Source organism: Salvelinus fontinalis, chromosome 11 (assembly GCF_029448725.1).
Source record: "Salvelinus fontinalis isolate EN_2023a chromosome 11, ASM2944872v1, whole genome shotgun sequence".
Taxonomy (NCBI): Eukaryota; Metazoa; Chordata; class Actinopteri; order Salmoniformes; family Salmonidae; genus Salvelinus; species Salvelinus fontinalis.
In genome coordinates this window covers 36,312,022-36,456,200 of record NC_074675.1, presented here as the reverse complement: position 1 = coordinate 36,456,200, position 144,179 = coordinate 36,312,022, and the positions used below count along the sequence as shown (strand labels likewise).

The following is a 144,179-nucleotide window of genomic DNA, read 5'->3' as shown; positions in this document are numbered from 1 at the left end:
AACACTTAATAGAAAGGACTGTGTCGTATGTGGACATGCCAGACCTATTCTGGCTGCTCACCCATTTGTCCTAAGTAATGGGGAAGGTTGGATGTGCATATTGGAAAAGTTCAAGCCAAATTCAACCTTGTGTAAAACTCTGAGTCTTGTGTTCCCAGTGGTCCCTCCCCAGAAGGTACCGTGGGGAGTTAAGGCATATGGGGGATATAACAGCTGTATCACTGGTACAGGTAGAGGTATAGACTATGGAGGGCTCCCTGCTACTACCTGCATCACTAATACCACTATGAACTAGAGGTGTTGCTGATGTATGGTGGATGTGTGGACCTGCCAGGCGGTTGACCCCATTTTTGAAAGGAAATTGTCGTTGCTCATGTGTTTTGGCCAGTCTGATACCACCATTGCCTATTATTATAGCTAATCAACTTCTGGGAGCTACACAGGACACAGAGGCTTGGGACCAACCCAGGAGACGGCAGAAACGTGATGCTCCTTGGTCCGAGGGTACAGATAACATGCACACCAACCTGTTGGGGGTCCCAATAGGGGTCCCCCACGAATTCCAGACATTAACCAGGAATGATGGCCTGTGGCATCTGATGCCCATCATTGGCCCAGCTATTGTTGATGCTAAAACAAAAGGTCTGGATCAATTATATCTACTATAATTAATGATAATTTGTTAAACACACCCACACAGGACTTACAGGGATGGCTGAACAATTGGATGCTGCCTCACAAACCAGTAGACACAATAGACTAACACTGGACATAAGTCTGGCCAACCAGGGAGGTGTATGTAAAAAGATTGTAGAACAGTGTTGCACGTTTGTTCCTAACAATTCTAGTCCGGATGGGAGCATTTCAAAAGCTCTGAGTGGGTTGGCAAGGTTATCAGTGGAGATGAAGGGTCTTGCAGGTGTGGAGGAGAGTGGACTGTTCCCCTGGCTGGGTGGTTGTTTTGGTAAGTACACTGCAATGATGATTACTGGATTTCTGACACTAGTTGTTGTTTTTCATTTCTGTGTTGCCTGTATCATACCTTGTTTGAAGAAGTTTGTTACAGATGTGTAAGGGGCCTCTGGTATGATGCCGTTGCTTGATGCTCCAGTTGGAGAGGCTGATACGAAAACGAGCTTCCGCAGGAGAGTGGGCTGACAGAGGAGGACCCTTGGTTTGCTGTAGATGATGTTGTTGAATGAATAAAAAGTGATGTTTGTCCTCCCTGTTGTGAAGGTTTGAAGTTCCCGGGTGGCGACGAGCCCACCTGGTACAGGTTGTATAGAGGGATGGACCGGAGGGTTTAACATATTCTCGTTTTTTGGTTTACTAATGTGTGGTTGGCCACTCCAGGCGTAGTTATTGGAGTGGTCTCCTTTTTGGTCCTTGCTCAGTTACGACTCAACTTACATTGATGCTATTGGTGTCCCTAGGGGGTGCCAGATGAATATAAACTGGTGGACCAAGTGACAGCTGGATTTGAATCATAATTTTGTTGGTGGTGTACAGTTAATAAAAATGTGGACAGAATTAACTACATTCATTTTAATGTCCAGAAACTGGGCAATTGGACTCAACAAGGCTTCGAGGCGGTCCATGGACAACGTCCCTGATGGCATTTCAAAATAGAATCGCGGTTGATATGTTATTGGCTGAACGGGGGGGGGTCTGTGCAATGTTTGGTGAACAGTGTTGTACTTTCATTCCCAATAACACAGCTACGGATGGGAGTCTGACTGTAGCATTGGAGGGACTTCGTACCCTTAATGGTAAGATGAAACAGCATTCTGGAGTGGACACTACTATGTGGGACTCATGGATGGATGCTTTTGGTAAATATAAGACGCTGGTTTCCTCCATCCTAGTATCAATTTCTGTTTTTGCGGCCATTCTTGTACTTTGTGGATGCTGTTGCATTCCATGTGCGCGCACGCTTGCTAACCGTGTTATAACTGCCGCCATAGACCCTAATCAGGAAAGGGCCCAAATGTTCCCATTGCTTGATGATGGGGAAGCTGGACCTGTCTATCTATTTGAGGACTAAGATACTTTTATGTCACGTCTCTTGTGAGACGTGAAGAGAGGGAATTAAAAATTTGTCTTCTGACAAATTTTATCCCTTAGCTTTGTCTTTTTATACTTTTATGTCACGTCTCTTGTGAGACGTGAAGAGAGGGAATAAAAATTTGTCTTCTGACAAATTTTATCCTTTAGTTTTGTGTTTTTTATATACTTTTATGTCACGTCTCTTGTGAGACGTGAAGAGAGGGATTTGTAAGAAATTGTAATAGAGACTGGAAACTAGTAATAACTACATTTCAACATAAGCCATATTTTATACAAAAATACACATACTCCTCATTTCTCTTGGACATATGCTGGACTTATTAAGACACCAACTACAGACACACATAATTCCCCTCCCCCATAATAACCACAGAATACACCCAACACATGGTTGGAGCTCAAGACAAAGAACTATCTCAGGAACCAATGGAACGTGGACACCAGGCCTGTTCAGGACTACCCAAGACCCAGATCGACCAATCGGAAGGCCAGACTCGCAGATCTACCTACTTTGCTTGTTGTCTATATAATACTGTCCAATTCTTGAAACTACCTCTTTTCCGGACAGTTCAATAAGAATCAGACAGAGAGAGCCTTGCTGCAAGATTTTACTAAGATATCTTTACATGTGATTAAACGGCCTTATTATAAAATTATCCACCTCGTCCTATTGTCTCCTCTTGTTCTCCTGTCAACAGTAAACGTTTTACTAACAGCAGTCAAGCAAGCACCCAAGCTAATGTTGGCTAGCTATACTTCCAGACACAAATGAGACCATTCTGACCATTTTAGCATCCTAGCAGAGCTGGTAAGGCAGTTTTCGTGTTAACCAGAGCGTTGGTGACTGTAAATGTGCTGCTGGAAACTATTTAATTACGCTTTTTTCCCAACGTTTACTGACTCCGGCCATATTCATACTGAGCGCTCATAAAGTACTTATTCTGTGCTCTGGTACACTCAGACGAGAGTGCTCTGAAATCCTTGTAGATAGTAGGCTGAACACAAATGTTATTTTCTGATGAAAACTAGTTCATTGCATCCGCCGTGGAGCCCAGTTTCATAATATGTGTCACGTTCCTGACCTATTTCTGTTAGTTTGTTATGTGTGTTAGTTGGTCAGGACGTGAGGTTGGGTGGGCATTCTATGTTTTCTGTTTCTGTGTTGGTTTTTGGGTTGCCTGGTATGGCTCTTAATTAGAGGCAGGTGTTTGGCGTTCCTCTAATTAAGAGTCATATTTAGGTAGGCGTTGTCACAGTGTTCGTTGTGGGTGATTGTCTTCCGTGTCTGTGTCTTACACCACGCGGGACTGTTTACGGTTTGTTCGGTTTATGTAGCCTATGTTCCTATTCGTGCGTTTTCTTGTTTTATGTAAGTACGACGTCTAGGTCTGTCTACACCGTTTTGTTTTTTTTGTTAGTTTATCAAGTTCGTGTTTTCGTTAAATAAATATGTCTTTTCACTACGCTGCGCCTTGGTTCCCTCAATACTCCTCCTCTTCCGAAGATGAAGAGGAGGAGGACTGCCGTTACAGAATCACCCACCAAGAATCCAGAACCAAGCAGCGTAATTTGGAGCAACGGGGAAGTATACAGGACTTGTGGAGTTGGGAGCAAATATTTAACGGAGAAGGACCATGGGCTAAAGTGAATCACCGTCCATGGGAACAGCTGGAGGCAGCTCGGAGAGTTTAAGTATACTGTTTGTCTATTTTTGTTATTTAGATGAAGATCAGATCAAATTTTATGACCAATTTATGCAGAAGTCCATGTAATTCCAAAGGGTTCACATAATATTTCTTGCCACTGTATAATGATTAAAAGGAAAGACAAAATTACATATTTATTTATATGGACATCCTACTTAGAAAGTGGCAATATTCACTGCAATTCTCGGGGGAGCACAAGGGGCAGTGGAATGGTTTCTCTTACTTTGTCTGCTTTCTAAAGCTATTTCTACTGTTTCTTTGCTTGATCTCCAAGGGGAGGCTATTCCATAGAATGCCTTCATAGAACAACGTGCTCCTAGCAGTACTGTTTACTCTTGGGATTTTACAAGACATAACACTGCCTCTGGTATTATAAATGTGTTAGTTATAAACCATATAAATACAGTTTTTCATATAACCTGGGGCACGATCATTTAAGATATAAAAAATATGATTTAGTTTAAGTTGGTCCACTCTGGACTCCACAGGCAACAAGCCCACCTCCCGTAACTCCTGTACCGCTATGTGGGTCCTAGGGGGGGCATTAAGCATATACCTGAAAACTTTACTTTGCATGACCTGCATTGTCTTTTTCAGGTTTTTTGATAGCCCACTATACCATGAAGAGCAGGAATAATCAAAATGACAATGAATAAAGGTTAAGAAAAATCAGTTTCTTACATTTAATGTTAAAATATCTTGTGTTACGATATAAACATTTCAATTTGTTCGGCATTTTAGAAATAAGTTTTGCAGCAATCAAGTCTCCAGAAAGGGAATCATCATTTAGGGACACAAGATAAGTTGCACTTTTTTTGGATTTTATTTCATTTCCTGCACAGTTTAGCTTTCTCTTGTCTACATTTTGTTCCAAACAAAATCGATTCAGTTTTTCCCAAATGTAGTAAAAATTTGTTGTCAGTCAACAAATCTCTAAGAAAATGCAATTCCTTACTCAGGGTCTCCTCTATGTAAACTGTATCCTTCCCTGATACCAATATGGCTAAGTCATCAGCATAAAGCAGGAGTTTGCACTTTACTGTATCTGACATATCATTGAAGTACTGTATTTAAGAAATAAGAGAGGCTCTAAAATGTATCCCTGCGGTACTCCACAGGATATTTCTTTGACCTCTGACAGAACATCACCAACATTACATACTTGTGTTCTGTTGGTCAGATAAGACCTAAACCAATTCACTGCTTCATCATTTAGACCCATGCATTTCAGTTTCATCAGGAGAATATCATGGTCCACAGTGTCAAAAGCTTTGTGCAAGTCTAACATGACCATACCTGTATAGTTCCCCTCTTCACGTTCCTGCTTGATGTGGTCAAAAAGGTTGATACGGCAAGTATCAGTGGAATGAGCTGTTCTAAAGCCAGATTGGAGTTCATAAAGAAGTTTGTGCTTGAGAAGGTATCCCCCAAGTTGATTAAAAACAAATCTCTCAATGACTTTGGATAAGGTACTGAGGATCGACACAGGCCTGTAGTTTCCCACATTTGTTTTTACTGCTCTTCTTGTGGAGCGGAACTGAGAATTGTACCACTACTAATAGAAAGGTTTACAATATGCGCTATCATTTTAGCAGTGGCACAAGCACTATCCTTTATGAATCTTTCAGGAAGGTTATCAAATCACATTTTATTGGTCACATACACATATTTAACAGATGTTATTGTGGGTGTAGTGAAATGCTTGTGTTCCTAGCTCCAACAGTGCAGTAGTATCTAACAATTCACAACAATACACACATCGAAAAATTAAATAATGGAATTAAGAAATATTTAAATATTAGGATGAGCAATGTCGGAGTGGCATTGACTAAAATACAGTAGAATAGAATACAGTATATACATATGAAATGAGTAAAGCAGTATCTAAACATTATTAAAGAGACCAGTGATTCTGCGTCTATGTAAATGGGGCAGTAGCCTCTAAGGTGCAGGGTTGAGCAACTGGGTGGTAGCCGGCTCGTTATGGCTATTTGATGGCCTTGAGATAGAAGCTGCTTGTCTCTCGGTCCCAGCTTTGAAGCACCTGTACTGACCTCGCCTTCTGGAAGGTAGCGGGGTGAACAGGTCGTTGATGATCTTTTTGGCCTTCCTATGACATCGGGTGCTGTAGGTATCCTGGAGGGCAGGCATTGTGCCCCCGGTGATGCGTTGGCAGACCGCACCACCCTCTGGAGAGCTCTGGGGTTGCGGGTGGTGCAGTTGCCTTTGTGGGTGGGCCATTTGAGATTTTCAGTGATGTGTACGCCGAGGAACTTGAAGCTTGTAGTTTATCATTTTAAAAGGCTAATTGATCATTAGAAAACCCTTTTTCAATTATGTTAGCACAGCAGAAAACTGTTGTTCTGATTAAAGAAGCAATAAAACTGGCCTTTCGACTAGTTGAGTATCTGGAGCATCAGCATTTGTGGATTCGATTACAGGCTCAAAATGGCCAGAAACAAAGAACTTTCTTCTGAAAATCATCAGTCTATTCTTGTTCTGAGAAATGAAGGCTATTCCATTCGAGAAATTGCCAAGAAACTGAAGATCTCGTACAACGCTGTGTACTACTCCCGTCACAGGACAGCGCAAACTGTCCCTAACCAGAATAGAAAGAGGAGTGGGAGGCCCCGGGGGAACAACTGAGCAAGAGGACAAGTACATCAGCTGTCATTGAAACCTTCAGAAGTCTCTCTGCTGTGTATCATGTGCTGCTGTGCGTTTTGTTGCTCACCTTACTTTGCTACCTGCCAACTTTAAGGTTTTTACTTTTTAATTACCGTTTATATTTTTGGTTTTTCCCTCGCTCAACTTTTTTCTATTATTATTTTCTACTTCTTTCTAATATTCAAATTTTTGGTGACTTTAATATTCACATGGAAAAGTCCACAGACCCACTCCAAAAGGATTTCGGAGCCATCATCGACTCAGTGGGTTTTGTCCAACATGTCTCCGGACCTACTCACTGCCACAGTCATACTCTGGACCTAGTTTTGTCCCGGGAAATAAATGTTGTGGATCTTAGTGTTTTCCTCATAATCCTGGACTATCGGACCACCATTTTATTACGTTTGCAATCGCAACAAATAATCTGCTCAGACCCAACCAAGGATCATCAAAAGTCGTGCTATAAATTCTCGGACAACCCAAAGATTCCTAGATGCCCTCCCAGACTCCCTCCGCCAACCCAAGGACGTCAGAGTACAAAAATCAGTTTACCACCTAACTGAGGAACTCAATTTAACCTTGCGCAATATCCAAGATGCAGTCGCACCCCTAAAATGCAGATAACACACAGCTGTACATTTCGATGAAACATGGTGAAGCCCCAAAATTGCCTCTCCCTGGAAGCTTGTGTTTCAGACATAAGGAAGTGGATGCCTGCAAATGTTCTACTTTTAAACTCAGATAAAACAGAGATGCTTGTTCTAGGTCCCAAGAAAGAAAGATCTTCTGTTGAATCTGACAATTAACCTTGATGGTTGTACAGTCGTCTCAAATAAAACTGTGAAGGACCTCGGCGTTACTCTGGACCCTGATCTCTCTTTTGACGAACATATCAAGACTGTTTCAAGGAAAGCTTTTTTCCATCTACGTAACATTGCAAAAATCAGAAATGTTCTGTCCAAAAAGTGTGCAGAAAGATTTCCCCATGCTTTTGTCACTTCTAGATTAAATTACTGCAATGACCTACTTTCTGGCTACCCGGATAAAGCACTAAATAAACTTCAGTTAGTGCTAAACACGGCTGCTAGAATCTTGACTAGAACCAAAAATTTGATCATATTACTCCAGTGTTAGCCTCTCTACTTCAGTGCTAGCCTCTCTACACTGGCTTCCCGTTATGGCAAGGGCTGATTTCAAGGTTTTACTGCTAACCTACAAAGCGTTACATGGGCTTGCTCCTACCTATCTTTACAATTTGGTCCTGCCACACATTCCTACACGTACGCTACGGTCACAAGACGCAGGCCTCCTTACTGTCCTTAGAATTTCTAAGCAAACAGCTGGAGGTAGGGCTTTCTCCTATAGAGCTCCATTTTTATGGAATGGTCTGCCTACCCATGTGAGAGACTCAGACTCGTTCTCAACCTTTAAGTCTTTATTGAAGACTCATCTCTTCAGTAGGTCCTATGATTGAGTGTAGTTTGGCCCAAGAGTGTGAAGGTGAACGGAAAGGCACTGGAGCAACGAACCACCCTTGCTGTCTCCGCATGGCCGGTTCCCCTCTCTCCACTGGGATTCCCTGCCTCTAACTCTATTACAGGGGCTGAGTCACTGGCTTACTGGTGCTCTTCCATGCAGTCCCTAAGAGGGGTGCGTCACTTAAATTGGGTTGAGTCACTGATGTGATCTTCCTGTCCAGGTTGGCGCCCCCCCTTGGGTTGTGCCGTGGTGGAGATCTTCGTGGGCTATACTCGGCCTTGTCTCAGGATGGTAAGTTGGTGGTTGAAGATATCCCTCTAGTGGTGTGGGGGCTGTGCTTTGGCAAAGTGGGTGGGGTTATATCCTGCCTGTTTGGCCCTGTCCGGGGGTATTGTCGGACGGGGCTACAGTGTCTCCCGACCACTCCTGTCTCAGCCTCCAGTATTTATGCTGCAATAGTTTATGTGTCGGGGGGCTAGGGTCAGTCTGTTATATCTGGAGTATTTCTCCTGTCTTATCTGGTGTCCTGTGTGAATTTAAGTATGCTCTCTCTAATTCTCACTCTCTTTCTCTATCTTTCTCTCTCTCGGAGGACCTGAGCCCTACGACCATGCCTCAGGACTACCTGGTCTGATGACTCGTTGCTGTCTCCAGTCCACCTTGCCGTGCTGCTGCTCCAGTTTCAACTGTTCTGCCTGCGGCTATGGAACCCTGACCTGTTCACCGGACGTGCTACCTGTCCCAGACCTGCTGTTTTCAACTCTAGAGACAGCAGGAGCGGTAGAGATACTCTTACTGATCGATTATGAAAAGCCAATTGACATTTACTCCTGAGGTGCTGACCTGTTGCACCCTCGACAACCACTGTGATTATTATTATTTGACTCTGCTGGTCATCTATGAACATTTGAACATCTTGGCCATGTTCTGTTATAATCTCTACCCGACACAGCCAGAAGAGGACTGGCCACCCCTCATAGCCTGGTTCCTCTCTAGGTTTCTTCCTAGGTTCTGGCCTTTCTAGGGAGTTTTTCCTAGCCACCATGCTTCTACACCTGCATTGCTTGCTGTTTGGGGTTTCTGTACATCACTTTGTGACATCAGCTGATGTAAGAACGGCTTTATAAATACATTTGATTGATTAGATTGTCTAGATTGAGGAACAGACGCCTCACAAGTACTCATCTGGCAGCTTCATTAAATAGTACCCGCAAAACACCAGTCTGAACGTCAACAGTGAAGAGGCGACTCAGGGATGCTTTCCTACTTGGCAGAGTTGCAAAGAAAAAGCCATATCTCAGACTGGCCAATAAAAATAAAAGATTAAGATGGGAAAAAGAACACAGACACTGGACAGAGGAACTCTGCCTAGAAGGCCAGTATCCCGGAGTCGCATATAAATCTGAGTTATAGATCTTTCATTCCCATTGAAAGCAAGTCTAAGAAGCTGTAGATCTGTATAAACGCAACATGTAAAGTATTGGTCCCGTGTTTCATGAGCTGAAATAGAAAATCCCAGTAATGTTCCATATGCACCAAAAGCTTATTTTCTCAAAAATGTGTTTACATCCCTCTTAGTGAGCATTTCTCCTTTGCCAAGGTAACCCATCCACTTGACAGGTGTGGTATATCAAGAAGCTGATTAAACAGCATGATAATTACACAGGTGCTGGGGACAATAAAAGGCCACATTAAAATGTGCAGTTTTGTCACACAACACAATTCCTTATATGAACTGTAACTCAGTAAAATATTTGAAATATTACGTTTATATTTTTGTTCAGTATAGATGGTAGAATGATTCTCTACACAATGACTGCTTGTTTTGTCACAAACTGATATTAGGCAAACTATTCAAATTTTAGCAAGCAGGAAATGGCGGTGTGATTTCTGCATAGTGCATCTTTAATGTAAATGTATAGCATGTCTCTGTACGAGACATTGGGCTAAGCAATTAACAAAACATCATACTCTGTACTCTCACACAGGTTCAGAGTGTGAAGTGCTAAAATGTCAGTGATGATCTGTTTAAAATGCTATAAAATTAAAGGGCTTAATATTATGTTTTTCATCAATATACCATTGCAGGGACTGTCGACAGCCAAACAAAGAAAGTGTTTGACCATGTTATATTGGTCATGCGTCTGACAGAGGAGAAGCAAATTCTTCTGAAGGAGATAGGACAGCAATGCCAGTACCTGAGGGAATAGGTCCAAACTGTCAAAAGTCTGATGTCCACCATTACAGAGGACACACAAAGTAAGTAAGTATAATCCCGAGGTGGCATTTCAAAACTATCATTGGTAATGTGTCTTTCTTTGAGGGTCCAACCAAGGGACATGGTTGACCAGCATCCCATTGACAGTACAACTAGGGCATACCCTCAAATGGACCCTGACCTTATTGTTACTACCAACCAGGATACAGGTTTTGCCCGTGATTGCGTTAGTTTTGAATCCGGGGTACTTCCACTCCTCAGCTCAAGCCGTGTGCCCAGTTCTAAGTTGACTGTGCACAGGCTCCCGTTTCGCTGCATTGGCGGCATTATGGGTGCAGCATTATTGGTGCAGCTCCATAAAAGCCGTATTGGTGACTCCATAACAGCAACAATTTACAACCACCGCTAGTCCACTTTACATTTTGACCTAGCCTATTAGTAAAAACGGTATACTTTTTAGCCTACATTGTTTTGTTAAATTGTAACAGGGGAAACAGTCAAGATTTTTATCTTGCCAACTTTCAAATGCAGAGACAGGCATAACGCTCCAATCGCACATCTTCATAGCTATGTTCATTAGACAATAGGTCTAGGCTACATATCCGTAAATAGGCTGACTGACCTAGGTCTATACAGTATGTTAAGATAGCCTATGTAAAATACATGCAAATAAGAGAAGAGTATGAACTTACATTTATTCTCTCTGGTAGGCTTTTGTGCATCATATTGCATAGGCCTATAGGCAAGTTATGCGCATGATGAAGAACGTGTGTCCATCTCTTGAGCTCGACTTGTTCTTGGCAAACATGATTAAAAGGTAAAACACAAATCATGGCACTGCCATCTGCGTGATAATGAATTCAGTGCATCATTGTCCATCAATTTCCAATATTGTCACGCCCTGACCATAGAGAGCCATCGGTTCTGGTTTGTATGGTTCCCAATTAGAGGCAGCTGGTAATCGTTGTCTCTAATTGGGGATCATGTTTAGGAAGCCCTATCTCCCACCTGCCTTGTGGGATATTGTTTGTTTGTTCTTGTGCACCACGACGGTCGCGTTCCTCTGCGGCGGTGCACAGTCCAGGCACGGCATCCAGTCCCGCTCCAAGGCCGAATCCTTCCTCTGCGCCGGTGCCCAGTCCAGGCACGGTGTCCAGTCCAGCTCCATGGCCGGAGTCTTCCTCTGTGCCGGTGCTCAGTCCCGGCACAGCGGCCAAGCCAGCTCCATGGGCGGAGCCTTCCGCTGCGCCAGTGCCCAGTCCAGGCACGGCGTCCAACCTAGCTCCATGGCCGGATCCGTGGCCGGGGCGGGGGCCAAGACCCGCACCGGAGCCGCCACCGACATTAGTCACCCCCCCTACCCACCCCATTTGGTTTCAGGTTATGTGGCCGGAGTCCGCACCTTTTGGGGGGGGGGGTACTGTCACGCCCTGACCATAGAGAGCCCTCGGTTCTCAATGGTGTTTAAGTCAGAGCGTGACTAGGAGGGTGTTCTAGTCATTCATTTTCTATTTGGCTGGTTTGTATGGTTCCCAAATAGAGGCAGCTGGTAATCATTGCTTCTAATTGGGGATCATATTTAGGAAGCCCTATCTCCCACCTGCTTTGTGGGATATTGTTTGTGTGAGTGTTTTTGTGCACCACGATGGTCACATTTCGTTGTTCGTTTCTTGTTTTGTTTAAGTTTCACTAAAATAAAGATGTGGAACTCCAATCACGCTGCACCTTGGTCCGTCTCTCCTCACGAGCGTGACAGATATAGACATAGCCTAGGCCTATGATTTCAATAGGATCACGGTATGTGTGCATAGGCTAATGCACCTGCATGGTTCAGTTTGAATTTAAAGGCTATCATTTTCCCTATGCACTAATTCACTCCCATTCAGTAATTCAAAACAATTAGATTGTGTAATTAGGAAGCTACACTGTATCCTTCACTTGTCAGCCACAGTTGAAACAACTACTACACCGGCCACTAAAAGCAGCACTTCAAAAAAGTAGCAAACCTTTTGTACCAATCCAATGCTTTTTAAGCATAGTGGGAGGGAACTAACACCCATAAGGGAGAAGGCAGGATAATTGAAAGTAACTTTTGTTTTGGGGTCTGACTAAGAGCACACTGGCTGTGGCTGATATTCTAAAAGTAGACCCACACTAACAAATGACTTGCCAAATGGTTTTGTAAAAATATTTGTTTACTTTCAGTCACAAAGTACAGAGTATATTTCTTTCTTGGAAGCCGTCTGGTCCTCTTTTGACTTTTCTTCTTCACCCTCTTGTCCTGCCACTGCTATCTCTGCCCCTTCTCCTCTATTCTCTTCTCCTGCTTCTTCTCTCTCCATCTCTCCTGCCGTCTCCTCTCTCTGCTCTCCTCCTGCCTCCTCTTTTTCCATCTCTCCTGCATCTCCCTCTCTCTGCACTCCTCCTGCCTCCTCTCTCCATCTCTCCTGTTGCCTCATCTCTCGTCTCCTCCTCTTCGGAAACATGGTTCCATCCTGCGGAAAGAAACAATATTGAAAATGAACACCATAAGCGGTTATGTTATCTAATACAGTAGATCTAATGGATTCACTATGTATTCTTCAACACTTATTACTTAAGTTGTTACAAACAGTGGCCTCCAGATACCTTTGGGTAGTGTGTATGGTAGTGTGTATACGTCAGATGGAAAGTGAAGTGGCAATGTTGCCTTCTTTAACTGTATGGATAGAAAGCCATCAAATCCCCATACAAAGCAACATTTAATGAGCAGAGCACCCCAACACTGTGAAAAACCTGACGCCACTACAGTACACTCCAACGTTTAATTAATTGACAGTGCTCTAGATGCAGTTAGAACTGCCACTTAATGCTAGCTAGTGTTTGGGTTGTTTTTCACCAACAGGCTTTGCATGCCGAGTAGGCAGTGGGCCAGCTTATCCATTGCTTAGGATACTTCCAAAGTAAGGAGCGGGTTGTATTCTGTGGGGAGCTCAAACTTAATCTTAGTAACGCTATAGAGAAGCTGCAGATAGCGGGGATGGCTTGATGACACCGAGCTGCCTGTCTGCCTGCCCTTGGACATGCTGACTACCTTCTCCACTGACCATCTATGAACTTCAAGGTTGTCTCATGACTGTGGCAGATCATCTGCTTATGGCTTTAAGAAGCTCTCAAAAAGTATTCACCTCTATTCGCTGATCTATCTACTGTTGTTGTACCCTGTATTTATTTTTTAATGACTTTTTTCTACTTTACAAGCGCTTTGAAATTGTCTCTGTAATGAAATGCACTATAAAAGTTTAACAAATTATGACCCACATAAATCGTGTTAGTTCTTGTTGTTTTTAAACAATGGAGTAATACCATACAATTTGAGCATTCGTGATAAAGAATAAGACAACTGTGCTTGCCTCTGATGGTAATTACCAGTTATATTCTTCAAGAATCAAAGGGTAAATGAGGCTACATCAAGAATAGGAATGACTCCCAGATGCCAGATTGTACCTTTATTTGTTCCCAAATCCCAGATTGTACTTTTATGCCTGGCTGGTATTAGGACAAGTTAGACATTTACCTAGCAAGCACATGCTAGCAATGTTGCAAGCTCTAATAAGAGATCTGAGATCTGCATATTAATACACTCAACCACGATCAGGGTTCTCTTGATCTGTAGAACCGATCTTGGACCAGTGTTTATGTGCTTCTCCTTCAAGCTAGCTAGTCACCTAGCACCTAGCTAGCTAATTCGTTTGGTGCTGCTTTCCAGTGGTAAAGTATGTGGTAAATAAGATTGTAACCAAGCTGAACCAACAAAATATTTTGAGAAACAATCAACTCATTATGCTGCAACTGTGTCTTAAAATTCTAATAATGATCATATATGGTTATAAACTGTAAAGTAAGCATTTGCCCATTTGTGCTTGGCTAACCTTGCAATCCAGGCTTTGTTACGTTTCGGAACTCATCAGGGAAAGCCCCGTTTGGCCGCAGAAAAATTTCCGGAACCCATCGGGAATATCAGAGTGTGGGCGACGTTCCTAATGCAGTTTAGACAGTCTTTTCCTATCCTATTCTAGTGGATGAGGAGTAAAGTGCGTACCGTGGGCAAGTGAAAGGTGATTTTGACGTGTGTATTCCACACTGTTTGAAAAGTATTTCTGTGTGATATACACGCCATTTGAGCGACTGGGTTGATTAAATATGGGAGGTTTGTTAATGCTGTGAGGTTGCTTTTCTGCCTCTGGTATTGAGCAGTATTATGAAATGTTTATGGTTTTGAGAGCTTGACAAATTTTCCATAAATAACGCATGCCTCTAAAAACGGATTTAAAATTTGATGGCTCCACCTGCTGGGTTTACATATAATATCTTTCTCAAATAATATTTGGATTAAAGAAGTCTAGTTTCTAAATTAGGCCCTAGCCTGGTGCTTTATTTAAAGAAAGGAAGGCCATGGATCTCAAATTTGATGGCAATGGTCAATTAATTTAATCATCAAATGTGGTTGATGAGCCTGCTTTCACCCCAGTCTTCACACATACCTTTAATCCCTATGGATGGCCCATGGATTTAGTTTGTGGCTAAATGCTTCAGTTATCATGGGTAAGTACGCCCTCCTGTGACATAAAGTTCACATTACAAAAGTATGGGACAGCTCACACAGTAGAGGAATCAAATAGATTTTGTTAAATAATTTCAAATACATAAACTGTGCTTGGTTTGCCTGGTACAATGGAAAAGTCGAAAAGGGCAAATTCCAAACTAAATCACCAGCACCTCAAGTATTTAAAAGTATTTGGCATAGTATTTGACCCAGACCTGGTTCACGGCCCACTCTTTTGAAACAAATAATAGATTGACAATAGGACAGCACAATTGGCACAGGATATTATTATTTTTTATTGAAGGGAATTGAGCTGCCGTCCTAAACCTTCCTTTAAGATTTCAGTTTTACATTCCTAAAACGGACTGGGAGACCCGGGTTTGAGACCTTCAAGGAGAATAGTACTGTCGCCTTTCACTAAAATCCCTACATTGGTGGCAGTGGTGGGATGGTGTCTTGGGGTCCATTGAAGAAGCGTGTACACATGAGGGACTTGGTATATTGAAGCGTAGGAACATTGTGTGCATGTGAGGGACTTGGCATAGCGAAGCATATAAACACGCAAATAGACAGAATATTATGTATTTTATAACGTTGCCTGGGTAATCCTGTTACAATCCCATTTCACACAACCAGGAACCTCCCGCTCCGCCTGCTCTGTAAGAAGCTGAGTCCCCGGTTTGTGGGGCTGTTCAAAGTTCTCCGGAGGGTCAACAAGGTAATTTACAGATTACAACTCCGCACTAACTACCGGATCTCACCATCTTTTCATGTTTCCCTCCTCAGGTCGGTGGTTGCTGCTCGCCGGCAGATGCCGTCCTCCACGACACCCCTCCGCCTCCCTCGGACATCAAGGGGAGCTCCGCTTATGCCGTCAGATCACTCCTAGACTTCCGACGTTGTGCGGTTCGGCTCCAGTACCTGGTGGACTGGGAGGGGTACGGTCCAGAGGAGCGGTGCTGGGTTCCAGTGGATGACATTCTAGATCCCAACATCATCCGAGAATTACACCTTTGCCATCCGCACTGGCCTGTTCCTTGTCAGAAATTGCTCTTGTTTTGCATCGCTCTACAATCATTATTATTAAACTCACTAATTGCACCTGTTTCCTGACTCCCTGCGTCAACGTTACAGGTGTCTCTAGCTTAAGTGGTTCAAGAGTTTCTGTTGGTGGGTAATTTTATGCTAATTTATACAAATGTATATAGTTATAATTGATAAAAGTTTTTAATAATTTGAGGATGGGACATGAGAAATGTGGTTTTGCGTCTCTAGCTTGAACAGTTCAAGAGTTACTGTTGGTGGTTAATTTATGCACATTTATAGCCTTAATATTGTAGTTGGTATTGCAATTAATTGGCCAAGAAGCAGGAGCATTTTGAATAGCTATCACTGTATTTCTATGATTTTCATTTAAACCCATGTTAATTTAGGCGGATTTCTACATAAGGGTGCAAATTTCAAAAAATCACAAAAGCTCTGACGAAGGCCGTGAGGCCAATACGTTAGCTTATTAAATATCGGTGATACTATCAAGAGCAGTGTGCGGTTTCCTTTTTCTTTCAATTTAGGCGGATTTAAAATGGTTATAGTTTAAAAAGTATAAATAGTATCAAAAAGCCTTTGCCGAGCAATCTAATGGTCAGTCTGAACATCTCAGTGGTTTGGTGATAGCTTATATGTTGTAGGAGGAGATGCGCGCCTACATTTTCACATTTTCCCTATGCCTTCAGAAAATATTCATACCCCTTGTGTGTTACGGCCTGAATTCAAAATGGATTAAATATTTTTTTTCTCAACGTTTTGGAATATTTTTTTTTCTGTACAGGCTAACTTATTTTTACTCTGTCATTTAGGTTAGTATTGTAGCCTAACTACAATGTTGTTGATCCATCCTCAGTTTTCTCCTATCAGAGCCATTCAACTCTGTAACTGTTTTAAAGTCACCATTGGCCTCATGATGAAATCCCTAAGTGGTTTCCTTCCTCTTCGGCAACTGCGTTAGGAAGGACGCCTGTATCTTAGCATTGACTGGATGTATTGATACACCATCCAAAGTGTAGTTAATAACTTCACCATCCTCAAAGGGATATTCAATGTCTGCTTTTTTCCCCTTACCCATCTATCAATAGGTGCCCTTTGGGAGGCATTGGAAAACCTCCCTGGTCTTTGTTGTTGAATCTGCTTTTGAAATTCACTGCTTGATTGAGGGACCTTACAGATAATTATATGTCTGGGGTACAGAGATGAGGTGAAACACTATTGCCAACATTGTTATGTGACTTGTTAAGCACATTTTTACTCCTAAACTTATTTATGCATGTGATAACAAAGGAGTTGAATACTTATTGGCTCAAGACAATTCAGCATTTTATTTTAAATTAATTTGTTGGCATTTCCAAAAACACAATTCCATTTTGACATTATGGTACAGTAGTACAGAGCCAAAACAACAACAAAAATGGTCAATGTCTGTATATATATTGGACCTGACTGTATATATTGAAACAATATTTAAAAAAATAAGGAACTTGTAAGTTACAAAGCTGTCAAAACTTCAAATCTAAACAATGCATATAAATAAAAGGAATGATATTAAGGCTCTTGATTATTAAGTTAATAAATAAAATATACACAACGATTAATAAAACAATTTTTTTACAGATCTATACATCATTCTACATTTGACACAAATTCTTCATATCGTGCAGGCCAGTGACACAAACTCTCAATTTAACCTGTCTAGGATCAGCGTGGCGCTAGCGGCACACCCCCCCCCCCCCCCCACTGAAAAACCAGTGCCGCGAAATTCAAAAAAAATATTTTTTTAAAATATTTAACTTTCACACATTAAAGTCCAATACAGCTAATGAAAGACACAGATCTTGTGAATCCAGTCAACATTTCCGATTTTTAAAATGTTTTACAGGGAAGACACAATATGTAAAGATGTACATCTATTACCTAAAAACACATTAGCATAATCCACCATCTTTTATTTGTCCACCAACACCAGTAGCCATCACCAATTCGGCTAAACTAAGATATTTATAGCCCCTAACCAACAAAAAAACTCATTAGATGACAGTCTGATAACATATTTATGGTATGGGATAGGTTTTGTTAGAAAAAAGTGCATATTTCAGGTATATGGCATAGTTTACAATTGCACCCACCATCACAAATGGACTAGAATAATTACAATGAGCAACGTGTTTACCTAACTACTAATCATCAAACATTTCGTAAAAATACACAGCATACACGAATCGAAAGACACAGATCCTGTGAATACAGACAATATTTCAGATTTTCTAAGTGTCTTACAGCGAAAACACAATAAATCGTTATATTAGCATAGCACATAGCACATAGCAGCCCAGCATTGATTCTAGCCAAAGTGGGCGATAACGTCAACATCGCCAAAAATATATTAATTTTTTCACTAACCTTCTCAGAATTCTTCAGATGACACTCCTGTAACATCATATTACACAATCCATATAGAGTTTGATCGAAAATGTTTATATTTAGCCACCAAAATCATGGTTAGACAATGTGAAATGTAGCTCAGCTGGTCAGAAAATGTCCTTGCGCCACTTAGACAGTGATCTACTCTTATACATAAATACTCATAAACGTGACTAAAAAATATAGGGTGGACAGGGATTGATAGACAATTTAATTCTTAATACAATTGCGTTATTACATTTTTTAATTTATCCTTACTTTTCAATACAGTTTGCGCCAAGCGAAGCTACGTCAAAAAACATGGCGTCCTAAGCCACTAAAATGTTTCGACAGAAACACGATTTATCATAATAAAAATGTCCTACCTTGAGCTGTTCTTCCATCAGTATCTTGGGCAAAGGATCCTTTCTTGGGAGAAATCGTCTTTTGGTGGAAAGCTGTCCTCTTGCCATGTGGAAATGTCAACTGCGTTCGGGATGAACTGAAAAGCGTGCCCAACTTTTCACATCGTTGCAAAAATAAATGTCCCAAAATCGCACTAAACGGATATAAATTGCTATAAAACGCCTTAAATTAACTACCTTATGATGTTTTTAACTCCTAAAACGAGTGAAAAGATGACCGGAGAAATATAACAGGCTAAACTAACGCTTGGAACAGGTGCGCGCCAGTGTCCTCTAGGCTCATGACGCAGCTCCCAAAGAATGACTAGCTTCAGGGTTTTTTCATTTGTAGGGCCTGTGAACGCGCAATCGACCCCGTTGGAATCGTCATCACGTAAAGGCATCCAGGGGAAGACGTAAGAAGTGTCCGTATAGTCATAGCAACGACAGTGCCCTTTTAAATGACTTCAGAAGAGTGGCCAACATTTCTCAAATCTGACTCCATGTCAGGGAAATTGCTGTAGAATGGGCTCTGTTCCACTTAGAGACAAAATTTCAACTCCTATAGAAACTATAGACTGTTTTCTATCCAATAATAATAATAATATGCATATTGTACGATCAAGGATTTTGTGGGAAGCCGTTTAAAAAATTAGCCAAATTAGCATAAGTAGTCTAAACAGCGCCCCCATCCCCAACAGGTTATTAATCCACTTTAAATTCATGCTGCAAGACAAAAAATGTGGAACATGTCAAGAAGTGTGAATACTTTCTGAAGGCACTGTAAGTCAGTCTATGGCCCCCATAGGCAATTTCAAGATACAAGACCTGGTTAGACTGTTTCAAGTTATTCAAGTTATCTATGAGGGTGAAAAACTAACTGTGTACTGTTTTGGCAGTGCGCATGTACAGTGGTTCCTCCTTTAAAAGTTGTGTCATACTGCGGCACACCTTGCGTGCTGCCTCAGCATTCTGTGGCACGTCATTTAATTCTCAGCCATTTCTTCTGTTACTGCAAGCTATTGCTAGTTTGACCACCAGAGGGCATCTTTGAGAAACATTTGATAGTATTCCGTATTGGCCTTACCAGAGAATTTAAAACTTATTTTGTAATACCATAGTATACGGTCACCTAATCATATCCAGTTTTATTTGTATTGCTTTGAAATCTTTTTAATTAATTTTTATCTTATTAACACTTCATTTATTAACACTAGCAATTTGTGTAGGTAGCTATCAAGTAAAGACTGGCTCATTCATCCCCCGCCTCTCCACTGTAACTATTCCCCAGGTCATTGCTGTAAATGAGAATGTGTTCTCAGTCAACTTATCTGGTAAAATAACGGTAAAAAAATAAAAAAATAAATATGGGATTGATTTTAAGAAATATGGCTTAATTATTTTGATTAATATTATGGTGTTTCTATTCAGAGAAAAACAAAAAACGAAACACTCAGGGTTTCTATGGCAATGTACAACGTAACGTCGGGAGTAGGCTACAGGATCGAATGATTCTAAATTGTTTGCCTTCATTAAACAACTGTGTTCCAATATTTCTGTAAATCAGTGATATTTATTCCCGTAGTAATTCGTTATGGATCCATAACTAAATCAACATCTGCATTTTGAAAGAGTATTTTTTATCATTATTTTACCGAAATGTGTGAATTTGTTTATTAGGCAACAGTGCAGTCTACAATAAATACTGTAGTAAACATGGCAAAGTGCCCAATTCCTTACATAAGGGAGAGCAGGCCATGTCTGTACTACGAATGTGGGAGACCGGTGTGATGTCTTCATTATTATTCTACAATGTAGAAAATAATAAAAATAAAGAAAAATCCTGGAATGAGTAGGTGTCCAAACTTTTTACTGGTACTTGCTTAATAAATTAGATTAATATTATGGTGTTTCTATTACATGAAAAATGAAAAACCCTCCGGGTTTCTGTTAGGATGGAACGAAAATAAGGCGCTGTACAACGTGATGTCCGGCAGTGCAGTACTAGGCTATTTAGGTAAAGAATCCCTGTGTAGTGCTTCTCTCAGAACAGCAGCGCGAAACAGTCCTAAACTAGTTGTAGGCTTTTGCTTCTAACTTCAATATGCTCTTTAAATAAATAAGACCTACACAATTTTTAACAGTATATCTAAAAAAAATAAAACATTTTAATGATGTGACACTCCACCAGTGATTACATTTAGAGAATTGGAGGACTCTATATTAATATCTAAGGGGCATTTTCCGTTAGGCTCTGTGAGAATATCTAAGGGGCTTTTATATAATTCTAAATTAATTAATAATAATAATACTTTTTCCTCTTTCCACGTTAAAGATTCCAATTGATAAAGTGTTTTTAGCCACAATCGGCCCCAACCCCAATTAATACATTTGGGCACAGTGCTGGACTTTGGGCTAGAATGTTGAGGGTTCGAAACCTGCTCCCTGCTTGCTATAACGAAGGAGTTTGATACACCTGGTATTGGATATGGCTGAAAACAAACTTGCTAAATAGTGAATTTCGTAAATTAACTTTATGACAAAAAATACACACCATCGTTTGTCTCTACATTAACTAACATATTCCTCTCAATTCTACATTTTTTGATTGACTCGTTATGACGTTATAATTACTTAAATTAACTTCCCCGTAATGTTTTGTCAGCCTTCTTTGCTGAAGTCACCAGGGATGGGTGGTCCGCATCAAATTCGTCATTGGAACCACTCGATATGATTGGTCATATAAAAACCTTGAGCCCAAATGGATAATGAGTACTCTAACTTCCCTTTGTGTTGGTCTGGAGCAATGAAGCCGTGACGCTGTGTACCTTTGAGTCTCGCGGTGTAAACTCGCAACTTTTAAAGGAGGAACCACTGTATAAACGCTTGGTGTGGCCTTATTACTGGTTTGTACCCTGTAGTATAACTTTATGCAGCCGGGAGTGCTATTTTGTATTTCTGGGCTCCCAGTCCCCACCTGCTGATAAACTCAGAAGAAAATGCCTAAGAATTATAAAAAATGTGAGAGAAGAAATTAGCATTACAGCAGCAATAGTAACATCATGGCAGCAACATTAAGACTTTTCGGTTTTCTGATTTTGCCTTCAAAATAAAATTATGCGGTAGAACGGTATGTGTATGATACGGAATCAATCATTTTTGCAGCTTTGCATAGTACATAATGTTACCAAATTTACGGAGCTACATCAGTGGAAAATCGAAACTAAAGAGTTACTACTTTATATAAGGTGGAGCACATTGAGAAATGGTTGGAGCTTAAGGTAATGAATGTAAAGAACATAATATTCTACAGACCCTATTGATATATGGTGCTATTTCTTGAGGGACTATGGTCTAAATATCCAGCAGCTCTTTCTACTCCACCCATTCCATTTGTCCCAATCCAATACAGTGTAGACCAATACATTACATATTGGCTTATAGAGAAAAAACTATTATGTGTTGATGTAAAAGTAGGGTTGGGAATACTCAGTATATGGTGTCATTTCATGGGGCTCTGAATAATACAAAGTGTTGCTGGCCTTTTACTGTGGTCAAACAGCTTAAAATGGGGTGCCTGGACACTATAGGATAAACAATTATTTGTGCCAATGTAAAAGTGGGGTGGGGAGTACTCCGTAGGGTCTGTGGAATCTATATTATGGTGTCATTTCACGGGGGCTCTGAATAATGCGGAGTGTTGCTGGCCTTTTACTTTGCCCATTACATTGGGTGCAAATAGGCCTACCAATGAGAACTTTTTAAAATATCTACCACTTCTTTCTGAGTGGGTGGAGTAGAAAGTGTTGCTGGGCATATTAACCTCAGTCCCCCATGAAATTACACGAAATAGATTCTGCAGATCCTACTGGTTTTACAAGGTTTTAAGCTTGACCGATACAGCAGACTGAGGAAATTAAGCTATATGCTTAATAATGAAATTATATTTAAATATCAATATCGAATCGAAAAAATGCTACTGATATGGACATAGATTTTCCATATCGGTGCCCATCACTAATTTAATGGATTTATTTGATGACAGATTGAAATGACAATGTCAGACCACAAATTTTTTACTGACAAATTTGATGAAATATTTAATTGAAACGAATGAATGTATCCTAGAGTGAGTTTGACCATGAACTTTAACTGACACATTTTACAAAATTGGTGACTTTACCCATAGCCTGGTTGACATTCATTATGTTTAAATTGTAAATAAATGTTTGTTTTTTTACATAAGCCAATATGCCATGTATAGGCCTACAGTGTATTGTATTGTCTCATCGTTGCAACTCCCGTACGGAATCGGGAGAGGCAAAGGTCGAGAGCCATGCGTCCTCCGAAATACAACCCAACCATTCTTGACACAATACCCACTTAACAGAGAAGCACCAATGTGTCGGAGACCGTGTCAACTAATGCACAATGGGACAAGGACATCCCTGCTGGCCGAACCCTCCCCTAACCTGGACAATGCTGGGCTGATTGTGTACCAACCCATGGGTCGCCACCAGCTGCGACAGAGCCTGAACTCGAATCCAGTATCTCTCGTGGCACAGCTAGCGCTGCGATACAGTGCCTTACACCGAACCCAAACCGGCTGCGTGCATGAATTTATTTTGTTCCCCTACACCAAAAACGATCTACGACACACAGGTTAAAATAGCAATACAAACTCTGAACCAATGACATTAATTTGGGGACAGGTAGAAAAGCATTAAACATGTATGGCAATTTAGCTAGTTAGCTTGCACTTAATAGCTAATTTGTCATATTTAGCTAGCTTGCTGTTGCTAGCTAATTTGTCAAGGGATATAAACATTGAGTTGTTATTTTACCTGAAATGCACAAGCTCATCTACTCCGCCAATTAATCCACACATAAAACGGCCAACCGAATCGTTTCTAGTCATTTCTCCTCCTTCCAGGCTTTTTCATCTTTGGACTTATATGGTGATTGGCATCTACACTTTCATAGTATTACCACGGCTACCGGCAAAACAGTTTGTCTTTCAATCACTCACGTGGGTATAACCAATGAGGAGATGGCACGTGAGTACCTGCTTCTATAAACCAATGAGGAGATGGGAGAGGCAGGACTTGCAGCACAATCTGCGTCAGAAATAGAAAGGAGTTCTATTTTAGCCCTTGGCAACACAGACACTCGTTGGCGCGCGTGAGTAGTGTGGGTGCAATAATTTAATAACATGGATTTCAACATTTATTTTGCCACGCTCGCGAAGGCGACGTGTCCGGTCTGGTCAGCATGTTAGACCACTGCGCTACTCAGGAGGTCCAAGTCAAATCAAATTCAAATCAAATGTATTTATATAGCCCTTCTTACATCAGCTGATATCTCAAAGTGCTGTACAGAAACCCAGCCTAAAACCCCAAACAGCAAGCAATGCATGTGTAGAAGCACGGTGGCTAGGAAAAACTCCCTAGAAAGGCCAAAACCTAGGAAGAAACCTAGAGAGGAACCAGGCTATGAGCGGTGGCCAGTCCTCTTCTGGCTGTGCCGGGTGGAGATTATAACAGAACATGGCCAAGATGTTCAAATGTTCATAAATGACCAGCATGGTCAAATAATAATAATCACAGTAGTTGTAGAGGGTGCAGCAAGTCAGCACCTCAGGAGTAAATGTCAGTTGGCTTTTCATAGCCGATCAGTAAGAGTATCTCTACCGCTCCTGCGGTCTCTAGAGAGTTGAAAACAGCAGGTCCGGGACAGGTAGCACGTCCGGTAAACAGGTCAGGGTTCCATAGCCGCAGCAGAACAGTTGAAACTGGAGCAGCAGTTTGGACTGGGGACTGGGGACAGCAAGGAGTCATCATGCCAGGTAGTCCTGAGGCATGGTCCTAGGGCTCAGGTCCTCCGAGAGAAAGAAAGAAAGAGAGAAAGAGAGAATTAGAGAGAGCAAACTTAAATTCACACAGGACACCGGATAAGACAGGAGAAGTACTCCAGATATAACAAACTGACCCTAGGCCCCCGACACATAAACTACTGCAGCATAAATACTGGAGGCTGAGACAGGAGGGGTCAGGAGACACTGTGGCCCCATCCGATGATACCACCAGACAGGGCCAAACAGGAAGGATATAACCCCACCCACTTTTCCAAAGCACAGCCCCCACACCACTAGAGGGATATCTTCAACCACCAACTTACCATCCTGAGAAAAGGCCGAATATAGCCCACAAAGATCTCCGCCACGGCACAACACAAGGGGGGGTGCCAACCCAGACAGGAAGATCACGTCAGTGACTCAACCCACTCAAGTGACACACCCCTCTTAGGGACAGCATGAAAGAGCACCAGTAAGCCAGTGACTCAGCTCCTGGAATAGGGTTAGAGGCAGAGAATCCCAGTGGAGAGAGGGGAACCGGCCAGGCAGAGACAGCAAGGGCGGTTCGTTGCTCCAGAGCCTTTCCGTTAACCTTCACACTCCTGGGCCAGACTACACTCAATCATATGACCCACTGAAGAGATGAGTCTTCAGTAAAGACTTAAAAGTTGAGACCGAGTCTGCATCTCTCACATGGGTAGGCAGACCATTCCATAAAAATGGAGATCTATAGGAGAAAGCCCTGCCTCCAGCTGTTTGCTTAGAAATTCTAGGGACAATTAGGAGATCTGCGTCTTGTGACCATAGCGTACGTGTAGGTATGTACGGCAGGACCAAATCGTAAAGATAGGTAGGAGCAAGCCCATGTAATGCTTTGTAGATTAGCAGTAAAACCTTGAAATCAGCCCTTGCCTTAACAGGAAGCCAGTGTAGGGAGGCTAGCACTGGAGTAATATGATCAAGTTTTTTGGTTCTAGGCAGGATTCGAGCAGCCGTATTTAGCACTAACTGAAGTGTATTTAGTGCTTTATCCGGGTAGCCGGAAAGTAGAGCATTGCAGTAGTCTAACCTAGAAGTAACAAAAGCATGGATTCATTTTTGCTCCGTCATTTTTGGACAGAAAGTTTCAGATTCTTGCAATGTTACGTAGATGGAAAAAAGCTGTCCTTGAAACAGTCTTGATATGTTCGTCAAAAGAGAGATCAGGGTCCAGAGTAACGCCGAGGTCCTTCACAGTTTTATTTGAGACAACGTTACAACCATCAAGATTAATTGTCAGATTCAACAGAAGATCTCTTTGTTTTGTTTCTTGGGACCTAGAACAAGCATTCCTGTTTTGTCCGAGTTTAAAAGTAGAAAGTTTTCAGCCATCCACTTCCTTATGTCTGAAACACAGGCTTCTAGCGAGGGCAATTTTGGGGCTTCACCATGTGTCATTGAAATGTACAGCTGTGTGTAATCCGCATAGCAGTGAAAGTTAACATTATGTTTTTGAATGACATCCCCAAGAGGTAAAATATATAGTGAAAACAATAGTGGTCCTAAAACGGAACCTTGAGGAACACCGAAATGTACAGTTGATTTGTCAGAGGACAAACCATTCACAGAGACAAACTGATATCTTCCCGACAGATAAGATTTAAACCAGGCCAGAACTTGTCCGTGTAGACCAATTTGGGTTTCCAATCTCTCCAAAAGAATGTGGTGATCGATGGTATCAAAGGCAGCACTAAGGTCTAGGGGCACGAGGACAGATGCAGAGCCTCGGTCTGACGCCATTAAAAGGTCACTTACCACCTTCACAAGTGCAGTCTCAGCGCTATGATGGGGTCTAAAACCAGACTGAAGCATTTCGTATACATTGTTTGTCTTCAGGAAGGCAGAGAATTGTGGTGCAACAGCTTTTTCTAAAAATGTTGAGAGGAATGGAAGATTAGATATAGGCCAATAGTTTTTTATATTTTCTGGGTCAAGGTTTGGCTTTTTCAAGAGAGGCTTTATTACTGCCACTTTTAGTGAGTTTGGTACACATCCGGTGGATAGAGAGACGTTTATTATGTTCAACATAGGAGGGCCAAGCACAGGAAGCAGCTCTTTCAGTAGTTTTGTTGGAATAGGGTCCAGTATGCAGCTTGAAGGTTTAGAGGCCATGATTATTTCATCATTGTGTCAAGAGATATAGTACTAAAACACTTGAGTGTCTCTCTTGATCCTAGGTCCTGGCAGCAGTGAGGGCTCTTCAATACTGCACGGTACTGTCTTTCCAAGCTAGTCGGAAGACTTCCAGTTTGGTGTGGCGCCATTTCCGTTCCAATTTTCTGGAAGCTTGCTTCAGAGCTCGGGTATTTTCTGTATACTAGGGAGCTAGTTTCTTATGACAAATGTTAAAAAATTTTAGGGGTGCAACTGCATCTAGGGTATTGCACAAGGTTAAATTCAGTTCCTCAGTTAGGTGGTTAACTGATTTTTGTCCTCTGACGTCCTTGGGTAGGCAGAGGGAGTCTGGAAGGGCATCAAGGAATCTTTGTGTTGTCTGAGAATTTATAGCACGACTTTTGATGCTCCTTGGTTGGGGACTGAGCAGATTATTTGTTGCGATTGCAAACGTAATAAAATGGTGGTCCGATAGTCCAGGATTATGAGGAAAAACATTAAGATCTACAACATTTATTCCATGGGACAAAACTAGGTCCAGAGTATGACTGTGGCAGTGAGTAGGTCCAGAGACATGTTGGACAAAACCCACTGAGCCGATGATTGCTCCGAAAGCCTTTTGGAGTGGGTCTGTGGACTTTTCCATGTGAATATTAAAATCACCAAAAATTTGAATATTATCTGCTATGACTACAAGGTCCGATAGGAATTCAGGGAACTCAGTGAGGAACGCTGTATATGGCCCAGGAGGCCTGTAAACAGTAGCTATAAAAAGTGATTGAGTAGACTGCATAGATTTCATGACTAGAAGCTCAAAAGACGAAAACTTCATTTTTTTTTGGTATAAATTGAAATGTGCTATCGTAAATGTTAGCAACACCTCCGCCTTTGCGGGATGCACGGGGCATATGGTCACTAGTGTAACCAGGAGGTGAGGCCTCATTTATCATAGTAAATTCATCAGGCTTAAGCCATGTTTCAGTCAGGCCAATCACATCAAGATTATGATCAGTGATTAGTTCATTGACTATAAATGCCTTTGAAGTGAGGGATCTAACATTAAGTAGCCCTATTTTGAGATGTGAGGTATCACGATCTCTTTCAATAATGGCAGGAATGGAGGAGGTCTTTATCCTAGTGAGATTGCTAAGGCGAACACCGCCATGTTTAGTTTTGCCCAACCTAGGTCGAGGCACAGACACGGTCTCAATGGGGATAGCTGAGCTGACTACACTGACTGTGCTAGTGGCAGACTCCACTAAGCTGACAAGCTGGCTAACAGCTGGCTAACAGCCTGCTGCTGCCTGGCCTGCACCCTATTTCATTGTGGAGCTAGAGGAGTTAGAGCCCTGTCTATGTTGGTAGATAAGATGCAAGTGTATTGCATGAATGAAGTGGATGGAGAAGAAAGTGTTTCTGGGTATTTAGACCTCAGTCCGCCATGACATAACACTATTTAGAAATTCCACAGACCCTACTGAGTATTCACAACAATACTTTTAATGAAGCACCAATAATCGTTTTTGTTCTATAAACCAATGTATTCCATATACAGTGATTCGCATTGTGGCCATTTATTTGACATTGGAACATGTTTTAAATATCACATGTAAGGCAAATGTCACTTAAATATGAACAAATACGAATCATTGTTAATGTTCCGACAATAAATGTTTTTTACTACTACGTGGGACTTTATTTAGGACGTTAACGAAATTCTGTGACCCGGAAGTACTTTCTTTTTAGTGTTGCTGACAGAGAAGGAGATCTCTAGCGACTGGTTCGTGACAGGGAAAATAGAAAGAAAGGTAAGGCAGATTAAAAAGATAAACGCTACAATGACCAGTTGCCAAATCAAGATTTTCAATAACGGTGCTGAGCGTCACTTGGATTCGTCGTTCTAGCCTACACACTACACCCAGATTCTGGATTAGTCGTCGCATAGCTTCGTCCCGCTACTAGCCATTTAAATTACAATTTATATTAATAAGTTTGACTTTCAGATAGCCATCTGTAACATAAAAGTAAAGTCTAAATTGTTAATGTAAATGGTCATTTAAATGGCTAGTTGCGCGACGAAGCTAGTCGTCGCATAACGTTAGAAGCAGGTTGTACTTTGTACTTGAGTTTCGTGAGGAACACGTTCGCTAAAGTACAAGTTTATACTGACGAATTGCATATGTTAATCTACCCATCTATTTGACAGCAATTGTTGAGATGAATAGTGAAAACTTTTCCATAAGTGAGAAGATTGTGTCGCCATCATACATTCGCCAGGGGTCACAGGCACGTCGCAGTCATGAGCAACTGATTAGACTGCTTTTGGAACAGGTATGATCCGATTTACAGACCATAGAATTCTCTGAATAGGGACGACGTTCAGCCTGCTGCACAGACCCTGTTGACGACCTAGTCTAGAGCGCCTGGTTAAATTCTGTTTAGGAGCATTTTTTAAAAACTATTTAAATGGTTAATACTAAGACGTATGTGATTATTGAACAAATGTGTACTCTACTTTCCATGATGTGGACACTAAATGACACAAACGAACGTTTTGACCACATCGAATTGGGGGGGGAATTACACATCCTTTTCACCTCAGATGGGTGTTTCTATTTGTATATTTTATGGATCCCCATACTCTTCCTGGGGTACAGCAAAATTAAGGCAGTTTATACAATTTTTTTTCAATAAAAATTGAGAAAAGCAAGGGGCTTAAACAGCTACCCTAGGGAATTCCTGATTCCAACTGGATTATATTTGAGAGGCTTCCATTAAAGAACACCCTCTGTGTTCTGTTAGACAGTAACTCTTTATCCACATTATAGCAGGGGGTGTAAAGCCATAACACATACATTTTTCCAGCAGCAGACTATGATCGATAATGTCATAAGCTGCACTGAAGTCTAACAAGACATCCCCCACAATCATTTTATCATCAATTTCTCTCAGCCAATCATCAGTCATGCTGAAATTCTGAATAGCATTGTATCTGGTCAAACACAATTTTTTCCAGAAGTTTACGATGGGTTGGTAACAGGCTGATTGGTCGGCTATTTGAGCCAGTAAACGGGGCTTTACCCTTCTTGGGTAGCTGAATTACTTTAACTTCCCTCCAGGCCCGAGGGCTCACGCTCTCTAGTAAGCTTAAATTGAAGATGTGGCAATAGTGTCTGCTATTATCCTCAGTCATTTTCCATCCAGATTGTCATTATTGATAGACAACAATAATTTTTTCACCTCTTCCACACTGACATTACGGAATTCAGAAGTACAATTATTGTCTTTCATAATTTGATCCAATATACTTAGATGTGTAATGTCAGCGTTTGTTGCTGGCATGTGATCCCTAAGTTTGCTTATCTTGCCAATGAAAAAGTCATTAAAGTAGTTTGCAATATCAGTGGGCTTTGTGATGAATGAGCCATCTAATTCAATGAATGAAGGAGCTGAGTTGGCTTTTTATTTATTTTTATTTATTTAAGGTTCCCCAAAGCTTTTACTATCATTCTTTATATGATTTATCTTTGTTTCATAGTGTAGTTTATTTTTATTTAGTTTAGTCACATGATTTCTTAATTTGCAGTACGTTTGCCAATCAGTTGGGCTGCCATTTGCCTTTTGCCTCATCCCTTTTGCCTCATCCCTCTCAACCATACCATTTTAAATTTCTCATCAATCCAAGGGGATTTAACAGTTTTTACAGTCATTTTCTTAATTGGGTGTGTGCTTATTAGTAACTGGAATAAGTAGTTTCATAAATGCGTCAAGTGCAGCGTTTGGGCTGCTCCTCATTACACACCACAGACCAGCAAATATTCTTTACATCATCAACATATGAATCACTACAAAAAAAAAACATTTTTACAAAAAGATTTTCAAATCAGGTCACGCTAGAAAAAGTCCCTGCTAAAACAGACTGTTTGGTCTGTCTGCTGCCTTTTTCATTGGCACAGCCTAAATGGCAATCACCAAATGAGGGGACTATTGCAAGTGTGGTTAAAAAAATTTTTTGAACATGTTGTCAAGTCTTCATTCTGCAATCGAGACGGGAGTAACAGCAACCTAATTTTGTTGACAACAATTTATATAAAACAGTGCTACTGTGCCGCTCTTTTTACAGATTTATAAACTCAGCGGAGAACGTGCTGTCCATTCCGCTCCATTATAATCTAGAGGTTTGTTTCTTTAACACGCGCATCCAATCCCTTTGATGAGAACCTGTAGTAATCTCAACTATTCTCTTTGTGCCAATGTATATAGTAGATGGTCAATGTATATAGTAGATGGCCAATGCGAAAAAGGAAACCAAACACTTTTTTTTTGATTGGATAATGTCAACGAATCATCATCTTACAGGTAGTTCTACATAGTGGCATGGGGTTGGCTTTCATTTGAGTAATAGCTTCACTGTCATCTGTGTATTTGTTTGTGTACCTGATTTGAATTTGCCATTTAGGTTAGATGGACCGGCGCGTATAATAAAATAAACGGTACCAAACTAAATATATGAATCTGTTTAAAGCAATCGATTTAGTATCATCTTGATGACTGTAAACTTTTTATATTAACATTCCCAATCTGAGGTTAAAAGGATGTGTAATTCCACTCAATTTACGTGGTACAAATGCAAGCTTGCGTAAGGTAGTAACACAAACTGTCCACGTTAGGGAAATTAGCGCAATGTAAAATAATCTGACAAAAAAAATCTAACATGTCAATTTAGGATGATAGTATATGTTGTCCACTCACAAGCTATTGCAACAATTACACCTATTTGTCAAAAAATGTAGAGTGTTTAAAAATCCTCTCAAACACTATTTAACTGGGTCCTCTAGACTAGAGCTCCATAGTATGTACAGCAGCTTGACTGTTCGGTGGCACTACTAGTATTGGACAAATTCAGGTAGGTCCCTCCCCATTTCATTCTTTTTACTGCCGTTTGGTTCTTAAACGATTTCAGTTGCAAGACGTAATGGAACCAAACAAAAACAAATGAGGGACCTATCTAAATGTATCCAATAGAAACTCATTTTTATTGCATAACGCAACAGTTTGGACTAATGATAACATCCATGATGTGAATGGAGATGGAGTGCACAACAACCATGACTTAGATGGATACTACACATACATTTGCATACAGTTCTATTTAGCCTACATAATTTAGGTGTTGTGGCTGAAGCATGTACCTTGTTGCGTATCCTCACTGTACCTTATAGGGCAAATGTCCTGAGGAGGGATGGAGCGAGAGCACAATAGAACTCTTCCTGAATGAATTGGCTGTGATGGACAGCAACAACTTCTTGGGAAATTGTGGCGTTGGCGAGAGGGAGGGCAGAGTGGCCTCTAGTCTGGTGGCCCGACGACATTACAGGTTATCAGCTGTTACTTGTAGCATTTTCAAAAATAGACAAATTTACTTTAGCTTTGCTAAATTCCAAGTAGCCTTCAGTTTTGTCATACATGTCATGATCATGAGATCTGTGTTTATTGCTTTACACAGGTTAATCCATGGGATAGGACGATCTGGTGACATTGCTGCAATTCAACCCAAGGCTACAGGTTCCAGTCTGCTGAACAAGCTGACTAATTCAGTTGTGCTGGACATTTTAAAACTTTCAGGTGTGTAACTAAGTTTCCATTCAGCCTACTGATAAATTGATGAGGGGGGGGGGGAATCGATAGTAAGCCAACATATCACAATATTATTGTAGACAATATTATATCGATACTTTCACTCCCAAGTATCTATTTGTTTATTTATTTTTTAATAGTATGATTATTATAAACTCGGCACTGTCAACTGTGTTTATTTTCAGCAGACTTAACATGCGTAAACATTTGTATGAACATAACAAGATTAAGCAACTGAAACATAAACTGAACAAGATCCACAGACATGTGACTAACAGGAATGGAATAATGTGTCCCTGAACAAAGGTGGGGTCAAACTCAAAAGTAACAGTCAGTATCTGGTGTGACCACCAGCTGCCTTAAATACTGCAGTGCATCTCCTCATGGACTGCACCAGATTTGCTAGTTCTTGCTGTGATATGTTGCCCCACTCTTCCACCAAGGCACCTGCAAACTCCCGGACATTTCTGGGGGAAATGGCCCTAGCCCTCACCCTCTGATCCAACAGGTCCCAGACGTGCTCAATGGGATTGAGATCCAGGCTCTTTGCTGGCCATGGCAGAACACTGACATTCCTGTCTTGCAGGAAATCACGCACAGAACAAGCAGTATGGCTGGTGGCATTGTCATGCTGGAGGGTCATGTCAGGATGAGCCTGTGGTAAGGGTACCACTTGAGGGAGGAGGATGTCTTCCCTGTAACACACAGCGCTGAGATTGCCTGCAATGACAACAAGCTCAGTCCGATGATGCTGTGACACACCGCCCCAGACCATGACGGACCCTCCACCTCCAAATCAATCCCGCTCCAGAGTACAGGCCTTGGTGTAACGCTCATTCCTTCGACGATAAACGCAAATCCGACCATCACCCCTGGTGAGACAAAGCCGTGACTCGTCAGTGAAGAGCACTTTTTGCCCGTCCTATCTGGTCCAGCGATGGTGGGTTTGTGCCCATAGGCAACGTTGTTGCCAGTGATGTCTGGTGAGGACCTGCCTTACAACAGGCCTACAAGCCCTCAGTCCAGCCTCTCTCAGCCTATTGGGGACAGTCTGAGCACTGATGGAGGGATTGTGCGTTCCTGGTGTAACTCGGGCAGTTGTTGTTGCCATCTTGTACCTGTTCTGCAGGTGTCATGTTCGGATGTTCCGATCCTGTGCAGGTGTTGTTACACGTGGTCTGCCACTGCGAGGACGATCAGATGTCCATCCTGTCTCCCTGTAGCGCTGTCTTAGGCGTCTCACTGTACGGACATTGCAATTTATTGCCCTGGCCACATCTGCAGTCCTCATGCATCTTTACAGCATGCCTAAGGCACGTTCACGCAGATAAGCAGGGACCCTGGGCATCTCTCTTTTGGTGTTTTTCAGAGTCAGTAGAAAGGCCTCTTTAGCGTCCTGTAGCTTGTTCTCCATCTTCTTTTTAAGTAGTGAGCAAACATGTTTTCAGCACTTTTATTTCCATGACTTGCTGCAGCAGACATACAGATCAATATGTTTGGAACATCAAATCGCAATAAAATTGCAGTATCGATTTGAAATATCTATAGAATATTTTATTTTATCTGCACCTACAGTGCATTCGGAAAGTATACAGACCCCTTGACTTTTTCCACATTATGTTACGTTACAGCCTTATTCTAAAATGGATAATATCGTTTTTTCCCCCTCATCAATTTAGACACCATACCACCCATAATGACAAAGCAAAAACAGTATTCAGAACCTTTACTCATTACTTTGTGGAAGCAACTTTGGTAGCGATTACAGCCTCAAGTCTTCTTGGGTATGACGCTACAAGCTTGGCACAGCTTTATTTGGGGAGTTTTTCCCCATTCTCGGCATATCCTCAGTTAAATAAAATAAAGATCCTCTCAAGCTCTGTCAGGTTGGATGGGGAGCGTCACTGCACAGCTATTTTCAGGTCTCCAGAGATGTCCGGGCTCTGGCTGGGCCACTGAAGGACATTCAGAGACTTGTCCCGAAGTCACTCATGCATTATTGTGGCTGTGTGCGTAGGGTCATTGTCCTGTTGGAAGGTGAACTTTGCCCCATTCTGATGTCCGGAGCAGGTTTTCATCAAGGATCTCCCTGTACGTTGGTCCGTTCATCTTTCCCCCGATCTAAGAGAGCAAATATTCTATGCCAGGCAAAATCTCCCATTAGCTCATTGCTATGGAGGTATCCCCAAAAAATCCATAGAAAACCGCTTAAACGTGAATGCAGCACCTTTGCTGTTCTGGCTGTTTTGTTTGACGTGACTGTCATAGCCAAAGTTGGCTAGCTAGCAAGCAAGGGATAAGAACGTTGTCAGCCATCATGGCAACGGAAAATTTAGAACGAATGACTGGGTTGCTTAACGACTGTCTCGTCTCTGGTAACCTACTAGAACGAACAACCAGCCGGCATGGGTATCAACCCTAGGTTTATGTCAGGACTATATCTTGTGGAAGTATGAAATAGTATCAATAAATTCATCAAAATAATGTTATGTCAATCATTGTTTGAATATGTTGGAGACCTGTTGTATTAAAGTAATAATGCCCTCAAAGCCAGTGTTTGGAGGATATATTGGCACGGTTTGGCGGCCAACAAAAATAATCCATGCCAATATATCCTCAACACCGGCTTCTCGGGCATTATCACTTAATTGTGTGTGTTTGCAGGTGTGCGAAGTGTGGCCAGTTGTTTCGTAGTTCCAATGGCAACAGGGATGAGCCTGACACTGTGCTTCCTAACACTTCGCCACAAGAGACCAAAGGGGCGCTACATCATCTGGCCCCGCATTGACCAGAAGTCCTGTTTCAAAGCCATGATCACTGCAGGTTAGGCACTAACATTAACATAAAAGTATGTTCTGCTCTTAAAACTATCCATCAAGAGTTTATTGTACTCTACATTCATGCTCTGATTTGTTATTCTTGCAATAGATTTACCTTTCAGTTGGGTTTGAAAAAATGACTTCTCTTTTCTAAGAGCTGCTTGTAGGGTCTAACTTTTGCAGAGTGTGACATGCTCCCATTAATTACAATGAAACCTGGGCATGAGCAGCATGGGTCAATGAGAGGCTCGCCCTGCTCAGCACAAAATTACTCTTGGTTTCTTTTTTCAAGAATAAGTCTCACGGCTAGGGTTGCACATTTTGGGAAATATTCAGAGGTGGAAACTTTCCGTGGGAATATATGGGAATTAATGGGAATATATGGGTTATTAATGGAAATATATGCAAATTAATATTAATACCATTTAAATGTAGATGTTTTTTGCATTGGATATATTTACCATATCATATGGAGACAGAAACATAAACCTTTTACCTTATAAGTAGACATAATTGCGAATTATTAAATCCTTCCAAAATAAATAAAAGTTGACTCTTCACATGGGATAATTTCACTGAACAACAAAAGAAAGAGAATATTGAATGATCCCCAATGATCCATCTCATCTCCCAAAAACATTTTCAACATAAAGCTGTAAAATGATAGTCTAGAAACTAAAGCTTTGGTTGTCTTCCTCTCAGGCTTCCATGTCTTCTCCCTGGACCACCTCAATGTCCACTTCTTGAACATCAGACTCTGAGGCCTCATCTTCACTGTCATTTTCTAACCTTGTTGAGGATGGCTCCTTGTCAGGCTCAAAAAGCCTCAAATTTGCCCGGGTGGGAACCAATTTTTCAACCCTTGTATTGGTCGGCCTGTTGTGTGCTTTGGTGTGTGTGTTTCCAAACATGGACTAGTTGCGCTCTGAGGCAACTGATGTTGGTGGGAATTGGAGGATGATGGAGGCAACATGGGAAAGAGCCTCAGATCCACAAAGTCCCTTCCACTAGGTGGCTGATGAGATGTTGGCACGACTGCCATATTGCATCTCCATCCCAAAGCCCTTGCTTGGAAGTGTACTTCGCCAGACTGCCAAGAACCTTGCCCTCATCCAGGCCAAGGTGGCGAGACACGGTAGTGATGACACCATAGACCTTGTTGATCTCTGCACCAGACAGGATGCTCTTGCAAGCATACTTGGGGTCCAACATGTACACTGCGTTGTGTATGGGCTTCAGGCAGAAGTCTTCAAGCTTTTTGATGTATTTCAGAACTGCAGTTTCCTCTGCTTGGAGCAATAGTGAAGTGAGCAGGGCAGTATGGATTTCTTCTCTTACATTCAGAAGCAGAGTCTGAACATCAGACAGGATGGCATTGTCTCCCTCTATCCGTGAAATGGCTACTGCTATAGGTTTCAGGAGTTTCAGGCTGCTTACCACTCTCTCCCACAATACATCATCCAGGAGGATCCTCTTAATGGGGCTGTACATATCGACCGACTGTGATATGGCTTTTCTTGGAGAGACTCCTTCCCCCCCAGGAGACATGTCAAACATGATTACAACACCATCCCAACGGGGAAAAAAATGTCAAACATGATTACAACACCATCCCAACGGGTGTTGCTGGGCAGCTTCAATGTGGTGCTCTTATTCTTCTCACTTTGCTTGGTGAGGAAGATTGCTACTGTAACTTGATGACCCTTCACATACCTAACCATTTCCTTGGCTCTCTTGTAGTGTATGCATTGTTTTCAGTGCCATGATGTCCTTGAGGAGCAGATTCAATGCATGAGCAACACAGCCAGTGGGTGTGATGTGAGGGTAGGACTCCTCCACATTAGACCAAGCAGCCTTCATGTTCGCAGCATTGTCTGTCACCAGTGCAAATACCTTCTGTGGTCCAAGGCCATTGATGACAGCCTTCAGCTCATCTGCAATGTAGAGACCGATGTGTCTGTGGTCCCTTGTGTCTGTGCTCTTGTAGAATACTGGTTGAGGGGTGGAGATGATGTAGTTAATTATTCCTTGCCCACAAACATTTGACCACTCATCAGAGATGATTGCAATACAGTCTGCTTTCTCTATGATTTGCTTGACCTTCACTTGAACTCTGTTGAACTCTGCATCCAGCAAATGAGTAGATAAAGTATGTCTGGTTGGAGGGGTGTATGCTGGGCGAAGAACATTCAGAAATCTCTTCTAATACACATTGCCTGTGAGCATCAGAGGTTAACCAGTTGCAATCACAGCCTGAGCAAGACATTCATCAGCATTTCTCTGACTATGTTCTTCCATTGAGTCAAAAAAACGTATGATTCCAGGAGGACCATGAGCTGTTGCTATCGATAAGGTGTCTGATTCATCATTTTCACCTCGAGTAGAAGTAGAGTGACTTTTGTCAGAGGTTGCTTGTTGTGAGCGCTGAGGGAACTTTATGCACTTGGCCAGATGATTTTGCATCTTTGTTGCTTTCTTCACATATGATTTGGCACAGTATTTGCAAATGTACACAGCTTTTCATTCTACATTAGCTGCAGTGAAATGTCTCCACACATCAGATAGTGCCCGTGACATTTTCCTGTAAAAAAATAGAAAACAATGAGTAAAAAAAAACAAATACAATTCCATGTACAGATTAACAGTTAAGCAGTTAGATTTCCTTTGTTTGATAAATGTTTTAAAATGAAACATGTATGGAAGCAGGTGAATTAACACTCCTCAGTTAGCAGGCTCAAGCAAGCTAAAAACCCACATGGTAGCAAAAACGAACTAGCAGAAATTGTTAACAAGTTAGAAATTATTTAAACACACATTACTGTAGGCTACTATATACTAGTTAACAAAGAATCATGTATGTCATATACAATATATTCACCCCACCCAGTATTGTAATCAAAACCAGAAAGTATGTAAGTATGTAGTCCTTGGCTCAGACAGTGTAGTAGTGTGAGCTCAATAGCGTCTCATTAGTGTGCAAGATATTGAGAATCAGAATTGCCTTATGTATATCCCACTAAAAAGGTTCACTATTATAAGCAAACTCTTTTGATGAATTTAAGCAAAGTTCCCGGGCTTAACTTCCCATGGAGAATTTTCGGAAAGTTTCCGACCCTTTGAAACCCTACTCACAGTTCACGCATGTGAATGCTTGATCAAGTATCTTGCTCCTCTTGCTCAATTTATGCATCCACTGTGGCAGTTAAAAACCTACTGTTTTTGCACTGCCCCAGTGTAGTTCACCATGAGGCAACCCTTGTCCAACCCCAACATTGACAACTCTCTTGCTCCTTGTAACCATGGACAGGGTTTGAACCAGTGGTGGTTGAGAACATTTTGGAGGGTGATGAGCTGAGAACAGATATGGAAGCTGTGGAACGTAAGGTGCAAGAACTGGGAGCAGAGAACATCCTTTGCGTCCACTCCACTACTTCTTGCTTTGCCCCACGTGTTCCCGACAGGTATGCCTTGTCCTCAAGCCATCCAATCATGGTTCAGTAGAGCTGTGAAAGGCAGATGTGCATGTCCAATTATCATGTGCTACAATAAATGGTATAACTGGAAACAAATGTTATTTGTGTAATCTGCATGTTGTTTATTATATCTAATTCATGACATTATTGACAAACATACTTCTACATTACTCCAGTGTATGTTAGGTCAAGAGTACGAGGGCATTATTTGATGACTTTTCTCTGTTGCAGATTGGAGGAGCTAGCCACTATGTCTGCCAAATATGATATCCCCCATATTGTCAACAATGCTTATGGAGTGCAGTCATCCAAGTGTATGCACCTTATTCAGCAGGTACCAACTCATAACCCCCCCCAATTTTTTTTTATTTATATTCGGAAAGTATTCAGACCCCTTGATTTTTTTCAACATTTGTTACGTTGCAGCCTTACTCTACACAATCTCCCAAATTGACATTTTTTGAAATTTTTGCAAATGTTTAAAAAAAATTATCTCGCATTGATGAAGAATAAAAAACTGATATCACATTTACATACACTGCTGTTTAAAAAAAAATGTAACCTTTATTTAACTAGGCAAGTCAGTTAAGAACAAATTCTTATTTACAATGACGGCCTAGGAACAGTGGGTTAACTGCCTTGTTCAGGGGCAGAACGACAGATTATTTTTCTTGTCAGCTCGGGGTTTTGATCTAGCAACCTTTCGGTTACTGGCCCAATGCTCTAACCACAAGGCTACTTGACACCCCGTCCCAGAAGTTTGGGGTCACTTAGAAATGTCCTTGTTTTTGAAAGAAAAGTAAAACATTTTGTCCATTAAAATAACACCAAATTGATCTGAAACACAGCGTAGACATTAATGTTGTAAATGACTATTTTAGCTGGAAACGGCAGATTTTCTTTTTACGGAATTGGCGTACAGAGGCCCATTATTAGCAACTGTCACTCCTGTGTTCCAATGGCACGTTGTGTTAGCTAATCCAAGTTTATCATTTTAAAAGGCTAATTGATAATTAGAAAATTGTTAGCACAACTGGAAACTGTTGTTCTGATTTAAAGAAGCAATACAACTTTCCTTTAGACTAGTTGAGTATCTGGAGCATCAGAGACATACATTCAGAGACTTGTCCCGAAGCCACTGCTGTTTGCTTAGGGACCTTCAATGCTGCAGAAATGTTTTGGTACCCTTCCCCAGATCTGTGCCTCCACCCAATCCTGTCTCGGAGCTCTACAGACAATTCCTTTGACCTCATGGCTTGGTTTTTGCTTTGACATGAACTGTCAACCGTGGGACCTTATATAGACAGGTGTGTGCCTTTCCAAATCATTTCCAATCACTTGAATTTACCACAGCATCTTAAGGATGATCAATGGAAACAGGTTGCACCTGAGCTCAATTTCGAGTCACATGACAAAGGGTCTGAATACTTTGCATAAATAAATAAAAAACTGTTTTTGCTTTGTCATGATGGGGTATTGTGTGTAGATTACTGAGGGAATCAAATTATGTAATACATTTTAGAATAAGGCTGTAATGTAACAAAATGTGGAAAAAAGGATGGGGTTTGAATACTTTCCAAATGCACTGTATATTATTTTTATACATAGCAAAGTTTTGTTATTTCTATAATCTCATTAGGGTGCTCGTGTTGGAAGAATCGATGCCTTTGTACAAAGCCTGGACAAAAACTTCATGGTTCCAGTAGGTGGTGCCATAATTGCTGGTTTCGATGAGTCTTTCATTCAGGAGATCAGCAGAATGTATCCAGGTTAGTGCTGTTTAAGATTCCTAAGGGCCATATGCGTTTGAACCAGGGCTGCAACCTTTTTGTGTAAAGTTGCCATTATCTGGATGAGTTACTAGTTTGTTATCATGTGAGGCTCATGTAGTGTAATTGTTCTGCCAGCCATCAGTGGTTGTATTTCTGTGTGTATTATATGCGTCTGTCTGATGTTGGTGACAAATTCTGTTTCCCCTCTGGAATATTGAAAGTTCATTCATTTTGGGAGCTCACGGTCTCGATCCAACTCCAATCCTGGGGAGCTACTTGTTGTGCAGTATTGTATTCCAGCCCAGAAGTAACTCACCAGTTTTTAAAATAATCAACATGTCATGAAATCAGGTATGCTTGTGCTAGGCTATAATAAAGATCTGCATGTGGCTAGTATGTGTTGTAGTAGGTTATGTTGCCTAAAAGATGAGAGTAGAATAAAGAAACAGACTTCCATTTCCAACTATATCAAGTGAGTGCTTATCCTCTTTTTTTTCTTTGTGATCGACTGTTAACTTCAAGCACCCTTTTTCTGTTTATGCAAGAATATAGACTTGAGCACATTCCTTCCATTTAGCTATAATAAAGTTCTCCCTGAATTGGAGTTAGATTTTAACCATTCAAAGCCATAATAATGAGCTTATATTTAAATTATTGTATGAATTGGAACCATTAAGGAACCAAATCGTTGAGAGGAATTGATATTGATACTGATATCGATACAATCCTAGGAAGGATTCAGATTCGAAAGTGTTTGTCTGTTCCCTTTAGTGACACTGACTTCCCTCCGTTTCCAGGTCGCGCATCAGCCTCACCCTCCCTAGATGTGCTCATCACCCTGCTCACCCTGGGAGCCAGCGGCTACAGGAAACTCCTGGCAGAGCAGAAGGTTGGGGCCCAATTCAATATTCATTCAGTTTAGGAAATAAAGTGAAACTGATTAGCATGTATTTTAATTTAGGGAAACATCTTAGTACAACAAGGGTGTAAGTCGGCCGCTCCGTTTTTTGGATGATTGTCAGCACTGTGTTCTCTACATGTAAACTCCAGAAAAAAAAATACAATTTAAGTAGAGGTCGAGGGCGACAGCAAGGAGAAATCCATTCAAGTGAAGGAGAGGAGTTTCCAAAATATTCCCTGTTGGTTCCATTTACTACAATAGAGCTAACAATACAGTATACTAAAACGCGTTATGTACTACAACATTCCCAGACAATCCTAGGCAAAATATGTGGAAAATCAGACTTGCAAAAGGGATAAAAAATAAACTCAGCAAAAAAAGAAGCGTCCCTTTTTCAGGACCATGTCTTTAAAAGATAATTCGTAAAAATCCAAATAACTTCACAGATCTACATTGTAAAGGGTTTAAACACTGTTTCCCATGCTTGTTCAAGGAATTATAAACAATTAAATAACATGCATTTGTGGAATGGTCGTTAAGACACTAACAGATTACAGACGGTGGGCAATTAAGGTCACAGTTATGAAAACTTAGGACACTAAAGAGGCCTTTCTACTGACTCTGAAAAACACCAAAAGAAAGATGCCCAGGATCCCTGCTCATCTGCATGAACGTGCCTTAGGCATGCTACAAGGAGGCATGAGGAGTGCTTATGTGGCCAGGGCAATAAATTGCAATGTCTGTACTGTGAGACGCCTAAGACAGCGCTACAGGGAGACAGGACAGACAGCTGATCGTCCTCGCAGTGGCAGACCACGTGTAACACCTGCAACTGCCTCACAACTGCAGGACAGGTACAGGATGGCAACAACAACTACCCGAGTTACACCAGGAACGCACAATCCCTCCATCAGTGCTCAGACTGTCCGCAATAGGCTGAGAGAGGCTGGACTGAGGGCTTGTAGGCCTGTTGTAAGGCAAGTCCTCACCAGACATCACCGGCAACAACGTCGCCTATGGGCACAAACCCACCGTCGCTGGACCAGACAGGATTGTCAAAAAGTGTTCTTCACTGACGCGTCGCAGTTTTGTCTCACCAGGGGTGATGGTCGGATTTGCATTTATTGTCGAAGGAATGAGCATTACACCGAGGCCTGTACTCTGGAGCGGGATCGATTTGGAGGTGGAGGGTCCGTCATGATCTGGGGCGGTATGTCACAGCATCATCGGACTGAGCTTGTTGTCATTGCAGGCAATCCCATCGCTGTGTGTTGCAGGGAAGACATCCTTCTCCCTCATGTGGTACCCTTCCTGCAGACTCATCCTGACATGACCCTCCAACATGACAATGCCACCAGCTATATTGCTTGTTCTGTGTGTGATTTCTTGCAAAACAGAATGTCAGTGTTCGGCCATGGCCAGCGAAGTGCCCGGATCTCAATCCATTGAGCACGTCTGGGACCTGTTGGATCGGAGGGTGAGGGCATTTCCCCCAGAAATGTCCGGGAACTTGCAGGTACCTTGGTGGAAAAGTGGGGTAACATCTCACAGCAAGAACTGGCAAATCTGGTGCAGTCCATGAGGAGCAGCTGCACTGCAGTACTTAATGCAGCTGGTGGCCACACCAGATACTGACTGTTACTTTTGAACTCCCCCTTTGTTCACGGACACATTATTCAATTTCTGTTAGTCACATGTCTGTGGAACTTGTTCAGTTTATGTCTCAGTTGTTGAATCTTATGTTCATACAAATATTTTAATCATGTTAAGTTTGCTTAAAATAAATGCAGTTGACAGTGAGAGGACGTTTCTTTTTTTGCTGAGTTTAGCTCTTGTATTTTGCACTGGAAATGGTGCGCTGGTGTCCCCAGACATTATTTGGTTACTTCAAACATGGTTCTTCTGTGTCACCATGAAAGGTTGATTCCTATGGTATGCCATACAATGACCAAAATGCTATCAGATTAATGTTTGCTCAAATCCTCCCAGGAAATACCTCTTGCCACCACATGACCCGGCACTGCCAGAGTTTTTTTATTTCAATTGATCCTGATCATACATTTTTTTATGTCTGAACCAGATTATGGACGTTAGAACTAATCAAAGCCGTATCATGGATAAATTGTGACTGACTGACTGATCTACAAATAATAATGTGTAGTTACGATGCAAGATGTTTTGTAGATCAGTCAGTCTTGACTCTCCTTCAAAGTCGGCTGCAATGTTGAACACGCCTGTTAATACCATCTGCAGCTTACTGATTTCATAACATACCCTTGCGATTCAACAGCTTTGAATAATTTATGTCATAAAAGGACTCTTTCTCATTAAGAGCTGGTATACATTTAGCTAAGGAAGTGAGAACTGTAAAGTAGGGGACACACAGGACTAATGATTGGTCAAAAACAGACCATCGCCCACAGTCCCAGGGTTTGTGTTCCGCACCATTCCCAGTGGTTGGCTGACTTTGCTGATTCAACACTCTTGGTTAGCATTTGGTGTGAAAAGACAAAAAAAAAAAACATCTTGACAACATTAGAAAAAGATTAAGGTTAACTTTAAGCATTAGCCAATTAGTCTGCATAGTGTCACGGGATAGAACGCTATGTTGTAGCTGACCCCATCAGAAAACCTGGCACACGTTAGCCCTATGCTAACATCACCAGGTGGCAGTTCTTGTAACAACTTCCTCATCAGCCTATCAAAGACGTTAAACTTTTTCTCCACAAGTCAATGGCATTTCTTAAAATGGGTCAACTCAGCCACCAGAGGGATTTTGTAAACCTCAAGTGAAGGTGTACTTTTGTTGCAATTACCTTCAGCCTGCTAGTGGTTGGTTTGACTTTGGATCTCCTGGGCTAGTTGGGGACAATCAATAAGTTACAAAATGTAAATGAGACAATTTTCATGTTGCACACCTTTTAGTTTTCTCATTAAATGTTTCAATATTTCTATATCAATTTATAAAATGTATAGTTGGTTTAAGGTTAAGTCATTGAGATTTGTAGCTATTGAATTTTAATATATTGTCCCATGTACATTGTGTAATTTACCGATTTGTCCCAAACTAGCACCATAGGGATATCCAAAGTATACCCGTATTTACCAGAAGTATTATGGTCGGGTCGTGTGTAGCTGCACTGTGAATTGGTTACTTGTGTGCTGCCACCTGTCAGCATGTGGGCAGGATTGAAACCAACCCAACCTTCATTTACATTGTTACACAGTCATGACCACAAGTCTCGCAAAACTCCGTTTTGGATGAGACTCACTCTATGACAAAATATCTTATTTACCCCTTTTTCTCCCTAGTTTCGTGATATCCAATTGGTAGTTAGTCTTGTCCCATCGCTGCAACTCCCGTGCGAACTCGGGAGAGGCGAAGGTCGAGAGACATGCGCCTCCGAAACAGGACCCTGCCAAGCCGCACTACTTCTTGACACACTGCTCGCTTAACCCGGAAGCCAGCCGCACAAATTTGTCAGAGGAAACACCGTTCAACTGACGACCAAAGTCAGCCTGCAGGTGCACGGCCCACCACAAGGAGTCGCTAGAGCTGGATGAGCCAAGTAAAGCCCCCCGGCCAAACCATCCCCTAACCCGGACGACGCTGGGCCAATTGTGCACCGCCCTATGGGACTCCTGGTCACGGCCGGTTGTGATCGAACCCCAGGATGTAGTGAAGCCACAACACTGCGATTCAGTACCTTAGACCGCTGTGCCACTCTGGAGGCCCTCTTATCACCATGTCTTTATTACCAGTCTTTTGGAGCATTATTGCCGTGACCGAGAATAGGGTAGTGTATTTGCAGCTACATAGCTGTAATTGGAATGCTTTTTATGATGGTCTTAAATGAATATGATTGGGCAGTACAGAGACTATAGGCGTTACCATAAAAGATCAGACACACCAGGAAGATTATCAAACGTTTGCCTGCCAACAATACTTAGCACCCCCTGAGTCTCAGTAGTCAATCTCTTTTGTGTTCATACAGCAAAGACCTTGAAGTCATTGTTAATATACTCCAAACCAGAAGGAGTGAGTAGCGTCGTTTGGCAATGCATGTCTGCGTGTGTTTCTTAGTCAGAGAGGAAGAGGCAAAGTGCGAAGTTTCAGTCTCGCCAAAATCTGTACAAAATATGCCCAATGCGTTTATGTGGGCTTATTTTGGACCTAAGCTTGTTGCCTGCCTTCCTGCCTTTGGGACAACGACTCCCATTGTTAGGGCAGAGACATGAGCATCTCGTCATTATATACAGATTACTGGCTTAGTTAATGGTCTATATTCAAATGTTAACTAGCTAACAATGCTAATGTTGCTATTTTGTAGAACACCCTTGTTCATACTAGCCAGATGGCCACAGCTAGATAACTACCTAGCAAGATGATGAAGAAACAATTTAATTCACTCGCCATAGTCCCATACTGCCAGCGCCAGTCCGTAGCCAAATGTTTAGCTAGCTAATGTTAGCATATTCGCTAGCTAGCACAACATAGTTAGCTAAGGACACTGGACTAACTCGGCAGTGAACACGAGAAGGGTCAATCTGCAGACCTTGTTTACTACATGCCGTGCCCACAACGTGCTGTGCCCAGTACGCACGTCACTTACTACATGCTGTGCCCACTGCCATTGAGGCTGCTAGTGACACTACATGGCCAAAAGTATATGGACACCCCTACACATTTGTGGAGTCGGCTATTTCAGCCACACCCGTTTCTGACAGGTGTATAAAATAGAGCACACAGCCATGCATTCTACATAGACAAACATTGGTAGTAGAATGGCCTGTACTGAAGAGCTTTCTGCCCTGTTAGTACTGCCCCGGTCAACTGTAAGTGCTGTTATTGTGAAGTGGTAAGTGCAGCCACGAAGTGGTAGGGCACACAAGCTCATAGAATGGGACTGCTGAATGCTGAACCCCGTAGAGTGTAAAAATTGTCTGTCCATGGTTGCAACACTCACTACCGAATTCCAAACTGCCTCTGGAAGCAACGTCAGCACAAGAACTGTTCGTTGGGAGCTTCATGAAATGGGTTTCTATGGCCGAGGAGACGCACACAAGCCTAAGATCACCATGCGCAATGCCAAGCATCGTGCTATAGCTAGCTACTTCCCTCGCCGTAACATTAACAGAACTGTGGGAAAGCAGTGCTCAGCTGGTGGGGGCAAAGGACACTGTATACCGGTGTAGCTAGCTAGCAGCCTCCTCCTTCTGTGGGGTTTTTCGGCAGTTGGCATTCAACGTTGGTGCATTACTGCCACCTACTGTGCTTGGAGTGTGGGCCAGAGACGGCGCTAGTAGCCTCAATGGCAGTGGGTGCGGCATGTAGTAACCGCAGTCTGCAGATAGACATTATTGGCTAACACAGGCAGCTGTTTCATAGAAACTAATCTATAGTGACTTAATTATGTCAATACTAGCTGCAGCGGTTAGCTAACTTGGAGGAAGTACAGTGCCTTCAGAAAGTATTCATAACCCTTGACTGAATTAAAAATTGATTAAATAGATTACACCCATCTACACACACATACCCCACAATGACGAAGTGAAAACATGTTTTTTGACATTTCTGCAAATTTATTGAAAATTCAATACAGCCATATCTTATTTACATAAGTATTCACACCCCTAAGTCAATACTTTGTAGAAGCACCTTTTGGCGGTGATACCCAAGACGACTCAAAGCTTTTATGTCTGAATCAGCTTTGCACATATGGATTTGGGGATTTTCTTCCATTCATCATTGCATATTTTCTCAAGCACTGTTAAGTTAGGTGAGGATCAGCAGTGAACAGCAATCTTCAAGACTTTCCACAGATTGTCAATGGGTTTCAAGTCTGGGCTTTGGCTGGGCCACTCAATGACTTTCACATTCTTGTTCTGAAGCCATTCTAGCATTGCTTTGGCTGTATGCTTGGGGTCATTGTCCTGTTTGAACACACATCTTTGCCCCCAGTCTAAGGTTGTTTTTATTCTGAAGCAGGTTTTCATCAAGGATTTGCCTGTACTTGGCTCCATTCATTGTACCCTCTATCCTTACCAGTCTCCCAGTCCCTGCCACTGAAAAGCATTGCCATGGCATATTGCTGCCACCACTATGCTTCACGGTAGGGATGGTGTTAGATGGCGATGAGCTGTGCGTTGGATGCACTGTGAGAGTTATTTAAGATACTCTTCAATGAGGTAGGGTTTCAGATGTTTTCGAAAGATGGGCAGGGACTCCGCTGTCCTGACTTTAGGGGGAAGTTTCTTCCTCCATTGGGGTGCCAGGACAGAGAAGAGCTTTGACTGGGATGAGCGGGAGCTGCCCTCCAATAGGGGTGGGAGGGCCAAGAGACCAGAGGTGGCAGAATGGAGTGCTTGGGCTGGGATGTAGGGTTTGAGCATAGCCAGAAGGTAAGGGTGTGCAGTTCCCCTTGCTGCTCCCTCGGCAAGCACCAGGGTCTTGAAGATGATGCAAGCTTCGACTGGAAGCCAGTGGAGTGTGCAGAGGAGCAGGTTGTCATGGAAGAACTTAGGAAGGTTGAACACCAGGCGGGATGCAGCATTCTAGACAAATTGCAGGGGTTTGATGGCACAAGCGGGGAGCCCAGCCAACAGAGTTGTAGTAGTTTAGACGGGCGATGACAAGTACCTGGATTAAGACCTACGCTGCTTCCTGTGTGACATCTACGGATGTTGTAGAGCATGAACCTGAAGGAACAAGTCACTGCTTTGATGTTTGCAGAGAACGACAGGGTATTGTTCAGGGTCACACCAAGTTTCTTTGCACTCTCAGAGGGGGACCCCATGGAGTCGTCAACTGTGATGGTTAGGTCCTGGGCAAGCTGAGATGTCTGCCAGGCACACAGATGCGTGTCGCCACCTGGGTGTCAGAAGGGGGGGAAGGAGAAAAATAGTTAAGTGTCATCCGCATAGCAATGATAGGAGAGACCATGTGAAGATATGAAGGGCCGAGTGACTTTGTGGAAGAGGAGAGCGTCTAGAACCGAGCCCTGGGGGACAGTAGAGAGAGCAAGTGGTGCAGACACAGATCCTCTACACGCCACCTGGTAGGAATGACCTGCCAGGTAGGATACAATTCAGGAGTGTGCAGAGCCTGAGACACCCAACCCTGAGAGGGTGGAGAGGAGGATCTGATGGTTCACGGTGTCGAAGGCAGTTGATAGAGCTAGGAGGATAAGAACAGAGGAGAGAGTGTCAGCTTTGGCAGTGCAGAGAGCCTTTGTGACACAGAGGAGAGGAGTCTCAATTGAGTGATCTGCCTTGAAGTGGGACTAGTTAGGGTCAAAAAGATTGTTCTGAGAGAGAACTAGAGAGTTGGTCAGAGACAGCACATTCAATTGTTTTGGAAAGAAAAGAAAGAAGGTATACCGGTCTGTAGTTTTTGACGTCAGGGGTCGAGTTGGTTTCTTGATGAGGGGCCAACTTGAAGTCAGAAGGGACGTAGCCAGTGATCATGGGATGAGTTGGAGCGAAGTGAGGAATGGGAGAAGGTCTCCAGAGATGGTTTGGAAAGGGAGGAGGGGATGTAGTCAAGTGGGCAGGTTGTCGGGCGGCCAGACATCACTAGTTGCAGGATTTCATCTGGAGGGAGAGGGGAGAAAGAGGTCAAGGCCACAGGAGGCTGCTGAAGGGAGAACGGCTCATAATAATGGCCGGAACGTTGCGAATGGCATGAAACACCCGGAAACCATGTGTTTGATGTATTTAATACCATGCCACTTATACCGCTTCAGTCATTACCACGAGCCCGTTCTCTCCAATTAACCTTTCACGAGCCTCTACCCCGGGTCCGGGAGCACCCCCCACCCCCCACACTGATTAGCATCGCTAGCATAGCGTCACAATTAAATAGTAGCATCTAAATATCATTAAATCACAAGTCCAAGACACCTAATGAAAGATACAGATCCTGTGAATAAAGCCACCATTTCAGATTTTTAAAATGTTTTACAGGGAAGACACAATGTAAATCTATTAGCTAAACACGTTAGCAAAAATCACCATTTTTCTTTGTCCACCAATTTCTCTCAACACCAGTAGCTATCACCAATTCGGCTAAACTAAGATATTGATAGCCACTAACCAAGAAAAAACCTCATCAGATGACAGTCTGATAACATATTTATGGTATAGGATAGGTTTTGTTAGAAAAATGTGCATATTTCAGGTAGAAATCATAGTTTACAATTGCACCCACCGTCACAACTAGACTAGAATAAATACATAGAGCAACGTGTATTACCTAATTACTAATCATCAAACATTTCGTAAAAATACACAGCATACACTAATCGAAAGACACAGATCCTGTGAATACAGACAATATTTCAGATTTTCTAAGTGTCGTACAGCGAAAACACAATAAATCGTTATATTAGCATACCACATGTGCAAACATTACCAGAGCATTGATTCTAGCCAAAGAGAGCGATAACGTAATCATCGCCAAAATATATAAATTTTTTCACTAACCTTCTCAGAATTCTTCAGATGACACTCCTGTAACATCATATTACAACATACATAGAAAGTTTGTTCGAAAATGTGCATATTTAGCCACCAAAATCATGGTTAGACAATGACAAAAGTAGCTCAGCTGGTCAGAAAATGTCCTGCACCATATTAGACAGTGATCTAGTCTTATACATAAATACTCATAAACTTGACTAAAAAATACAGGGTGGACAGCGATTGATAGACAATTTAATTCTTAATACAATCGCGGAATTACATTTTTTAAATTATTCTTACTTTTCAATACAGGTTGCGCCAAGTGAAGCTATAGCAAACAAGATGGCGGCATAAACGTTTAACATTTATCGACAGAAACACGATTTATCATCATAAATTTTTCTTACTATGAGCTGTTCTCCCATCAGAATCTTGGACAATGAATCCTTTCTTGGGTCTAATCTTCTTTTGGTCGAAAGATGTCCACTTGTCCGTCGAAATGCCCACTAACGTACGACCGGGACCCCGAAACGTGCCCGGAGCTTCAAAGTCTATTACAAAGCAATGCCTCAAAATCGCACTAAACGGATATAAATTGCTATAAAACGGTTTAAATTAACTACATTATGATGTTTCTAACACCTATAACAAGTAAAAAGATGACCGACGCTATATTACTGGCTAAACCAATGCTTGGAAAAAGGCCAGTCAGATATCCTTCTTGCGTTGAGCGCAGTGTCCAAAGGAAGGCTACTTCCGGTATTTTGTCATTTATAGAGCCAATGATTGCGCAATCGACTCCATTCAAATTGTCACCACTTACTGACATCTAGAGGAAGGCGTGGGCAGTGTTTGTATCTCATAGGATTAACAGAGACTTTTAAAACTGATCTGGAACCAGAGGCCAAGATGTCTAAATCTCACATACTGGGAGGAAAAGTGCTGTAGAATGAGTTCTGTTTCACTCAGAGACATAATTCAAACTGCTATAGAAACTAGAGAGTGTTTTCTATCCAATAATAACAATAATATGCATATTGTACGAGCAAGAATTGAGTACTAGGCAGTTTAATCTGTAGAGACAATTATGCTAATTTGAAACAGCACCCCCTATAGTTGCAAGAAGTTAAGGTGCAACCAGCCTTCTGTGGTCAAGGCATATGGCAAAATCAACTGTTCACAGGAGACTAAGTGAATCAGGCCTTCATGGTTGAATTGATGCAATGAAACCACTACTAAAGGATACCAATAAGAAGAGACTTGCTTGGGCCAAGAAACATGAGCAATGGACATTAGACCGGTGCAAATCTGTCCTTTTGGTCTGATGAATCCAAATTAGGTTTTTTGTTCCAACCGCCGTGTCTTTGTGAGATGCAGAGTAGGTGAACGGATGATCTCCGCATGTGTGGTTCCCACCGTGAAGCATGGAGGAGGAGGTGTGATGGTGTGTTTTGCTGGTGACACTGTCTGTGATCTATTTAGAATTCAAGGCACACTTAACCAGCATGGTTACCACAGCATCCTGCAGCGATATACCATCCCATCTTAGTGGGACTATCATTTGTTTTTCAACAGGACAATGACCCAACACACCTCGAGGCTGTGTAAGGGCAGTTTGACCAAGAAGGAGAGTGATGGAGTGCTGCATCAGATGACCTGGCCTCCAAAATCACCCGACCTCAACCCAATTGATGGTTTGGGATGAGTTGGACCGCAGAGTGAAGGAAAAGCAGCCAGTAAGTTCTCAGCCAATGTGGGAACTCTTTCAAGACTACTAGAAAAGTATTCCAGGTGAAAATGGTTGAGAGAATGCCAAGTGTGCAAAACTGTCAAGGCAAAGGGTGGCTACTTTGACTAATCTTTGACACTTTTTTGGTTACTTCATGATTCCATATGTGCTATTTCATAGTTTTGATTTCTTCACTATTATTCTACAATGTAGAAAATAGTAAAAAATAAAGAGAAACCCTTGAATGAGTAGGTGTGTCCAAACCTTTGATTGGAACTGTATTATAATAGATGTGGCCTAAAGACGAGATTAAATGTCAATATTATCAATTGTAAAATTGAGAATGAAGAGACTGATGACCAGCACTGTGTGCATTGACAAAGAAAAGAATGGAGCTTTCCAAGTAAGCTCTTCTTCCATATCATCCTACAGAGGTCCATGCAGGCCAGACGTTTTGATTGCTATACCCTATCAAAAAGAGCAGATTCCAAGGTTTCTAATGAACCTGTTTTGCCAAACATCATCAAATCAAAGTGTATTTGTCACGTGCTCCGAATACAACAGGTGTAGACTTCAGTGAAATGCTTACTTACAAGCCCCAACCAACTGCGATTTCTAAGGAAAAAATAGGTATTAGGTAAACAATAGATAATTAAATAAAGACAGTAAAGAGACAGGGAAAATAACAGTAGCGAGGCTATATACATGTGGTACTGGTACAGAGTCAACATGCAGGGGCACCGGTAAGTCGGGCTAATTGAGGTAATATGTACATGTAGGTATAATTTAAAGTGAATATGAATAGATGATAAACAGAGAGTAGCAGCAGCGTAAAAGAGGGGGTGGGTGGGACACAGTGCAAATAGTCCGGGTAGCCATTTTATTACCTGTTCAGGAGTCTTATGGCTTGGGGGTAAAAGCTGTTGAGAAGCCTTTTGGTCCTAGACCTGGTGCTCCGGTACCGCTTGCCATGCGGTGGTAGTAGAGAGAACAGTCTATGACTGGGGTGGGTGGGGTCTTTGACAATGTTTAGGACCTTCCTCTGACACCACCTGGTATAGAGGTCCTGGATGGCAGGCAGCTTAGCCCCAATAATGTACTGGGCCGTACGCACTACCCTCTGTTGTGCCTTGCGGTCGGAGGCCGTGCAGTTGCCATACCAGGCAGTTATACAACTAGTCAGGATGGTCTCGATGTTGTAGCTGCAGAACCTTTTGAGGATCTCAGGACCTATGCCAAATATTTTCAGTCTCCAGAGGGGAAATAGGTTTTGCCGTGCCCTCTTCACGAGTGTCTTGGTGTGTTTGGACCATTCTAGTTTGTTGAGGTGGACACCAAGGTACTTAAAGCTCGTTGATGAGAATGGGGGCGTGCTGAGTCCTCTTTTTCCTGTAGTCCACAATCATCTCCTTTTGTCTTGATTACATTGAGGGATAGGTTGTTATTCTGACCTCCTCTCTATAGGCTGTCTCGTCGTTGTCGGTGATCAGGCCTACCACTGTTGTGTGGTCTGCAAACTTAATGATGGTGTTGGAGTCGTGCCTGGCCATGCAGTTGTAGGTGAACAGGAAGTACAGGAGGGGACTGAGCTTGCATCCCTGAGGGGCTCCAGTGTTGAGGATCAGCGTGGCAGATGTGTTGCTACCTACTCTTACCACCTGGGGGCGGCCCGTCAGGAAGTCCAGGATCCAGTTGCAGAGGGATGTGTTTAGTCCCAGGATCCTTAGCGTAGTGATGAGCTTTGAGGGCGCTATGGTGTTGAACGCCGAGCTGTAGTCAATGAATAGCATTCCTCACGTAGGTGTTTCTTTTGTCCAGGTGGGAAAGGGCAGTGTGGAGTGCAATAGAGATTGCATCATCTGTGGATCTGTTTGAGCGGTATGCAAATTGGAGTAGGTCTAGGGTTTCTGGGATAATGGTGTTAATGTGAGCCATTACCAGCCTTTCGAAGCACTCGATGGCTACGGATGTGAGTGCTGCGGGTCTGTAGTCATTTAGGCAGGTTCCCTTAGTGTCTTGGGCACAGGGACTATGGTGGTCTGCTTGAAGCATGTTGATATTACAGACTCAATCAGGAACAGATTGAAAATGTCAGTGAAGACATCTGCCAGTTGGTCAGCACATGCCCGGAGCACACGTCCTGGTAATCCGTCTGGCCCAGCGGCCTTGTGAATGTTGACCTGTTTAAAGGTCTTACTCATGACGACTATGGAGAGTGTAATCACACAGTCGTCCGGAACAGCTGTTGCTCAAATGCATGCCTCAGTGTTGCTTGTCTCGAAGCGAGCATAGAAGTGATTTAGCTCGTCTGGTAGGCTTGTGTCACTGGGTAGCTTGCGGCTGTGCTTCCCTTTGTAGTCTGTAATAGTTTGCAGGCTCTACCACATTCAACGAGTGCCGGTGTAGTGCGATTCAGTCTTAGTCCTGTATTGGCGCTTTGCCTGCTTGATGATTTGTCGGGCATATCAGGATTTCTAATTAGCTTCCGGGTTAGTCCCTCATCTTGAAAGCGGCAGCTCTACCCTTTAGCTCAGTGCGAATGTTTGCCTGTAATCCATGGCTTCTGGTTGGGGTATGTACGTACAGTGACTCTGGGGATGATGTCCTCGATGCACTTATTGATGAAGCCAGTGACTGATGTGATGTACTCCTCAATGCCATTCCAAAACAGTCCTATGGCTTAGCATCTGCTTCATCTGACCACTTTGTTTATAGACCCGAGTCACTGGTGCTTGCTGCTTTCATTCAAGCAGGAATCAGGAAGATAGAATTATGGTCAGATTTGGCAAGTGGAGGGCGAGGGAGAGCTTTGTACGCGTCTCTGTGTGTGGAGTAAAGGTGATATAGATTTTTTCCCCCCTCTGGTTGCACATTTAACATGATTATAGAAATTTGCTAACACTGATTTAAGTTTCCCTGCATTAAAGTCCCTGGCCACAAGGAGCGCCGCCTCTAGGTGTGTGGTTTCCTGTTTGCTTATTTCCTTACACAGCTGACTCAGTGCAGTCTTAGTGCCAGCGCCCATCTGTGGTGGTAAATAAACAGCCACGAAGAAAATAGATAACCTCTCTTGGCAATTTGTTTTTTACATTTTAAAATTGTATTTCACCTTTTATTTTACCAGGTAGGCCAGTTGAGAACAAGTTCTCATTTACAACTGCGACCTGGCCCAGATAAAGCAAAGCAGTTCGACAAAAACAACACGAGTTACACATGGGATAAACAAACATGGGGTCAATAACACAATAGAAAAATATGTATACAGTGTGTGCAAATGTAGTAAAATTAGGGAGGTAATGCAATAAATAGGCCATAGTGGCAAAGTAATTACAATTTAGCATTAACACTGGAGTGATAGATTTGCAGATGATGATGTGCAAGTAGAGATACTGGGGTGCAAAAGAGTTTACAAAATATATATATATTGGGATGAGGTAGTTTGGTGGGCTATTTACAGATGGGCTGTATACAGGTGCAGTGATTGGTAGCCTGCTTAAAGTTAGTGAGGGAGATATGTCTCCAGCTTCAGTGATTTTTGCAATTCGTTCCAGTCATTGGCAGCAGAGAACTGTAAGGAAAGACGGGAGATAAGAGATAAGGCAGAGCTATACCTAGCAAAGACTTATAGATGACCTGGGGCCAGTGGGTTTGGCGACGAATATGAAGCGAGGGCCAGCCAACGAGAGCATACAGGTCGCAGTGGTGGGTAGTATATGGGGCTTTGGTGACAAACGGATGGCACTGTGATAGACTACATCCAATTTGCTGAGTAGAGTGTTGGAGGCTATTTTGTAGATGACATCGCCAAAGTCAAGGATCGGTAGGATAGTCAGTTTTACGAGGGTATGTTTGGTAGCATGAGTGAAGGGAGCTTTGTTGTGAAATAGAAAGCCAATTCTAGATTTATTTTGGGATAGGACATGCTTAATGTGAGTCTGGAAGGAGACTTTGCAGTCTAACCAGACACCTAGAATATGTGGACAACTACAAATACCTAAGTCAGAACCGTCCAGAGTAGGGATGCTAGTCGGCCGGGCGGTGCGGGCAGCGATCGGTTGAAGAGCATGCATTTAGTTTTACTAGCATGTAAGAGCAGTTGGAGGCCACGGAAGGAGTGTTGTATGGCATTGAATCTTGTTTGGAGGTTTGTTAACAGTGTCCAAAGAATGCCAGAAGTGTACAGAATGGTGTTGTCTGCGTAGAGGGGGATCAGAGAATCACCAGCAGCAAGAGGAAAATCATTGATATATGTAGTCAAAAGAGTCGGCGGCACCCCCATAGAGACTGCCAGAGGTCCGGACAACAGGCCCTCCGATTTGACATACTGAACTCTGTCTGAGAAGTAGTTGGTGAACCAGGCGATGCAGTCATTTGAGAAACCAAGGCTGTTGAGTCTGCCAATAAGAATGTGGTGATTGACAGAGTCGAAAACCTTGGCCAGGTCGATGAAGACGGCTGCACAGTACTGTCTTTTATCGATGGCGGTAATGATATCGTTTAGGACCTTGAGCGTGGCTGAGGTGCACCCATGACCAGCTCGGAAACCAGATTGCATAGCGGAGAAGGTACTGTGGGATTCGAAATGGTCGGTGATCTGTTTTGTTCACTTGGCTTTCGATGTTTAGGCTACTGATATTTTCTTAATTGACCGCGCATCTTACAGACCGTGCGTCTTGGTGGTTTGGGTATTTTATTTGTCAAAAATACACTTACTGTGTTCCAACGCACATGCTTTTTGTTTCATAGTTGTAACAAAGGCATCAAACCTTTTTACATGCTGTATATCCTACAGTAACAAAGTAAGTAAAATGTCATGTTCTTTCAAATATTTAGATTTAACATTCTGTTACCTAAGGCCTATATAAACACAACCAAATGACATTGGCACGAAGGGGGGGGGGGGGGGGGTCCAACTTCATGCCGCTTTGAGGATGAAATGCTCAACGTTTTTGTGTTTTGTGTTATATGATATTTGTCTCAAAGCGCTGCTAGAGTGTAAAATACACATATTTAGGAAGAGTCAGGGACAGGTGGATTCAAGGTTTTTATTGAAATTAAGCTTTTGACGGTTCTAATGTTAAATGCTTACTAAAAATGGAGGGCAAATGTATCTTTGTCACATGAACCATATTGCTTATAGTAAATTACAATGGATAAAGAGCTATTGCTCCTTTTATATTTATTTAACCTTTATTTAACTAGTCAGTTAAGAACAAATTCTTAAATCTAAGTTAAATTCAAAGTTAAATTAAAATTCTTCCATTGGTCGTTCCCCACCCAGAAGACCTCCCTGTAATGGAGTCTCTTAGCAGTTATTACAAAATAAACCAAAACAAAATAACAGAAAAAATGTCAGACCTTTACAGTTTAGTTAGCAGACCTGGGTAAGTCGGGGTGGGTAATGAAGAAAAAACCCTGAAAAAGTCAATATAACAACAGATATGCAAGCCTAAACAGTCAAATAGGATACTGTAGCTGTAGGTGCACAATAGGCCCAGCATCATCCGGGTTAGGGGAGGGTTTGGTCGTGGTAGGCCGTCATTGTCAAATAAGAATTTGTTCTTAACTGACTTACCCATTTTTTAAACCTTTATTTAAACTAGGTATGTTTCCCCTGGGCCCTGCTTTTTGTTACACATCCATGGGCTTATCAACACTAAAGATAACAATTATATAATTAATATAACGTTCCTTTATGAAAAACAATGCTAATGCTATTCTCTTGGAATTTGAAAGGCCAAAATGTTCCTAATAAACGTTCCAGCTGTCTCCATATCCTAGCAAGAACCATATTGATATAGTAATGCTCCAAGAAACACACCTGCTCCATAAGGACGCACATAGAATGCGGAACCATTTGTAGAAACTGGCTGCTTTTTCATAAGCCCCAAACCAAACGAAAGGTGTAATCATAATTATACATAAACTCAATCACCATCTTGGGTTAAGGCGAAGACCAAGAAGGCAGAATCACTATCCTTAAATGTATCCATAATGTAAAGAAAATGACCTTTTACTAGTGTGTACACTCCGAATTCATATCATTTTGATTCTCTGAACAGCATATTGTTAGAATTAACTGAATTTAATCTGGTTATTGGGAAAGACATGAATGCCATTTTGGACATGCGAGACAAATCGAATAAGACCAACTGCATTCCACACGCAACCAAGGCTCTCCAGCATATACTCTCTGATTACAACCTCATTCATGCATGGCGAACACATAATCCTAAAGCAAAAGAGTACACTTTCAACTCAAACATTCTCACAAATTAATTTCATACTATTTGTTACAACTCTATTTTCTTTGATCAAGAAAATAGAAATTCGACATACTGGATGACCACCACGTTTACTACTGCCAACTTCAAATCTTGGATATCTACTATTCTCTGCCTTGTTTAAATGTTTTTTTTTAATCAGATCCTAGCCTTTTAGAGGTGTTCCAGAGGATTGCAAACAACCCTGTTATTTACATCCTATTTTGGACTCAAAGTATCAATGTATGGTTCATACATACATAATAAAACATCTGCAGTCCTCTCCCAAAGGTGAAAGGCACAGAATCCGTACATTTTTACCTGGCATCATTTAGTGCACGAGACACTCGCTCGTTCATGTCATGTAGCCTAGTGAGGCATGTGCTAAAATACATTGAATAAAGCTATCAAATACACGCATCGTAAGTTAGATCTATTTGACCTTGTCATTTTTTTCATTTCACTCTTTCAATAGGCTAAATTTATCTGAGAATCAAGCACAAAATGTGTGCAAAAAAATTGCATTTTAGCCAGACAAATACATTAGAAGACAATTGTCAAACCGATCAGAAACACTATGCTCACAATCTGTATCTCCTAAATGGTGTCGCTGGTGTATTTAGTTAGAATTCTGGAATAGATTGCGCAATAGCCTAGGGTTTTTACTGGGCGTGAATCTCAACACAACAAAGATAACTTTGATGTGCTTGAGAAATGTATACTTCCAAATTTCACCCACTTTTCAGATGAAAATACATCACCCTACCTTTCTGTTGTTTCAACCATCCATATCATATAATTCCATGCCATTTGTCCTTATAGACGTACACACAGGTATTCCATGATATGTGTTAATTATCCATCACTGCAGTTAATTGCCAGCGATCATCATTCATCACGTATGCAAATGCAATATATAATCATTACACTACTTTCAAGGAGTCGGGCAATTGATGCAAACATGTAAGTAGGCATTAACTTTTCCATTATATGAAATTCATTCTCACAATCGCTTGCTTGCCTGTACAACAAGGGATTAGCCAGCCACAACCAAACTTTGAGAGACAATGTTGATTGGCAGGTGGAATGATGTTCCAATGATGTTGCAAGGTAAAAGACCAAATAGTTAAAAAGTATAAGATTGATGGTGTTCTTAATTTTGTCTCTGAGCTCTACAGACAATTCCTTCAACCTCATGGCTTGGTTTTTGCTCTGACGTACATTGTCAACTGTGGGACCTTATACAGTGCATTTGGAAGGTATTCAGAACCCTTGACTTTGGCTGGGCCACTCAAGGACATTCACCCACTTGTCCCAAATCCACTCCTGCGTTGTCTAGGCTGTGTGCTTAGGGTCGCAGTCCTGTTGTGAGGTCCTGAGCACTCTGGAGCAGGTTTTCATCAAGGATCTCTCCATTCATCTTTCCCTCGATCCTTACTAGTCTCTCAGTCCCCGCTGCTGATAAACATCCCCACAGCATGATCCTGCCACCACTATTCATTCCAAAGAGTTCAATCTTGTTTCTCATGGTCTGAGAGTCCTTTAGGTGCCTTTTGGCAAACTCTAAGCGGGCTGTTGTGCCTTTTACTGTGGAGTGGCTTCTGTCTGGCCACTACCAGTGGTGGAAAAAGTACCCAATTTTCAGACTTGAGTAAAGAAGTATTTGCTTTTAAATATACTTTAGTATCAAAAGTAAATGCAATTGCGAAAATATACTTTTAAAAGTAAAATGATAAATTATTTCCAATTGCTTATATTAACCGAACTGCACAATTAGTTTGTTTTTGTTAATTTATGGATAGCTAGGGGAACATTCCAACACGAAGACATAATTTGCAAACGAAGCATATGTGTTTAGTGAATCCGCAAGATCAGAGGCAGTAGGGACAAAATAACGTAACAAAATGTGGAATAAGTCAAGGGGTCTGAATACTTTCCGAAGGCACTGCATACTTAGGATATTGTTTTTCAACAGGAAACGTAAAAAAATAGCTGGATTGTGTCTTTAATGTCAGACCGGGCAAGACTGAACGTGCATTATAAAGAAAGGAAAAGCTGCACACTAGTAGATCCGATGCTGCACACTAGTAGATCCGATGCATTAATCTATTCAACAATGTTATGACAGCTAAACTGTCTTAATCGGGGTGCATAGATCCCCAAATTTATATTAGTGTATTTATTTTTACGTAACGTAGATTCTGTTTGTAATGAAAAGCGCTATATAAAATGAATGTATTATTGTTATAATGCTAGCACAGTTTGGGAACGGGAGTTAAAATGAGTGAAAACTAGCACTTGAGAACTGACTAAATCAGTCTTTTAACCATCTGAGGGACTGGTCTGCATCATCCCAGGGACCGTGGTCACAGACCAGAGGTTGAGAAACACTGGTCTACGTGGAGGAAAACTGCTAGATAAACAGCCCTCTGCTAAAATAAGGCTGAGGGAGAGAGTGGGAGCGTAATGCTATTTATATCTATCTCTGTTTGCATGGTCTGAAGGAGATGTACACCTACCTGGCACAGGAGCTGAAAAGGCTTGCTGCGGCTCATGGGGAGAGACTGCTGCACACCCCACACAACCCCATATCACTGGGTAAGATACAGCGCACACCACCCCATATCACTGGGTAAGATACAGCGCACACCACCCCATATCACTGGGCAACATACAGCGCACACCACCCCATATCACTGGGCAACATACAGCGCACACAACCCCATATCACTGGGCAAGATACAGCGCACACAACCCCATATCACTGGGCAAGATACAGCGCACACAACCCCATATCACTGGGCAACATACAGCGCACACAACCCCATATCACTGGGCAAGATACAGCGCACACAACCCCATATCACTGGGCAAGATACAGCGCACACAACCCCATATCACTGGGCAAGATACAGCGCACACAACCCCATATCACTGGGCAAGATACAGCGCACACAACCCCACGCCCCTGGGCAAGATACAGCGCACACAACCCCACGCCCCTGGGCAAGATAGAGCGCACACAACCCCACAGCACTGGGCAAGATACAGCGCACACAACCCCACAGCACTGGGCAAGATACAGCGCACACAACCCCACAGCACTGGGCAAGATACAGCGCACACAACCCCACAGCACTGGGCAAGATACAGCGCACACAACCCCACAGCACTGGGCAAGATACAGCGCACACAACCCCACAGCACTGGGCAAGATACAGCGCACACAACCCCACAGCACTGGGCAAGATACAGCGCACACAACCCCACAGCACTGGGCAAGATACAGCGCACACAACCCCACAGCACTGGGCAAGATACAGCGCACACAACCCCATAGCACTGGGCAAGATACAGCGCACACAACCCCACAGCACTGGGCAAGATACAGCGCACACAACCCCACAGCACTGGGCAAGATACAGCGCACACAACCCCATAGCACTGGGCAAGATACAGCGCACACAACCCCATAGCACTGGGCAAGATACAGCGCACACAACCCCATAGCACTGGGCAAGATACAGCGCACACAACCCCATAGCACTGGGCAAGATACAGCGCACACAACCCCATAGCACTGGGCAAGATACAGCGCACACAACCCCATAGCACTGGGCAAGATACAGCGCACACAACCCCATAGCACTGGGCAAGATACAGCGCACACAACCCCATAGCACTGGGCAAGATACAGCGCACACAACCCCATAGCACTGGGCAAGATACAGCGCACACAACCCCATAGCACTGGGCAAGATACAGCGCACACAACCCCATAGCACTGGGCAAGATACAGCGCACACAACCCCATAGCACTGGGCAAGATACAGCGCACACAACCCCATAGCACTGGGCAAGATACAGCGCACACAACCCCATAGCACTGGGCAAGATACAGCGCACACAACCCCATAGCACTGGGCAAGATACAGCGCACACAACCCCATAGCACTGGGCAAGATACAGCGCACACAACCCCATAGCACTGGGCAAGATACAGCGCACACAACCCCATAGCACTGGGCAAGATACAGCGCACACAACCCCATAGCACTGGGCAAGATACAGCGCACACAACCCCATAGCACTGGGCAAGATACAGCGCACACAACCCCATAGCACTGGGCAAGATACAGCGCACACAACCCCATAGCACTGGGCAAGATACAGCGCACACAACCCCATAGCACTGGGCAAGATACAGCGCACACAACCCCATAGCACTGGGCAAGATACAGCGCACACAACCCCATAGCACTGGGCAAGATAGAGCGCACACAACCCCATAGCACTGGGCAAGATAGAGCGCACACAACCCCATAGCACTGGGCAAGATACAGCGCACACAACCCCATAGCACTGGGCAAGATACAGCGCACACAACCCCATAGCACTGGGCAAGATACAGCGCACACAACCCCATAGCACTGGGCAAGATACAGCGCACACAACCCCATAGCACTGGGCAAGATACAGCGCACACAACCCCATAGCACTGGGCAAGATACAGCGCACACAACCCCATAGCACTGGGCAAGATACAGCGCACACAACCCCATAGCACTGGGCAAGATACAGCGCACACAACCCCATAGCACTGGGCAAGATACAGCGCACACAACCCCATAGCACTGGGCAAGATACAGCGCACACAACCCCATAGCACTGGGCAAGATACAGCGCACACAACCCCATAGCACTGGGCAAGATACAGCGCACACAACCCCATAGCACTGGGCAAAATACAGCGCACACAACCCCATAGCACTGGGCAAGATACAGCGCACACAACCCCATAGCACTGGGCAAGATACAGCGCACACAACCCCATAGCACTGGGCAAGATACAGCGCACACAACCCCATAGCACTGGGCAAGATACAGCGCACACAACCCCATAGCACTGGGCAAGATACAGCGCACACAACCCCATAGCACTGGGCAAGATACAGCGCACACAACCCCATAGCACTGGGCAAGATACAGCGCACACAACCCCATAGCACTGGGCAAGATACAGCGCACACAACCCCATAGCACTGGGCAAGATACAGCGCACACAACCCCATAGCACTGGGCAAGATACAGCGCACACAACCCCATAGCACTGGGCAAGATACAGCGCACACAACCCCATAGCACTGGGCAAGATACAGCGCACACAACCCCACAGCACTGGGCAAGATACAGCGCACACAACCCCACAGCACTGGGCAAGATACAGCGCACACAACCCCACAGCACTGGGCAAGATACAGCGCACACAACCCCACAGCACTGGGCAAGATACAGCGCACACAACCCCACAGCACTGGGCAAGATACAGCGCACACAACCCCACAGCACTGGGCAAGATACAGCGCACACAACCCCACAGCACTGGGCAAGATACAGCGCACACAACCCCACAGCACTGGGCAAGATACAGCGCACACAACCCCACAGCACTGGGCAAGATACAGCGCACACAACCCCACAGCACTGGGCAAGATACAGCGCACACAACCCCACAGCACTGGGCAAGATACAGCGCACACAACCCCACAGCACTGGGCAAGATACAGCGCACACAACCCCACAGCACTGGGCAAGATACAGCGCACACAACCCCACAGCACTGGGCAAGATACAGCGCACACAACCCCACAGCACTGGGCAAGATACAGCGCACACAACCCCACAGCACTGGGCAAGATACAGCGCACACAACCCCACAGCACTGGGCAAGATACAGCGCACACAACCCCACAGCACTGGGCAAGATACAGCGCACACAACCCCACAGCACTGGGCAAGATACAGCGCACACAACCCCACAGCACTGGGCAAGATACAGCGCACACAACCCCATAGCACTGGGCAAGATGCCTCTTACACAACCCTTATCACAGCCCTAAATTACTGGATCTGAGGTATTGCAATTCTTAATTCAGAGTAAAGTTGCTTTCACATTACATAATATTCGCCTGAAATTTAGTGTTCGTACGATATTCTTAGTTTGGGGCATCCTATGAGAATATTGGAGCAAAATTTGTGTGGTGTGAAAGTTTCTATGAATGCTGTCTACGTCCGAAATCTAAACATGCTTGATTGACCCCAATGCAAATTTTGTTCTACATTACAACTTAGTCTGTAGAGTGACAGGTAATATATTTCAAAATGTGTATTAGTAGCTATTTTCTCTCCATAGTCAGTCCTTGTAAGCTTGCAACTAATCTAAAGCTTTAACAAGCTAGCGTATGCATGTCACAGCGCTTTTCTGCTCGACACATGCTGGGTGAATATTGCTTCTATGTCTGTAAAATTGGGGACTTATGACAAAGTAAAATATGTACATTTCGAATTCCAATGTTGTGCTGACCTTTTGTCTGTGCATGTTTTCATGTAGCAATGTCTCTGGATGGCCTCCAGACACAGAGCGACAAGTCTGTGACTGAACTGGGCTCCATGCTGTTCACCAGGCAGGTGTCGGGGGCCAGGTAATTATTTAACTAGGCAAATTCTTATTTACAGTGATGTCCTACCCCGGCCAAACCCTAACCGGGGTGACGCTGGGCCAATTGTGTGCCGCCCTATGGGACTCGCAATCACGGCCGGTTGTGATACAGCCTGGAATCGAACTAGGGTCTGTAGTCTGTAGCGCCTCTAGCACTGACATGCAGTGCCTTAGACCGCTGTGCCAAACGGAAAGTATTTTTCCCCAGCTCAGTGGAGACCAGTGGGACAATTTAGTATTTGAGTTGAGGTAGTGGGGGGAGTCTCTGAAGAACCTCTTTGTATACAAAAAGTAGCCAGTGCTGGGACCTTCTGGTAGTCAGAGACTCCCAGCCAACAGAACTATACAAAATGCAGTGATGTGTAAGAAAATTGTCCCCAGTGATAAAACACAGTGCTGAGTGATAGACTTAAGTTTAAAGGTTTTAAAACAGATTATATCACCATAATCAAGTACTGGGAGAAGCATTGCTTGAACAATCTTCCTTCTACTTTCCAAAGTGAGGCAGGATTTATTTCTATAAAAGAAACCAATCTTAATTCTCTGCTTTTTTTGTCAGATTTTCAATGTGTTTTTTAAAAGAGAGTTTATCGTAAATCCAATTACCGAAGTACTTATAATGGAGAACTTACTCAATTTGGGCTCCCTTTAATGTGCAAATACACATGTCCTCAGTGTCAATATTACAAGACCTAGAGACAACATGAATGTGGTTTTATTAGGATTTAGAACTAGTTTAAGATTAGAATGCGATTTAAAAAATAAATAAAAACAATTGAGTCAAAACCATGATGGTCATGAATGGCCTGCTGTACTGAGTGGACACAGGAGTAAATAACTATCATCCGCATAGAGATTAATGTTACAGGTTTTAACAGATAGACTAATATTATTTATATAAATAGCGAAGAGCCCAAAATCAACCCCTGCGGCACACCTTTAGTAATATTGAGGAAACTGCATTTGATACCATCAGTAAGCACACATTGTGTCCTGTCCATTAGATTGTTTTTGAACCAATTGCAAGATGTCTGATCTAGGCCTATTTCAGACAACCATTGAACAAGTATGAAATGGTCAACTTTATCAAACGCCTTTGACAGGTCAATAAATAAGGCTGCACAATGATTTTTATGGTTGAAGTAATATAGCACATAATTTAAGACAAGTGTAGCTGCTGAAACAGTGCTAAACCCAGATTGGTGCTCATTAAGAATAGAATGAGAAGGTTAAAAAGTTATAAGCTGAGAGTTGGCAAGGCAAGATAGCGAGGGAAATTGGACGGTAGTTATCCAAGTCAGAAGTATCTTTGTGTAGGGGGAGGACTTGCCGTTTTCCAGACTTTGTCAAGTTTAAAATACAACATACAAAATTAATATAAATAACAAGTACTGGTAGATAGAACAGTCCAAATAAACCAAGACAACAGCCATATTTGTAAATTAATAAAGAAAATACAATCCTCAACATTTCTCTTACTAATGTCTTGAAGTGATCAAAAAACACTTGGGAGTCTGATTTTAGGGTATTTTTGAATACATTCCAGTTATGGGCATGTAAAAACTAAAAGCCTGTTTACCTAGGTCAGTAGGGACAAAAGGGTTAAAAAAAAAATGCCATTCATGGGCGCGAGTGAGGTATTTATTCTGTATGTCATGAGCGATGTGAGGTAGTATGGTAGTGTCTGCAGGAGAGCTTTGTAAAATATATCCTGGTTTACAGAGGGGGCAGAAGAGTGAAGCACAGTGTCATCAGCATAAAATTGTTGCTTACAGTTCTTCATTAAGGAACCAATATCGGTAATATATAACGTGAACAGAACTGTCCCTAAAATGGACCCCTGAGGAACACCTTTTGTGGCCTCTAGGAATAGTGAAGTTTCAAAGGTTATTAGTCATATGGAGTGTGCATGGTATACATGCAAGTTCCTTCTTGACAATGCAACAACAATAAGATATAATGAAATAATATAAGAATACAAACATAAAGTAAATGGCAGCAACTATACATTAAGATCTATCCGTAAGGTAGTTATTTGTACCATGCACATGCATTTCGATCAAGTCCACTACAGGACAATCTACGCAGTAAAATCCACAGTACAATTATGTTTTCGTTTTTTTTATCTAAAGAGCATTCAGTAACATTATCAACAAAGAAAGCAGCTGAGATGGTACTATGTCCCTGTCTGAAACCTGATTGATACAGTTGATGTCGGAAGTTTAGATGCACCTTAGCCAAATACATTTAAACTCCGTTTTTCACAATTCATGATATTTAATCCTAGTAAAAATGCCCTACCATAACTTTGGAAGTATGCTTGGAAGACCCATTTACGACCAAGCTTTAACTTCCTGACTGATGTCTTGAGATGTTTCCTCAATATATCCACATCATTTTCTCCCTCATGATTCCATTTATTTTGTGAAGTGCACCAGACCCTCCTGCAACAAAGCACCCCCACATGATGCTGCCACCCTCGTGCTTCACGGTTGGGATGGTGGTCTTCGGCTTGCAAGCCTCCCCCTTTTTCCTCTAAACACAACGATGGTCATTATGGCCAAACAGTTCTATTTTTGTTTCTTCAGACCAGAGAACATTTCTCCAAAAAGTACAATATTTTTCCCCATATGCAGCTGCAAACCATAGTCTGGCTTTTTTTTATGGCGGTTTTGGAGCAGTGGTTTCTTCCTTGCTGAGCGGACTTTCAGGTTATGTCGATATAGGACTCGTTTTACTGTGGATATAGATACTTTTGTACCTGTTTCCTCCAGCATCTTCACAAGGTCCTTTGCTGTTGTTCTGGGATTGATTTGCACTTTTTGCACCAAAGTACGTTCATCTCTAGGAGACAGAACGCGTCTCTTTCCTGAGTGGTATGACGGCTGCGTGGTCCCATGGTGTTTATACTTGCGTACTATTGTTTGTACATATGTACGTGGTACCTTCAGGCGTTTGTAAATTGCTCCCAAGGATGAACCAGACTTGTGGAGATCTACAATTATTTTTCTGAGGTCTTGGCTGATTTCTTTTGATTTTCCCATGATGTCAAGCAAAGAGGCAATGAGTTTGAAGGTAGGCCTTGAAATACATTCACAGGTACACCTACAATTGACTCAAATTATGTCAATTAGCCTATCAGAAGCTTCTAAAGCCATGACATCATTTTCTGGAATTTTCCAAGACGTTTAAAGGCACAGTCAACTTAGTGTATGTAAACTTCTGACCCACTGGAATTGTGATACAGTGAATTATAAATCAAATAATCTGTGTCTAAACAATTGCTGGAAAAATTACTTCTGTCATGCACAAAGTAGATGTCCTATCCGACTTGCCAAAACTATAGTTTGTTAAGAAGAAATTTGTGGAGTGGTGACGTTGGAGTAATTTAAACAAGTATATGTAAACTTCCAACTTCAACTGTATGTGTTTAGAATACAGTTCCTGGATAAGGAGGAATTAAGTTGAGTTTATCAAGAGTACATTCAATTGCAACTTTTCATGCATTTTCTTTTTTCTTCTGGTCCCACCTAATAGTTTGTGATGAAGCAAGGAAGACAAAAGGAAGGTGGACATGTTTTTAAACATCCTCATAAATGATTAATTTGGTCTTTCAGCTGTGATGTTTTTTTTCTTCCAAGTGTCAAAGCATCTTCTCCTGTTACCACAGGGTTTCCCCCTATTTTCCTGGAAGTGAACACATTCATTTTCAATGTTTCAAAGAAATGAATCTCTCATACAATAATTGTATAGCCTAGTACAGCTGAAATAACATTTTCCCCTTTTCAGAAATTAATTAGCTTTGCATGTTTGTTCAAATAGGAAGCAATTTTGTAGTATGGGATAAATTTGCTATCTCTTTCTCTTTTGTGGGCGTTTCTTCCAAGCAGCTTTTTAAACTTGCTTGTTTCAAGACGATTGCTGCATGCAGAAGGTGTGGTAATGGTAATATCTGTTTTCAGGGTGGTTGCCCTTGGTAACAAACAGATGGTGAGCGGTCACATGTTCTGTGGCTTCATGTCCCACTCGGAGGCGTACCCACACCCCTATCTCAACGCTGCCTCGGCTGTTGGCATCACACGGAATGACGTGACACTGTGCATCAAAAGACTGGACAAGTGCCTGAAGAGCCTCAAGAAGGAAAGCAGTGCAATAAGTGGGTTACCAGTGCCTCTCACAGGCCTGGAGGACCATGCTGGAGAGTGAATAAAAAGATGTAGGGACTTTTTCAGATAGTAACATTTTATGCCTAGTGAAAATCTTCAAACCCCTTGCTTTCAGTTGTCACATTTTGCTGCCTTAAATTTGAATCTTAAGAAGGATTACAATTACAGAAATCTTCTCAAATTAATAAAAAAAACAAAGATTTATTAATTGCATAGGTCTTCACACCTCTTGCTGTGGCATATCTGAGTAAGTTCAGGAGGAAATAAATGTGACACCTGTGGTGTGAAGACACTGTATATGAGCATAAACCTGAAATAAAGATTGTTGGTCCATGGAAGTATAGGTCTTCTAAAATGTCACCATTATTATTAACACATGACAATACTGCATTCCAGCGGCACTGTGGAAAACAAGTTCTGTGTGACTAATGCTATTTGCTTGTACAGATTTACACTGATAAGTTATCCAATGTTTGTATGAATTGGTTGTATTCATTGAAGACACCACTGATCATAAGGACATTGAGGCAATAGTGTGGTCTATATACAGTACCTTCAGAAAGTATTCACACCCCTTGACTTTTTCCACATTATCTTGTTACAGCATGAATTTAAAATGGATGTACATTTTTTGTCACTGGTCTACACACAACACCCCATAATGTCAAAGTGGAATCATGTTTTTAGACATTTTTTTACAAATGTAATAAAAAATGAAAGGGTTGAGCCAATAAGTTTAACCCCTTTGTTAGGGCAAGCCTAAATACTTACCCAGAAAGACTCACAGCTGTAATCGCTGCCAAAAGTGATTGTAACATATCGACTCAGGTGTGAATACTTACGCTAAATAACCAAAAATATGTGGATACCTGCTTGTCGAACATCTCATTCCAAAATCATGGGCATTAATATGGAGTTGGTCCCCCTTTTCTGCTATAACAGCCTGCACTTTTCTGGGAAGACTTTCCACTAGATGTTGGAACATTGCTGAAGGGACTTGCTTCCATTCAGCCACGAGCATTAGTGAGGTCGGGCACTGATGTTGAATGATTAGGCCTGGCTCGCAGTGGGCATTCCAATTCCTTCCGTAGGTGTTCAATGGGGTTGAGGTCAAGGTTTTGTGCAGGCCAGTCAAGTTCTTCCAAACTGATCTAGACAAACCATTTATGTATGGACCTTGCTTTGTGCACGGGGTCATTGTCATGCTGAAACAGGAAAGGGCCTTCCCCAAACTGTTGCCACAAAGTTGGAAGCACAGAATCATCTAGAATGTCATTGTATGCTGTAGCATTAAGATTTCCCTTCACTGGAACTAAGAGACCTAGCCCGAACCATGAAAAACAGCCCCAGACCATTATTCCTCCACCAAACTTTACAGTTGGCACTTGCATTGGGGCAGGCAGTGTTCTCCTGGCTTCCACCAAACCCAGATTCATCAGTCAGACTGCCAGACGGAGAAGCTTGATTCATCACTCCAGAGAAGGCGTTTCCACTGCTCCAAAGCTTTTCACCACTCCAGCTGACGCTTGGCATTGCGTATGGTGATCTTAGGCTTGTGTACGGCTGCTCGGCCATGAAAACAAGACGAACAGTTATTGTGCTGATGTTGCTTCCAGAGGCCGTTTGGAACTCGGTAGTGAGTGTTGCAACCGAGGACAGATGTTTTTTATGCATTACACACTTGAGCACTCGGCGGTCCCGTTCTGTGAACTTGTGTGGCCTACCACTTCGCGGCTGAGCCGCTGTTGCTCCTAGATGTTTCCACTTCACAATAACAGCACTTACGCTTGACCGGTGCAGCTCTGGCAGGGCATAAATTTGACAAACTGACTTCTTGAAAAAGTGGCATGCTATGACGGTGCTATAAGGCCAATCTATTGCCTATGTTTGTCTATGGAGCTTACATGGCTGTGTGCTCGATTTTATACATCTGTCAGCAACGGGTGTAGCTGAAATAGCTGAATCCACACATTTGAAGGGGTGTCCACATACTTTTGTATATATAAACTCAGCGAAAAAAGAAACGCCCCTTTTTCAGGACCCTGTCTTTCAAAGAAAATTCGTCAAAATCCAAATTACTTCACAGATCTTCATTGTAAAGGGTTTAAACACTGTTTCCCGTGCTTGTTCAATAAATCATAAACAATTAATGAACATGCACCTGTGGAATGGTCGTTAAGACACAAACAGCTTACAGCAATTAAGGTCACAGTTATGAAAACTTAGGACACTCAAAGGCCTACCTACTGACTCTGAAAAACACCAAAATATAGATTCTCAGGGTCCCTGCTCATCTGCGTGAACATGCCTTAGGCATGCTACATGGAGGCATGAGGACTGCAGATGTGGCCAGGGCAATATATTGCAATGTCAGTACTGTGAGACGCCTAAGACAGTGCTACAGGGAGACAGGACGGACAGCTGATCATCCTCGCAGTGGCAGACCACGTGTAACAACAACTGCACAGGATCCAAACATCACACCTGCGGGACAGGTACAGGATTGCAACAGCAACTGCCTGAGTTACAACAGGAATGCACAATCCCTCCGCAATAGGCTGAGAGAGGCTGGACTGAGGGCTTGTAGGCCTGTTGTAAGGCAAGTCCTCACCAGACATCACCGGCAACATCGTTGCCTATGGGCACAAGCCCACCGTCGCCGGACCAGACAGGACTGGCAAAAAGTGCCCTTCACTAACGAGTCAATAATGATGGTCGGATTCACGTTTATCGTTGAAGGAATGAGCGATAGACCGAGGCCTGTACTCTGGATCGGGATCGATTTGGAGGTGATGGGTCCGTCATGATCTGGGGCGGTGTGTCACTGCATCATCGGACTGAGCTTGTTGTCATTGCAGGCAATCTCAGCGCTGTGCGTAACAGGGAAGACATCCTCCCTCAAGTGGTACCCTTCCTGCAGGCTCATCCTGACATGACCCTCCAGCATGACAATGCCACCAGCCATACTGCTTGTTCTGTGCGTGATTTCCTGCAAGACAGGAATGTCAGTGTTCTGCCATGGCCAGCGAAGAGCCCGGATCTCAATCCCATTGAGCACGTCTGGGACCTGTTGGATCAGAGGGTGAGGGCTGGCCATTCTCCCCAGAAATGTCCGGGAATTTGCAAGTGCCTTGGTGGAAGAGTGGGGTAACATCTCACAGCAAGAACTGTCAAATCTGGTGCAGCCCATGAGGAGGAGATGCACTGCAATGCTTAATGCAGCTGGTGGGCAATCTGAAGAGCCAATTGGAAGCTGAGGATGATTAGGTGGCCATGATGGTCAGATTGAGAATTTAGCCGGGACACCGGGGTTAACAACCTTACTCTAACGATAAGTGCCATGGGATTTTTAGTGATCACAGAGAGTCAGGACACTCGTTTAACAACCCATCCAAAAAGCGACACTCTACACAGGGCAATGTCCCCAATTATTGCCATGGGACATTATTATTATTTTGGACCAAAGGAAAGAGTGCTTTCTACTGGCACTCCAACACAACTTATAGCAGCATCTGATCTCCCATCCAGGGACTGACCAGGAACAACCTTGCTTAGCTTGAGAGGCAAGCCAGCAGTGGGATGCAGGATGGTATGCTGCTTTCTCTGAATAAGAATGAAAACAATAACATACATTTTTTGTGAGGGGCAGCATTTCAGGTAGTACGATGGGATCTTTTCACACAGAAAATGTCATTTTAAAGAGATACAACCAACCATAGAGGACTCATCTTTATATCTGTGCCATTATAGCATCTGTGACAGCATGGGCAGCGCCTTTGAGGATATCTCCATTTTGAAATAGTCAATAGTAAATTTGGGGGATAATTACAGGCAAATATATTGATAAGTCACCTTGTTACGTCACGTCAGCGTGACCTCTAGGTTTTATGGGTATTATGACTCATACTGTGGTACTCTATACCCATAAAACCTAGCGGTCAAACAGGGAAATGGTTCCAAACACTTAAGTACAAGTACTTAAGTAGAAATACTTGTAATTTTTTGAGGTATCTGTACTGTACTATTTATACTTTTGACTACTTTTACTTCAGAAAATATTGTACTTTTTACTCCATACATTTTCCTTGACACCCAAAAGTACTTGTTACATTTTGAATGCTTAGCAGCACAGGAAAATAGTCAAATTCACACATATCAACCCGAACATCCCAGGTCATCCCTACTGCCTCTGATCTGGTGGACACACTAAAAACACATTATTTGTTTGTAAATTATGTCTGAGTGTTGGAGTGTGCCCCTGGCTTTCCGTAAATAAATAAAAAACAAGAAAATGGTGCCACCTGGTTTGCTTAATATAAGGATTTTGAAATTATTTCTACTTTTACTTTTGATACTTAAGTATATTTGAAACCAAATACTTTTTAGACTTTTACTCAAGTAGAATTTTACTGGGTGACTTTTACTATTAAGGTATCTTTACTTTTACTCAAATATGACAGTTGGGTACTTTTTCCACTCCTGCGTGTACATCTCTCTAGTACAAGATGACTTATCAATATATTCGCCTGTATTACCCCCCCCCCCAAAATTAAATGATAATTAGCTGCTAATGTGGTTATCATAAAGAACTACAAATTCCATGATGATCTGGGCAAGACTGCCGAAACGAAGCAAAGGTAAGAATGTGTGTATTAACTATCTAATGTTATCTAAATGTAATGATTCAATTGGCAACATTTCTTTAAACGGACTGTTAACTGTCTTGTTTAAGTTTTAAATTGACGCAATACCTGTAAGCAAAGGTGTCAGCTAGAGATGACGTGCAGCAGCTTGCAGGGATTTGTAATTTTTCACGGTCTACTTTAATGCTAATTAGCATTTTCAAATCTGAGAGTAAATAGAGCCAAATATATTGATAAAAGTTAACTTATCCGAGAGAGATTAACATGTGATCGATTCTATTAAAATATAACATGTTTCAAGTTTAACTGTAGTTTGTTTGTATCCTGTTTAGTGAATGATTACTGTGAGAATGAATTTAGGAAGGTTGACCTAATCAGATAAGAGGAAATTGCCTAGGATCAGAGAGCAGGGTCAGGCCCAGGACAATGAAGATGGACAGGTTGTGCTTCTGACATCTAGCTAAACCAAGAGAGGACCATGGACATTCCACAGGGGGAAAGGAGGGAAACTCATTGGGTTCATAAAATGTATAGCTGGGGAGGTGACACCTACAAGAGGGTGGGGACCAAAAGGAGGGAAGAGTATAAGATGTTTTGTGAACTTTCTAAATGTATGCACGCAGCTGACTGTATACTTGGTATTAAACACTTGAAACTTATCTTGAGCTTTTGGTCTTAATTCCTTATTGCAAAGAGGTTGCAATAGCATTTTTCTTTTTAACACATGGTTATCAAAACGTCACGCCAGGGTAAGCCTACACGAAACACAGCCCTTATTTTAAGTGTTTCTAAAATCCCCAAGTAAAAAAATTAATGGTGGAAAAACTATTGGAACCATTTCTGTTTGACTGCTAGGTTTTATGGGTATTATGACACCTCCAATGTGGGGCTCTATGGTCTATGCTAAAATGGCTTCTATCATGCTCTATGGATACAACCTAATAATACCAGGTGGGTACAGTAAAGCATTTACCTTGGCTAGTCTTTCAACCAGTCTGTAAAGAAGCATGTAAACACTTTTTTCGATTACTTTAGTAATGTGGAATACATTGAAGGCGTTTGCATACGTAATTTCTGTGTTCAATATTTGCAATTACAATCCCTGCCAAACCTTTCAATGGGAACATTATGCCATAGACATGTCAGATGACCATAGTGATATGCAAAAATTGTTTACTCAGTGGTTTAACATGGAGGAATTTCCTTTATCTGCCACAAATGTGAGATTCCTTCTACTTTTGTCCAATCCATTCAATAACTTATTGTTGCCACTGGATTTCAAATAATCAAACAGATTGGTTAATGTAAAAAAGAGGCTCTCATCTCTCATCTACTGCTCATATACATACAGTGGGGCAAAAAAGTATTTAGTCAGCCACCAATTGTGCAAGTTCTCCCACTTAAAAAGATGAGAGAGGCCTGTAATTTTCATCATAGGTACACTTCAACTATGACAGACAAAATGAGAAAAAAAATCCAGAAAATCACATTGTACGATTTTTAATGAATTTATTTGCAAATTATGGTGGAAAATAAGTATTTGGTCACCTACAAACAAGCAAGATTTCTGGCTCTCACAGACCTGTAACTTCTTCTTTAAGAGGCTCCTCTGTCCTCCACTCGTTACCTGTATTAATGGCACCTGTTTGAACTCGTTATCAGTATAAAAGACACCTCAAACAGTCACACTCCAAACTCCACTATGGCCAAGACCAAAGAGCTGTCAAAGGACACCAGAAACAAAATTGTAGACCTGCACCAGGCTGGGAAGACTGAATTGCAATAGGTAAGCAGCTTGGTTTGAAGAAATCAACTGTGGGAGCAATTATTAGGAAATGGAAGACATACAAAACCACTGATAATCTCCCTCGATCTGGGGCTCCACGCAAGATCTCACCCTGCGGGGTCAAAATGATCACAAGAACGGTGAGCAAAAATCCCAGAACCACACGGGGGGACCTAGTGAATGACCTGCAGGGAGCTGGGACCAAAGTAACAAATACTACCATCAGTAACACACTACGCTGCCAGGGACTCAAATCCTGCAGTGCCTGCAGTGTCCCCCTGCTTAAGCCAGTACATGTCCAGGCCCGTCTGAAGTTTGCTAGAGAGCATTTGGATGATCCAGAAGAAGATTGGGAGAATGTCATATGGTCAAATGAAACCAAAATATAACTTTTGGGTAAAAACTCAACTCGTCGTGTTTGGAGGACAAAGAATGCTGAGTTGCATCCAAATAACACCATACCTGCTGTTTATTTTTATTTTTTTATTTCACCTTTATTTAACCAGGTAGGCTAGTTGAGAACAAGTTCTCATTTGCAACTGCGACCTGGCCAAGATAAAGCATAGCAGTGTGAACAGACAACAACACAGAGTTACACATGGAGTAAACAATAAACAAGTCAATAACATGGTAGAAAAAAAGAGAATCTATATACAATGTGTGCAAAAGGCATGAGGAGGTAGGCAATAAATCGAATAATTACAATTTAGCAGATTAACACTGGAGTGATAAATCATCAGATGATCATGTGCAGGTAGAGATACTGGTGTGCAAAAGAGCAGAAAAGTAAATAAATAAAAACAGTATGGGGGTGAGGTAGGTAAATTGGGTGGGCTATATACCGATGGACTATGTACAGCTGCAGCGATCGGTTAGCTGCTCAGATAGCAGATGTTTAAAGTTGTTGAGGGAGATAAAAGTCTCCAACTTCAGAGATTTTTGCAATTCGTTCCAGTCGCAGCAGAGAACTGGAAGGAAAGGCGGCCAAATGAGGTTTTGGCTTTAGGGATGATCAGTGAGATACACCTGCTGGAGCGCGTGCTACGGGTGGGTGTAGCCATAGCCATACTGTGAAGCATGGGGGTGGAAACATCATGCTTTGGGGCTGTTTTTCTGCAAAGGGACCAGGACGACTGATCCGTGTAAAGGAAAGAATGAATGGGGCCATGTATCGTGAGATTTTGAGTGAAAACCTCCTTCCATCAGCAAGGGCATTGAAGATGAAACGTGGCTGGGTCTTTCAGCATGACAATGATCCCAAACACACCGCCCGGGCAACAAAGGAGTGGCTTCGTAAAGCATTTCAAGGTCCTGGAGTGGCCTAGCCAGTCTCCAGATCTCAACCCCATAGAAAATCTTTGGAGGGAGTTGAAAGTCCGTATTGCCCAGCAACAGCCCCAAAACATCACTGCTCTAGAGGAGATCTGCATTGTGGAATGGGCCAAAATACCAGCAACAGTGTGTGAAAACCTTGTGAAGACTTACAGAAAACGTTTGACCTCTGTCATTGCCAACAAAGGGTATATAACAAAGTATTGAGAAACTTTTGTTATTGACCAAATACTTATTTTCCACCATAATTTGCAAATAAATTCATTAAAAATCCTACAATGTGATTTTCTGGATTTTTTTTTCTCATTTTGTCTGTCATAGTTGAAGTGTACCTATGATGAAAATTACAGGCCTCTCTCATCTTTTTAAGTGGGGGAACTTGCACAATTGGTGGCTGACTAAATACTTTTTTGCCCCACTGTATATAATACCGTATTAAATAATGATGTAGTAATAACTGCTTACTGTAACTCTCTCCACTGATCTCCACAGTGACCTGCTCAAAGGGTTCCAGGACTCTGCACACCTCCTCCACCACCTCCCATTCCTCTTGGGTCAGAGCATTAACAGGTGCATTGACAATGGCCAGGGTAGAGATGATGGCATCCTTTGACTCAAGAAACCGCTTCAACATATAAAATGTTGAATTCCACCTTGTTCTGCAGTCTTGTTTAGGCCTCAGCTCAGGCTTCCCCATCTGGCATTGTGTAGACTTTCGTTTTTCAGCACCTACTGTGCTCCTGTGGAAGTCTTCCACGGCTGCTTTCACTTTGTCCACAGTGGGCTTCATCACCTTCAGAGCATATCTTACAATCAGGTTGATTGTGTGGGCAAGACATGGATGATGGGTCCATTTTAACATTTTCATGGCTTTGGTTATGTTAGCTGCATTGTCACTAACACAACAGACCACTTTTCCATCTACTTGCCATTCTCTGGCCACTCTCAACAGTTCCTCTGCCAAGTTCTCTGAGGTGTGTCTGTCGCTGAACTCAAAGCAGTCTAGAAGACAGCTAGACATTGAAAAATCTTCAATGAAGTGACATGTAACCGACATGTAAGAATTGGTTACCCTTGATGTCCACCAGTCAGTGGTAAGGCAAACTGCTGCAGCTTTTTGGACTCTTTCCCGCACTGAAGCCTGTGTGCTCTCGTACAGTTGTGGAATAAGTGATTTTGAAAGGGTTTTCCTGCTTGGAATTGTGTACATTGGATTTAGACTATTGCTATAATTTCTAAAACCTCTGTCCTCCATGATCGAAAATGGCTGGAAATCAGTAGCAATCATTTTAGCCAATGCAATATCAATTTGGCCTTGTTTTGCTATAGACATAGACTTTGGCATAAACTGGTCCATAGAAGACTGCGTTACTGTGGGTCGCGGAGTAGGCCTACTTGACTGAGTGGATACATCTCCACGTGTGGAGGTGCTGGCTCCACCACTATCCACAGCAGGCCCGCTAGTGTCTCGAAGCTCCGCTATAGCTTGCTTCACAGTTGGGTGCACAGTTCGCATATGCCGGTGTAGGTTGTGCGTAGAACCGGCTATATATGAGATTTTGTTTTGGCAAATTCGACACTGTGCTCTAACATTGTCTACATTGTTAAAATGCATCCAAATGCTACTGTGCTTCCGACTCATTTTCCAGCTGTTGATTTCACAGCTGTCCTTCCTCTCTCCTCTCAGCTGCTAAATGTGTGACTGTGAGTGAGTTGGCTCGGGCCCTCCCTCACGCATTTTTGGTTCATTGGTTGACACTTGCGTGTCTGATTGACAGGAACAACAGGCGCGGCTGTTAGTCTGAGCATTTAGGCCTATATTTTATTTATTTTTTCGCTCTTTGAATTAGTTAATTGTATTCATTTAAATCTTTTGATTATTCATATCTTAATTTTTTAATTTTTTAATAAATAGATTCGGCTCTTCTGGTATGCGTGCCGGCTCCCAATGTTCACCTACGACTCGTTCGCGAATGACCCATCTGTAACGGCATTCATCGGAAGAAGGAGAAGACCAAGGTGCAGCGTAATACGTGTTCATATTATTTAATCGAAACTGAACACCAAATACAAAATAACAAAAGGAATAACCGAAACAGTTCTGACAGGTGCAACAAACACTAAACAGAAAATAACCACCCACAACTAACAGTGGGAAAACAGGATACCTAAGTATGGTTCCCAATCAGAGACAACGATAGACAGCTGCCTCTGATTGGGAACCACACCAGGCCAAAACATAGAAATACAAAACCTAGACATACAAACATAGAATGCCCACCCACATCACACCCTGACCAAACAAAAAATAGAAACATACAAAGCAATCTACGGTCAAGGCGTGACACCATCACTACTCGTTTTACTCTAACACACTGGTCTGAAATTCCTGGTTTGCAGGCCACATCGGCAAGTCACATTATGCTGGCATACATAGTGTTATATAATTCCTATTGCAATCTAGCCAGAGTTAGGATATCCAACAATTGGAACTTTTAATCACCTGCAATCTGCAGTTAGAATGACTGTCAATGTATCTTTCTGTAGTAGAAGATAAATTAATCAATCAATGTGCATGCAGAAACATAGATATTAAAACAAACTATTCAAAAAAAACTGCATGCTGGGAAATATGATAATGAGGCCTCTCCCATGTCTTTTTCACTCAGAGTTAACAGAAAGCAATTCAATACAGTTGAGTAACAACATCAGCATGTGACTGATTCAAATAACCCTTAATTTATTCACTGCAGGTGGCATCAATTTCAATCCCACTGGTGTTAACCCCTCTAGAATCAACATTCAGATATAAAACTTACAACACTTTTTACCTCAACACTGAGATTTTAACACCTGCAAATTTGCTGTGCATGGACAGAGCCATGCTCTATTTGTTTCTATTGTAGAGGCTGTGGAACAGCTACTCCTAATCAGACTTGCCTGTGCTAATGGGCCTCCAGGCAAAGTAAAATGATACAAATGACCTTTTTGATGCATGCCCCTCAAATGATACAAATGTAACAACAGCCTGAGAGCACAGAACTTGAAACAACAATACAGATGTAACCATGTGTGCCATACAATGCATTATCTGAGTGGCACTGGTGCTCCCACATCAAAATTCCATGTGCATTCCACAGGTCACGTTTAAGTGTGTTCCAAAAAATTATCAAGATTAGGAAATGTTTTGCGGCACACCTGAGAGTTCCAGTAGAGTAAAGTATAATGTACTGTACTCTGCTATACTATACTGTACTTAACTGTAGTCTACTGTACTGTACTCCACTCTATTGAACTAAACACTGTGCTGTGCTGTACTGCACTGCACTATACTCACTGTACTGTGCTGTACTGTCCAACTTGTGAAATGTAGATGTCTATGATCGGTTCAGATTTGGTCCGGTCCAGACCAACCAAACGTGGTCATGTTTGGAGCGGGGCTCATTAGAACCATACCAGGTAAATTTTACATTTACATTTTGATCATTTAGAGATCTACAGTCAGTGCATTCAATTAAAGTATATAAACAACCACATATCACAGTCATAGCAAGACAAAAACGTTTCTGTAACCTTTACTGAGAATGTTGTAGTTGAAGTGTTCCGTTGTTGTTTTCTCTTGGTCAGCTTTTGAAAGATAACCATAAGTGCATGTGACAGATGGGAGCCATAATACATATTACACACAGCAATCTTCAGTTGGCTCCATTTTCTCTTTTAAATTGTAATTCAATGTCCAGAAAATACGTATTTTCACATTTAATTTAGAACCCGAAAATTAACCTGATTTCAATGTCCGGAAAACGTTATTTGGCTCAATGGGTAGCAGTTGATAAAATGTTGTATTGGCTCTAAGCATGATGTATCTAGTAATATGCATTATTGAAATAAGCACTTCAATGTTTCATCAACTGACTTTTGGCCTGTAAGGTGATGTGAGTAGAAAGAACGCTTCATAGGCTAGGAGTATGACATGTTGCCTTCAGTCAATGCTAGACTATAATTGCAATTAGCCTACAAAAAATCATACCGGTATTCATTGAAGTTTATTAACAAGCGCACCCTAAATGCAAGCTAAACCTATGCGGCTACACTCGAAAGTCCGCGGTGGAGATAACCGCTCTTTAACCAAACTATCAACAGAGTACTGGGTATAATAAATAATTAAATTGCGCGAAGGGAGCTGCAGCTGAATTGCTGATGTAAGGGGTTCAGTGCAGCATTTCATGTCGCAGAGTGGAAGGAAGCCTTGTAATCTGCCCGGGGTTTATTGCTATCTCACACATGCAAGTCTGACAAAAAATATGCTGTCAATAGTTAAAAACTGCGTGTTATTTTCAGTTGTGTGCTTGTACATAGCTACGCCGATTTCTTTAAAAAGGGTTTCCAGATGTCCTTCAGCATGCAGCTGTTCCAAGGAGTCCATCATTTGTTTTGGATCTTCCTATGTCCCAAGGATCATCCCGAACGACATTAATTCACTGTAAGTAACTTCAGTCATACCTGATTTAGTCTAGGCTACTAATAATTATGTCTTTGCCGCTAATGCAAGTTATGACATATGAACGAACGAGTTATAGTAGGCCTACATATCTGATATTGTATAGGCTAAGATATGTTTGTGGTGACACTCGCACAAGCTTGTTATTTAAAAAAAAGATATATATATATATATATATATATATACATGCAATGACATAGGGGAGACCGGGGCTAACACTTTTGCTTATATCTGAAAAAACTGAGTTAGATTAATAATATTTTTTTACAAACATAGGCTACATGTCTCAGCTACCATTGCCCACTGTCACTACGGTTCTAGGACATACCAGTCATGTACAATTTAAACCGAAAGTGGTGGAGGTGAAATGTTACATTTAACCCCACAGACTGGGTTAAATGTAACACTGCCTTCAATTGTAAAAATGAAGGGTTATAGAAACATTTTACGATTGGAAACTGATATTAACATAAAAATATACTATATGGACAAAAAATGTTTTTTACAGGTTAAGAATGCCATATTGACCAAAAACGGTGTAGCCAGAATTTATTAGCATTGAAATGTATGAATTAGACTAAATATATATTTTTTTATTATCTTATTTGTAGTTGATGTAAAGACGTGACATTTTATACAATTATGTAAATATGTCTAAATACCATAATAAAATATCATGTAATTTTTGGTAACCTGCGTTTACAACTAACCCTGTTAAAACTAGCTCCCATTTACTAATCTGAGTCTAATCTGAGTTTTGTGAGGAAATACAACAATAATGAATGTCATCAACTATACCAATCAAAATACCTCTTAATACTGATCAAAATTAGGCCATGGCTACGGATATGGTATTTTTGCGCCTGGAAAGCTCTTTTTTAAATGATGCTGCTGCTCATACTCCCCCCCCCCCCCTTCACGTTTCGCAATTCTGAACCATGATGTAGCCTTTGTCTTTGACTCATATTTTTCTGAGTATCTGAAATAGAAACCCTGCAGCGATTTGAATGAACATTCCAAAACATATATATTATGAACCTTCTCTGTCTGTCTGTCTGTTGTAACGGATATTGCAGTTGCACAAGCAGGACGCAGTCCTTACACTTTGGACACATTTTGTATGATTATGTAGGCTAATCTTTATAGTTGCTGCCATATCGTGGTTCCGGAAAAAAAGTGTGTATAAGGACCAGTAAAAAATAATCTGACATTGGGCAGGTTCGTTTTGCATCGCCCGTGCCATAGTTATGCCATATATACTGATATCGTGTCGATAATAAATAGCTGAATGCATGTCAGCAGCTAAGAAGAGCATGGAACCGCTAGACGGCCTGTTTGTGTCGTATTTACAGTATGCTTGCAATACTGACAACACACTGTACAAACATTTAAATAGAAATAGCTGCATGTAGCCTACTCCCCTCCTGAAAAAAATAACATGAAATCGCGCTCATGCCTACTGAGGAACGGAATACAATAGTTTGAACAGTTTTGTGTACAACATGAAATGTGTAAACTACCTCAGTGACCAGACAACGGCGATCAAGGAGGGGTGAGTGGCGCCAGGGCACTCAGCACAGCGGCTAAGTAATCACCGGAGTGGGCACAAAAAATATCCTGCACATGCACAGCAATATCCGTATTTTGCGGCAAATTGGGATACAGAAACTCTGTATCTGTAACCACTCCAGAGGGTTCCCGAGTGGCACAGCGGTGTAATGCACTACATATCAGGGTTAGAGGGGTCACTACAGACCCTGGTTCGATTCTAGGCTGTATCACAATCGGCCGTGATTGGGAATCACATAGGACAGCGCACAATTGGCTCAGTGTCGTCCGGAGTAGGCCTTCATTGTAAATAAGAATTTGTTCTTAAATAACTAACTTGTTAAGTAAAGGTTAAATGGGGAATGTTCCACAGGTCAATAATCAAAAAAGAGCCAGGCAAGAATATTTATTTTAGGGCTCAAATTCTTTTTTTGTCAATACAAAAAGGAAACTGATGGATTTAAATAACACAGTGCCTTCAGAAAGTAGTCATACCCCTTGACTTATTCCACATTTTGTGGACCAAGTGAAAACATGTTTTTAGAAATGTTAGCACATTTATTGAAAGTAAAATATAGAAATATCTCAATTACATACGTATTCACACCCCAGACTCAATACATCTTAGAATTACCTTCGGCAATGATTACAGCTCAAATCAAATTTTATTTATTTGTCACATACACATGTTTAGCAGATGTTATTGCGGGTGTAGCGAAATGCTTGTGTTTCTAGATACAACAGTGCAGTAATATCTTAAAATTCACAACAATACAGACAAGTCACACAAACTAAAAGTAAAATAATGGAATTAAGAAATATATAAATATTAGGATGCGCATTGTCAGAGTGGCATAGACTAAAATACAGTAGAATAGAATACAGTATATACAAATGAGATGAGTAAAGCAAAAATATGTAACCATTATTAAAGTGACAAGTGTTCCATTATTAAAGTGGCCAGTGATTTCAAGTCTATGTATATGGGGCAGCAGTCTCTAAGGTTCAGGGTTACGCAACTGGGTGGAAGCCGCCTAGTGATGGCTATTTAACAGTCTGATGTCCACCATTGTTCCTGTACCTGCCACCCTAGACCCACTTCAATTTGCATACTGCCCCAATAGGTCCACAGATGATGCGATCACCATCACACTGCACTACCCACTACCCTATCCCATCTGGACCAGAGGAATACCTATGCAAGAATGCTGTTCATTGACTACAGTGCAGCATTCAACATCATAGTACCCTCCAAGCTCATCATTAATCTTGAGGCCCTGGGTCTCAACCCCACCCTGTGCAATTGGGTCCTGGACTTCCTGACAGGCTGCCTCCAGGTGGTGAAGGTAGAAAACTTTGCTGATCCTCAACACTGGGGCCCCACAAGTGTGCATGCTAAGCCCCCTCCTGTACTCCCTGTTCATCCATGACTGCATGGCCAATTACACCTCCAACTCAATCATCAAGTTTGCAGACGATACAACAGTAGTAGGCCTGATTACCAACAATGACGAGACAGCCTACAGAGAGGAGGTGATTGCACTCAGAGTGTGTTGTCAGGAAAATAACCTCTTACTCAACGTAAACAAAACAAAGGAGATGATTGTGGACTTCAGGACACAGCAGAGGGAACACGCCCCTATCCACATCGACGGGACCGCAATGGAGCAGGTGGAAAGTTCCTCGGCGTACACATCACTGACGATCTGAAATGATCCACCCACACAGACAGCGTGGTGAAGAAGGCGCAACAGCGCCTCTTCAACCTCAGGAGGCAGAAGAAATTTGTCTTGGCACCTAAAACCCTCACAAATTTTATAGATGCACAATTGAGAGCATTCTGTCGGGCTGTATCACCAGAGGGTGGTGTGGTCTTCCCAACGCATCACCGGGGGCAAACTACCCACCCTCCAGGACACCTACAGCATCCGATGTCACAGGAAGGCAAAAAAGATAATCAAGGTCAACAACCACCCAAGCCACTGCCTGTTCACCCTGCTATCATCCAGAAGGCGAGGTCAGTACAGGTGCATCAAAGCTGGGATAGAGAGACTGAAAAACAGCTTCTATCTCAAGGCCACTGTTAAATAGCCATCACTAGGCAGCTTCCACCCAGTTACGTAACTCTGAACCTTAGAGGCTGCTGCCCCATATACATAGACTTGAAATCACTGGCCACTTTAATAATGGAACACTTGTCACTTTAATAATGGTTACATATTTTTGTTTTACTCATCTCATATGTATATACTGTATTCTACTCTCTGAGGACGCGGCTAGGGATGCCGTCTGGTCCGGCAGCCATGCGAGTGTTAACACGCTTAAATGTCTTTCTCACCTCAGCCACGGAGAAGAAGAGCCCAAAGTCCTTGGTAGCGGGCCGCGTCGGTGGCAATGTGTTATCCTTAAAGCGGGCGAACAAGGTGTTTAGCTTGTCCGGGAGCAAGACGTCAGTGTCTGTGACGTGGCTGGGTTATTCCTTTGTAGTCTGTGATTGTCTGTAGACCCTGCCACATACGTCTCGTGTATCAGACCGTTGAATTGCAACTCCACTTTGTCTCTATACTGACATTTTGATTACCTTGTGGAGGGAATACCTACACTGTTTGTATTCAGTCATATTCCCAGTCACCTTGCCATGGTTAAATACAGTGCTTCACACTTTCAGTTTTGTGCAAATGCTGACATCTATCCACTGTTTCTGGTTAGGGTTGCTTAATAGTCACAGTGGGTACAACATCTCCTATACACTTCCTGATAAACTCAGTTACATTATCCGTGTATTCGTCAATGTTATTCTCAGAGGCTACCCGGAACATGTCCCAGTCCGCATGATCAAAACAATTCCGATTGGTCAGACCAGCTTTGAATAGTCCTTAGCACGGGTGCTTCCTGTTTGAGTTTCTGCCTATAGAAAGGTAGGAGCAAAATGGAGTCGTGATCAGATTTGCAGAAGGGAGGGGGGAGGGCCTTGTATGCTTCCCAGAAGTTGGAGTAGCAGTGGTCGAGTGCTACAGTCAATGTGTTGATAGAACTTCGGTAGCTTTTTCCTCAAATTTGCTTTATTAAAAACCCCAGCTACAATAAATGCAGCCTCACGATATGTGGTTTCCAGATTGCATAAAGTCCAGCGAAGTTCTTTAAGGGCCGTTGTGGTATCGGCTTGAGGGGGAATATACATGGCTGTGATTATAACCGAAGATAATTATTTTGGGAGGTAATATGGTCAGCATTTGATTGTGAGCTATTCTAGGTTGGGTGAACAAAAGGACTTAAGTTTCTGTACGTTATCAAAATTACACCATGAGTGATAAATCATGAAACATACACCCCTGCCTTTCTTCTTCCTGGAGAGTTCTTTATTCCTCTCTGCGAGATATACTGAGAACCCAGCTGGCTGTATGGACAAAGACAGTATATCCTGAGAGAACCATGTTTCTGTGAAACAGAGTATGTTACAATCCCTGATGTCTCTCTGGAAGGAGATTCTCGCCCTGAGCTCATCTACTTTATTATCCTGAGACTGAACATTAGTAATATAATCGAAAGCGGTGGATGGTGTGCACTAGAAGTCCAATGGACTAGAAGTCCACTCCGAAAACCTCTTCTCCGCCGGCGGTGTTTTGGATCAGCCTCTGGAATCAATTAAATTGCCCTGGGCTGTACGAACAAAGGATCCAATTTGGGAAGTCGTATTCCTGGATGTAATGCTGATGAGTTACCGCCGCTCTGATATCAAAAAGTTATTTCCGGCAGTATGTAATAACACAAAAAAAGTCCTGGGCAAATAATGTAAGAAATAACAAACAAAAAAACATGAGTGGTACTCAAGTGATGCTTTGCGTTAGATTTGCCCCAAACATAACGCTTTGTTTTCAGGACATAAAGTTTATGTCTTTAACACGTTTTTTTGCAGTTTTACTTTAGTGCCTTATTGCAAACAGGATGCATATTTTGGAATATTTTTATTCTGTACAGGTGTCCTTCTTTTCACTCTGTCATTTAGGTTAGTATTGTGAAGTAACTACAGTGTTGTTGATCCACCCTCAGATTTCTCCTATCACAGCCATTAAACTCTGTAACTGTTTTAAAGTCACCAAAGGGATATTCAATGTATTTTAGTTTTTTTACTCATCTAAAAATAGGTGCCCTTTTTTGCGATGCATTGGAAAACATCCCTGTTTTTTGTGGTTGAATCTGTTTGACACCTCCAGGCTGTGTAAGGGCTATTTGACCAAGAAAGAAAGTTTGAGTGCTGCATCAGATGACCTGGCCTCCACAATCACCCGACCTCAACTCAACTGAGATGGTTTGGGATGAGTTGGACCGCAGAGTGAAGGAAAGCAGCCAATAAGTGCTCAGAATATGTGGGAACTCCTTCAAGACTGTTGGAAAAGCATTCCAGGTGAAGCTGGTTGAGAGAATGCCAAGAGTGTGCAAAGCTGTCATCAAGGTGAAGGGTGGCTACTTTGAAGATTGTCAAATATAAAATATGTTTTGATTTGTTAAACTTTTTTGGTTAATACATGATTTCATGTGTGTTATTTCATAGTTTTGATGTCTTCACTAGTCTTGAAGGAGTTCCCATGTATGCTGAGAACTTGATGGCTGCTTTTCCTTCACTCTACGGTCCAACTCATCCCAAACCATCTCAATTGGGATGAGGTCGGGTGATTGTGGAGGCCAGGTCATCTAATGCAGCACTCCATCACTCTCCTTCTTGGTCAAATAGCCCTTACACAGCCTGGAAGTGTGTTGGGTCATTGTCCTGTTGAAAACAAATGATAGTCCCACTAATGCCAAGAGTGTGCAAAGGTGACATCAAGGCAAAGGGTGGCTACTTTGAAAAATCTAAAATATACAATATATTTCGACTTGTTTAACACTTTTGTGGTTACTACATGGTTCCATATGTGTTATTTTATAGTTTGATGTCTTCACTATTATTCTACAATGTAGAAAATAGTAAAAATAAAGAAAAACCCTTGAATGAGTAGGTGTGTCCAAACTCTTGACTGGTACTGTATTTATTCAACAGTTTTTAAATACAAGTACCCCTCAATTAGATCTTTATTTTTTAATTGTACAATGGACATTTCACACAATAAGCTAGGAGTAGCACAAGGTCAGCCTTGTGCAATCAATCCCAGAACAACAGCAAAGAACCTCGTGAAGATGCTGGAGGAAACAGGTACAAAAGTTTCCACAATAAAATGAGTCCTATATCGACATAACCTGAAAGGCCGCTCAGCAAGGTAGAAGCCAGTGCTCCAAAACTGCCATAAAAAAGCCAGACTACGGTTTGCAACTGCACATGGGGACAAAGATTGTACTTTTTGGAGAAATGTTCTCTGGTCTGATGAAAGAAAAATAGAACTGTTTGGCCATAATGACCATTGTTTTGTTTGGAGGAAAAAGGGGGAAGCTTGCAGGCCGAAGAACACCATCCCAACCGTGAAGCACGGGGGTGACAGCATCATGTTGTGGGGATGCTTTGCTGCAGGAGGGACTGGTGCACTTCACAAAATAGATGGCATCATGAGGGAGGAAAATTATGTGGATATATTGAAGAAACATCTCAAGACATCAGTCAGGAAGTTAAAGATTGGTCGCAAATGGGTATTCCAAAAGGATAACGACCACCAAGCATACTTCCAAAGTTGTGACAAAATGGCGTCAGGACAACAAAGTCAAGGTATTGGAGTGGCCATCACAAAGCACTGACCTCAATCCTATAGAAAATGTGTGGGCAGAACATAAAAAGCGTGTGCGAGCAAGGAAGCCTACAAAATTGACTCAGTTACACCAGCTCTGTCAGGAGGAATGGGCCAAAATTCACCCAATGTATTGTGGGAAGCTTGTGGAAGGCTACCCAAAACATTTGACCCAAGTTAAACAATTTAAGGGCAATGCTACCAAATAGTAATTGCGTGTATGTAAACCTCTGACCCACTGGGAATGTGATGAAAGAAATAGAAGCTGAAATAAATAATTCTCTCTACTATTATTCTGACGTTTCACATTCTTAAAACAAAGTGGTGATCCTAACTGACCTATAACAGGGACTTTTTACTAGGATTACATGTCAGGAATTGTGAAAAACTGAGTTTAAATGTATTTTGATAAGGTGTATGTAAACTTCCGACTTCAAATGTATGTACATAGTGTTCAGTTTGCCACTACTCTCCTGCACTGTAAAAAAAATCCTCAGACCCCTTGTGAGACCATATGCTGACACATGCACATTTGTGGCCTGCTGGAGGTCATTTTGCAGGGCTCTGGCAGTGCTCCTCCTTGCACAAAGGCGGAGGTAGCGGTCCTGCTGCTGGGTTGTTGCCCTCCTACGGCCTCCTCCACGTCTCCTGATGTACTGGCCTGTCTCCTGGTAGCGCCTCCATGCTCTGGACACTACACTGACAGACACAGCAAACCTTCTTGCCACAGCTCGCATTGATGTGCCATCCTGTATGAGCTTCACTACCTGAGCCACTTGTGTGGGTTGTAGACTCCGTCTCATGCTACCACTAGAGTGAAAGCACCGCCAGCATTCAAAAGTAACCAAAACATCAGCCAGGAAGCATAGGAACTGAGAAGTGGTCTGTGGGCACCACCTGCAGAACCACTCCTTTATTGGGGGTGTCTTGCTAATTGCCTATAATTTCCACCTTTTGTCTATTCCATTTGCACAACAGCATGTGAAATTTATTGGCAATCAGTGTTGCTTCCTAAGTGGACAGTTTGATTTCACAGAAGTGTGATTGACTTGGAGTTACATTGTGTTGTTTAAGTGTTCCCTTTATTTTTTTGAGCAGTGTATTTACCTTTATTTAAGTTATGAAAAAATTCTTACTTACAATGACGGCCTACGGCCAAACCCTCCCGTAACCCGGACGACGCTGGGCCAATTGTGCGCCGCCCAATGGGACTCCTTGATCGCAGCCGGTTGTGATACAGCCCGGGATCGAACCCGGGTCGGTAGTGATGCCTCTACCACTGCAATGCAGTGCCTTAGACCCCTGTGTCACTCGGTTCCCTAAACTTAATCTTTTCTACTTTTAATTTGCTCTGTGCTTACTTCATAATCTTACTATCTTTCAGGAGCATTGTCAACGGGTCCTTCTCCGAGATCAAGGAGACCATGTTTGCTCACATGCCATCTCTCCAACTCCTGTGAGTCAATGACACTTGTACTATACATGAATATACAAATGAGACATGACTTCCAGTATGTGTGTCCATGGGAATGGGTAGGGGTTTAACCAGTTGGGAAATTAAGTTGAACTCAACAACAGATGGTCATAAAAAGTCAATTTTCGGAATGTAAACAGCGTCGTTCTTAAAAAAATGTGATGTTTGACCTACAACAACAACGTGTCTGTACACATGACAGTAAGTCACTTTGGATAAAAGTGTCTGCTAAATGGCATATATTATTATATATTATTATTATATTTAAGTTTGCGACTGTAGTTACATTTATTCACATCATAGGTAAGCCCCTGCTAGTGTTGCTGCAGGTAGAAAAGCCTAGGAAATGTTCTGTACTTGACACACGCTTTCTCCAATTAATCAATCAATGTCTGGTTGTGTGTGTGTGTGTTTTGTGGTGGCAGGAGAATCTTTGTTGCTTTGACACTTCTGAAGATAACTATTTATTTCATGCGATTTAGTGATTCATTTAAGTTTGCCCCTCATTTTAAGCTCAACCCTGTAACGTGAACTGAACACTTGTTTTAATATAGTAAAACTATACCTTTTTTTATCAAAAGAAAAAATGTAACATCTAGTAGTCAAATCATAGTGTAAAAGCAGGTGATACTCTTTTTGGCCATTTTATTGTGTTTTGTGGTAGAAAACTGAGCACGTTGAGCATAACACATCAACCCTGTTACCCATAGATAGATGGGCTACAGATGTTTTAACAAGTTCAAATGTTTTGTTAAGTTTGCATTTAATTGCACACAACATGCTGCCATTCCTCCTGTCACAAGGGGAGTTATAGCTGATTTTAAGATTCAATTGTCAACCCTGTTACTTTATTTGGCATTTTTCTCAACTTAATAAAAATAATGTTTTACCATGTGCTCTTATGACAGAATATAAACTTTTGGTAAAAAAATGTTATTTTAACTATAAAATAGTTATTTTTGACAGAATTACACTACCCAAAAAGCACTCTATTTATGGAACGACCCATATCTATTTAGCCAAAACTAAGACATGAATGTTGTTCTTACCATATTCTACCTTACACATGACTTGATATTCACATAGTTTTTGTGTGTTTTTTAATTACCTTAACGTTTGACTTGTCTATTTGAGCATGTAGAGAATGTAAGCTTAGTGGAGTGAGTGCTCAGTTCTGAATTTGATGATGAGCATACCTAGCAAACAGGGGACGTCCTGAGCACATTCGGCGACATTCCCATTAGGTCCCTTAAGACTTTCGAACGTTGTGTGATGGTCCAAAGGGGAGGTTCTCTGGGGGACCTTTGTCTAGTCCCCTGTAAGTTCCTAGGATGTCACTGAGGACCATATCAGGACCTTTTTAGGACATTCTCAGGATGTTCATTTTACTAGTCCTTAGACATTGCGTGATGGTCCCAAGGGAACGTTCTCTAGGACTTTTCTTGGGACATTGTGTCTTTGTTCCCTGGAGGTTTTGTCTAGTTCCTGGTTTGTCCCGGGGATGACCCCGAGAACATTTTTAGAACATTCTTGGGAAGTTGTGCCATTTTGTTTAATTCCCGGTTTGTCCCAGGGACATCCTTGAGGATGTTTTTTAAGACGTTCTTGGTACGTTGTGTCATGGTCCCCTGAAGCTCCCCTGATTGTCCTAGGTTTCCCAAAACATGATACACTATATATATACAGAAGTATGTGGACACACCTTGAAATTAGTAGATTCGGCTATTTCAGCCACACCCGTTGCTGACAGGTGTATAAAATCGAGCACACAGCAATGCAATCTCCATATACAAACATTGGCAGTAGAATTGCCCATACTGAAGAGCTCAGTGACTTTCAACTTGGCACCGTCATAAGATGCAACCTTTCCAACAGTTCATCAAATTTCTGCCCTGCTAGAGCTGCCCCAGTCAACTGTAAGTGCTGTTATTGTGAAACGTCTAGGAGAAACAGCGACTCAGCCACAAAGTGTCAGGCCACACAAGCACACATAATGGGACTGCCAAATCTGTCCTTGGTTGCAACACACTCTACAGAGTTCCAAACTGCCCCTGGAAGAACTGGTCGTCGGGAGCTTCGGCCGAGCAGCCGCACACAAGCCTTATATCACCATGCACAATGTCAAGCGTCGGCTGGAGTGGTGTAAAGCTTGCTGCCATTGGACTCTGGAGCAATGGAAATGTGTTCTTTGGAGTGATGAATCACACTTCATCATCTGGAAGTCTGACAGACAAATCTGGGTTTGGCGGATGCCAGGAGAACGCTACCTGCCCAAATGCATAGTGTCAACTGTAAAGTTTGGTGGATGAAGAATAATGGTCTGGGGCTGTCTTTCATGGTTCGGGCTAGGCTCCTTAGTTCCAGTGAAGGGAAATCTTAGCGCTACAGCATACAATGACATTCTAGACGATTCTGTGCTTCCAACTTTGTGGCAAAAGTTTCGGGAAGGCCCTTTCCTGTTTCAGCATGACAATGCCCCCGTGCACAAAACGAGGTCCATACAGAAATGGTTTGTCGAGATCGGTGTGGAAGAGCTTGACTGGCCTTCACAGAGCCTGAACTCAACTCCATCGAACACCTTTGGGATGAATTGGGACGCCGACTGCGAGCCAGGTCTAATCACTCAAAATCAGTGCCTGACCTCACTAATGGTATTGTGGCTGAATGGAAGCAAGTCCCTGCAGCAGTTTTCCAACATCTAGTGTAAAGCCTTCCCAGAAGAGTGGAGGCTGTTACAGCAGCAAAGGGGGGACCAACTCCATAATAACGCCCATGATTTTGGTATGAGGTGTTCGACAAGCAGTTGTCCACATACTTTTGGTCATGTAGTGTAAATAAAATAAAGAAAAATGTATCAGGGTTTTAAGGTAAGTGGTATGCTATTCTGCTAAAATAGTGTAAATTCTTTAATAAATAATGACAATGTATTGCATTTGACATGATCATTTAGTACTGAGTTTCCAATGTGACCCCACCTGTGATATGAATTCACAACCTCTGGATTTGGAGTATGCTTTTTCTTTCTGCTGTGCCACAGTTTGTAGAGTTTCAGAAGTCCCCTACACATGTTACCTATAGTGCCATCTGCACTGCTATTTTAATTATCAGTTAATCTGACTATTCTTTCATTGATTTCATTTATTTGAGGTTGGTTTTTTAGTATAGTTGTCTAATGTTGGTGGGGCATATTATTCTGTTTTAATGTTACTCCTGAATCACTATGATAAATATAATGGGTTTTGTTGAGTGTTATTTATATAAAAAAAATACCCCCTTTTTCTCCCCAATTGCCATCTTCTCTCATCGCTGAAACTCCCCAACGGGCTCGTGAGAGGCGAAGGTCAAGTCATGAATCCTCCGAAACATGACCCGCCAAAACCTTCTTAACACCTGCTCGCTTAACCCAGAAGCCAGCTGCAACAATGTGTCGGAGGAAACACTGTTCAATGGACTACCAAAGTCAGCCTGCTAGGCGCCTGGACCGCCACAAGAGCGAGATGAGCCAAGTAATGCCCCCCCCTGCCCTAACCCGGACAATGCTGAGCAAATGTTGCACCGCCTTATTGAACTCCTGGTCACGGCCTGTTGTGGGATCGAACCCCAGGTTGTAATGTCGTCACAACAATGTGATGCAGTGCCTTAGACTGCTGCGCCACTCGGGAGGCTGTTGAGTGTATTTGTAATTGAGCTTAGATTTAATTTGAAGTGAAAAGTGTAGGAATACGCCTACAGGCAATGTTCTCTCAACATTTTTTGGGCACTGAGAAAATGCCAGGTCTGCTGAGCATAAACTTGAACATTGTGGAAATTCTGTGCAACTTCCAGCGCGCGTTTACTATGAGCACTGTACCCGCTTTAAGTTACAGTTACAACAGTGGCCAAGTAGACTACTGTGGCCATTTGATCATAATGTAGGCCTGCCAGAGTGGCCTACCGTCAAAAACAATGGAGAAAATTGCATCCCATTACATTTTAACATGAAAATAGCTGTTAGATCATTCAACCTACAGTAGCAGCAAATGTGTGGTGTTCAATGTAGGTCTACATTCCATGAAACTTTAGAAAAAAAACATGCAGGGCTTGACATTAACCTGTTTATCCACTTGTCTTTCGGACAAAAAGATGACTGAAAATGTTGTGTTTGATGCAAGAAACAACTTTACAAAATACAGTTAATTATTATTCCCATACCATTATTACAGAGAATCAGACAAATTACAACACTGCCCCTTTAAGACATAAAGAAAAGCTCTTTACCTTACTCGCTTTTCAAAGATATCTAGAAATGCACACATTTTGTGCTCTTGTAGGAAGCAACCACTACCCATTGTTGACTAGAAATGAGCTATGACTGTGCTAATGAATCACTAACTAGTAAAGAATATGAACAAATGTGCTCAAGTGACAACATGCAGCTCTTGCACAGATCCATATATGGCAATGGCTATTTGCATATACAGTGCATTCGGAAAGTATTCAGACCGCTTCACCTTTTCCACATTTCGTTACGTTACAGCCTTATTTTAAAATAGATTAAAACACTTTTTTTCTTCGTCAATCTACACACAATACACTATAATGACAAAGCAAAACAGATTTTTTGAAGTTTATAAAAAAATATATAAAAGAATAACAGATTAAGTATTCAGGCCCTTTACTCAGTACTTTGTTGAAGCACCTTTGGCGAAGCACCTTTGGCAGCAATTACAGCATTGAGTCTTCTTGGGTTTGACGATACACTTGGCACACCTGTATTTTGGGAATTTCTCCCACTCTTCTCTGCAGATCCTCTAAAGCTCAGCAGAGGGAGCACCCCTCTATCCACATCGACGGGACAGTAGTGGAGAAGGTGGAAAGTTTTAACTTCCTCCGCATACACATCACGGACAAACTGGAATGGTCCACCCACACAGACAGCGTGATGAAGAAGGCGCAACAGCGCCTCTTCAACCTCAGGAGGCTGAAGAAATTCGGCTTGTCACCAAAATCACTGACAAACTTTTACAGATGCACAATCGAGAGCATCCTGTCGGGCTGTATCACCGCCTGGTACGGCAACTGCTCCACCCACAACTGTAAGGCTTTCCAGAGGGTAGTGAGGTCTGCACAACGCATCACCGGGGGCAAACTACCTGCTCTCCAGGACACCTACACCACCCGATGTCACATGAAGGCCAAAAAGATCATCAAGAACAACAACCACCCAATCCACTGCCTGTTCACCCCTCTATCATCCAGAAGGCGAGGTCAGTACAGGTGCATCAAAGCTGGGACCGAGAGACTGAAAAACAGCTTCTATCTCAAGGCCATCAGACTGGTAAACAGCCATCACTAACATTGAGTGGCTGCTGCCAACACTCAATCTCTAGCCACTTTAATAATAAAAAATTGAATGTAATAACTGTATTGCTAGTCACTTTAAACTATGCCACTTTATATAATGCTTACATACCCTGCACTACTCATCTCATATGTATATACTGTACTCTATGCCATCTACTGCATCTTGCCTATGCTGTTCGGCCATCGCTCATCCATATATATTTTGATGTACATATTCTTATTCATTCCTTTACACTTGTGTGTATAAGGTAGTTGTTGTGAATTTGTTAGATTACTTGTTAGATATTACTGCATGTTCGGAACTAGAAGCACAAGCATTTCACTGCACTCACATTAACATCTGCTAACCATGTGTATGTGACAAATAACATTTGATTTGATTTGAAGTAGGACGGGGGGGGGGGGGGGGGGGGGGGGGGTGCGTAGCTGCACAGCTATTTTCAGCTCTCTCTGGAGATGTTTGATCAGGTTTAAGTTCGGGCTCTGGCTGTGCCACTCAAGGACCTTCAGAGACTTGTCCCGAAGCCAAAACCTGCGTTGTCTTGTCTGTGTGCTTAGGATCGTTGTCCTGTTGGAAGGTGAACATTCGCCCCAGTCTGAAGTCCTGAGAGCTCTAGAGCAGGATTTCATCAAGGATCTCTCTGTACTTTGCACAGCTCATCTTTCACTTGATCCTGACTATTGTCCCAGTCACTGCTTTTGAAAAATATCCCCACAGCATGATGCTGCCACCATCATGTTTCACCATAGGGATGGTATTGGCCAGGTGATGAAAGATGCCTGGTTTCCTCCAGACGTGACGCTTAGCATTCAGGCCAAAGAGATCAATCTTGGTTTCATCAGACCAGATAATCTTGGTTCTCATGGTCTGAGAGTCCTAAAAGTGCCTTTTGGAAAACTCTAAAAGGGCTTTAATGTGCCCTTTACTGGGGAGTTGCTTCCATCTGGCCACTCTACCATAAGGGCCTATTTGGTGGAGTGCTGCAGAAATGGTTGTCCTTCTGGAGGATTCTCCCATCTCCACAGAGGAACTCTGTAAGAGTGACCATCAGATTCTTCGTTTTCTCCCTGACCAAAGCCCTTCTCCACCGATTGCTCATTTTGGCCAGGTCGGCAAGCTCTAGGAAGAGTTTTGGTGGTTACAAACTTCTTCCATTTAATAATGATGGAGGCCACTGTGTTCTTGGGGACCTTCAATGCTGCAGAAATGTTTTGTTACCCTTCCCCAGATATGTGCCATGACACAATCCTGTCTCAGAGCTCTACAGACAATTCCTTCAACCTCATAGCTTAGTTTTTGCTCTGACATGCACTGTCAACTGTGGGACCTTATAAAGACAGGAGTGTGCCTTTCCAAATCATGTCCAATCAATTTAATTTACCACAGGTGGACTCCAATAAAGTTGTAGAAACATCAAGTATTATCAATGGCAACAGGACACCTGAGCTCAATTTCAAGTCTCATAGCAAATGGTCTGAAAACTTACAGTTGAAGTCGGAAGTTTACATACACCTTAGCCGAATACGAACCATCAAACAGACAAAGCGTCAATACAGGACTAAGATTGAGTCGTACTACACCAGCTCTGACACTTGTTGGATGTGGCAGGGCTTGCAAACCATCACAGACTACAAAGGGAAGAACAGCCGAGAGCTACCCAGTGACACGAGCCTACCAGACGAGCTAAACTACTTCTATGCTTGCTTCGAGGCAAATAACACTGAAACATGTATGAGAGAACCAGCTGTACCGGAGGACTGTGTGATCACGCTCTCCGCAGCCGATGTGAGTAAGACCTTTAGACAGGTCAACATTCACATTGCCGTAGGGCCAGAGGGATTACCAGGACGTGGACTGTGAGCACGCGCTAACCAAGTAGCAAGTGTCTTCACTGAAATGTTCAACCTCTCCCTGTCCGAGTCTGTAATACCAACATGTTTTAAGCAGACCACCATAGTACCTGTGCCCAAGAACACTAAGGTAACCTGCCTAAATGACTACTGACCTGTAGCAGTCACGTCTGTAGCCATGAAGTGCTTTGAAAGGCCGGTCATGGCTCACATCAACACCATCATCCCATAAACCCTAGACCCACCCCAATTTGCATACCGCCCCAACAGATCCACAGATGATGCAATCTCTATTGCAGTCCACACTGCCCATTCCCACCTGGACAAAAGGAACACTTATGTGAGAATGCTATTCATTGACTACAGCTCAGGGTTCAACACCATAGTGCCCTCAAAGCTCATCAATAAGCTATGGACACTGGGACTAAACACATCCCTCTGCAACTGGATCCTGGACTTCCTGACGGGCCGCCCCCAGGTGGTAAGGGTAGGTAACAACACATCCCCCACGCTGATCCTCAACACAGGGGCCACTCAGGTGTGCATGCTCAGCCCCCTCCTGTACTCCCAATTCACTCATTACTGCACGGCCAGGCACGACTCCAACACCATCATTAAGTTTGCCGATAACACAACAGCCTTATCACCGACAACAATGAGACAGCCTATAGGGAGGAGGTCAGAGACCTGGCCGTGTGGTGCCAGGACAACAACCTCTCCCTCAACGCGATCAAGACAAAGGAGATGATTGTGGACTACAGGAAAAAGAGGACCAAGCATGCCCCCATTCTCATGACGGGGCTGCAGTGGAGCAGGTTGAGAGGTTCAAGATCCTTGGTGTCCACATCACCAACAAACTAACATGGTCCAAGCACACCAAGACAGTCGTGAAGCGGGCACGACAAAACCCATTCCCCCACAGGAGACTGAAAAGATTTGGCATGGGTCCTCAGATCCTCAAAAGGTTCTCCAGCTGCACCATCGAGAGCATCTTGACTGGTTTCATCACTGCCTGGTATGGCAAATGCTTGGCCTCCGACCGCAAGGCACTACAGAGGGTAGTGTGAATGGCCCAGTATATCACTGGGGCCAAGCTTCCTGCCATCCAGGACCTCTATACCAGGCGGTGTCAGAGGAAGGCCAAAAACATTGTCAAAGACTCCAGCCACCCTAGACTTCTCTCTGCTACCACATGGCAAGCGGTACCAGACCGCCGAAGTCTAGGTCCAAGAGGCTTCTAAATAGCTTCTACCCCCAAGCCATAACATCTAGCCAAATGGCTACCCAGACTATTTGCATTGCCCCTCCCCCCTTTCCACACCACTGCCACTCTCTGTTGTCATCTATGCATAACTCTACCTACATACCGTTGTATGTACATGTACATAGTACCTCAACTAACAGGTGTAACAGGTGACATTTACTCTGTCTCGGTACCCCCTTGTATATATTGTTATTTTTTACTGCTGCTCTTTAATTACTTATTACTTTCATCTCTTATTCCTATCTGTATTTTTTTGAAACTGCACTGTTGTTTTGGGGCTCGTAAGTAAGCATTTCACTGTAAGGCTGTTGTATGCGGAGCATGTGACTAATAAAATTGTATTTTATTTGATATTGCGTTGATTCGAGCACAATTCACACAGTAGAGCTAAACATTGATTATGTCAACTAAAAGGGGAAACTAGAGAGTTGAGGGAAGTTCAACCTCATGCTTCTCTGCGCAGGCTGATATTTATTCTGTGCGGCACTCAGAGGGAACATTACCTACAGATGTAATCAGTCGTTGGTACAGACATGGTGGCATAGCAGGAAAATTGGAATGTCGTGAACCTAGAGTTTGTGAGTTCAAATCCCAGACGAGGACGTGTTCAATAATAATAATTGTATAAATAAACATACACAATGTATGTCAAATTGTGTTAAATACAAAACCTCCAGGGGACCATGACATAACATCCCAAGAATGTCCTTGGGGACGTCCCAGGGAACTAGACAAAACCTCTAGGCCACAATGACAGAATGTCCTGCTGACTTCAGGTGGCCGTTTTATGACGTCCCGTGGACATACTAACGGCTCATTATTGTTAGCAGGGTATATCCTTATTATGAAAGTGAGGAATACATAATATGGCCACACTACCAGTCTGTACTCAATAGGCAATTTTAAGGACAGATGCCTTCTTCCAGTGTAAGGTACAGTTGTCCATCAGCAATTTACATTTTAGTGCAAGCATGACATTGATTGTGACCCTCATGTTTATTAAAAAGCTTATCATAGGAAAACTGTACTTTTGAGCTCATCTCAGATTACAAGGTCACAGAAAGGGAACATGGAGATAATGTATTGGCAGTGATATACTGGAGGACAGAGGTAGATTTATCCTCAAACCTAAACCACCCCACGCTGGGTAACACTATGATCTCACTATGGTGAGATGACCATCATTTGAGGATACAATTTTGACTTATTTTTTGATTGCTATTCTTAGAAATGAACTTAACCTTTTAGTTGTATAGTATATATCATGTTAAAATATCAGTGATTCTACATGTGAATGTTTGTCAATGATGTGTGACATTAAATGTTATGATATAATGAATTATAATAAATCATAATTAGACATTTACTTTTTAAACTACAATGTCTTTCTATATTTGCACTTGTGTTCAAAGTAACTAACTCTTTGTTTATTTTTATCATAGACTTCTTAATTCAAATTCAGTGATGACAATAAGGGACGATGCATTTTCTGGCCTTCCACACCTGGAATACCTGTAAGTGCCTTTCCCTTCATTCACTCATCTTTATAATAATGATATACTTAAGCTAATTTTGTTGTTCAAGAAATGAGTTACAGAGATACTGAGTAACTGTATCCCTTTTATTATAGTCGGGATTAATTCTACTATACATTAGCCCCATGTGATCACACAATCCATTTTCTCTTTTGAAGTGGTGTATATCCTTTGTTCTTTAGGTTCATTGAGAGTAATAAGATAGAGACTGTCTCCAAATATTCCTTCAGAGGACTCAGGGACCTGACTCACCTGTAAGTTCAAATAATCATCATTGTCATTAGAGGAAGTTAGATTTAACAACTTGATGTTAGATGGTTCCTCACTTTGAAAGTAATCTATGGGCCAAAATAAACTATAATCCATGGTTTGGTTTAACTAAGAATTTCAGATAACTTTAGCCACCACTAGCTAACAAGCAATAGAAGTGATAGGAGCAATCAACAACAACAAAAAATCATGGCCAAATCAACTGAAATCAACTATTTGTGGTTTGACATTACGTAACCTGACAGAATTCAGATAGAAATTTGAGTTATAGATCTGTCATTCTAATTGAATGTAAGTATGATACATGTGTGTGTTATTGTATGCTGTTATACAGTATGTGTGCTATTTCCTCCCTAAGTTTTGTTTTTGTTTCTTTTTGTACACCAGATTCTACAATATTGTTGGTTATTGAAAATATATTTCACAACGGTATAGTTTGTACAATGATTCTCTACAAAATACATTGCTTGTTTTGTCACATAAACTGAAATTAGGTGAACATTTTAAAATTTTAGCAACCAGTTAATGGCAGAGCAATTTCTACATAATGCAGCTTTAGAAGTGATTAGGCCATTTACAATCACTTCCATTGATTGTTAGCTAGCGGTGGCTAAAATTAGCTGAAGTTTATAGTGGCTGTTTAAAGAAAACTGAACTATGGATTATAGTATCTCCTGGCTCATAGACTACTTTAATAAGGGTGAGGAACCATCTAACTTCAAGTTGTTGAATCCTGAACTTCTCCTTTTATTCCAGTGAAGAAAATGTATGTTTGGGGATAATGCAGTAGTATTTTAACCCACATTGTCTTCTTACCAGGGAATTACCAGGGCTACAAGGGCTTACCAGAGCTACAATGATATTCTACCCGAAATGCAACCTAATGTGTTCCCACTTATTTTCCACTTGCGTTTTGGTAGTAGCGATGTATTAATGTCAATTGGAGGCTAAGGGGTCTACTTTTAGCTTGTCACAAGGCAGTGCTATTGTCAAATGCAAGTAGGTTGGACATTTTGGCTTGTTAATACTGGTGCTGTTATTTTCTAACCATATCGCCAGGGTTGGCAATTTACCGGTCTAACATCAGCTCGCCTGCACTGAGGTGAAAACTCAAATGGTAACATTTAATGAGCTAGTGCCATCAAAAACATGATTTCCCTGTGTTTCATATATATTTCCACACTATGAGGTTGGAATAATACTGTGAAATTTAGAAAATTATGATAATGCCCTTTTAGTGTAAGAGCTGTTTGAAAAGACCGCCAGAAATATCAGCATGTTTTGGTGGGATGGAGTTTTAGTCTGCCTGGTGATATCATCAGGTGGTAAATTAGTTAATAGACCAATAAGAGAGAGTTCCAAACCTCTCTGCCAATAACATCTAGTTTTCAGTTTTCCCCTCCCCACTCAGAAATTGCTTGAGGAATTGCTTTTAGCTAAGCTATTTTTGTTTAATTTTGACAATTTTAATTGATAACAATCACAGTAAGGCACTTAATTGTTAACCAGAAATGATTTGATATTGAATTAAAAATAAATGTAAAAAATGTCTAAATTGGACCTTTAAGACCAACCAGCACGTCTTAGTGGTAATACAGTTTTTTTATGTCAATGATTTTGTCAGTGGGTGGGGCAGAGTAGTATATTATAGCCTAATCGGTAGTTTATCACCAATGCTCTTTTAAAAGATCACCTTTGGGAGCAGCAAAACAGCGGACATCCCTCTTTTCTTTTTATATTGGATATTCTTTTTGGTCAGCTCCTGTGAAAAGTTTGGATGAGCATCATGTGCATTATACCCTCTACTTTCTATAGCCTACAATGATATTATGCCAATACAGTCTGAGTGTCTGACCTGAATGTAAAATTGTGGAGATTCGACCGTTGTCCATGTTGCTGAATTCTCCGCTATTGCCAATATTTGCCTGTTTGTTTGTTTACTCGTTCTTCGGATGACAAAGTTTGGCATAACAACAACAAATGTAGGCTAATCTTATTAAATGTTTGGCTCGCACATGCAATGTCATTTACTATGGTGTAGTGCAAATGCGATGTGTAGACTGATAGACTTCCATGTTGAAGCTTAACAAAAATGTGAACTGCAAACATTTCTAACAAATGTAGAAAAATGGATGGGTACTTATTTTTGTTATTAGTGCTGCACTGGACATTGCGTTTGGAAATAGAGCTGTTAAAGTGTGTGAAAACACAGACTACTACTGAATTTTCTTTTAAAAATGTATGAACATACAATATTGCTATGTGAAAAATATATTTTACAATCTTTGTGGGTATATTGTTTTCTGGAAAATCTTGCCCTTTGGCCCTCTGTATTTCCATGGTGACTAATTGACAGGAATATCTGCTGAATTAATCTGACAATGCTGTTTTCCCTCAGGTCTTTGGCAAACAATAAATTAAAAGCGTTACCCAGGGATTCCTTCATCGACCTGGACTCATTGATAGAGCTGTGAGTTTTTATGCATGTGCATTCGATGTGTAGTGATTCTTTCTTTAACTGTATAAAACATGTATGATTACTTTCAGGATGACTTCAACAAAGGCAGTTTTTAAAGAAAGACTTGAAGGACAAGTTCTTATTTTTCAACCAAATCTCTATTTTTTATGTAAATGGCATGTTATAGAAGAGTTCAGACACTTTTTCGGCGATTTTAGTTGGTTATTAGAAACTGTTTTGAGAAACTTGTTCTGCAATTCCAGGGTAGGAATGAAATATGTCATTTTACACTCTCTGTATAGGGATACAGGTCTTTAGATGTTGTACTTTTTTTTTGACAACGTTATATTTCATTGTGTTCGACTCGAGCAATACTTTCTGGCTAGCCAGCGCATGCGCACTCTTCTTTAACATGCCATTTACATAAGAAATAATAATTTGGTTGAAAAAAGATGAACTTGTCTTTTAAATGTTTTCTTTAATGCTGAGCACAGCTCCCAGACTGTCTGCAAATGAACAGCAATGGCAAACATTGCATGTGTTGCAGCTGTATTATACATACTGAATTGCTCATTTCTCTGGTTAATTTAACCTATCCTAATATTCATGCAGGGAAAGTAATCTAAAAGTCATTATTTTGAGTAATCCAATGGATTACATTACTGATGACAATTTTAAACATGTAATCTGATCTATAATTTAATACAAACCATCAAAATCACAATTGGAAAAATGTTCATCAGCATAACAATTAAAGTAATTTTGTGTTTCTCCTAAAGGTAACACATACAATGAGTTTATTTTGATGAGTTCTTGAAAGAAACATGTTCTCGTAATGATGAGTTGGAGGAGGAAATGAAGAAGAATTCTTACACCCATAACCACTATTTGAATGCCATTCTTACTCTAGAGAAGGTCAGAAAGGTTGAGCGGTCTAAACCAAAGAAAGCCACAGGAATTGATGACTTATCTAATTCAGTTATGAAATCACCTAAATTGTTGCGAACACTATTTGGACTCTTCCAGGCTTTTTTTGAGAAATGCATTATTCCATCTGTATCGTACAAATCTACAATCAAGCCTATTCCAAAATTCTCAAAAAATGACCCTAAAATCCCATTGAACTACAGAGGGATTACTCTCATTAGCACTGTATATAAATTGTATTCCTTCATTCTAAATAAAAGGCTCTCCCACTTGCTGCTGAATGGCTTTAGGAAATGGCTTTAGGAAAGAGCCTGTATAGACCACGTACATGTACACTGAGTATACAAACATTAACTCAATTAACGCAACTCAATATTAGGAAGGTATTCCTAATGTTTGGTATACTCTGTGTATACAGTATACTGTCTCTAAAGTAATACGAATGATAGAATGATAGAGAGAAAACCAACTTTTGCCTGTTTTATTGATTTTCAGAAGGCTTTTGATTTGGTTAATAGAAATCTTGCTTTTAGACAAAAATGGGAATTGATGGAAGGTTCTATGATGCAAATAAAGCCCTGTGTAGATGTCCAGTTGCCTGTGTACAGGCAAATGAACATAGGACTGGATGGTTTCCTGCTCTGTTTGGGCTCAAACAAGGTGAGGTGCTCTCCCCAACGTTATTTGTCCTTTTTGTAAACAACTTGGCCCATCAAATCAAACATGAACATTTAGGAGTTAAACTAAATGACACGACTCGGGACACAGATTATATTGTCCTTGCAATCTCTGGTGTACGAAGTGGAGATAATGATCAAACAAGATAATACCCATATAATGCACTTCAGAAAAAAGTCTACAATAAGAAGTAATCATTACTTTTATTTTGGAGCAATATGCCTAAAGTACACTTGCTCATATAAATACCTTGGTTTCCTTTTTGATGAATACATGACATTTGAGAGGTGTATAAAGTCCATATCTGATTCTGCAGGTAGAGCGTTGGGGTCCATTGGTAGTAAATTGGACATTTGTAAAGAACTTGGCTATTGTACATATTCACAAGTCTATAATTCATGTGTGTGTACTATATTGAACTATGCTGCTGAAATCTGGGGTTGTAAAGTAGCCAAAACAGCCTACTCTATTGAAAACAGAGCCATAAGATGCTTCCTTAGAGTGCATAAGCCTTGCTATTCAAGGAGACATGGGATGGGAGCCCAATGAAATAAGACAGAGGGGTGAAATGATTAGGTTATGGTACCGTTTTTTTGATATGCCTGAGGACAGAGTAACAAAAAAGGGTTTTCAACTGGGATAAAACACACAATTACCCTTGGACAAAGGAACTCAATTACATATGTAAGGAAGCCGATCCACAACACATATTTAGAAACAAGTTACGATGCAATGTCATCCTGATCAAACACAAGTTAACCCTTAGCTACAAAGAAAAATGATCAACTGTTACAGTTGAAGTCGGAAGTTTACATACACTTAGGTTGGAGTCATTAAAACTCATTTTTCAACCACTCCACAAATTTCTTGTTTACAAACTATAGTTTTGGCAAGTCGGTTAGAACATCTATTTTGTTCATGACACAAGTCATTTTTCCAACAATTGTTTACAGACAGATTATTTCACTTATAATTCACTGTATCACAATTCTAGTGGGTCAGACGTTTACATACACTAAGTTGTCTGTGCCTTTAAACAGCTTGGAAAATTCCAGAAAATGATGTCATGGCTTTAGTAGCTTCTGATAGGCTAATTGACATCATTTGAGTCAATTGGAGGTGTACCTGTGGATGTATTTCAAGGCCTACCTTCAAACGCAGTGCCTCTTTGCTTGACATCATGGGAAAATCTAAAGAAATAAGCCAAGACCTCAGAACATTTTTTGTAGATCTCCACAAGTCTGGTTCATCCTTGAGAACAATTTCCAAATGCCTGAAGGTACCATGTTCATCTGTACAAACAATAGTATGCAAGTATAAACACCATGGGGCCATGCAGCCATCATACCGCTCAGGAAGGAGATGCGTTCTGTCTCCTAGAGAAGAACAACAGCAAAGGACCTTGTGAAGATGCTGGAGGAAACAGGTACAAAAAGTATCTTGAAAGGCCGCTCAGCAAGGTAGAAGCCACTACTCAAAACCGCCATAAAAAAGCCAGACTACGGTTTGTAACTGCGTAGTACATTTTGGAGAAATCGTACTATTTGGAGAAATGTCCTCTGGTCTGATGAAACAAAAACTGTTTAGACATAATGCCCATCATTATGTTTGGAGGAAAAATGGGGAGGCTTGCAAGCCGAAGAACACCATCCCAACCGTGAAGCACGGGGGTGGCATCATCATGTTGTGGGGGTGCTTTGCTGCAGGAGGGACTGGTGCACTTCACAAAATAGATGGCATCATGAGGGAGGAAAATTATGTGGATATATTGAAGCGACATCTCAAGAAATCAGTCAAGAAGTTAAAGATTGGTTGCAAATGGGTTTTCCAAATGTACAATGACCCCAAGCATACTTCCAAAGTTGTGTCAAAATGGCTTAAGGACAACAAAGTCAAGGTATTGGAGTGGCCATCACAAAGCCCTGACCTCAATCCTATCGAACATTTGTGGGCAGAACTGAAAAAGCGTGTGCGAGCAAGGAGGCCTTTAAACCTGACTCAGTTACACAAGCTCTGTCAGGAGGAATGGGCCAAAATTCACCCAACTTATTGTGAGAAGCTTGTGGAAGGCTACCCAAAACTTTTTACCCAAGTTAAACAATATAAAGGCCATGCTACCAAATACTAATTGAGTGTACGTCAACTTCTGACCCACTGGGAATGTGATGAAAGAAATAAAAACTGAAATAAATCATTCTCTCTACTATTATTCTGACATTTCACATTCTTAAAATAAAGTGGTGACCTAACTGACCTAAGACAGGGAATTTTTACTAGGATTAAATGTCAGGAATTGTGAAAAACTGAGTTTAAATGTATTTGGCTAAGGTGTTTGTAAACTTCTGACTTCAACTGTATGTTTGTATGTACATTACCAGTCAAAAGTTTGGACTCACCTACTCATTCAAGGGTTTTTCTTTATTTTTACTATTTTCTACATTGCAGAATAATAGTGAAGACATCAAAACTATGAAAAAACACATATGGAATCATGTAGTAACAAAAAAAAGCATTAAACAAATCAAAATATATTTTAGATTTTAGATTCTTCAAAGTAGCCACCCTTTGCCTTTATGACAGCTTTGCACACTCTTTGCACACTCGCATTATCTCACCCAGATTCACCTGGAATCCTTTTCCACGAGTCTTGAAGGCTTCCCACATATGATGAGCACTTATTGGCTGCTTTTCCTTCACTCTGCGGTCCAACTCATCCCAAGCCCTCTTAATTGGATTGAGTTCGGGTAATTGTGGAGGCCAGTTCATCTGATGCAGGACTCCATCACTCTCCTTCCTTGTCAAATAGCCCTTACACAGCCTGGAAGTGTGCTGGGTCATTATCCTGTTAAAAAACAAATGATAGTCCCACTATGCCAAACCAGATAGGATGGCGTATCGCTGCAGAATGCTGTGGTAGCCAAGCTCATTAAGTGTGCCTTGATTTCTAAATAAATCAATCATCAACAGTGTAACCAGCAAAGCACCCCCATACCATTACACTTCCTCCTCCATGCTTCATGGTGGGAACCACACACGCGGTGATCATCCGTTCACCTACTCTGCGTCTCAGAAGGACAAGGCGGTTGGAACCAAAAATCTCAAATTTAGCGCCATGATGTACACCTCTTTGTACACTCATCAGACCAAAGGATAGATTTCCAGTGGTCTCATGTCCATTGCTCGTGTTTCTTGGCCCAAGCAAGTCTCTACTTATTTTTGGTGTCCTTTAGTAGTGGTTTCTTTGCAGCAATTTGACCATGAAGGCCCGATTCACCCAGTCTCCTCTGAACAGTTGATGTTGAGATGTGTCTGTTACTTGAACTCTGAAGCATTTATTTGGGCTGCAATTTCTGAGGCTGGTAACTCTAATGAACTTTTCCTCTGTAACTCTGGGTCTTCATTTCCTGTTGCGGTCCTCATGAGAGCCAGTTTCATCATAGCGCTTGATGGTTTTTGTGACTACACTTGAAGAAACATTAAAAGTTCTTGACATTTTCCAGATTGACTGACCTTCATGTCTTAAAGTAATGATGGACTGTCGTTTCTCTTTGCTCATTTGAGCTGTTCTTGCCATAATATGGACTTGGTCTTTTACCAAATAGGGCTATCTTCTGTATACCTCCCCTACCTTGTCATAACACAACTGATTAGCTCAACACATTGACGAAAGAAATTCCACAAATTAACAAAACACACCTGTTAATTGAAATGCATTCCAAGTGACTACCTCATGAAGCTGGTTGAGAGAATGTCAAGAGTGTGCAAAGCTATCATCGAGTCAAAGGTTGGCTACTTTGAAGAATCTCAAATATAAAATATATTTTTATTTGTTTAACACCTTGTTTGGTAACTACCTGATTCCATATGTGTTATTTCATAGTTTAGAAAAGTTCATAGTTTAGAAAATAGTAAAAATAAAGAAAAACCCTGGAATGAGTAGGTATGTCCAAACTTTTCACTGGTAGTGTATGTGCATTTATAATTATCATCATTTTATTTGGATACAGCCAATAAAGTGTCTTATAAGCCCATGTGGGCTGGGAATCAGAAAGATGCATGACATTAATGTAAAATCAATCAAATCATACAATGAAAATAATAACAGACCCTTTAGTGACATCAAATTTGACACTAGTTAAGGGGGAGGAGTCATCATCTAATAGCACGAATTGGAGTCTGTCGAACAAGTAAGAGCGAAAGCAATAGAGCGCCCGACCTCGAAGACCTACATTTGTCTTTAGGTGACTGAGAAGAATAGATGGTCAACAGTATCACATGCTGCACTTAGAGCGAGACGCATGAGTACAGAGAGAGATGTTCATTTGAATGTTTTATAAGTGCGGGTTCAGTGCTATGGCGGCTGATAGGTTTCATTGACAGAATTGGAGTTTAGAAAATCTGTAAACTGCTGGGCTAGGGTATGGTTATGCTGTGACTGATATCTGGTTGTCTGTCCTTGCAAAGTGACCTGCGAGGAAATGCCTTTGAGTGTGACTGCCGTGCGAAGTGGCTGATGATATGGCTGAAGAGCACCAATGCCACGGTTTCCGATGTCATTTGTGCCGGACCCAAGGACATGAAGGACAAGCGGCTGAATGACATGGCCAGCCTGCACAATGAATGCATCTCCACTGGTGAGGGAGCTGACTAATTGCCAGTGGTAGAAAAAGTATCCAATTGTCATACTTGAGTAAAAGTAAAGATACCTTAATAGAAAATTGCTTATATTAAGCAAACCAAACGGCACCATTTTAATATATTTTTTAATTTACAGATAGGCAGGGGCATATTCCAACACGTGTGTTTAATGAATCCGCCAGATCAGAGGCAGTAGGGATGACCAGAGATGTTCTCTTGATAAGTGTGTGAATTGGACCATTTTCCTGTCCCACTAAGCATTGAAAAGGACCATTTTCCTGTCCCGCTAAGCATTGAAAATGTAACGTGTACTTTTGGGTGTCAGGGAAAATGTATGGAGTAAAAAGTACATAATTTTCTTTAGGAACGTAGTGAAGTAAAAGTTGTTAAAAATATAAATGGTAAAGTACAGATACCACAAAAAAACTACTTAAGTATTACTTTAAAGAATTTTTACTTAATTACTTTACACCACTGCTAATTGCAATGGTCTTACTTGAGCCCTCCATCATAAGGCCTACTTAACATAAACTCATTACAATGATAGTATAATTTATAAGAGTTGCCATAAACTATGAGAAGCATATTATGCATAACCATAGTAGCACTTTGGAGGTTATGAGGAAATTCTCATCAGTTTACCTGACAAGACTGAAGTCAAACATTACTGTTTTGTTTTTATGTGCAATTTACTTTTATTGTTGCCTGACGACTGCATTTAATATAGCTGCTCTATCGATCAGGACATTGTCTGAATCTGCCATCCTAGAAGTCGTTCGTGTGACTTCAAAATGAGGGCCGTTCTACAAAACAAATTCATCAGTGATTGGATCGTCTCTAACAAATCTATCCAATCAGAGTATCAAAGTTGATAACATCATCGTGTAGGACCAACCCATCGGTTTCTGGGACCAATCAGAACAGTCAGAATGTGTTTACCTTCCAGAAGTTGTCTAGGATAGAGATAAATCGCGACTTATCATGGGCAAGGCGTGGCGTTTGGCCGGACCGATGTGGATGGGTAGCCAGGCAACTTTTACTGTACTTTTCGCAAGCATTTGGCAATAACAGAATTTGGGACTACTCAGGATACATTCAGTAAACATAACAAGAATATTAATGAACACTTTAGGGATTGATACAACATACGACTTAAAAGGTTTGAGTGAGAGGTCTAACTGGTGTCTCCAAATGGCCACAACTTCCAAAGTGTGCACGGTTCCTAATTCCTTTCAATACACTTGAATGATTTACGGAAAGAGCCTATTTGGTGCTTTCTTTAGCTCTCCTGGCTGTCTCTTGGAGCAACTGAAGCAACACCACTTGTGGTTTTTGTATAGATCGCACCCATGCGTCCTCAACATCTCACAATTACTGTTGTTGTCTACACTTAATCTCTCGTGGACAGATCTGCATAAACATAACTGGTACCGTAGAATCTGTCATAAAGGAATGGGATGCATAGGATAACGAGCAGCAGTTGATCCAGTGTTTGGGTTATTTGGACAAATCACAATTTTGCAGGTGTTAGCATCTTTCAAATTTCAGAAGGGGAGGGGACATTCAGCCCGTAACTTGCAAAGAGAGAGGGTGTAGCTCCTCATTCCGGTTCCGCTTCTCATACTCGCATCTCTTAACACGTGTGGACCCAGAACTTAATTGAGCAGCTAACCAATTACGTGAAACTTTAGTTCAAGATCAGTTTACACTACACAACAGTTTTTATTACAAATCATACTAATGCTAAGATTGCCACTTTCCACAGATTTTATCCACCATCAGTCGGTGCCATCAGAGTCTCTGTCTGTGGACACATTCTCTTATAAAAATGACGTCTATGTGGCCATCGCTGCACCCAACACAGAGAGTTGTATGGTTTTACAGTGGGACCACATTGAGATGAACTTCAGGACTTATGACAATATCACAGGTATTTGGTAACATGACATCTTATGTCACTGAGGCTGACATATTCCTCTCTCAAACACACTTGTTGTGGGCAAGCGCACAGTAACATTTCAAATAGACCGGATGAGTGAAATTATTATTTGCAGCACGATTTATGTTTTAACTTATTTTTTCAATGGGAAGGATGTTTAATTTAACCAGAGTGTTAGTATACATGCAGATACCTGCTAACACTGTACACACAAAGCTTTAGCGAGCTCCAGTATCATATTTCCCTTTTTTTTAATTACAGTGTGTTTACTGATAACGTGTGTGTTGGCGAGAGGAAAATGCCGCCCTGAATGTCAAGTGACAAAATCACTGCTTAAATATTGGTGAGTATTTATATGGGTATGAGGTAGTTGGGTGGGCTATTTACAGATGGGCTGTGTACAGGTGCAGTGATCGGTAAGCTGCTCCGACAGCTGATGCTTAAAGTTAGTGAGGGAGATGTAAGTCTCCAGCTTCAGTTATTTTTGCAGTTTGTTCCAGTCTTTGGCAGTAGATAACTGTAAGGAAAGGCGGCCAAAGGTGGAGTTGGCTTTAGGGATGACCAGTGAAATATACCTGCTGGAGCACGTGCTACGGGTGGGTGTTGCAATGGTGGCCAGTGAGTTGAGATAAGGCAGGACTTTACCTAGCAAAGTCGTATAGATGACCTGGAGCCAGTGGGTTTGGCGACGAATATGAAGCGAGGGCCAACCAACGAGAGCATACAGGCCGCAGTGGTGGGTAGTATATGGGGCTTTGGTGACAGAACGGATGGCACTGTGATAGACTACATCCAATTTGCTGAGTAGAGTGTTGGAGGCTATTTTGTAGATGACATCGCCAAAGTCAATGATCGGTAGGATAGTCAGTTTTACGAGGGTATGTTTAACAGCATGAGTGAAGGAGGCTTTGTTGCGATTTAATTTTGGATTGGAAATGCTTAATGTGAGTCTGGAAGGAGAGTTTACAGTCTAACCAGACACCTAGGTATTTGTAGTTGTCCACATATTCTAAGTCAGAACCGTCCAGAGTAGTGATGCTAGTCGGACGGGCGGGTGCGGGCAGTGATCGGTTGAAGAGCATGCATTTAGTTTTACTAGCATTTAAGAGCAGTTGGAGGCCACGGAAGGAGTGTTGTATTGCATTGAAGCTCATCTGGAGGTTTGTTAACACAGTGTCCAAAGAAGGGCCAGAAGTATACAGAATGGTGTTGTCTGCATAGAGGTGGATCAGAGAAGCACCAGCGACATCATTGATATATACAGAGAACATATACATAGAACATAAATCATATACGTATAGAGAGAACATAAATTGTGCTGCATTTTGTGGTTTATATCTAGTGCTGTTTCTCTTCCTTATTCTTAATTAATATATTTCCAGTATTTTAAAGCCAAAAAACTATAATTTGAATTTCTAAATGTGTCTATTCTGTGTCTCAAATCTCAGGCCAGTCAATCGTTGGGTGCAAATCGGTCATCATCCAGAACCAGGTCTTTGTCATAGTGGCCCAGCTCTTTGGTGGTTCTCACATATACAAGTTTGATGAAGACCAGAACAGGTTCAGCAAGTTTCAGGATATCGAGGTATCCAAGATCTCCAAGCCCAATGACATTGAAGCCTTCCAGATTGCTGGCGAGTGGTTCTTTGTGATTGCCGATAGCTCAAAGGCGGGGCTCTCCACTCTCTACAAGTGGAACGACAAGGGCTTCTACTCCTATCAGTCCCTGCATGAGTGGTTCCGTGACACTGATGCTGAGTTTGTGGATCTGGATGGCAAGTCCCACCTCATCTTGGCCAGCCGCTCCCAGGTGCCTGTAATCTACCAGTGGAGCAGAAATGCCCAGACGTTTGCCCTGCAGGGAGAGATCCCCAACATGGAGGATGTGGTGGCCGTCAAGACCTTCCGAGTCAAGGAGGACCTCTACCTGGCCATGACGCGCTATATAGGTGACTCTAAGGTACTTCGCTGGAGTGGCAAACAGTTTATGGAGATCCAATCCCTGCCCTCACGAGGTGCTATGATTCTCCAGCCATTCTCCTTCAAAGAGCGCCACTATCTGGCCCTGGGCAGCGACTATACCTTCTCACAGATCTACCTGTGGGACGCTGATAAGAAACTCTTTGAGCGCTTCAAAGAGGTGTACATCATGGCGCCACGCTCCTTTACCGTGGTATCCACCGATCGCCGGGACTTCATTTTCTCCTCCAGCTTCAAGGGCAATACGCAGATCTTTGAACATATCATCATCGACTTGAGCTTATGAGATAGCCAGGGCTTCAGCCCCTGCATCTTATGTCTTCCATTATAAACGTTGACATTTTTGTGGGGGAAAAGGGGCCAAGAGAGGGAGAGGTAACTCAAGCAGCATTATCAAATATTTTTTCCTATTAAGCACCTCTTGTGTTTGTATACCATTTTAAAATCTGTCATGTCCCTACTGTTCTATTGACTTTTATACGCACAGGTAATCTCGGTTAACCCAGAACTAAAATCTCAAGTCATTTGGTCACCTCGGTGATTAAGTTGTGGATCTATACGTGGTAGTTCCGGTTTGCAAAGTCTTTCAAAAGGTAACTCTCAGCCAACTCTTTTCCTTTTCCACAATGTACATTGCCTTATCAGCACAGGCATTTTAGTGTTTTGTTTGTCCTGCTGCTGCGCCACCTAGCTTTGAACAGTGATCACTCCCAACTGCTTTGTAGATACAGGGAAAAGTCGCAGCAGCACAAACCTTTAATAACAATATTATGTGACACAAAACCCTTGTGACACAGAACCAGAACTCTAAAACAATCATTAGCAGAACACATGTATGTTTGTATTTTGTTTATATCGTTCATATAAAGCAGTTTCACAAATATTTGGGGATTTACAAAGGTTTTCGTTGCTCAGATTTGTTCTTTATTACACATAAATGTACAATTACTCAAGTTCCTAAACAAGTCCCTGCTGCAGAGTACAACTAGATATGTGTGTATTGATTGACTAAGGGCTATATTCAATCAGATCTGTTTTAGCCAACAACCGTATTTTTGGGGCTGTGTCAGAGGTGGAAATGCGTTAGATCTGTCAAATCCACAAGCAGCACATGGCATTATACTGTACCTAAAGCAGACATTGCCATTGGCTGCATGGAGTCACATTACGAGAAATCCCATGCAGCCTTGATTACAAGTTCAAACACTGGAATGTGAGATGTAATCTGGAGCTCAATTAGGCTGATAGACATTTTTTCGTTTTAATGATTTTCATTTTGAGCATCATTATTTCTACATTGTATATATAGCCTACACTTTCTCGTTCTGAACTTCTAACGCAAGTAGGATGGTTGTGGCTTCGTAACAATGATCTGCTTATCTGCTCACCGATTTGACAGCTACAATGCAGTTACACCTCCGACACCTACAAAACATCAGTAATGTGGATTTTGGCTGTTGCCGGTTAACTCTTGATCTGATTGAGTCTAGGCCTAAGGCATCATCATAGATATTGACTATGCTAGTTTGATTATTAAAAACATTGACCAAATAAGTCAACATTAATGCTCTACAGATGTATTCTTTTGAACAATTAATGATACATATTAACACATACTTGACAGAAAGTATGATCGCATTCTCCCTCCATATTGCACAGCTTGTGCTTTGCTGGTCAGTCTCATGTACTAACTCATTGTTATCAACTCTGTGAAATTGTCTTAAGTGGATCAAGCTCTGCCTTAAAACAGCAAAGTTAGAGTTAGTGATCAGAGTTCAAATGAAAATGTATCATTTGTTTTGAAGAGAACACAGACACAACAATTGTATTGTAGTTGTTTTTACATACATTTCCCAGCCTCAAATGTAACATTAGCATAGTATATAATTTTACTGGTAGCGTATTTAACCACCATATGCCAATATTTGAGCCATACCTCCAACAATTCCTCTTCTAAAGAAACACATGTGTATGCTGCGGGGAACTGTCCACTGTAAACTCCTGTCTTGAGGACTAATAAAAATGGCTTTTCATAGAAACAAATATATGTATGTTCTCTGCATGTTGATAAATGAGGTCGACTAAGAGTATGAGTCTACTTTAGACTATAGGCTGCTAGAGGAAATTCCTGCACAGTCTGCAGGCTCCCAATGATAATTTTTTTTCATAAAAATTATCTGAAATATCAGTATACAGTATTCTGAAATATCCAGTATACAACTAGGCATAACCAGCTAGCATTAGTATGGTGGCTAAGTGTGACATGTTTGCCTATGGGAAATCCTAACAGCTGCTTAAGTTGTTAGCTGAGTGTTAAACCAGACTTGTTCCTCTACATTAGCCACTAATATGCTACATTGTAAGCATGGCCCCAATGAGTTCAGACAAGTTCATGTACTGCATGCAGGCATTATTGATAGGGGTGAGTAATTATTTTAGCAAAACACTGACCCTTCCAGCGTCAAAGCTCTGTAAATAACTAGATGTCTGCCTATTAGACAATGGCATGTTTTATGCTTTTTATAGATTTAGTCAACCTATAACCTGCATATAGTCAAAAGACCAGGCCAAATTAATTAGAAGTTCAACAGTCACCAACAGAGATTTAGCATTGTAAAGTATTTTTTTGCGTGATTTCCCACAGCAATTGTTTATGCCTAACGTTTTGATCTGTGATGTTCTTGCATGAACAGATGACTTGTGTAGGTAAATTATAATGATTAAATAGTAAATTAAAAAGTTGTACAGAATAATGCTGCCAATATTTTAACCAAAACTAGAAGGCATGAACACATCACTCCAATGTTATCCTAATTTCACTGGCTGCTTGTAAAGTATCAGTCTAATTTTCAGATTTTACTCTTAACTTTTAAATCATTGCACGGCCTTGCTCAGTCTTATCTGACATGCTCGTTCCATATAACCCAGGGAGTAAGAGGGACAGAGACAATTGAGGTTTTTAAATCACACTTGAAAACCCACCTTTTTACTTTGCCTTTAAAATATGATTTTGTTGTTATTTTAACATCCTTTTTTGCTTCATTTTCTTTTCTTAATCTTTTATTGCCTTCTGTTTAAAAAAATCTCTTACCTCTTATTGTTTTTACTGTAATATGTGTTGTGATTTTAAATGCACTTTAAATAAAGTTTGATTTGATAAACGATGTTACTCTACAATGTATTCAACTTTCTTGACAGACACAGGATCACAGAAAATTCAAAGCTGAGCAATGGGGGGTGACATGGGACTGACAGGTATTGGTAAAAAACATACCAAACATCGGTTTATTATTTGCCGTAATATTCATACGCTGACGACCTGGAAATTTCTAGCACATGCTTAATAACAAGGTAAAGCCCACACAATTGACAGCTCATTATTCTCAGAAGACTAGCTGGTCCGGACAGCTTCTTCCTGTTTCATGATTGGTTAGTTTCGAAAGTAGTTTATGCTGGGTACAAAAAATAAACTAATGAAATAAAGAATTCTAAAAGCTGCAGGGGATACAAATGAAAGCTATATTTGAGAGTGTAACGTCCTGACCAGAGTTCGTATGTGTTTTGCTTGTTTAGTGTTGGTCAGGACGTGAGCTGGGTGGGAATTCTATGTTGTGTGTCTAGTTTGTCTGTTTCTATGTTGGGTTAAATGTGTTGCCTGATATGGTTCTCAATTAGAGGCAGGTGTTTGACGTTTCCTCTGATTGAGAACCATATTAAGGTAGGCTGTTCTCACTGTTTGTTTGTGGGTGATTGTTCCTGTGTCAGTGTTGGTGCTACACGGGACTGTGACGGTTAGTGTGTTTTGTCAGTTTGTATAGTGTTTTGTTTAATTAAATTCATTATGTCTAATTACCACGCTGCACATTGGTCCTCTGATCCTTCTCGCCGAGGAGGAAGAGCTAGACTGCCGTTACAGAGAGACCTCAAGTATCACTTTTAGTTTGTGAGTGTGTGATATAGGGGTATAGAAAAGTTTATTTCGACATTTATAAAGAAAAACGTATAACCAATAGCAGCTATGGTGACACTGCCATGTTGATCTGAGCTTTGCTGTTGGAAAACCACTACAGTGTCCGACTTCCAGCTGTCGCAGATGTACCTCCCCCAATCTCCCTCGTCAACTTTCGTCTACAGTTAGCTTCGTTAACCTTACTACTCAAACACACCCACTGGCTCCCAATCGACAAGGATGCTGCCTTCAAAATGGGCGTATTCCAATCCTAAGGTACCTTAAAGAACCACAACAGTGAAAACAACCCTTTTCAGCTGAAAGACGATGCCCAGAGCTTACTCGTGATGTTGCACAACAATTTAAGTTAATAAGTCTTCGCGAGTTGCGACTGAGCTGAGCCAAACAGCCTTTCGAAGTCCATTTGGGTGTCTGAGCCATGGAGCAAATAAAAATAGGGGGTGCAAACATGTTTTTACACGTCCACTTTTTTACCAGATACAGTGCCTATCATAAGTATTCATCCCCCTTGGATTTCTTCACATTTTGTCAGGATCTTTATAGGACAATGTCAGGACTTTCATTTTACTTGTCCTTAGGATGTTGCAGGATGGCTGCTTGGGAACGTTCTCTGGGGGACGTTTGGTAGTTCCTTGTAAGTTACCAGGATGTTACTGAGGACCATGTTAGGACCATGTCAGGATTTTTTTAGGACGTTCTCAAGACTTTCATTTTACTAGTCCTTAGGATGTTATGTGATGGCCGCAAGGGAACGTTCTCTGGAGGACATTTGTCTAGTTCCCTGTAAGTTACCAGGACGTCACTGAGGACCATGTCAGGACCTTTTTAGGATGTTCTCAGGTTTTTTATTTTACTAGTTATTAGGACATTGTGTGATGGTCCCAAGGAAAAGTTATTTCTGGGACCTTTGTCTAGTTCCCTGTAAGTTACCATGATGTCATTGAGGACCATCTTAGGACGTTTATAAGATGTTCTCAAGACATTTGCTTTACCAGTCGTCAGGACATCACGTGATGGTCCCAGCTGTCCCAAACCCTTATAAGAAAGGCCGAGTGGGTAATTTGTTAAATATATACTACACTGCTCAAAAAAATAAGGGAACACTAAAATAACACATCCTAGTTCTGAATGAATGAAATATTCTTATTAAATACTTTTTTCTTTACATAGTTGAATGTGCTGACAACAAAATCACACAAAAATTATCAATGGAAATCAAATGTATCAACCCATGGAGGTCTGGATTTGGAGTCACACTCAAAATTAAAGTGGAAAACCACAATACAGGCTGATCCAACTTTGATGTAATGTCCTTAAAACAAGTCAAAATGAGGCTCAGTAGTGTGTGTGGCCTCCACGTGCCTGTATGACCTCCCTACAACGCCTGGGCATGCTCCTGATGAGGTGGCGGATGGTCTCCTGAGGGATCTCCTCCCAGACCTGGACTAAAGCATCCGCCAACTCCTGGACAGTCTGTGGTGCAACGTTGCGTTGGTGGATGGAGCGAGACATGTCCCAGATGTGCTAAATTGGATTCAGGTCTGGGGAATGGGCGGGCCAGTCCATAGCATCAATGCCTTCCTCTTGCAGGAACTGCTGACACACTCCAGCCACATGAGGTCTAGCATTGTCTTGCATTAGGAGGAACGCAGGGCCAACCGCACCAGCATATGGTCTCACAAGGGGTCTGAGGATCTCATCTCGGTACCTAATGGCAGTCAGGCTACCTCTGGCGAGCCCATGTAGGGCTGTGCGGCCCCCCAAAGAAATGCCACCCCACACCATGACTGACCCACCGCCAAACCGGTCATGCTGGAAGAGGTTGCAGGCAGCAGAACGTTCTCCACGGCGTCTCCAGACTGTCACGTCTGTCACATGTGCTCAGTGTGAACCTGCTTTCATCTGTGAAGAGCACAGGGCGCCAGTGGCAAATTTGCCAATCTTGGTGTTCTCTGGCAAGTGCCAAACTTCTTGCACGGTGTTGGGCTGTAAGCACAACCCCCACCTGTGGACGTCGGGCCCTCATACCAGTCTGTTTCTGACCGTTTGAGCAGACACATGCACATTTGTGGCCTGCTGGAGGTCATTTTGCAGGGCTCTGGCAGTGCTCCTCCTTGCACAAAGGCGGAGGTAGCGGTCCTGCTGCTGGGTTGTTGCCCTCCTACGGCCTCCTCCACGTCTCCTGATGTACTGGCCTGTCTCCTGGTAGCGCCTCCATGCTCTGGACACTACGCTGACAGACACAGCAAACCTTCTTGCCACAGCTCGCATTGATGAGCCATCCTGGATGAGCTGCACTACCTGAGCCATTTGTGTGGGTTGTAGACTCTGTCTCATGCTACCACTAGAGTGACAGCATCGCCAGCATTCAAAAGTGACCAAAACATCAGCCAGGAAGCATAGGAACTGAGAAGTGGTCTGTGGTCACCACCTGCAGAACCACTCCTTTATTGGGGGTGTCTTGCTAATTGCCTATAATTTCCATCTGTTGTCTATTCCATTTGCACAACAACATGTGAAATGTATTGTTAATCAGTGTTGCTTCCTAAGTGGACAGTTTGATTTCACAGAAGTGTGATTGACTTGGAGTTACATTGTGTTGTTTAAGTGTTCCCTTCATTTTTTTGAGCAGTGTATATATACCTTTTTAATGGCAAAGTTTGTATTTGTTTTGTAATTTTTTATTGGGGGGGGGGTACATTATCCATTTATATGTATACGTTTATAAAATATGTACCTGTAGGCTGCCACTCAAAAGAAAAACAACAGTAAGAAATACTTAGAGTTTAAGTAATAATAAATGTAAATTAAACAGGAAAAGAAAACAACAAAAGAAGTGAGCCTCCACCAACCTCCCATCCCATTCCCCCAACCCCAGCCCCAGCCCCACCCAGCCAACATGTTTTCAGCCCCCTGCCCCGGGGACCACGTTTCCTACCGCTTCCCATTCCCCCTAGCAACTAAGGTTGCTCGTCACCCCCCAGACCCCACACCCCACTTTTTGCCAGCAGTAATGCCTGCATGCAGTAATCGTCTCTGATTGATTGAGAGATTCAAGGAGCTATCATCATTAAGTAACATTATAGATGAAAAGCATTGAATATGTACATTCTGCACTTCAAAGTGAATTTTGTAACTTTGGCCCAGAAGCATTTAACTGCAGGGTACTCCCACATCATATGAAGAAATGTGCCTACCTGATTTAGGGGACACAGTCAACAGTTGGGAGTTGGGCCATTTTAATCGTATGTAACGATACTCTAAATCCTCCTCCTCCTCAGACGAGGAGAGGAGAGAGGGATCTGAAGACCAATGTGCAGCGAGGTATGATGACATGATTTATTTAAGACACGACAAAACAACAAACACGACGTAGACAGAAAACGAACTATACTTGAATCAACTACAAAACAAATAAACGATGAAAACAGACCTGGACACGAACTTACATATAACGTGAAGAACGCACGAACAGGTACACGACTACAAACAAACGCTACAGTCCCGTGTGGCACGAACATACATACTGACACAGGAGACAACCACCCACAAACAAACAGTGTGAAAACACCTACCTTAATATGGCTCCCAATCAGAGGAAATGAAAACCACCTGCCTCTAATTGAGAGCCATATCAGGTCACCCTTAAACCAACATAGAAACAGAAAACATAGACTGCCCACCCAAACTCACGTCCTGACCAGCTAACACATACACAAACTAACAGAAAATAGGTCAGGAACGTGACATAACCCCCCCCTCAAGGTGCGTACTCCGAACGCACCACCAAAAGTCTAGGGGAGGGTCTGGGTGGGCATCTGACCACGGTGGTGGCTCCGGCTCCGGACGCCGTCCCAATCCCACCATAATAAATCCCCGCTTCTGTGTCTTCCTCAAGGTAGCGACCCTCGCCACCGACCTTGGACTGGGAACCCTAGACATGGGTCCCGCTGGATTTAGGGGCCGCCCCGGACTGAGGGACGGCAGCTCCGGACTGAGGGACAACACCGGACTGGCTGGCGGATCCTGGCTGGCTGGCTCTGGCGGATCCTGGCTGGATGACGGCTCTGGCTGGTCATGGCTCGCTGACGGCTCTGGCTGGTCATGGCTGGACGGCTCTGAAGGCTGGTCCTGGCTGGACGGCTCTGGCAGATCCTGTCTGGTTGGCGGCTCTGGCAGATCCTGTCTGGTTGGCGGCTCTGGCAGATCCTGTCTGGTTGGCGGCTCTGGCAGATCCTGTCTGACGGACGGCTCTAGCGGCTCCTGTCTGGCTGGCGGCTCTAGCGGCTCCTGTCTGGCGGACGGCTCAGTAGGCTCATAGCAGACGGGCGGCTTTGCAGGCTCATGGCAGACGGGCGGCTTTGCAGGCTCATGGCAGACGGGCGGCTTTGCAGGCTCATGGCAGACGGATGGCTCAGATGGCGCTGGGGAGACGGATGGCTCAGATGGCGCTGGGGAGACGGATGGCTCAGATGGCGCTGGGGAGACGGATGGCTCAGATGGCGCTTGGCAGACGGATGGCTCAGATGGCGCTTGGCAGACGGATGGCTCAGATGGCGCTTGGCAGACGGATACGGCACACTGTAGACCTGGTGCGTGGTGCCGGAACTGGAGGCACCGTGCTAATGATAAGCACCTTCCTACTAGTGCGGGGAGCAAGGACAGGGCACACTGCATTCTCAAAGCCCACTCTATACCTGATGCGAGGTACCGGCACTGGTGACACCGGGCTGAGGACAAGCACATCAGGATTAGTAGGGGGAGAAGATACAGTGTGTTCAGGGCTCTGGAGACGCACAGGTGGCTTAGTGCGTGGTGCCGGAACTGGAGGCACCGGGCTAGATACACGCACTACAGGGAGAGTGCATGGAGGAGGAACAGGGCTCAGGATACGCACTGGTAGCCTAGTGCGTAGTGTAGACACTGTAGGTACTAGGCTGGGGCGGGGAGGTGGCTCCGGAAATACCGGACCGTGGAGGCGTACTGGCACTCTTGAGCATTGAGCCTGCCCAACCTTACCTGGTTGAATGCTCCCGGTTGCCCGACCAGTGCGGGGAGGTGGAATAACCCGCACCGGGCTATGTAGGCGAACCGGGGAAACCATGCGTAAGGCAGGTGCCATGTATGCCGGCCCGAGGAGACGCACTGGAGACCAGACGCGTTGAGCCGGCCTCATGACACCTGGCTCAATACCCAATCTAGCCCTACCAGTGCGGGGAGGTGGAATAACCCGCACTGGGCTATGCACTCGTACAGGAGACACCGTGCGCTCTACTGCGTAACACGGCGCCTGCCCGTACTCCCGCTCTCCACGGTAAGCCTGGGAAGTGGGCGCAGGTCTCCTACCTGCCCTTGGCCCACTACCTCCTAGCCCCCCCCCAAGAAATTTTTGGGAATTACTTACGGGCTTTTTGGGCTTCCGTGCCAGACGCGTTCCCTCATAGCTCCGGTTCCTCTCTCCGGTAGCCTCTGCTCTCCTCAGTGCCTCCAGCTGCTCCCATGGCTTTTCGGGCTTCCATCCACGTCTCCTTGCTGCCTCCTCAAACCACCGCTCCTGGGCTTTAGCTGCCTCCCTCTCTTCCTGAGAGCGGCGATTCTCTCCTGCCTTAGCCCAGGGACCTTCTCCATTCATTATCTGCTCCCAAGTCCAGAAATCCTTGTTTTCCTGTCGAGCTTTCCCTTGCCGCTTGGTCTTAGCGGGGTGGGTGATTCTGTAACGATACTCTAAATCCTCCTCCTCCTCAGACGAGGAGAGGAGAGAGGGATCTGAAGACCAATGTGCAGCGAGGTATGATGACATGATTTATTTAAGACACGACAAAACAACAAACACGACGTAGACAGAAAACGAACTATACTTGAATCAACTACAAAACAAATAAACGATGAAAACAGACCTGGACACGAACTTACATATAACGTGAAGAACGCACAAACAGGTACACGACTACAAACAAACGCTACAGTCCCGTGTGGCACGAACATACATACTGACACAGGAGACAACCACCCACAAACAAACAGTGTGAAAACACCTACCTTAATATGGCTCCCAATCAGAGGAAATGAAAACCACCTGCTTCTAATTGAGAGCCATATCAGGTCACCCTTAAACCAACATAGAAACAGAAAACATAGACTGCCCACCCAAACTCACGTCCTGACCAGCTAACACATACACAAACGAACAGAAAATAGGTCAGGAACGTGACATCGTAAAACGTTTCCTTGGTGTTAAATACAGTCTGTGAACAAACTTAAAATGTATAAAATTATGGTTTGGATTACAGGATGCCAAGGCTTTATTTGTCTATATTCTGTTCCAGTTAAAGGGTTGTTCAGATTCAATTAGATCTGTGGACCATACTTTTTTAATAGCTAGCACAGAATATGAGCTTTCCAAAAGTTCAATATATATTATAGTGATCAGTCCTTTCGGGAGCCCAGATAATTTATTTATATATCCCATTATTGGATGGTTCAGCAGTTCGGTTTCCCAAGGGAATCCATAGGCCAGCATACCTGACTTACGTTAAAAAAAAAGATTAAAAAAAAGGAGTTGTCTGGTAATGTGTATGTGTCAAGGGTACGGATTCCACATTTGGACCATTGGGGGATGCAACAAGCCTGGGTTCTGATGAATAAACAAGTTGTGGGTGTGTCGAGGCTTGGCCCCTCACTGGCCAATCAGAACATGCTCGATGGCTAAATATGTGGTTGCTTCAAGTTGTGTATTTACGGTCTTTTATCCTATTGTGTTCTCGGCAACTGAAATGTTAGTCCGTTATAGCCCTGCAGATTGTAAGGCATTATTGTGAAATATTGCAGTATATTCATGCCATTTTGATTCCCAGTTACTTTGTTTAAAAATTTTGCGCCTAATAGAAATTGTGTGAGCACAAGGAAAGCACAAAGGACAATGTCCAAGAACTAGTCAGCCCCTCGGAGGTGCCAAAATGTATCTGTTACAGTATCCAGAGGACTGACTATTGAATGTGTGATAGAATAATACTATAGTATTCATGTTTGGTAGCTTGTTCACTGAGGATAACTCTGATGGCCACCATTGTTCCTGTACCCAAGGCAAAGGTAACTGAACTAAATGACTATCGCCTCATAGTACTCACTTATGACATCATGAAGTGCTTTGAGGGGCTAGTCAAGGATCATATCCTCTCCACCTTACCTGTCACCCTAGACCCACTTCAATTTGCTTACTGCCCCTATAGGTCCACAGACGATGCAATCGCCACTACACTGCACACTGCTCTGTCACATCTGGACAAGAGGAATACCTATGTAAGAATGCTGTTCATTGACTATAGCTCAGAATTCAACACCATAGTATCCTCCAAGCTCATCATTAAGCTTGAGGCCCTGGGTCTCAAACCCACCCTGTGCAATTGGATCCTGGACTGAAGGGCCACCCCCAGGTGTTGAAGGTAGGTAACAACATCTCCACTTCGCTGATCCTCAACACTGGGGCCCCACAAGGGTGCATGCACAGCCCCCTCCTGTACTCCCTATTAACTCATGACTGCGTGACCGTGCACGCCTCCAACTCAATCATAAAGTGTGCAGATGACACAACAGTAGTAGGCATGATTACCAACAACGACGAGACAGCCTACAGGGAGGAGGTGAGGGCACTCAGAGTGTGGTGTCAGCTAAACAACCACTCACTCAACATCAACAAAACAAAGGAGATAATTGTGGACTTCAGGAAACAGCAGAGGGAGCACCCCCCCTATCCACATCGACGAGGCAGCAGTGTAGAGAGTTCCTCGGCATAAACATCACGAACAAACTGAAATGGCCCACCCACACAGAGAGTGTGTGGAAGAAGGCGCAACTTTTACAGATGCACAATTGAGAGCATCCTGTCGGGCTGTATCACAACCTGGTACGGCAACTGCACTGCCAAGAATTGCAAGGCTCTCCAGAGGGTGGTGCGGTCTGCACAACGCATCACCGGTGACAAACTACCTGCCCTCCAGGACACCTACAGCACCCGATGTCACAGGGAGGCCAAAAAGATTGGAAAAAGAAAGGACAACAACCACCCGAGCCACTGCCTGTTCACCCCACTACCATCCAGAAGGCGAGATCAGTACAGATGCATCAAAGCTGGGACCGAGAGACTGAAAAACAGCATCTATCTCAAGGCCATCACTGTTAAACAGCCATCACTAACACAGAGAGGCTGCTGCCTACATACAGACTTGAAATCATTGGCCACTTTAATAAATAATAATAATAAACTTGTCACTTTAATAATGCCACTTTAATAATGTTTACATAGCTTGCATTACTCATCTCATATCTACACTAGCGTTGAAAAGTTTGGGGTCACTTAGAAATGTCCTTGTTTTTGAAAGAAAAGCTAATTTTTTTGTCCATTAAAATAACATAAAATTTATCAGAAATACAGTGTAGACATTCTTAATGTTGTAAATGACTATTGTAGCTGATTTTTTTATGGAATATCTACATATGCGTACAGAGGCCCATTATCAGCAACCATCACTCCTGTGTTCCAATGGCACGTTGTGTTAGCTAATCCAAGTTTATTATTTTAAAAGGCTAATTGATTATTAGAAAACCCTTTTGCAATTATGTTAGCACAGCTAAAACTGTTGTTCTGATTAAAGAAGCAATAAAACTGGCCTTCTTTAGACTAGTTGAGCATCTGGAGCATCAGCATTTGTGGGTTCGATTGCAGGCTAAAAATGGCCAGAAACAAATAATTTTCTTCTGAAGCTTGTCAGTCCATTCTTGTTCTGAGAAATGAAGGCTATTCCATGCGAGAAATTGCCAAGAAACTGAATATCTCGTACAACGCTGTGTACTACTCCCTTCACAGAACAGTCCAAACTGGCTCTTAACCTTCTTTAATGAATGATTATATTGAAGATTGAAGCCGGCTCTAAAGGAGTTCCGAGATCCGATCAGTTACCTAACAAAATAACATCAATTTATTTAGACTATTTGTTTTTATGACTACAGACAGTAGGCTAATATTCCTCTTTTCCTGCATTAATTTGTCTGCATGTCTATTTAACATTTGGCAAAAAAATTAACCATGCCATGAATTAAGAACGATCTATATATTTTTTTTCACAATGCAATGCGGCACATTGACAACTCAAATCGCTTTAAAGAACCTTCTAATATGAGAACAAATAAATAAACTAAAACAATACCTTCATAAACAGTCCATTCATAACTGGATTTCTTCAAATTGCTGTGCAGGAAAAGGATGTCATCCACCGTGCCTGGTCGCAGGCTCGCTGCTGGCTTCTCTCTGAAACCACACATCCATCTATAGGTGATGCTTTATCCTTTGGAACCACGCAATTACCAGGTGGACAGTAGGCCTCTTGTAGCAGTAGAGGAAATCAACAAGATCCGCAAGTATTCTTTCACACTAGCTGGCCTTATGTTATCTGCAGTTTCGAGGTGCACTGTCACACTCTGTGGTGGACAACATCCACTCTTCGTTTATGTAATGGGCTGTAAGACACAGGTATCCTATTTTTCGAAAATCGTTAGTCCACATGTCAAGTGTAATTGCGCCATTGCATCAGCCCCTACAAATATATTCTAATGTATTATAATACACATAATAATTCAAACGAAATTAGCTGTAGCTATAGGATAGAGACTGCATGCTAAAGACAAATAGAAATAATGTGTCTTTAAGCATGCATTATAATATTACTTATTTTGAACAAAAAGCAAGGAATGAGTCACTCTGCCCTATGCTTCTGTTCCTGCTTCTGTTGCCTATTTGAGTGTTTGTTTAATATCCTACTGATTCTGTGATCACCAAGCCTCATGCAAACGCAAAATGTTGGATAAAATTTTTTCACAAATCCGTCTGTTTTTAAACGTTGCTATGCTGTATTAAAGGCTTTACAATGTTTTTCATTAGAACAGACTCTCTGGTATTACTTCTACTTTCTTTAGTGTTATTCACACTGTTCCAAACTGGCAGATAGATTACAATATAATTTAACAGCACCTGCTTGTCATGCAACAGTATCTCTTGCACTTTTGACAATGATTTTACATGAGGCCTAATTCACATGATATGCCTAAAATACTTATATCCACTAGGCTAATAAATAAATCATATTTTTCCTTTCAATTGTTTAATTGATCTATATAATTGTAACGGCAGTCTAGCTCTTCCTCCTCCGACGAGGAGAGGAGAGAAGGATCGGAGGACCAATGTGCAGCGTGGTAATTTTCCATGAATTTAATAAACACAAAGACAAGATACTGACAAACTAATACAAAACAACAAACGACTGTGAAGCTACAAACGAAAGTGTAATACACAAACTACTAACGTTAGACATAGACACTATACAAAATAACAAACAAACTAACCGTCACAGTCCTATGTGGCACAAACACTGACACAGGAAACAACCACCCACAATCCCCAACACGAAACAAGCCACCTTTATATGATTCTCAATCAGGGACAACGATTGACAGCTGTCTCTGAGAACCATATTAGGCTGAACACAGAAACAGACGAACTAGACACACAACATAGAATTCCCACCCAGCTCACGTCCTGACCAACACTAAACAAGCAAAACACATAAGAACTCTGGTCAGGACGTTACAATCATGATATTTCAAGTTATCCCTTTGGAGCACATGCAAAAGCGATTTGGAGTTGTTGAACAGGAATGACAAAATCTATTACAATTGAATTTGAATGAACTGAATGATGAGGATGAAGACGAGAGATTGAATTTAAAACTTCTTAAGGGATCGTACCCTTTTTTTCAATTTTCGCCTAAAATGACATACCCATATTTAACTGCCTGTAGCTCAGGACCTGAAGTAAGGATATGCATATTCTTGATACCATTTGAAAGGAAACACTTTGAAGTTTGTGGAAATGTGTAATTAACGTAGGAGAATATAACACATTAGATCTGGTAAAAGATGATACAAAAAAAACATGCGTTTTCTATTATATATATTTTTTATTATCTTTCAAATGCAAGAGAAAGCCTATAATATAATATTACCGTTTAGGCAGTGTGTGTGCAAAGTTCCAGATTGATCCAATGAAGAATTGCAATACTGGACAATATTTTGTATCAAGTCTGCCCAAATGTGCTGAATTGGTCAATTTCTACATTTTCAAGTACATAACTACAGAGAACATACAAAAATGATATGGTAATACAACATTTTAGTTTACACACTCCCAGGAATGTCATACATGATGGGTCATTAGCTTATACACTAACTTTCTCACATCTAGATGGCCTGATTGGGTGGGTGTGGAGACAGAGACAGCAGGGGTTCAAACTGTAGAACCCAGTTCCTACATTTGAATATAAAAATGGATTTTATCAAACAAAAATATGCTACATTTTATCTATGGGACCCTCAGGATGACAAATCAGAGCAAGATTACTGAATGTAAGTACGTTATTTACCTTCAGAGGTGCCAGTTGCCGTGATAAGTTTTTTGTTTTTGTGCACTCTCCTCAAATAATAGCATGGTATTTTTTCACTGTAATAGCTAATGTAAGTTGGACAGACAGTTAGATTAACAGGAATTTAAGCTTTCTGCCCATATAAGACATGTCTATGTCCTGGGAAGTTTGCTGTTACTTAGAACTGTCATGCGAATCACATTAGCGCACGTTTGCTCAACCGTCCCGGTATTGGGACACCGATCCCGTAGAGGTTTTAAAAAATTAGTATGAATTGCTCTTCCTCTGTTCCGTGCGCACACTCAAAAAATACTTTTTGTTGTTGTTTCTACTTAGTCTGAAGAAGCTGTAAATGGACCATGTAACACGCATATAGATGCATATACGATATTTGTTCGTCAACATCTTTATGTTTTCGTTAATAGAATAATGATTAAAAAATACTTTCAAAATTTAGATGTTTATTTAAACTACTTCCTGCAAGCTCCACGACCACAGGTAAAACCTTGCTTAGATTATCAATAAATAAATGGTGACTTGTTGCATCTTACGGACAATTTGGAGTATTATTGATTACTGTGAAGGTCGGGTTTGGGTCAGTTTATGTAGATGTTTGTCGTATCCTTCAGTGTTGCACCTGCAGGTCCATTAGAAGTTTTGACTATTTATTCCAGATTGATTCCCCGATATATAACAAACACCTAGCCTATGCAATGGATAAGGTGCAGCTACATAGGCCTTTTTATGTTGAGGGGATCTCGTATTCATAAATTGGCTCCAAAGCTGATCAAAAAAGGCAAGAATGGTCTTAGTTTTAATTCGTCAAGCGATGAAATACCTGATTACTGGTAAACAGTTGGCTTGCATGAAAAGGAGGTTAGAAAAAACTAATTCTAGAGGTTAGTGTGCATTTGCATGGCAAAGGGAAATGCATGGCAAAGGGAAATATACGCATTTTGGAATTATTTTCTGTAATAATGCATTAAAAAAACATTTATTGGGAAAAGAAAGCAAAATGTGAAAAATGCCTCAGAGCAAGATGAGAGGCTTTTTAAGAACCAATGTAAAGTGCTAGAAAAAGAGTGTCAAGACACTGGAGCACCAGGCCAAATAGTGTCCCTCTCTGCGTCACAATGGGATCCGATGAGTTCTAGCTTCTGTTGCTAGGGCTGTAGGAACATATTGTTAAATAGGAATAAATAATTTAAGCTGTTTTTAGATTGACGTTGCTAGCTACTGTATTTATTTATCTCAGCCTGCCTAGTCAGCTAGCCAGCTAGCTAGCCAGACAGTTTTATTTAGCTAACGTTAGCCAGCTACTGTACCTGTTATTGTAGCTTTCTGTTTGTATGTAGCTTGCACTTTAATGACATCCCTCGAGGAGATTTTATTTTATCTTTCCAACCAGGTGAAGTACTCAGAAAACAGCACTGATCTCGAAAAGAGGCGTAACATTCTGAGAAATTCACAATTCAGGGTAACGTTAAGCAGTTTACTTCTATTAAATAACTGGACAGATTTAGCGACGTACAACCATTTTTCCACAACCATTTTCCATCTAACTTAGCTAATTGCTAGCTATACATATAGTTCAGTGGAGGCTGCTGAGGGGAGTTATATGTCTGTCATATTGAGGTGTCTAGCTATAAATTAAACCTGATCAATCAAATGAATAGGTGTAAGCAATTATGGTAATACCAAATTCCCTTAAATAGGTGTCTTCGCTACACAGACACAGAGAGGGAGGGGGTGGGAAGAAAGTGAGAAAGATGGGAAGAGAGTGGAAGACAGAGAGAGATGGAGAGAGAGAACCAGAGAGAGAAAGACATCAGTGCTAATGTTCTTAGGCTTGAGTATTTCAACAACTCTTCTCTTCCAACTTGTTAGGCAATCATATCTACCTACGGGGGAAGGATGGCCAGACACACAGGAGGGTGATTTTTACTAAGGAGGAGAGGAGGCCATGCTAACCGAGATGCATGCTGGCCATTTCGGAATGAAGCGCATGATTGCCAAAATCAACCTATGCTTCTTCTGACGGGGAATTGTCAAGAAGGTGGACAGCTGGGCAAGTGAAATAACCTTTTGTTTATCAATCACAGGGTTCAATTCTCGGGCCGACTCTCTTCTCTGTATAAATCAATGATGTCGCTCTTGCTGCTGGTGATTCTCTGATCCATCTCTACACAGACGACACCATTCTGTATACTTCTGGCTCTTCTTTGGACACTGTGTTAACTAACCTCCAGACGAGCTTCAATGCCATACAACTCTCCTTCCATGGCCTCCAACTGCTCTTAAATGCAAGTCAAACTAAATGCATACTCTTCAACTGATCGCTGCCCGCACCTGCCCGCCCGTCCAGCATCACTACTCTGGACGGTTCTGAGTTAGAATATGTGGACAACTACAAATACCTAGGTGTCTGGTTAGACTGTAAACTCTCCTTCCATACTCACATTAAGCATCTCCAATCCAAAATTAGATCTAGAATTGGCTTCCTATTTCGCAAAAAAAGCATCCTTCACATGCTGCCAAACATACCCTCGTAAAACTGACCATCCTACCGATCCTGGATTTCGGCGATGACATTTAAAAAATAGCCTCCAACACTCTACTCAACAAATTGGATGCAGTCTATCACAGTGCAGCCTGTATGCTCTGTGGCCTGTATGCTCTCGTTGGTTGGCCCTCGCTTCATATTCGTCGCCAAACCCACTGGCTCCAGGTCATCTACAAGTCTTTGCTAGGTAAAGCCCCGCCTTGTCTCAGCTCACTGGTCACCATAGCAGCACCCACCCGTAGCACGCGCTCCAGCAGGTATATTTCACTGGTCAGCCCCAAAGCCAATTCCTCCTGTGGCCGCCTTTCCTTCCAGTTCTCTGCTGCCAATGACTGGAACGAACTGCAAAAATCACTGAAGCTGGAGACTCATATCTCCCTCACTAACTTTAAGCACCAGCTGTCAGAGCAGCTCACAGATCACTGCACCTGTACATAGCCCATCTGTAAATAGCCCATCCAACTACCTCATCCCCATACTGTATTTATTTTTTATCTTGCTCCTTTGCACCCCAGTATCTCTACTTTTACATTCATCTTTTGCACATCTATCACTCCAGTGTTTAATTGCTATATTGTAATTACTTCGTCACCATGGCCTATTTATTGCCTTACCTCCCTTCTCTTACCTCATTTGCACACAATGTATATAGACTTTTTCTACTGTGTTTTTGACTGTATTTTTGTTAATTCCATGTGTTGTGTTGTTGTATGTGTCGAACTGCTTTGCTTTATCTTGGCCAGGTCGCAGTTGTAAATGAGAACTTGTTCTCAACTAGCCTACCTAGTTAAATGAAGGTGAAATATATATATTTTTATATATATTATATCTGAAATTATTATGATTTCAATGTATGTCATATCAAAGTGCAAACAATGTTTCAATTTGTCACTTTTTTGCTTAAAGGTCAGTACACTGTCTAGCCTGCCAGAAGTTTGAGAGGGCGAAGATTGTGGCGCCGGAGTTGAAGCCCATCAAAGTTGTTTCACCATGGCACATGATTGGTAAGTGTCCCAATTCAAAGTTAGCCCTGATAAGTTGGTTTGTAATGTTTGCTTTATTTGACCACAGCAGAGTTCAATATTATAGAATGTGTGTGTGTGTCAGTATCCTTGCAAATATGAAAGTTGCATACTGTATGACACAGATACGGGTAAGAAAAGTAATCTTCTCTCTAACACTTTGAATGTTATTGGTGGACCTCATCGGACCCTTCACAAAATCCAGGAATGGCAACAGCTGGTGTCTGACGGTGACCGATCACTTTACCAAGTGGGTGGAGGCAATACCCATTAAGATCAGTAAAGGAAGAGTATGTGCTCGGAATTCCCTTCTGTAACCCATTAAAAAGGGTGGTTGGAACAAATAAATAGATTTTCGTTTTGCATGATACCTATCAAGAACGAGACTGGCAAGGCCACCTCCAAGGCGATGGTGGACATCTTCAACACACATGGTTCTCCTGAGGTCATCTTGAGTGACCGAGGTAATGAGCGCTGGAACAAGGTACGGATGTTGTAGGTTATATTCTGTCACCAATGGCGTGTTTTATTTTTTTACATTTTTTGTTTGTTTTTCCATGGTACATAATCAGATATATTTCAATATCTTACATTGTCAATAGCTGGACCCAAGGAAAGAAAAAAATATATCCCAAAACACCCATAAGCTAGACTAGCCTACTTCAACAACAGCTAACTAACTAACCAAAAATACAGAGGGTGGTCCGCCCAGTTCTAACTAGTGTATTTAGACAAAGTTTACCTACGAGTAGTGTATGCCCATGGGCGACCTGTCTGGTTACCCCCTTTTCCCACCATCAAACAAACACTCAAACACCATAACAAAAACAATACTCACAGGTGGGGACAAAGTGACATGTAGGTGCTAAACCACACAAGAGATCTACAGACATATGGCATTGACAGAGAGATTGAGCTCCAGAGAAAACAACTGACAGGGTTTTTAAACCAAGGGAAAGGGGATGTGATTGGGTACTTGTGAGAAGGGGAGAAGGAGAGAAAAGAAATACACACAGGATACACACAGAATACTTGTATCCGTAACACATATGCTGTAGTCTTTCAAATTTGTGATTGACTTAGTGTTGTTTGTCTGTTGTATTTTTGTATAACGTACTTTCAGATAACTGAAACCCCACTTGATGTGGTGGAAGTTGTCGAACCAAATCAGAATGCCTTCGAGGTTCAATTCAGGCATGGACTGAGAAGGATGTGGAGGTTTTTGACCAGGTAAAAATTATTGTAAGAAAATATGTGGATATGAGATATGTAAGAAATGTATTTGTAATATGAAATATAATTGCATTTATTCCTGTTATCAATAAAGGTGAGACTGAACATGGACAAGGCGCAAAAAAAACAGAAGGAGAGCTACCGGAGCAGAATCAAGAAGGGGACCAAGTGCTACGACATCCGGGCGAATTACTTGGTTTGGAAGAAGGACGAAAGGAAGGCGAAACCTGGGAAACCTCGCTGTTTTTACACTCCTAGCTGGGGTCACCATCTGTTAAAGTAAATATAAAACCTCTTAGATAATTACTATTTGCATTAGCCCACAAAATAACCTGAAGCTAGTTTTAGATTCCCTAACACTAATTACATTTTTACATTTAAGTCATTTAGCAGACGCTCTTATCCAGAGCGACTTACACATTGGTGCATTCACCTTATGATATCCAGTGGAACAGCCACTTTACAATAGTGCATCTAAATCTTTTAGGGGGGGAGTTAGAAGGATTACTTTATCCTATCCTAGGTATTCCTTAAAGAGGTGGGGTTTCAGGTGCTTCCGGAAGGTGGTGATTGACTCCGCTGACCTGGCGTCGTGAGGGAGTTTGTTCCACCATTGGGGTGCCAGAGCAGCGAACAGTTTTGACTGGGCTGAGCGGGAACTGTACTTCCTCAGAGGTAGGGAGGCGAGCAGGCCAGAGGTGGATGAAAGCAGTGCCCTTGTTTGGGTGTAGGGCCTGATCACAGCCTGAAGGTACGGAGGTGCCGTTCCCCTCACAGCTCCGTAGGCAAGCACCATGGTCTTGTAGCGGATGCGAGCTTCAACTGGAAGCCAGTGGAGAGAGCGGAGGAGCGGGGTGACGTGAGAGAACTTGGGAAGGTTGAACACCAGACGGGCTGCGGCGTTCTGGATGAGTTGTAGGGGTTTAATGGCACAGGCAGGGAGCCCAGCCAACAGCGAGTTGCAGTAATCCAGACGGGAGATGACAAGTGCCTGGATTAAGACCTGCGCCGCTTCCTGTGTGAGGCACGGTCGTACTCTGCGGATGTTGTAGAGCATGAACCTACAGGAACGGGCCACCGCCTTGATGTTAGTTGAGAACGACAGGGTGTTGTCCAGGATCACGCCAAGGTTCTTAGCGCTCTGGGAGGAGGACACAATGGAGTTGTCAACCGTGATGGCGAGATCATGGAACGGGCAGTCCTTCCGCGGGAGGAAGAGCAGCTCCGTCTTGCCGAGGTTCAGCTTGAGGTGGTGATCCGTCATCCACACTGATATGTCTGCCAGACATGCAGAGATGCAATTCGCCACCTGGTTATCAGAAGGGGGAAAGGAGAAGATGAATTGTGTGTCGTCTGCATAGCAATGATAGGAGAGACCATGTGAGGTTATGACAGAGCCAAGTGACTTGGTGTATAGCGAGAATAGGAGAGGGCCTAGAACAGAGCCCTGGGGGACACCAGTGGTGAGAGCACGTGGTGAGGAGACAGATTCTCGCCACGCCACCTGGTAGGAGCGACCTGTCAGGTAGGACGCAATCCAAGCGTGGGCCGCGCCGGAGATGCCCAACTCGGAGAGGGTGGAGAGGAGGATCTGATGGTTCACAGTATCAAAGGCAGCCGATAGGTCTAGAAGGATGAGAGCAGAGGAGAGAGAGTTAGCTTTAGCAGTGCGGAGCGCCTCCGTGACACAGAGAAGAGCAGTCTCAGTTGAATGACTAGTCTTGAAACCTGACTGATTTGGATCAAGAAGGTCATTCTGAGAGAGATAGCAGGAAAGCTGGCCAAGGACGGCACGTTCACGTTCACTAATATTTTCTGTTTGTCTTCCTAGGGTTACCTCAGCGGAAGTCAACAATCTTCTACAGTTGGAGCAGTTTGACGGTCGACCACTGAAAGCACTGACGCCCTACACTTCAGTGAAGCCCAATAGACCAAGTATGTTAATCTTTGGTTGACATTTGAGAAAGCAAGAAATGGTAGTTATGCTGAGCTTATAAAAATGTACCTGATCAATTTACCTCTCCAAATGACATTAGGACCATCAACTGTCCGAGCCCCCCAGGAGGTATCCCATCCACCAGAACCAGTGAGTTCGGATCAGTCTGATTCTCTGAGTCGGAGGGTGACCAGTTTGAGGTAGGCTATACCTTCTAAAAGTGTTGAAAAGTACATATCTCTCATTTATAACACTGCACTAATCCATCAAATGTTTTCACAGTAAAGTGTAAACTGTGTGTTTGCTTGTTTATGTCTCTGTCTCCTACCTTGTTCCCTTTAACTCTGCTCTTGTTCCCCAGGAACTGGAGGTTCTGCCCAACACCCAGACATAGATCCTCCTGATGTCCTCCATTACCAACCACCCTCCATCTTTTCATTAAATATTCTACAGCTACTGTTGTTGTCATGTTGTCATCCTCTGCTAAGAAAGTGAGATAATATGTGAGATAAATCAAATCGTATTGGTCACATACACGTGTTTAGCAGATGTTATTGTGGGTATAGTGAAATGCCTGAGTTTCTAGCTCTGACAGTGCAGTAATATCTAACAAGTAACATCTAACAATTTCACAATATATACCCAATACACACAAGTCTAAGTAAAGGAATGGAATTAAGAATATATAAATATGTGGATGAGCAATGTCAGAGTGGCATAGACTAAGATACAGTGGAATAGTATAGAATACAGTATATACATATGTCATGACGTTGGCCTGGGGGTAGGTTTATGACAGTCATAAATACCTCTTCCCCCTTTTTCCTCTCTCCACCCTACTGATGTGACATTAGAAAACCCCTTGGTTAACATAGAGATTCTGGGAACATCAGAAGGTGGGGGGAAATGAACTACACCACTCAAAAAAATAAAGGGAACACTTAAACAACACAATGTAACTCCAAGTCAATCACACTTCTGTGAAATCAAACTGTCCACTTAGGAAGCAACACTGATTGCCAATAAATTTCACATGCTGTTGTGCAAATGGAATAGACAAAAGGTGGAAATTATAGGCAATTAGCAAGACACCCCCCAAAACAGGAGTGATTCTGCAGGTGGTGACCACAGACCACTTCTCAGTTCCTATGCTTCCTGGCTGATGTTTTGGTCACTTTTGAATGCTGGCGGTGCTCTCACTCTAGTGGTAGCATGAGACGGAGTCTACAACCCACACAAGTGGCTCAGGTAGTGCAGTTCATCCAGGATGGCACATCAATGCGAACTGTGGCAAAAAGGTTTGCTGTGTCTGTCAGCGTAGTGTCCAGAGCATGCAGGCGCTACCAGGAGACAGGCCAGTACATCAGGAGACATGGAGGAGGCCGTAGGAGGGCAACAACCCAGCAGCAGGACCGGTACCTCCGCCTTAGTGCAAGGAGGTGCACTGCCAGAGCCCTGCAAAATGACCTCCAGCAGGCCACAAATGTGCATGTGTCTGCTCAAACGGTCAGAAACAGACTCCATGAGGGTGGTATGAGGGCCCGACGTCCACAGGTAGGGGTTGTGCTTACAGCCCAACACCGTGCAGGACGTTTGGCATTTTTCCAGAGAACACCAAGATTGGCAAATTCGCCACTGGCGCCCTGTGCTCTTCACAGATGAAAGCAGGTTCACACTGAGCACATGAGCACATGTGACAGACGTGACAGAGTCTGGAGACGCCGTGGAGAACGTTCTGCTGCCTGCAACATCCTCCAGCATGACCGGTTTGGCGATGGGTCAGTCATGGTGTGGGGTGGCATTTCTTTGTGGGGCCGCACAGCCCTCCATGTGCTCGCTAGAGGTAGCCTGACTGCCATTAGGTACCGAGATGAGATCCTCAGACCCCTTGTGATACCATATGCTGACACATGCACATTTGTGGCCTGCTGGAGGTCATTTTACAGGGCTCTGGCAGTGCACCTCCTTGCACTAAGGCGGAGGTACCGGTCCTGCTGCTGGGTTGTTGCCCTCCTACGGCCTCCTTCACGTCTCCTGATGTACTGGCCTGTCTCCTGGTAGCGCCTGCATGCTCTGGACACTACGCTGACAGACAGCAAACCTTTTTGCCACAGTTCGCATTGATGTGCCATCCTGGATGAACTGCACTACCTGAGCCACTTGTGTGGGTTGTAGACTCCGTCTCATGCTACCACTAGAGTGAGAGCACCGCCAGCATTCAAAAGTGACCAAAACATCAGCCAGGAAGCATAGGAACTGAGAAGTGGTCTGTGGTCACCACCTGCAGAATCACTCCTGTTTTGGGGGGTGTCTTGCTAATTGCCTATAATTTCCACCTTTTGTCTATTCCATTTGCACAACAGCATGTGAAATTTATTGTCAATCAGTGTTGCTTCCTAAGTGGACAGTTTGATTTCACAGAAGTGTGATTGACTTGGAGTTACATTGTGTTGTTTAAGTGTTCCCTTTATTTTTTTGCGCAGTGTATATTCTGATAATCCGACCAACTGAACATATGCGGTGGTACTTAATGAATATGATGTCAGTTCGGTTGTCATCTGATACATTCTCATCAATGATAGAATGACATAAACTCTACAGTGGAAAGTCTACACATCAGAGTTATCGGATTCACATAGAATTGTTGTTCAATTTAAATGTTTGAATATGAAATTATTCGTGATGGGATGAAATGTGATTTTAGCTTCTAAAATGTGAGAATTGGGTTTTCATGAGTGAATTAGGCCCGACTCAGTGGCCCGCCCACGTGAAGAGACATAGGTTGTAAATTATGAAACACACCCCTTTTCTCCCTCCACTTTATAGGCCCTTGACGAAAATGTAACCTCCTGTTCCAAGTACGTGAGGTCTGCAGCCTCTGCGTTAAAAAGGACTAACATGTCAACTACAGAACTAAGCCAACATCAGCGTGAGCTTTGGTTGCGAATGGTATGAACTTTGAACTCTTATTCACTACAGAAGTGATACCTGCTAGACGTTGAGTTAGCAACAGCAGCTGCAAACGTAAATTAGGAAAGGACAGACAGAGTATCCCGTCTACCACACCACGACGTTACTACGTATCCATTTTACCAACAGACACATTCTTCAAAGGACAAAGGACTCAGTTGGGCAACTCGGCCTCCCATCTACCACCAACCTACCGAAGCGCAGCTCAGAGTAAATATTTATTGCATTTTCCTTTTCCAAATGGAAAAAGCATAAGATACTGCATTTACAATAGCACGGCTTCGCCCTTTGTTCCTCAGTCTTCCCGCTCTTTCACTCAAACCCAACCCCTTTTCTTTTGTGTAACCAGATGTCATATCTGTTCCGCCCGCTAGGGACGTTTTCCTTTATGACGTAATTTGTAATCAAGGTATGATTCATTCTGTGTATATGTAATTCTGTGTGATTAGTTAGGTATTTAGTAAATAAATAATTAAACCCAATTTTGTATTACTGATTCAGCTTGTTAGCAGGGTTCGTGAAGAACCAAGAATTTACAACTTTCAGATGAGACTGAAATAAGGTGACGATTAATATTGACTGCTATTGATGTAAAACATTACTAGGTCTTTAAGAGTTTATTCGGAAGATAACAGCTCTATAAATATTATTTTGTGGTGCCCCGACTCTCTAGTTAATTACATTTACATGATTAGCTCAATCAGGTAATATTAATTACAGAGAAAGAATTTTCTAGAATAGCATGTCATATCACTTAATCCGGCATAGCCAAAGACACAACACATATGAGATGGGTAATGCAAGATATGTAAACCTTATTAAAGTGAATAATGTTCCATTTATTAAAGTGGTCAGTGATTTCAAGTCTATGTATATAGGCAGCAGCCTCTATGAGCTAGTGATGGCTATTAAACAGGCTGATGGCCTAGAAGATAGAAGCTGTTTTTCAGTCTCTCGGTCCCATCTTTGATTCACCTGTACTGACCTCGCTTTCTGGGTGATAGCGGAGTGAACAGGCAGTGGCTCAGGTGGTTGTTGTCCTTGATTAACTTTTTGACCTTCATGTGACATCGGGTGCTGTAGGTGTCCTGGAAGGCAGGTAGTTTGCCCACAGTGATGCGTTGGGCAGACCGGACCACCCTCTGGAGAGCCCTGTGGTTGCGGGTGGTACAGTTGCCATACCAAGCGGTGATACAGCCCGACAGGATGCTCTCAATTGTGCATCTGTAAAAGTTAGTGAGGTTTTCAGGTGCCAAGCCAAATTTCTTCAGCCTCCTGAAGTTGAAGAGGCACTGTTGCGCCTTCTTCACCTGTTGCGCCTTCTTCACCACAGTGTCTGTGTAGGGGGACCATTTCAGTTTGTCAGTGATGTGTACGCCGAGGAACTTGAAGCTTTCCACATTCTCCACTGCTATCCCATTGATGTGGATAGGGGGTGCTCCCTCTGCTGTTTCCTGAAGTCCACGATCATCTCCTTTGTTTTGTTGACGTTGAGTGAGTGGTTGTTTTGCTGACACCAAACTCTGAGTGCCCTCACCTCCCTGTAGGCTGTCTCGTCGTTGTTGGTTATCAAGCCTACTATTGTTGTGTCATCTGCAAACTTGATGATTGAGTTGGAGGTGTGCATGGCTGCGCAGTCATGGGTTAACAGGGAGTACAGGAGGGGAATGAGCATGTACCCTTGTGGGGCCCCAGTGTTGAGGATCAGCGAAGTGGAGATGTTGTTACCTACCTTCACCACCTGGGTCTAGGACCCTATTGCACAGGGCGGGTTTGAGACCCAGGGCATCAAGCTTAATGATGAGCTTGGAGGGTTCTATGGTGTTGAATGCTGAGCTATAGTCAATGAACAGCATTCTTACATAGGTATTCCTCTTGTCCAGATTGGATAGGGCAGTGTGCAGTGTGATGGCATCATCTGTGGATTTATTGGGGCGGCAAGCAAATGAAAGTGGGTCTAGGGTGACAGGTCTCTCAAAGCACTTCATGATGACAGAAGTGAGTGCTACGAAGCAATAGTCATTTAGTTCAGTTACCATTGCTTTCTTGGGTACAGGAACAATGGTGACCATCTTGAAGCATGTGGGGACATAGACTGAGATAGGGAGAGATTGAATATGTCCGTAAATGCACTAGCCAGCTGGTCTGCGCATGCTCTGAGGACATGGTTAGGGATGCAGTCTTGGCCGGCAGACTTGCGAGAGTTAACATGCTTAAATGTCTTTCTCACGTCAGCCACGGAAAAGGGTAGCCCACAGTCCTTGGTAGCGAGACGTGCCGGTGGCACTGTCTTATCCTTAAAGCGGGCGAATAAGGCTGGTTTTCCTTTTGTAGGTCGTGATTGTCTGTAGACCCTGCCACATACGTCTCATGTATGAGCCGTTAAATTGCGACTCCACTTTCTCTCAATACTGACGTTTTGCCTGTTTGATTGCATGTGGAGGGAATAACTACACTGTTTGTATTCTGCCATATTTGGATAGAAAACACTCTGACGTTTCTAAAACTGTTTGAATGATGTCTGTGAGTATAACAGAACTCATATGGCAGGCAACAACCTGAGAAACATATCATATTGCACTTCCTAAGGCTTCCACTAGGGATCAACAGTCTTTAGAACTGTGTTTCAGGCTTCTACTGTGAAGGGGGAGCGAATAAGAGCTGTTTGACTAAGAGGTCTGGCAGAATGCCATGAGCTAAGTCAGGCGTGCGGCTGTGAGAGCGAGCTGCGTTCCTTTTCATTTCTAAAGACAAAGGAATTGTCCGGTTGAAACATTATTGAAGATTTATGATAAAACATCCTAAAGATTGATTCTATACATCGTTTGACATGTTTCTACGAACTGTAATATAACTTTTTTGACTTTTTGTCTGAACTAATTGCTTGCGTACTTTGTATTTGGATTACTGGACTAAACACGCAACTAAAAAGAGGTATTTGGACATAAATTATGGACTTTATCGAACAAAACAAACATTTATTGTGGAACTGGGATTCCTGGGAGTGCATTCTGATGATGATCATCAAAGGTAAGGGAATATTTATAACGCTACTTCTGAGTTTTGTGACACCTCTCCTTCTTTGGAAAATGGCTGTATGTTTTTCTGTGACTTGGCGCTGACCTAACATAATCGCAAGGTGTGCTTTCGCCGTAAAGCCTTTTTGAAATCTGACACAGCGGTTGCATTAAGCAGGAGTTTATCTTTAATTGTGTGTTTAACACTTGTATCTTTTATCAATGTTTATGATGAGTATTTCTGTAATTTGATGTGGCTCTCTGCACTTTCACAGTATGTTTGTTTGAGACAATGCATTTCTGAACACAACACACCAATTTCAAATTAGGTTTTTGGACATAAAGATGAACTTTATCGAACAAAACACACATTTATTGTCTAACATGGAGTCCTGGGAGTGCCATCCGGTAAAGCTCATCAAAGGTTAGTGATTAATTTTAACGCTATTTCCGTCTTTTGTGACACCTCTCCTTCTTTGGAAAATTGCAGTATGGTTTTCTGTGACTAGGCGCTGACCTAACATAATCGCAAGGTGTGCTTTCGCCGCAAAGCCTTTTTGAAATCAGACACTGTGGCTGGATTAACAAGACGTTTATCTTTAAAATGTTGCATAATACTTGTATGTTTTGAGGAATTTTAATTATGAGATTTCTGTTTGAATTTGGCGCCCTGCAATTTCACTGGCTGTTGGCGAGGTGGGACGCTAGTGTCCCACATATCCCAGTGAGGTTTAATGCATGAAAGAGATAATTGGACTGAACAGTGTGTGAACCTCAAAACCCTCGCTAACCGGCTGAAGAAAGAGCAACCAAGGTGTTCAATACGACAGTGACTTTTAACACTCCTATCTGAGTCCGAGCCATCACCTTGGTACAGGCGGCAGGAGTGCGCCATGAGTCCTGAGACCGTGCATGTGGAGTGAGCATGAAGAGAGATAACATTCAAACTTCTCTCATGCTGCTGGTGTACTGGTGGGAGAAATGGACCGGACAAAATGGTGTTGGCGGCTCAGGTGAGAGACTCTGGGACATGGAAAAACAGATTTATTTATTTGGATATTGAAATCGGGACATTATCAAGGGCTATCAAATGTGACAGGCAAGAGTTACACATGTGCCGTTGGGAAGATGAACTGTAACGCTATCTGGAGAAGGACCAATGAAGACACGCTTGAAGTGCTGGGAGAAGGGGGGTGGTAAACCATGCCCGTAATTGTCTAGTTGTGTCACGACTTCTACCTAAGGTGGCTCCTCTCCCTGTTTGGGCGGCGCTCGGCGGTCGGCGTCGCCGGTCTACTAGCCATCACCGATCCCTTTTTCCTTTTCTGTTTGTTTTGTCTTTGGTTCTTTTCACACCTTTTTTCATTTGCGTTAATTTCTGTGTGTATATATGTACCCTGTTGCCTGCCTAGGTTTGTGCGGGATTAGTCTTTCGTTGTAATGTGCTCGGTTGGATTTACCGTTATTTGTTTTCACGGTTAAGTAAGTGTATGAGTGTCGGAACTGTGTTCGTTCCTCTGTGCGTTTGCACGAGGGCGTCGTCCATTTAAATTGTGGCATTCCAGTGTTGGTGGACTGTCTTATTAAAACACGCTTCTCAGACATCCCTGCTCTCCTGCGCCTGACTCCTACATCTATCACCTAGATGCACCTTATCACAAGTTGGAGTGTCAGGTTTATTGAGGAAGGTCTACACACTGCAAAATGTATAGCAGTTTGGACTAAGAATGCATTGAGATACTGATCTTTCATTAACATGCCACTCGCAACAGGAATCATTAGTTATGCTAGAGACATGCGAGGTGCCATAGTCAAGGTTCTACACCAGTAGTTTATGGTTATCTGTAGGAGGAATGTATATGGTGGGTGCATTTAAGCTTATAATGTATTGAGTGCAGGGTAAACGATCACATATGGCAGACACTTATAAGGGTGGAGAGCCGTGGATTAGTGATGAAAGGGGTCGAGGTCAGGTCAGGTCACATTAAGGGAGAAGGAACAGTTTATTGCTCACTTAACTTCTAGCCTAGCAATAAAGATGCAATGTTTAGAGAGAAGGAGGAGACTCCACCCAAATTGTGGTATATATTAGAGGTCGACCGATTATGAATTTTCAACGCCGATACCGATACCGATTATTGGAGGACCAATAAAAGCCAATACCGATTAATCAGATGATTATTATATATATTTGTAATAATGACAATTACAATAATACTGAATGAACACTTTTATTGTAACTTAATATAATACATAAATAAAATATATTTAGTCTAAAATAAATCATGAAACATGTTCAAGTTGGTTGAAATAATGAAAAAACACAGACAGATATATTTCAGTATTATTGAAAGTTAACTTAATGAATTATTGATTATGCCGTCGTATTGTTGAGTCATTGCCATGTTGAATTGTATTCAGTGTTGGAGAAGAAAATAAAAGTTGATTATGTCATCAATATCATCAACCATGTGTAGTTAACTAGTGATTGTGTGAAAATCGATAGTTTTTTATAAGATAAGTTTAATGCTAGCTAGCAACTTACCTTGGCTCCTGGCAGCCACAAGGTCCTTTTGACGCTGCACTCGCGTAACAGATGGTCAGCCTGCAACGCAGTCTCTTCGTGGATTGCAATGTAATCGGCCATAATCGGCATCCAAAAAGGCTGATTACCGATTGTTATGAAAACTTGAATTCTGCCCTAATTAATCGTCCATGCCGATTAATCGGTCGACCTCTAGTATATATATTATCACTGGTGGAAATATGTTTTTGTCTGTTCAGCTGTTCGATCCTTTGGGGTGAATAAACTTGGTTGGAGCTTTTATAGAGTCCGTCAATTTCTTACTCTGATATTTAGAACCTAACACCAGGTATGCCCTGGGTTACTCTTTTGTGAATGTTTTGTTTTGGGACCACTAATTAGGCAATATTTTGATAATGGTATGGGTTTCCCTGTTCATATAGACAGGGTTTGAAATCTAAAAACAGCGCTAACCGGTTTTCCTCGTCTGTCTCATTCCCCTCTGTGTCATCACTAGCTTTAAGCACCAGCTGTCAGAGCAGCTCACAGATTACTGCACCTGTACATAGCCCATCTATAATTTAGCCCAAACAACTACCTCTTTCCCTACTGTATTTATTTATTTATTTTTGCTCCTTTGCACCCCATTATTTCTATCTCTACTTTGCACATTCTTCCACTGCAAATCTACCATTCCAGTGTTTTACTTGCTATATTGTATTTACTTCACCACCATGGCCTTTTTTTGCCTTCACCTCCCTTATCTCACCTCACTTGCTCACATTGTATATAGACTTATTTTTCTACTGTATTATTGACTGTATGTTTGTTTAACTCCATGTGTAACTCTGTGTTGTTGTATGTGTCGAACTGCTTTGCTTTATCTTGGCCAGGTCGCAATTGTAAATGAGAACATGTTCTCAACTTGCCTACCTGGTTAAATGAAGGTGAAATATATATATATTTTTTAAATTGCTTGTGTTTTCTGTGAATGTGATACGAGAGTGTGTGAGGGTAGAAATAAGTGTTCATCTTAAATTAGGATAATAATATATAGAAATTTGCATCAAAAGATGATTCAAATTTGGATAATAAGTTTTAATTGAACGTTATCTTGGGGTTACGTTCATCACTGCCCATCATAGAATATCACGGGGTGGTACTGAGCACGGGATGTTATTTTAGAAAGTAGAGGCAAGTCTATAATTTCTGGAACTCTAGAGAACGATTGAGGATCCCATGACCGGGCAGGGTAGTGTCCGGGAAACTTCTGCTTTTTTTTCACT

At 42.2% G+C, this 144,179-nt stretch overlaps 2 protein-coding genes and 1 long non-coding RNA gene across 4 annotated transcripts; 2 read left to right on the top strand and 1 right to left on the bottom strand.

Annotated features, from left to right (window-relative positions):
* Positions 1-12,314: 12,314 nt before the first annotated feature.
* On the bottom strand, positions 12,315-14,240 carry LOC129864833 (uncharacterized). The gene is made up of 2 exons (XR_008761257.1): positions 14,049-14,240; positions 12,315-12,632 (listed from the first exon to the last, which is right to left on the bottom strand). It is a non-coding gene; the product is annotated as an uncharacterized LOC129864833 (long non-coding RNA).
* A 14,043-nt stretch (positions 14,241-28,283) lies between these two features.
* sepsecs (Sep (O-phosphoserine) tRNA:Sec (selenocysteine) tRNA synthase) lies at positions 28,284-68,644 on the top strand. 2 transcript variants are annotated; one of them, XM_055938582.1, is made up of 13 exons: positions 28,284-28,392; positions 28,791-28,915; positions 31,807-31,961; positions 32,091-32,209; positions 34,886-35,044; positions 38,348-38,501; positions 38,745-38,847; positions 40,153-40,282; positions 41,083-41,174; positions 60,146-60,239; positions 64,033-64,123; positions 67,678-67,708; positions 68,103-68,172. In XM_055938582.1, the coding sequence occupies exons 2-12, from the start codon at positions 28,802-28,804 to the stop codon at positions 67,682-67,684; spliced, it is 1,218 nt and encodes a 405-aa protein (XP_055794557.1). In that variant the 5' UTR covers positions 28,284-28,392; positions 28,791-28,801; the 3' UTR covers positions 67,685-67,708; positions 68,103-68,172. The 2 variants fall into 2 exon arrangements, with proteins under 2 accessions (XP_055794557.1, XP_055794556.1); XM_055938581.1 differs by lacking the exon at positions 67,678-67,708 and having other exon boundaries at positions 68,103-68,644.
* Positions 68,645-80,229: 11,585 nt separating this feature from the next.
* On the top strand, positions 80,230-115,351 carry lgi2a (leucine-rich repeat LGI family, member 2a). The gene is made up of 8 exons (XM_055938580.1): positions 80,230-80,550; positions 89,215-89,286; positions 99,205-99,276; positions 99,480-99,551; positions 101,966-102,037; positions 108,095-108,264; positions 110,034-110,198; positions 111,656-115,351. Exons 1-8 carry the CDS (start codon positions 80,294-80,296, stop codon positions 112,471-112,473), a joined length of 1,698 nt encoding a protein of 565 aa, XP_055794555.1. The 5' UTR covers positions 80,230-80,293; the 3' UTR covers positions 112,474-115,351.
* Positions 115,352-144,179: the final 28,828 nt, after the last annotated feature.

Coding starts and splice junctions, on each gene's coding strand:
- sepsecs (XM_055938581.1), top strand. CDS start 28,802: ATGAATAGTGAAAACTTTTCCATAAGTGAGAAGATTGTGTCGCCATCA. Junction 40,283..41,082: donor GATCAGCAGAATGTATCCAG/GTTAGTGCTGTT, acceptor CTCCGTTTCCAG/GTCGCGCATCAGCCTCACCC. Junction 64,124..68,102: donor AGGCAGGTGTCGGGGGCCAG/GTAATTATTTAA, acceptor ATCTGTTTTCAG/GGTGGTTGCCCTTGGTAACA.
- lgi2a (XM_055938580.1), top strand. CDS start 80,294: ATGTCGCAGAGTGGAAGGAAGCCTTGTAATCTGCCCGGGGTTTATTGC. Junction 99,277..99,479: donor CTTCCACACCTGGAATACCT/GTAAGTGCCTTT, acceptor TTTGTTCTTTAG/GTTCATTGAGAGTAATAAGA. Junction 102,038..108,094: donor CTGGACTCATTGATAGAGCT/GTGAGTTTTTAT, acceptor GTCCTTGCAAAG/TGACCTGCGAGGAAATGCCT.